This window comes from Epinephelus fuscoguttatus, linkage group LG6, assembly GCF_011397635.1.
Source record: "Epinephelus fuscoguttatus linkage group LG6, E.fuscoguttatus.final_Chr_v1".
Taxonomy (NCBI): domain Eukaryota; kingdom Metazoa; phylum Chordata; class Actinopteri; order Perciformes; family Serranidae; genus Epinephelus; species Epinephelus fuscoguttatus.
The window spans coordinates 15,531,787-15,653,682 of record NC_064757.1 but is presented as its reverse complement, the minus strand read 5'-3'; the positions used below and the strand labels follow the sequence as shown (position 1 = coordinate 15,653,682).

The window sequence follows — 121,896 nt, the reverse complement described above, 5'->3', positions numbered from 1 at the left end:
AGCTGAGAGTTGCTTTGTATCAGCCTGCCACACTGGCTATTTTGGGCTGGACTTTGTAAGCAATGGGGCCTGGCTGTGTGAGCATCCTCGCATCTCTTATGTAATTCCCACCAATGGGAACACAGAAATCAGAATGAAAGTTTGTCGAGAGTCACTTAATCTTACATAGAGTTAATTGGAGACAGCTGGGGAACTGGAGGTTGTTTACTGTGCCAGCATGAGCGCGGAGCATTGTAAGAACAAAGCAGAACGTCCAGATTCTTCCTTATGGCTCATTATGGCTGATATGTCAGAGCAGCATGAAAGCTTGTTCGAGCAGTGGAGGCGGAGTGAAGCCGTGTTCCGCTTTAATGTTGTTACTTTGTGGTGGAATAATCCTGATTGATCCCTGTCAGAGGGGACTCTAATCAACAGAGAGCCATTGATTTCCTCTCCACGGAGCCTACAAGGTGCCTAAGACACCTGCTAGCAGCCAGCTGACAGACACTTATGCCTGCTAACCAACAGCTGACACAAACTGATGCCAATGCACTGTGATGGAGAGGGTGAGTCACACATGCTCAGATAGATCCCACTCTCAGGGATGCTGGATGCTGCACAATGTGAGATCCACTGTACTGTCATTCTGAATCATATCTCATACACGTGGTATGTCACAGATGGAGTCTCGGTTGGCTATGGTGTTCTGTAAGCAGGATGCAGGAAGAGTATATAACAGAAGAAGAAAAAAATGGTGATCATCAACTGTGAGCACGCACGTGTAAAGCTGTCTTTCCTGTAACAAAATGAGCTCTGTCACAGCTAAATATCATTGCGATCTTCAGCCCGATCAGCACAGTTCGTCCGTAGTGATTTCTATCTGCCGTGAGAGTGCTTCAGTAAGCAGTTTTCCAGTGGCAGTCACATGCTCCCGGCTGGGGCTCACAGCCAGCTGTCCCCATCATCAATTCAGACAATGCAGGAGGCTGTGGCGAGGTGAGACTATGGGGCAAATGTGTGTGGCACAGGGCAGGCTACAAGGAAAGCATTTTAATCTTGCAAGACTGCAAAACAACAAAGACAATGTGTTGTCTTGAATTCATGCTGCATCATGGGAGATTTCCATAGGAGTGCAACAGGATTTCTTGAGGCACCAAGGGAGCTGGTCTCCAGACTCCAGGCCATCAACAGAGGAGGCCACACAAGTCAAGTGTTGATAAACAGGCCCTTAAACAGCAACAACTGAATGCTTTTCTTTGTTTTACATGATCTATGTATGACTGTCTTTGGCTTTTGGCCTGCTGGTTGAATAAAACAAGGCATTTGAAGATGTCACATTGGACTATGGAAAATTATAACAACTTTTTCTCACAATTTTCTGACATTTTTTAGATTATTTGATTAAGCAAGAAAATGTGTGATTGTGGGTTAATGCATGATGCAAACAATCCTGTTGCAGCCTTCCACTTCCATAATAATGAAGTACTAAATCTCAGTATATTGGCACACACAATTTTCTCATCGGCATGTATAATGCATGCGCAACAGTGTAGGAGGAAGACCAGAAGTGACCAGTGAAGTGTGGGAGAGGCCCAATTCTGCAGGCAGCTTTTATTTAGTCTGTCTGCAAACTTTCTAAAAATGTAAATGTCAGACTCGCTTTGCCTCCTGATGAAGACAGCTGATTACAAAGCTTACACTGCAGGAACACCAAACGACCGACAGTTCCCCCGGAAATGCCCATGCAGCTGTCCTCAGGGCTCCATGTACCGAGATGAACGGAGAGACCGCATTGCTGCTCCGAGACTCAACACCCACTTCAGCCTCCTTCCAACACCCCCAGCCCCTCCTCCCCTCCCCTCCTCATAAAAACACGCACAACCACGCCTCCAGAGGCACGCGCACAAGCGCAGCCTCAGACACACCTCCTCCTTCCCCTCCATCACACACAAACACACACACACGCACAAAGCCATAAGCGAGTGTGAGAGCATCGAAGTGAAGTGGACAACATGTAAAGGCAGCATGAAGGACGAGTGCTCGGCTCCGGGAGGCTCACAGCAGGTGCGGTAGGGGTGAAGCTGCACCTCGCGGAGAACAGGCTGCCGCTTCACCATGTCCACCGCATCCGATCCACTCACTGGCGAGACGGTAAGGCCCCTCATTCACTCACGAAATCTTTCATATCCAAACTTAGCCCAACTCATCCAACCCCCTTTCCCCCCGGCGGGCTCTGTCCTGGTTTGAACCCGCTTTGCTTCTGTCTTTCTCCGCAAATGATGTCATTCCGGGCTCAAAGGCATCAGGTCAGCCACAAAGGATGGAGGGCCGTCCGTGCCGCAGCACCAAAATAAAAGGGGTGTCGAAGTGCGTTAGTGCAAGTATTTGGTAACGCTTCAAGGCTGGATGTGCCTCGGTATGGCCCCGTGGGGAGCTTTCAGGCGAATCCGCATCACATTTGTTATTGTCTGCAAAATCTTGCATAATGGCAGAATACAGCCTGCGAAGTTGTTTTTAGTTACAAACCGGCGAGCAAATAAATAAGAGCCCATTAATATTAGACCGCATATAGAGCCATAACCTCATCATCAGGAAAATACAGCCTTTGGCACTGTGAATAATAGCAGCATCATCGCTGCATCCTTTCATTAGGTCAATATAAAGTCGCACTTGTGTGTCACAGATGGATTTTGCCCACACACACAATATTAAAGCGATTCATATTGATTGTGAGTCCATTTTTTTCCAGAGTGAAATTGTGCCCTCCGTGTGCAACTCCAGGAGTGTTTCATGGTTTCTTTGCTGTGTGCTGTAGCCATGGAGACAGTATGTGGCATGTGGTTTTATACTTGTGCAGGAAAGTGTGGTCCCTCTATTCAAGAACAGCCTAAGGCCTTTAGACCATGAGGATGAGTAGAGGAAAGAATGCATTCATTTAGAACAAGCTTCTTGCCCTGTCCTCTAATTTTAAAAACAAATGTGCTATTTTGTCTCGTCTTCTTGTCCTAGATTGTTAACAGATTAACCCCTTACTTCAGAAAAAGCCTAATATTTCCACAGGGACTTATAAGTGTGTCTGTTGTGATCAGTTGTGATGTCAACAGTGGCCTATTGTAGACTTACATAATTAATTCTGGTATTTTATTAATCTCTTTCAGCATTTATATACTGTAGCATTCCTGTTTGAACTCAAGGTTATTTTTACAATACCCTAAAACATAATTTGCTACAAGGTGATGTGGAGCTATTGTTCGTATCCACTGATGTATTAAAGCTGGGTAGCTGTTTGAGACAGATAGATTGTGGTAGTAGCTCCTCGCTGAATGTTCACTCTTCACATCCTGCACGTTATTAGGTCATTTTTTATGCTGTGTAATAAAATGAAGTCTCATCAAGGCCCCTGCCATCTTGCTGACACCTCACCTCATCCATTTAAAAGGAAGATTGAAAGTAAAATGAGATTAAGAAAGTTCTTTCCTATTTAGTGGCATAGTATAAACCTCAGTACTAATCCCATCATCATTTGCATATTCTCCACTGATGGGATATTAGTAATGAATTTATGACTGCTATATTGGCACAAATGATAAAGAATGAGTCCCAGATAGTATTCATATTATAATGACAGTCAGCTATCAATTAGACATTAGTGACCATTGGTCCCAACAGTGATACAGCAGTTGGTAATAATGCAGTATGTAACCTCGATTCTTAAGGACAGCCAACTTTTGGGAAAATATTATTTTTCTGCATCTGAAAAAAGGGGGAAATTTGCCCTTAAACTACAAAACAGTTCCTTACTACAGTTGTTTGATTGATACCTTGAATTACTTGTGCAGCTGAAACACTAGCTAGCCATAACATGAATGCAAAAGGACACAGAAGTTCCTGTAACTGGATAAATAAGAAGATAAATATGAGGACAAAAATGGATATTGTATAAAATTTAGTGTCCTAAATTTAGGTGATCAATCTTGCTGGAAACTATGTGATCTGGTATTCATTCGTATTAGTTTTACCCACTCAAACCCACAAATGCAAATCTGTCTTTCAAATCAAAGTCTTTTTAAATGACATAAATAATCCTTGTATGCAACTATAGCTGCTTTCTTGTCATTAAGGACAGCAAAACACATACAGGTAGCCCATAATTTGTCTTTGAAACAAAAGATTCTAAGGTACCATGCAAAGCAGTGAAAAACAGTGCTGGTTTGTCTGTCGCGGTTGGTCATGTGTAAAAGGACGTGATATTTAGGTGTGTTGTGGAGACATGACAGGGAGATAGCTGGTCAGTCCTCTCCCATCACGATGAACAGATGGTAACTCAGGGTTAGCTCGTGGGTGGGTGCCAACAAGGAAGCCCATGTGTGTGTGACACATAAATCCATTGTTGAAACGGATTCGTTTTGTCCATGAAAATATTCAAAGACCTTAAAAAAATACTCTGAATGTTCAAGCAGAGATTGACAGCAGTTGTGTGTATATTATTTATTCATAAGAAGTGAATAATTCAGACAGGAGAAAACAGAAATGGTTTGTTGCAACACATTTCTTTTTGAAATTAAAAACAAGGAAGGCCTCTTACTGAAACTTAAACTAACTTTTTATACTGTAAATTTGTTAACATTGTGAGGTCTTTATTGTGTAATACAGTTGGTTATAGGTTTCATGATTTAGTGGTAAAACTAAGACATGCTGCAGTAATGCAACAATCAATTAGTCTCAGATTATATTTTTTATCAAAAGCACCTTAAAATAGTGTTACTATTATTGTCTACAATTGTGTTTAACGTTTAATGATTCCAAACAGGTTTTTACATGAAATTAAATAAATACTTTTACTTGCAATTTGGTATTATGCAAGTTTTGTTTTGCATTTTCTTTGAGTTAAATACAAACTCAGTTAGAAGTGCAAGATCATGTAAACAGCTAATTTTAGTACAGTGTCTCCAGGCTAATTAAAATTCATGTCGACAGTTTTTGTGGTCTGATTGTAGACAAAGTGCCCCCTCAAATATCTCAATATTTCAAAAATAATGAATGGTTGTCATGTTGCTCAGATACAAAGTTGTATTGTGGCTGTTGGCATGGAATTAACTTGGTTAGTAAATGAACAACTACAGCTGTTAATTTTAAACACAGCCATCATTACAGGTTTATCATGTGGTCAGACTGTTTTTGTACAGATTCACTTACATCTGATTCAGCATTTTTGATGCTTTAAAATACAGCTGCCTGTCATTTACCTCACATCTGTACATTTGAATTGCATTGAAGTGTATTTGTTTTCTTTTCTCTCTTTCTTTCCACAGGCTGTGTTGATCTTGAATCACACTGAATGGAGAGTATTAAAGTTCCTTTAAGATGACACGAACGCACCCCCCTGATTTACTGGCATCGACTCTATATCGGGACTTCACTCTAAATCCCATCACAGACAACTCTATTTCCCTCCACTCCTCGCGGCAGTGTGACTTGAAAATGATTGACAAACCAGAAATCATCAACAAAAGACACTGCCGTAGCTTTGACTTTATTGAGTCACTGGATGACCCCCAGTCCTTCTCTTCCTCAATGGAGTACCCTTATAAGAGGGCTGAGCAACAGACATTAAACAAAGATCTAATGTGGAATGGACTAGATCAATCGGGGCACCTTCGCTTTTCATCTCCTGATCTGTTCAACACCAGGCAGTTCCAGCAGCAAACCACCCAGGACAAAACCAGCCATCTTACTTGGTCAGACTCTAAAAAGAGAACAAGATCTAGAAGCGCTCCAAGAGTTAAGTCCACCCTTACTCCTGTGCCCATCTCAGTGTCTCCTCCAGGAGCCAGGAAGGCAAGGGATACACCTCAGGCTGCGTCGGATACCTTGAGGAATTCAGAAACACAGCGGGAATCCTATCCCTCAAACAGGGCTTTTTTGAATGAGGTGCATCCAATCAAACTGCAGCCTCAGTCTCCTCTCTATGTCTCAGACTGTTTTGAAGAGGATAAACCAGATAAACCAGCCATAACCCCTCATGTCAGATGCCGTGTGGACATTAAACCAGATGCTGCTGTTCTGCAGCACACATCTAGGCAGGTTCCCAATGTACGGACTGATCATCTTTGGCAAAGATACTCGCAGGCCAGTAGCAGTAGAGGTTTGTATGTACCTCGACAGATTGTCTCCTCACCAACGCCCACTCCGAGCGAATGCTACAGTGGAGATTTTAGACAAGGATACCACTATACCACCAGCATGTCTCCCATCTCATACCAGCATCTAGACATACACAGAATGCCATCACCAACAGCACCGTATCTGAGTCAAGAACAAAGAGCTTACTCAAATCCTAACATACCAACCAAGTTCTTCTATACAGAGGACCCTGTTAGGTATCCAGTCCACCCCTATTCTAGAGCATACTATCAGGATGACCGGTCCAGTCTAACCAGCCATGGTAGTACAATGACTAGTCAGTATGATCCAAGGACCCGATGGGTTCACACCCTCCCTGTCAGGTCATATTACACAGAAAACTATACCAACAGAGAGCCAGCACACTCTGTGTATAGTAGGCCTTACTCCACCAGTGAGGCAGGATCATACTTTTCGCAAACTCCACTGTCTAGGTCCTACTATGGAGAGGACACCCGGTTCAATCCATACCATATGAGTAACTCACGGTTGTTTTATTCCAAACCATGCTCTCCTGAGGAGCAGTACTATCCACCAAGGCCATACCATACTGAGGGTCGTCGACGCCCTCGTATGTCTCAGGCCTTTTCAGATGACTGGTATCGCTCAAGTATATCTGGTTACTCTAACCAGTCCTCTCAGCACACACCACCAAGAGTAAGACAAGACCCTAGTATACCTCCGTGGTTTACTAACAGCTTTGTGGAGACAAGTAGACTAGGAGCAGAGGTCAGAAACCACTCCAAGTCTTGGGACAATATTCTATATCCACGGCATGACAGACAGCAGTCTGTTCCTCGTGGACGTAGCTATGAGAACCTGTTTTACCAAGCAAAGCAAGCAGCAGCTGCTGACATTACATCTCAACCTGTTATACTTAACCTCTCAAGTTCACCTAGGCGCTACGCTGCCCTTTCGCTCTCTGAAACCTCATTAGAGAGGAGCTCAAGCAATCCATGGAGGAATACTAAGAGTGGACACTGGTTTGTAACTCCTGAGATCACCATAACAGACAATGACATATGTGCAGCCAACAACAAGCGGCGTGAGGTGCACTCTGTCAGCTGGGATACGTTGGATGACGAAAAGACACCATCTCCGACAGTAATGCATCACAAGCAGCCACAAAATACACCGGACATAACCAAAGAGAGGAAACACAACAATTTCTCCCTCCAGCAGAGTCTAGAGCAACTGGACGAACTCTTAGCTGATTTGGTTGTTGATTACAAACCGCCAACCAGCAGAAAGTCAAGTGAAGACCTTTTAGACCAGCTGAAACAACTAATTACTGAAGATGACGACAAAGACAGGGGATCCTCTGGACTTGAAAACTTAGGATGTCTGAACACACAGCTCCCGTCGTCTAAATCCAGCCCTGACACAATCAAAGACCCTGATAGTGGGTGTGATGCTTTACAAAGGAGTGCAGAGGAATGTTCTCCAGACCACAGCACAGACGAAGACGACACCATGGTGTGCGCTAACAAGAAGTGCAACCGGATTGAGAGTATGTTCAAAGCCTGCTTGTACTTCAAATCATGTCACAGTTGCTACACCTTTTACTGCTCACGAAACTGTCGCAGGGATGACTGGGAGATCCACAAAGAGACCTGTCTGTACGGCCGTGTGAACAGTGTGTGTCGACACACTCTTAAGTTCTGCAGAGAGAATTCAGAGATCCACAAAGCCTTCTCTCGTGTTGCTAAAGCTGGCTACCTCTCCAGGGGGAGAGGCGTTCTCTTTCTGGGTTTTGCTAATCCGGAGACAGCTGACAACTTCCTCCAAGTTGGGCTCGAGAGCCTCCTCATGTCTCCCACATACTTATCTCTCAGAGAGCTGGATGGCTTCAAGGACAACCTAGGCGAATACTGCAAGGAACTGCAGCAGGCAGGTAATGAGTATGACCCCAGTGAATGTTTCCTTCTGAATGTATCCGTAGCTGTTGGTGAACTAGTGCCTAACAGACCTTCACCAAGGGTCCAAGCACCAACAGTACGAAAATATGCAAAGGTGTCCTTGGCCTCCTCAAGCCCTGACAAAAAGGTACTCAGGAAGGATAGCGAAATGGAAACTCTCATCCTCACTCCGCCTCCAGGCACACCGGACATTGACAAGGAGGGGGAGGAGGGAAGGAAAGCCAGAGAGGTGTGCTTTGTCAATATCCAGCGTGAGCTCAGGACCAGGGGAGTCTTCCTTCGTCACGAGTATCCCAAAATCTATAATCAGCTGTGTGAGTTTGTGGAGAGCAACAAAAGGTTCACTCCGACAACAATTTACCCGATAGATAAGAGAACAGGGAAACAGTTTATGTGCATGATCATGGCTGCGTCCGAGCCAAGAACACTGGACTGGGTAGGTACCCCTCATCTCCTGGATGATATTATATAGTACAGCACTAATAGTAATGATAATGATGTCAGCTACACTAAATGTAAATACTGTTAATACATGGTGTGGTTTAGCAAATTGAACATTGTATGTGTATATATGTGACAAATCTCTCTTTCTGTCTTTCTCTCTCAAATTTCTCTCTTCTGTCGCCACACACACAAACACTCACACATAAAGATGCACAGTATATATATATACACACACACACACACTCACACACACACACACTTTTAAAGATTGCCCTATGTTGTTTTTGGCTTGTTTTGATCCTGTTGCACTTAGAAGAGTTGATAGCCTGCATGTAGACTAGGCACAAACCCAGTTATCCAGGTGTTTAAGATGTGAACATGTATGATCTGTGCAGTTTCTGAAGACAATGTATGAAGCACACAATATTTATGAAGTACACATTACATTGCCACCACATAATAATAGGCACAGCCAGGTCTCATATTGTAACATTCATCCACTATTGATTTCTCCAACAAATGTTATATCAGAAGTTTATATTATACCTTGTCACAGTGGTTGTAATATTACAACTGTTTATTAGTACTTAAGTATTATTTCCTAAGTATAATGTAGTTATGTGGGTATTTTTTTTTAATTATTGCTATATTAATTAGTGTTTGATAGACAAAGAAGTACAATCAAACCACCTATTTGTTTCCCACCTCATTAAGAATTTTAGTTGGAACTTAAATCATCTTGTGATAAGACTTGATGTCATTCTCGTATAAATTGCTTTGTTTGAAAGTGGCCTTCAGTCGAAAAAAAAATAAATAAATGCATTTGACACAAAGCAATGTATAGGTTTAGCTATTTCTAAAGGCTTGACAGCTCTTAACTTAGGTTGTTTGAACTACCACTGTAAATGAACAATTATTTTGCTCAAAGCATGTTATTTATATTCAGGTATTTTAATATTGATATTGCTTATAATTAAATTTATTATGTTAATGAGATACCATTTGATGCTTAGAAATGTAAGAGGTATATTATATATTGAATATTAGATCATTTGAACATCATGACCTTGAGACCTTATTGTAACTAATATCACAGTATGTTCTTAAACAATATGCAATAAAAGAGCAACCTTAACATCTATATTGTAAAATGCTATTTTATTATTAATATTGAATAAATCCCTGGAGCCAAGAGCTGCAAAGACTTTGTTTGCACTAAAATATAAATTATAAATAAAATAAGAATGTTCCTAACACAGCTGCAGCACTGATCCCAGATGTAATGATATGCCTGCTTCCATTGCCATTGTTGACTAATCTAAGGTTGCTCTTTTACTTGATTATATATATCTTTGTGCAAGACCTTCCTCAACTTTCTATTTTGTGATGTTTATAACCCATATATAAATATATAATAAATGGAATTTAACGAGTGACCTTGTGGCTTTGCATTTCTCTTCCAGAGTACTCATTATTTGGCATTAGCAGGGTAAAAATATTTCAGGTCCCGTAGCATGATATTTATCAACATAAGAATAAGAAAAATAAGAGGAATTAACCTTCTCCCTAGAAACAGATTATTTCTATTACATAAGAAATAAAAATAACTATTTTTTAGCTTTGTATTAAGTGCAAAATCTAGAATAAAACCCAAAGTACAAGTAGGGTGAAACTGTAAGCTATTGATCAAGTGTCATTATTTTTGATGCTCCTCCCTTGATCTACCTGAATATATTGATATTGTCACTCTCTCAACATCAATACATTTTGTTAAGGTTACTACATATGATGTCTGTTTACAGTTGTCATCTTTTGTAGTAAATACAGCTTTGTGGGGAGGGGATGTGGAGCACACTGTTAAAGTTTCACCTTTTAAATAGATGTGGCAAATAAGGTATCACGTTTCATTATCCTCTCTGTTGAGGGACTGGTATGGATTTCTAATTGGCTGATGCTCTGGGATTTTTTATTTATTTATCTAGCTATGAATGTGCAATAACATGTCTGACGGTGTTATTGTAAAAGGCTGCTTACTCAAGGATTTTCCTGAAGTATCTTTCTTCTTCTGTTATTAGACCACCACCTAGTGGAAGAATGCATGTATTACTTTCTTTAAACTATATTCAAGCAGCCCTGAGCCCATCATCATGTCCATAAATGCTTGGATTGGAACACACACACACACACACACATATACATATACATATAGTTATACATATAGTTTATGCTTTTATGCCTTGTTATTCATTACATTAGTGCATGTACAGTGTGACCACACTATTGACTGACTCAGTATCTTTATTCAGTTATAACATATCAATATCCCCTATAACTGCATTCTGCTGTCCTTACTTGAAAACATTCCCTCCAAAATATAAAAAATGGAAAATGACTTTTTGTTTTGCCTGTGTTGTTGCACTGCACTGTAATATAACATACTGCCAGGGGGTGAGGTTCAGGTGTCCTGCTTTAGTGGCCCTTCAAAGAACTTGTTCCAGTTCATTCGATTACAAACAAGCGTTGACGGTATTAGTGTTTGTATTTTTTCATTACATGTAATTGTATGAATTAATTAAATTGATTAATTCATGTGGGTTTTGTCACAGTTGCATTCAAATGCAGTAATAATATTTATGCATATACTGGAGTATTAATGGATAGATTTGCATGTTCAAGTGTGAAACAAGCTTCCTAAATGGATATATACATCAATGTTAATCTGAAGCTAATGTGAGGTTTCAACAGACTATACTTTATAATTCAAGTTGATATAATCCAGTGCTACAGTCCATTCAGTGTAAAATTCCTTTTCTGTGTTTCCTCAAACAGTGTTTCCTTGTTGAGGTTCTCTGGCTTCCTCCCACAATCCAAAGACATGCAGGTTAGGTAAACTGGTGACTTTAAATTTCCTGTAGGTGTGAGCGTGAGTCTCTATGCATCAGCCGTGTGATAGTCTGGTGACGTGACCGGGGCGTACCCCACCTCTCATCTGATTTCAGCTGGGACAGGCATCAGCCCCTTGTGACCCTGAACAGGATAAGCAGTTATGGATAATAAATAAATGGATGAATGTTTGCATGGAACAAAGACTGTGGAACTTGTCCCTCATTGAATACACTGGTGAGCATTAAGGGATCTCTGTGCAGCCAGTATGAACAGGAGGAATGATTACAGCTAGAAAAGCCAATTCAATATTCATATAGGCACCTGATGATTGATTTTAAGACAGACTTAAATATGTGAACCTTTAGCATAAATCTTTCCTATAATGATTTCATCTTGGATTTCTGTAACAGTTAAATCCAGCAGAGTACAGTAAGAGAGCTGCAGATTGTGGCCGTAATAAGCCAGCTTTATTTATACAGAAAATGTGAAAATAACCCATTATGTGCACAAAACTAAAACCCTAAAATACAGTAAAAGAGTAAAAATTGTATAACTGGTCTACACAGACCCAAACAAACAAAACAGGAAGATCAATCATAAGGAATAATAACTAATTTGATTTCAGTCAGATGTAAAAACCAGAGAGAGGATGACCTATTGTTTTTTCAGTGTTTGGGTTTCAACATGGGGTGCAGCCACTGCAGAAGCATTAATTTCAATGTTTGTCAGCTCAATTTTCAATATTGTGCCATACAGACTAAAGTTATAGTTTGCCAATGTAGGCTATTTAGGCAGGCACAGAGATACAAGTGGACCAAATTTAGTTTTTACAAATAAAATAAAACAAAACATTAATCCATGCCACGAAAGTAGTCGTGTGACAGAAAAATCACAAAATATTGGGCAATAATGTTCAGTTTCCATTTAAAACGGCTGTATGATTCGTCAGAAATGACACCAGGAATACAGGAATAACATGATGTGGTAGGCCAGGTTTTTTTTTTAATATTAGGAAAGCTTCCTTTAACAAGCCTTTGCGCATGCGGGCTGCGCAGGTCTCCTCGTGATGACAGCAAATGACAGCACTGTTCGCTCCTGCAGAAGCCAGTGTGAGACGGCTAACCGCCAACAAACAATTCCTCTGACTCGAGAAATCTGATGATCGGCTGTGTTTAGAGAAATAGTGAACAACCAGAACGCGCTAACTCCGTTTGGTAAGTTGCTGAGTTCATGTTAGCACGTTTTGTCGATCACATTTTGTCACCCAGGAGCTTGCAACCTAAAGCTAAAGCTAACGCAGCTAACTAGCTTATCGTTAGCTTACCCTGCTTTACTAGCAAACGTTAGCCGAGTTTAACTTGGTTAACGTTAGCAGGCTACTGCTAGGTTAGCCAGCTCACCAGTTTGCTGTCTGTGCTCCTTCTCAAATCACTGCAAACACAAGACCGTCTTGACTGATAGAGTGTAACCCTAGCTAACACCTGGGTGTTTTGGCTTGTGTCAATTTCCTTCATAACATTTAGCTGACCCAACATTAATTACGTGGTTTGTTTGATATGTTTCTCAGCTCGTCTGATGGTAGTCTAAGCCAAGGTAACCTAGAAAGCGGTAATATACATTTATTTAACCCAACCTATCTCGATTTGTTCGCTAAATCTCGGTTGGCTAGTACCCCATCACATCAAGGACACTATAAACTTGCAACCTAACGTTAGCAGGACGTTAAAATGTCTCAGCTTTTTGTGTCAGAAGTGCCCACACCCACCCATTGAGCCTGTGAAGGGAATGTCGGGCTAAAGTTGTAACAACATAACCACTGACTCAGTGTTTGTAACGTTAAGGCGTGTAAGGCCATGGGTTATAATAGCGTCCTGCCATTAAAACATCATTAATGTTTAAACACTTGATATTACCATTAACTCTTTATAGCACAGAGATAATTACTGTAGCATTTAGTCATAGAAAAAACCAAGTGAAGGCTTTTATTAGGTTAAAATGGCACACTTTTATTAGTTACCATTTGTAAAATGTGAGGTTTTGCTGCTTTTCTCTGTTTTATATCATAAAACAAAATATGTTTGTGTTTTTGCTGTTTGTCAGACAAAATATGTTCAAGATCTAAAGTATAAATGAGAAATGGTTGAAAATAATAATAAATTTCAACCCAGATTAGTCATTACGTTCCTCATTCCTCAGCTCTGTATCTGCTTACCACAAAAAAACTAATAATTTTTGCCTCCTGCCAAATGCCACATTACACAGGAAACCATGCCTTTACGTTATAGTTTCAGAAGTCAGTTTCAGAACGCACTCTTGTGTGATTAAATCCTAATCAGCTCTAGTTGAGGCTCAGTCAACAGGACTTTCTTCTTCTGTAGTGATAAGTACAGATTGCTTGGAAATGGGGTCAGTTTACTTTATGGTTTGAGAGTGGAATGACTTAAGTTTTTGTTTCTACTGTTTATTTCGAATATGCAAATAGTACAAGGCTTCCCGATTGCTACTAAACAAATTCTTGGCACAACATAATATCGAAATGAAAATTGAGGAAGCAAAAATAATAATAAAACACAGAAAAACAGAAAGTAAATGACATATTCAAAAGTTGAAGTGTGACTGAGGGATTGCACGCTTGTTGTTTTGTATCTGGATTCATAAATCCTAGGCTCGTTCATTAGTTTGAAGTAGATCCTTTTTTGTCAGGATGCACGGTACTGAAGGTTTTGCAGGTGATCAACAACACCAGTGGTCATTTTAGTTGACACAGATGTAGGGCTGAGTATTGTTTAAAAAATTATGATACAAGTACCAATACCAGTACCCTCAAAGTGATACGGATACCAACTGAGCACCTAATTTGCTACCTTTTTCCCTACTTGATTTAATACCCATAATGTGAATGGAATCATTCAGTTGCAAAGACTGCCACCAGACGCCACAGGCGTGTGGTACAGCCATACTTTGGAACATTTTGATGTAATCTCAGCACGCTAAATCGCCAACTCCGTCAAATACTCCACGCTTGACTTCACCACACCACAGACTGTATGAGTTGTAGCTGCTGCGGTAGTGGGCCAATCACACATGATGTTAAATTGAAGAATGCTCCCGATGATTCACCATTAGTAAAACCATCCAAAAAGTCATTTTTTCCTAGATCTGGGTACAAAAAGGATCAAATGCAGGTATTGTTTAACCAGAGAAGTTTCGGTACTACTTGATAAAGTGTTATATCAGTCTATACCAATACCCAACTCTAAATAGCCTAGATGACAGCATTAATATTCTTTATACAGTGCCATACTGTCTCCTTCCGTCTCTTGGTGTTTACCTGATGCTTGGTTTATATGTGTTGCAGTCACTGCTTCATTAGTTCATGTCCTTATGTATTACCTTACTCCATACCGTTTCTGAGAATCTGCAGTCACCGAAGTATATGACTGCAAGTTGGTGTAATTTAAGAGGATAACGAAGTGCAAAGCTGGTGTTATGTGCAAATCTGTGTATGTTCTGTTTGCCTCGTTTTGTTATGACAGCTGCTGTACATTTGAAAGGATTTACTCTTAGGTGAAATGTCTGTAATTTCCTTGGAGCTATTTCACTCAGTAATGTAGACTTAATGTCTTGGGCAACAAAACATGGCTCAGCCACATTCATGGGTCCGTCAGAGGGCCTGAAAGCTAGCCTGAACTTGTACCTCTGACCTAGTTGAAATTGTCTGTCCCAGCTGAGACCAAAACTAATGGTGCACTGTGGTGCTCCTCATCAGCTGGTGAGCCTAAAAACTTGTAACAGTAGGAAGTTGTCCTCAGGACAACAGGTAAAGTGACAGCCCCTGTTGGTAAACTGGGTTAAGTTCATAGTACAAGTCATCACATTTAAGTTCAGCACATGATGGACAACTGGTAAATAGTGATTTGTGTTAATGATAAATACTGTTTATTCATAAAGCCTCCAAATAACGCCCTGTGATTAACTACATGTCCACGCTGATGCAGCAGAGTTTATTTAGGATTTCCAGCTTAAACACTGTTTTCTCAACTGAAGGAGGAGGAGGAGGAGCCACATGAAGCAGGCCTCTATACTGTATTTGGTATATCAACATGGATTTAGGAAGACTCTGCCACTGAAGTGGGACACAGCTCATGTGTGTATTATTTTGTCTTTTTTGGGCCACCATGACAGCTTCTTTTGTCAGAGCGGGTAGACATTGTTAGAAATTCCTTTGGGGCAGTGGCGGTTAGAGAAGTGGGTGTTGTGGTCAGAAAGTCACTTCTTTGACCCCCAGACTGGCAAGATGCATCTGGGAGGAGTAATGCTCGCCTCTACCTAACTTTCCCCAACTAACCAACTTTGACAATTGGACCAAATACCCAATGCCAGCTTTTATTCATTGATTGTTTTCCATGGAGTGGAATAGGGCTGTGAGGTTTTTTTTTTGTTTGGTTTTTTTTTACTGGTGAAAGGTACAGGAGTACATAAAATATGGTAAACACAATAATCATTGTGTAGTTATCATCAGTGACTGTTTCCATATGTTCAAGAGCCTCTGGAGGAAAAAAAAAACTTTCCAGCGCACCTACCTACGTTTCAGGTAGTACTCAAAAAGTACTGAGGTTCAGCACCCAGCCCGTATGGTGGGAAAGGTCACTCTCAAACCTCATGTGAGCTTCTTGGTCGACAGTACCTGCTTACTGAACAGTGTAAGGAATTATCTGAAAGGGAAGTGTGAAGAGGATGTTGGCTCAGAAACATGAATACCTTTTTGTAGAAAGTGAAATCCTTTGAATATCTATAAAAAGAACTTTGTTCCATTGGTCGGTCTATGTATGTGTGTGGGAGGAGTGGGCTGCGTTCCAAACACCTTTACTCTCTTGCTGTGATATTAACTTCATAAAGTAGTGCTGTTTTGTGCCTAGCATATTAAAAATAATTTTGAACTTTTAAACTTTGTCATTAGATAACTTAAGTGATTGGACTTGCCCTGGTATTTTAAAATACTCAATTTTGTCTTGCCCCCTCCTCCTGTCTCTTATGCTACCTTGTTGTTATATTTAAAGTGCTTACACTGATGTTATGGTTGAACGAATGGTCTTCTTGTCACTCATGTTAACAGTACTCAGTATCTGTCCAGCCACAACTACGGTCACTCTCACACGACTCCGGGGGCTGCAGATTATGCCTTCCCTTACACTGTCTGTTGTTTGGTTTCTCTTCTGCTTTAGAGTTCCTCAGTGCTCTCCATGACTGACTCACCAGGTGGCTTTACGCAGTGAATGTGTTGGAGCTGACGGGCACAGGAGGCCATGACAAATGGCAGTTAACCTCTCTGCCAGCCACTTAATATCCTAGTTGTTTTTTTTCACTTCCTTCCAAGTATGTGTGGAATGTGCTTATTCAAGACGATGAGTGTATACGTGGAAGCGCACCCTGAGTGTACTCGTGAGTCAGTTACCTGTCAGCTCATTCAGATGTAAAATGGAAAAAGATATCTAAGAAGGATATACGTAATCTTTTTGGGTTTTGGACTGGTGGTCAGACCAAAAAGCAGCTTTAAGACCTTGGGCTGTGGGAAGCTGTGATTGGCATTTTTCACTAATATCTGACATTTTACCAACTAAACAATTAGTCAATAAATAGAGAAAATAATCTGCAGATTACTTATTAGCCCCAGTTAAAACCCAGTGCATGTTGCCACCACTCACTACATACCCTCATGTCCTTTAAACCAGGTCAACAAATTCCCAGAATGAGCCACAACTAATAGTTATTTTGGTAGCATTTTACTTCAAACCCTCATTATTTAACAGTTGTAAGCACTATACATTTAATGGTTTATAACACACTGTAATGTATCTGTAAGCAGCTATAAAGACATCTGTCAGAGTTTATAATGTACAGTATTTGTGTCAGCAATGATGCAATGATAACCAATCCTGTGAAGACATATTTTATATTATTGCATCTGTTATTGATTATATTGTCATATCTGTTTATATACCCGCCTTCATGGGGCCCACAAGAGGAGTTTAAGCTGTTGACAAGTGCATTCATGAACACTTATAACTGGAGATGCACAGTGTTGGAGTTTTTGCCAATATCCTATATGCCAATACACCAAACCTTATTTGGCAATTAATTGATACTTATATCAATATCCACTTTTACCCCCACCAGATTTTAGTGATCTTCAAATCTCTTCTGTAGTGGAATTATCATATTATGCATGCATACTCTTATCGTGATGTCCCACCAGCAGATGGAGACATGAAATACAGTGCTTTTCAGTGTATTAGATATTCATTCAATGTGCAAAATGAGAAAAAGAATGCTGGCCGATTCTCATAGTTAATTTTAAAGCCGATACCGATGACATAACAGTATTATTGTGCAATCCTACTTAAAGCTGCTTAAAAAATACATTATTGTTGTTTCAACATTCATTAAATGTTTATATACTGCTCTATAAATACTAAAAAGGGGGACTTAGAGTAGAGCGTTGTTATTTTCATGATCAGGTTAGCTATTTGAGCTCTTTAGTCTTAAAAATGTCAAAAATAAATAATAGAAATAAAAAACAAGTTACAAGTGCCATCAAAGGCAAACCAAAATAATGCAATTAATAATAATGTGAAATAATAGAGACAGCACATTTCAAAAACTGTTTGTGGCAAATGTTTGATATCTTTCCTGATAAATAACTGAATGACTAATTGCTTGTGAGATTGTCTGTTATTTTTTTGGGATTGATTGCAGCACTCAGGCAGCCATCATTTTCTCACGTGATAAGGAGCAGCTGTAGCTTGTGAAGAAATAAATATCAATTTTTCTCTCAAACCATTATAATAACAGACTGAATGTTTCTTTTTATTGGAGTGATATTTAACTAAAATGCATCTTTAAACTTGACCTGATTTTTTTTCTGTTTTGTTTTACAAATATGATGACAATCTATCACAGTTATTGGAGATCAGTTGTCACTGTTTAGTCTTGCTTTGCCAAGGAGTTCAGTGTGGAGGCTATCATTATGAGTTTAAATCTGCATAACCAATTTGATTTGTCAGACACATCAGCTCTAACGTTGTGCTTGTCTGTTAGTTTGTGAACAATGACAGCGCCTTGCAGTCATTCCCACTCCGAGGCAGTTTTCTTCAGTCTAGTCTCATTCTCCTCCCGGAGCCATAACTCCACAGTTAAATCTGTGTTTGCTATGTTTGCAAGCAGCCACAAAGAGGCTTTTGTGCAAAGGATTCACCAAGAAATCATTCAAATTTCATGCACTCAGCTTGGTTTGTATGTCTTGGCCGTGTATATCTGGAAAAGGGAGAGCGATTTGCATATTCTGCTATGTAGCGTCTCCTGAAGCTTGTGAAAAGCGTGCTTTTGTTGTTGTCGTTGGGCCAGTGTGTGTGAAGCACATGGAATACAAATGATCACTTCCCTTGCATGACGCGAGCATCATGTGTGAGCTTATAGCCCTTTACAGAAAAGGGAACCATTTCCTGCTTCTTCTAGATCCATTTCCTGTTAAATGCAAAATAGCTCAAATAATAAGTACTGATAGTATTTGTTAAAGACAAAAGTATGGTAAGTTGACCTGCTTTATTGTTAGGGATAGGATAAGTTCAGAGTGAGAGCTAGCTTGATTTATTAGAATGTTTCATTGGTAACAGACAAGTACACATTCCATATAGTCCCACTGCATCGTTACAATCCAGTGCCAGATAGTTACACACTGACGTCCTGAAAAACTGACAGGAAAATTCCTTCCAGTTCACTTAGAATTAATCTTAAAGGGATACTTAGGCAGTTTAATAAGTCACTTTAATAAAATAGGAGACAGATTAAAAAATGGATGATTAATGGTGAAGCAATAGAGGTTGTCATATTTTGACTCTACCCTAGTTATAATAGTGTAATAGTACAACAAAAAATCATCAGTTTCTGGAGATGTCTTCATATGTCTTGTTTTATTTGACCAACAATCCCAAACCCAAACATATTCACTCTACAGTGATATAGAACTAGAAAACCATGAATCCACTCATTGAAGAAGCTAAACCCAGAGATTGTTTTTTTGTTTGTTCGACAAATGACTGGGTCCACACTATTACCACACACACAATTTGACGGATATCATAGCCAGCAGATGCACTGGATTTGGTCCTAGATTTTAGTGAGTTTTGTGAACATTACTGTTAATGCAGGCAATCACTTTTCAACTAGTAAAGCTGCCACTGCTTTTGTCCTGTAGGCAGACGGTTTTGTTTGTTTTGTCAGCTGACAGTTTCGTAGTTGCTGCCGCTGGCTGACACATTACACTCCATTTCAACAGCTTTCTCTGCCCTCACCATGTTGTGTTAAGTGGTGCACCAGCACACTGAAATGGAGTGGACCCACTTAAATAATAATCGACTATCAACTTTGATGTGAAAATTTCTGGCAAATGACTAACCACTTAATATACTGATGGTTTGAAGTCATCACAGTTTTTTTCTCAGGCTTGACAAAACATCTGCAGAGCCACGGGACATAATACAACTGTGGTTACGTTATGAATATTTCTACTATCCATGAAAATCAGAGTTCCCCTTTAAGACAGCTGACTGAAGGAATTTTAAATTATTTTTTGCTAATGTGACTTTATTCTAACATTTTCTAAAATGTTATTTGAGCTTTTGTGTAGTTTCACATTTTTACCTCACTGAGTCGTTTCTATTCCACCTTGTCCCTTTTGTGCTCCAGTCATTTACCTCTCTGCCTGTGTGAGCTGGTGAAGATGGTGAAGCCAGATATCCACACTCTGGCCCACCACCTGAAGCAGGAGCGGCTGTATGTAGCGTCGGAGAAGCAGCTCATCCAGAGGCTCAACAGTGATGTGCTGAAGACAGCCGAGAGGCTGTACCGGGCTGCATGGATCGCCAAGCAGCAGAGGATCAACCTCGATCGTCTCATTCTCACCAGGTCAGACATGCAGTTATAATACACTTTGGCTTTCAGAGTGGTAGCTCAGGGGTCAGCAACCTTGGGCATGCGTGCCAAAACTGGCACGCTGTAGCTTAACTTATAGCACACTAGCAATTAGTATGCAGAGTCTTTTGAAATGTTGAAGTGCAGGATTTCCCGCACATTCGTTTATCTATGGCGGCCCGTAAGGATGGATGACAACATTTCATTTCTAGGTCATGGAAACTCTTCCATTCTTTGTTGGTGATTATAATCTAATGAAAACATATTTATGAATATTGTATACCATTTGTGCGAGTAGAAATCATACACACTGGACCTTAAAACCCACTGTGTCTGTAGGTGGGGTGAGATCTGGTTTTCATAGTAAGAGAAAATTACAGTATATAATGATAGTAGTTATTGATAGGAGAGATTTTATGTGTTGGACCTTAGTAATGAAAAACTCTGTTCCACAGTGCGGAGGCTTCTCCGGCTGAATGCTGCCAACATGCCAAAATGCTGGAAGACACCCAGTTTGTTGATGGCTACAAGACTCTGGGCTTCCAGGAGACGATCTATGGCGAGTTCTTGGCCAGGTTAAGGGAGAACCCTAGACTGGTGGCTTCCTGTTTGGTGGCAGGCGAGAGGCTGAACCAAGAGCACACCCAGTCAGTCACCCATACAGTCTTCACCTCTCTTTATGGCAACTGTATTATGCAGGAGGATGAGAGCTACCTGTTACAGGTCAGTGTAACCCATCTCTAGTGTTACACATTTGCAAAACAGTTTACTAGCTTATCAGTTAGATGTTCTTATCTGGTGCAACTTTTTTACTTGCCAACCCACAGGTGTTGCGATACCTGGTGGAGTTTGAGCTGAAAGAGAGTGACAACCCTCGCCGCCTACTGCGACGGGGAACCTGTGCCTTCAGCATCCTTTTCAAGCTCTTCTCTGAGGGCCTGTACTCAGCCAAGCTCTTCCTCACTGCCACCCTCCATGAACCCATTATGCAGCTGCTGGTGGAGGATGAAGACCACCTGGAGACTGACCCAGCCAAGGTGACAGAGCGCCTCACTCCGGCCCAGCAGGAACGCTTCGGAGAGAAGGGCTCTGAGGGCTACAAACAAAGGGTGCAGGCAGCTGTGGAGGCCAATGAGGCCAAGCTGGTGGCTCTGGTCAACAAATTTATTGGTTACCTGAAGCAGAACACCTACTGCTTTCCCCACAGCCTGCGTTGGATTGTGTCGCAGATGTACAAGACTTTGTCATGTGTGGAGCGTCTTGAGGTGGGCGAGGTGCGCACCATGTGTACAGACCTGCTGCTGACCTGCTTCATTTGCCCAGCTATAGTTAACCCAGAGCAGTATGGTATCATCTCAGATGCCCCCATCAATGAAGTAGCCCGCTTCAATCTAATGCAGGTCAGTGCTACAGCGTGTATTCTGTTTACACATCATACACATTGGAATCATTTTACAGTGAAGACTGATGTTGTTTATTTTTTCTTGCACAGGTGGGGCAGCTTTTGCAGCAGTTGGCCATGGCTGATGATGATGCAGACCCAAGGCGGAAAAGCAGTTTGTCTAAATTTGATAAGGTGTGTAAACCGTTGTGATGTTTAGATTCCAGCCTGAGCGCAACATATTTCTCTCCTTTTACTTATTTACCGTTCTTCATTTCTGTCTGCAGAGTTGTGTTGCTGCCTTTCTGGATGTGGTGATTGGAGGAAGAGCAGTTGAGACCCCACCCATGTCCTCAATGAACCTTTTGGAAGGCCTCAGTAGGACTGCGGTCTATATCACACATAATCAGCTGCTGGTGCTGGTAGGCTCTTTTTCAATTGATATACAACTGTAACATCAGCGTACAATTTGAAAGTTTGAGTCATTATGTGCTGCCAACCCGTTACAGGGTAGAACTTAGGAACCATACATCCTTAGGTTCTGAGGTAGTCTCTGCAGACAAGGTGATGTGAAATACATTATCATATTTCCTTAAGACAAGTATTTAAAATGTTCCAATGCAGAGTTCATGGACAGGCAATGGACAAAATAACAAGAATGCCTTACAATACAAATCTGTGCAGTAAACATCCTTTGGGAAATGCTCAGTATGTTTAGTGTTTTTGACACTTGGATGTTTATTCAATGTTATAGTTAATTTTTCAGGCATAGTTTGTAGTATTGTTGAGCAACTGTGCAATATCTTTACTGCACATGTCCTCATGTCAGTGTTGTTGATGGTTTTCATGTGACTAATTGCCATTTCTGTGCTTGCCCATATGTCAGTATTATTATTATTATTATGATTATGATTATTGCACTGTTAACATGTAAATTATTAGCAGTTCAATAATGACAATGTAGGTCACATTTTCAATAGCAAGCTACACAAGTGAGTGAAAGCTTTCATAGACGTGTGACAAACCTGTTTTTCTAAAGCATAGATCACACCATACGACTTCAGCCTTGATTTTGCGCTGACTGACAGTTTTTTGGAGCTTCTTGACAAAAGCCCCAGAATCCAAGGCAATTCAGTGTTGGCTCACCACTTGCAAATCGGTGCTCAAGCGCTGTTTGTGAACTGTTCAAAGACCTGAGCCAAGAGGCTCAACGATGCATCACAGACGCCCCCCAGATATGTGGCTAAATATCAGAATCTGTCTGGAACTTTGTTAGCGAGCTACAGCCAGTGAGAGCACGAGACATGGGTTAAGGACAGAGACGAGCAACACTGTGGCACTTTGCAAAGTGTGTGTTTAAGGGAGACAAAGAGAGTGACAGAGAGAGGGAAAGAGAAGGTGGAAGGTGGACTATTGCACGCAATGGTTCCATATGGTATTAGCCTAGTAACTTTGAACTCTGCTTTGTCACTTTTTGACTTTGATGTTTTCTAGAAAGTACCCCCACACCCCAGGTTTTTTTGTTCGACCTGTGCATCAAATGACATACTCATTGGGGATTCCTGCAGGTGAAAGATTTTATGTGACCCCCTTTCCCTGCTCAGTCATGAAGTGTGAAATCCACACCGACCATAATACTAACAATGACAAAACAACAGGCTGTGTAGTATAAGCAATACAGCATTTTGACGACTTTGAAAGTCGTGTAGTAGCGAGAATTTATCTTAAGTAATGTGTCAAGGCAATCTACATACAGGTACAACTAGGCTAGATAGTCGGTGCCCATTTAATATGAATCAGTTGCAAATGAAGCAGGAAACTGGCAGGACGGACAGCTTATGCATTAACTTACCTCATAATCATAGTATGACTTTAAAGTATGGTATATGTATAATACAATATGACGTTCAGGTCAGGACATAAGTCAGCTCAAGTGACTTTTATTTTTGTCTCTGGCTTTTGTGTTGATTCTTTCCCTCCTTTCATTGCAAAATACCTTATGTCACTGAACTCTGTCAGCTTAGATTCATGTAAACTTTGGCAAGTGCAAACTTGTCATCTCAAATCTTCCTGAGAATAACTTCTGATTGCGTTATTGTGCTGTTCTCAAGAATAATACTTCCTACTTCCTGCATAGGTGGACTTTGTGCGGAACGTGATGGCAGGGGACCACCTTCGGGAGGAGGAGCACATGGCTCTGGAGACCCTGGTTGCCAACGTGCCCCAGTCTCGAACTGTGAAGAGCAACAGTCTGGAGCTCACTCCCTCCAACACCCCCCAGCTCTCCCCGGCTACCACTCCTGCCAACAAGAAGAACAGGCTCCCCATAGGTACCTACCTAACTCCATGGCCTGTAGGCCTCCGTCTTCCTGCCTCTTTTTAAAAAAGATGTATTGATGTTCTCAAAGTGATGCAACCTCATGTAATTTCCTGACGTGAGGATCTGAAAGATACTTTGCTTTGTAGGAATTCTACAATTTGAAACAAGACCTAGAGAACAGAAGTGTAATATTTTGCCTAATGAGAAGCAAAATAAACAAGTAGAGTTGAGTGGTGATGACTAGTGAAAGGCCTGTGTTTTATAGGAAGCTAATGAGCTTCTTCTCAGCTTGTTATAAAGATAATTAGCATGGCCTGGATTGAGGCTCAATTACAGAAATGACAACCAATTAAATTACCAAATATAAATGAACTCCTTTTAATTGGAATGGATGGAAAAGATGCATAGACTACCTTCATTAGCATTCTCAAGACAAATGATGCTGTAGCAACACCCATTTAATTAGAAATGAACCACTTGTGCTTGCTACTCTGAAATATGACGTTTATACACACAATCTTGACTTAATACTTGAAATACTTTAAACATTTTAAGATGTACTTTGTAATCTTTCTCCAACTCCCAATCTTGTCCTTCTCCTTTCCTCCTGTGCTGCCATTGAATGACCAGGACAACACTTAGCTGCTATAACATCCTGGGACCCCACAACCACCACTCTGTCTGCTCACATTCCATTAGTAACCCCTTTTGGTGGGTAGCCCGTCAGTCGTGGTACAGCTGGAGTGGAAGTTAACCCATGTAACTGTTGTTTCACCCACTTGCGTGTTAGATAACACTCATTTAGTCCATGCTCTTAACTGCATAGTAACCTCCCTGCCTCGCCACTGTTACCTAGCACTGCTGTTGTCTATGTGCTCTCTCACAATGCTTGCTTTGCCTTGCACAGTGCTTTGGCTCATTATTAGAGCTGAAATGTTGTTTTTCCACTCATTTCGTTTTCTAAGTTTTCCCCTTTTTGCTTCCTCATTCAGCGGAATATGGCTTTTCATTACCAGGTAGAGTGGGGAAAAATCTTACCTTTCCTTCTTCTGGTCTGTGCCTGAGTTATGGTCAAAATAAGGGAGACACTGGTGCAGTTACTTCCCACAATGATGGTGGCTCTCTGATGGTGTGGTTTTGTTCTTGATAGCACATATGGCATCCACTCATCTCTGAGAAAGTCAGGGCAACATGAATTATAGTGATAATATCAAGGAAGTGGTTATTAAGTGGTTATATTGGCTCTTTGTGTTTCTAAACAAATTGGAGGATGTAAAGTGTTTCAGTGGGTACGGTTACATGCACACTAATATTGTACTATTATTCTGAATGTGACAATATTACAAATTTGATATGGGTCATTCAAAGCATATCCCACTTTGATATTCTGAAATACGCCTTATGTAGCATTTTCCTATTAAGACATGTGGAATGTGCCGCTATTATTTGGGTTTTAATAGTATTCCTTAAACATGAATACAGCGCATTCTGAATATGTGTCTCAGCTGGTGTTTTTACCGCAGTCTGTGACACACGACCTCTTGCCTGTTCAGTCAGTGGTTGAACAAATGAAAGAGGGAGGCTCTGTTTGACCTGTCGAACAAGTAAAAAAACAGAGGAAATGGTGGGAAACAAAATCCTGACACAAGCAGCTCTAGCCGTTCTAGTTTTCCATGTTTTGACGTGACAAACGACATGTGAGGACACGTCAATTGCAATCACGTCAGCTGCATGTAAACAAGAATATTAGTGGAATATTCCTTTTCATTAGCCATGTGAACCGCTTAAGAGCAAAAAACAGAATATTATGTGCATGTAAACGTAATCATTGTCAGATCTTAAAAAAACGTGTGTTTTATTGTAAAGTGTATGATATAACCAGCTTCTTTAAACCATTAATTCCCTCTTTATACTTTGTTGGAAGCATTGCTCATAATAACACTTGTATAGAAAAGGAAACACTCTCTAGGATGAGTGTAATGTGGTCAAATGTGTTCATTGCCTTCATGTAATTCTTATGAGATGATTGGAGAAGTGGGTACTAGACAGCCCATGCATATTCACAACCTTGGTGAACTCGTGTAGTATCTGTACTTGCTCTTTTTAATCAGATTTTTTGAAGTGTATCCAGTGGATGGAGCTAAAGAACCACTGCTGTGTGCTGCAGCCACAGACACACAGGAATGGAAAATGTCCGAGTGGTTTTTAGAGTGGCATGAATGTCATGTGCTGCTTAAGTATTTCACTATGTCAGGCCTGTTATTTTAATCCCAGACACATTTTGAAAGCAGGTCACTTGGTATCTGGACATGCACATAGTACCACGTTTCAGCACAGGACATACTAAATTATATCAAGAGTGAACATGTTAACATGTGTATGTAAAGTAAGTGTTACGATGTTCTACACACTTGTATTGCTAAAATTGTTTGTTCAAATAATCCAGCGTATATAGTGTCTTTGGTTTTCTAGAGACAAAAGCAAAGCTGTGTATGCGCTTGTGTGTGTGTTTTCAGCTTAACCAGTGAACTGTGATGATACCATTTTCAGATTTGAAAAAGCTGAGCCTTTATTATTAACCTACTACTGTCTAACATCTAAATATGAGAGATACACTTGTCTTCAATGTCACACCAGTGTGTAGCTACATAAGAAAAGAATTGGAAATCATTCAAAAGGAAAATTTGACATTTTTATTTGTGAAACTGACTTGACTTATAGCTTATTTAGAAGTCATTCTCAAACTTATGAATAGCACTTAGAGGCAACACACTGGTGTGACATACCAGATGAGTTGGTTCTGTAGTTTTAATCTGTAGGCCAGAGCTGTTCATTTTCACAAATACTGTTTGGTTAAGCATCAGTTCCTCATTCCTGAACACTTTTGGGTTTGAAACATAGCATTATATCTTCTTTTTAGTGTCCTCTGAATGTAACAATCAAATAATAACAGTTTCCTATTAATTCCCTCCAACCGACCAACCAGCAGCTGCTCGCAGCCGCAGCCGTACCAACATAGCCCAGGAGGGGGAGGCAGAGGCCAGCTCCCAAGAGTCCCTACAGGAGCTGATGCCAGAGGAGGTGCTGGTGATTTCACTAGGAACTGGCCCACAGTCTGTCCCTGGGATGATGTCAGAGAATGAGGTAATGTGACTTGAATTAATGTAGTCATTTGCAGGAGAGATGATGATGTGATAAATTTAATGTCGTATTTTTTCCTGTCACTGAAGGGGAGTAAGACTTCCCAGAGTCTGTGTCATACATTTTGCAGTGCTTAGTGTGTGCTTACATTATTATACAACTGATAAGAAACCTTTTATCTCATATATAACCAACCCCTGATCTAAATTTAACTGTCTCATGCTGTCTTTGAGTGAGAAAATGCCCCTAACAAGAATGACTCATGGTTGCTAACTTGCAAAGCAAATTAGCAACCAAACATAAGTGATATATTTTAATGTATGCTCTTCCTCTCTGTTCTGCTCTGTAGGTATTGAACCTGCAGATGGCTGATGGAGCCCAGGGGGATGGCCATGCTGATGATACCAAGCTGCATGGTAAACCAGACAAAACTCTGCGCTTCTCCCTCTGCAGTGACAACTTGGAAGGCATCTCAGAGGGTCAGTCTGCAGTCTGATGACACATGAAGCAGAGACATAACTAATCCATGTGCTGCAATGTTTTTATTTTATATATTCAAAGTATTATCATATAAAAGTCACAAGGTCTTAATTGATCTATGACCTGACAGCTGACTGAATTACTGACTGACCCTGTGGATTTTTACTGATTACATTTTTTTCCTCAGGCCCATCCAATCGTTCTAACTCTGTGTCATCTCTGGACCTGGAGGGAGAGTCTGTTTCTGAGCTTGGAGCCGGACCATCAGGGAGCAACGGGGTGGAGGCTCTACAGCTTTTGGAGCATGAACAGGGTATGTGTGTGGGTGTATGTCTGAATGCTTTTCCAGATAAGGCAGTTTTGTAAATAGATGAAAGATATTCATTGCGGGCCCTGTCCAACACACTGCATGTCTCCTTTAGCTACTACTCAGGACAACCTGGATGACAAACTGCGCAAGTTTGAGATTAGAGACATGATGGGTCTAACAGATGATCGCGACATCTCTGAGACGGTCAGCGAAACCTGGAGCACCGACGTGCTCGGCAGTGACTTTGACCCCAACATGGATGAAGATCGGCTGCAGGAAATAGCAGGTGGGCCTTTCTTACCTGTGATTGCACACATTCAAGCCCTGCATTAGCAATCAAATTGATTAATCTGCACAGCTTGTGTGATTATAGCACCTTTTATGAGATGAATTTTCTGCACACAGGGAGCTTCCTTGACTGTTGATTAAGTAGATTTAGGGAAATGTCACCACCTTGTGGTGTGTGGGTGAAATAGCATCAAAAGGCAGGTCTTAAGATCAGCTCAGGCACTATGAAGAAATGCACTGCATTTAGTGGCAATGCTTATATCTTTTCATGTGAGTTTTCTGTGATTGAAAAAAATAATTTGAATTGTATTTCAGCATTTAAGTTCACATCGTCAGTTAATTTGTTACCTATTTCAACACGATAGTAAAATATAGGCCAGTGTTTCTAGTTGTTTTTGTGCACATGGTTTAATATACTGTTATGTATTTAGGTAGATGTTTGATATTTGTCATTTATGTTCCAAATTCAGTGCCACTTCTGTAATGCAATTTTCTGCCTTACTACCAAATATTAACTTAAAACAGTGTTTAGTTTGAGAAACACAATATATCCTAGTATTTATGCTTTTGTATTTAAAGGTCTAGTGTGTAAAAATTAGGGGGATATCTTAGCAGAAATTAGATATATTCACATCTATGCTTTCATTAGATTAGGATCACCTGAAACTAAGAATCATTGTGCATTCTTTGCTTTAAACGGAATTTGTACTTCACAGACAAAGCATTTGTCTTTTGCTGGACACTTTTCCCCCCCACCAATATGACATGCTAATGTTTTTAGCACAAGTCTATGGCATTTTACATTGTATAAATTAGCCTAGCCTCGAGCGGACTTTTCCTCTACTCATATAAAACCAGGGACAACAGCAACATTTAACAAAGGTAACGTTACAAAATTTGGCTCCATTACAGCTCACAAGGTTCACTGACAAAACAATGTTCTTATACTAAGCACGTATTCCAAGCAAATACAACATGCTAACATTATTAGCACAAGCCTATGGCATTTTACATTTGTATAAATTAACCTAGCGATGAGCTAAGATTTCCTCTGCTCATTTGAAGCCAGGATAAATCCCGAAGTATAAGTCTCCTAAGGATAAATCTCACACCAGACTTAATTTCATTTTAATTTTAATTTTTAATTTAATTTTTTAAATTTTATATACTTTATTAATCCCCGAGGGGAAATTCAATTTTTCACTCTGTTTGTCAATTACACACAGGTCTGAACACACACATGCACAAACTGGACCTATACATGCACTAAGGGGAGAGATGTCAGAGTGGGCTGCCCATGACAGCCGCTCCGAGCGGTTGGGGGGTTCGGTGCCTTGCTCAGGGGCACCTTGGCATTGCCCAGGAGGTGAACTGGCACCTCTTCAGCTACCAGTCCACCCTCCATATTCTAAAATAGACAGGAGGTCTGCATTACTGCGACTTATAGTTACATTTCTGGGAAGGCTACGGTGTAGGGTACGGCACTGATTCGAAGCAGATGTATAAATCCCGCTTTAGAATTTGCTGTTAATGTCTACATACGGAGCGGGTCCTCTTCCATGGAGTTCTCTATTTTGTTTCTACGGTAGCCCAGAACAGACAAACCAAAGACTGGCTCTAGATAGGGTCATTTGCGTTTTTGTGTTGTGTTGTTTTCCTACATGCTTGGCACACAGGAAAAGTTTAAGTTGGTTGCAGTGTGCAACCTCACTATTAGAAGCTGCTAAATCCTACACGCCAAACCTTTAAGAAAAAACACTAAATAATCGTTGGTAATATTCATCTTTTGATTCTGAATTTGAGGATGAAACAAAAATGACCAATTTCTTAATGTTTGTCTGTTTTCCTTCTGCTGCCACTGACTCTAAGACTTCACTGCATATGCAGTTATCTTCCAGTTGGTAAAATACACTTGGGAAATGGACGCATAAAAATAGAAAATGAACTCTAGAGGCAAAACAAGTTATTTTCTTCATGTCCCTGGAAGTACATCCTGAAATTAGCTTGTATTATCGCGGTGGCAGTATCTAATAAGTACTTGCATAATCATAACGTGCTGATAAAAAAAGATAAACATCTTCAGCAGATAGTGGAGAGCAAGTTCAGCCTCTGCACTCTGAGCCAAAGCTATAACGCTAAGACACAGGTTGTAAAAATGACAGGTTCATCTAATGTGAAACCAGCTGTAGACAGCATATTTGAGTCTTGGTTTTATTCAGACCCACATCCTCCTGTCTCCTCTGCCTCAGTCTCTTTCTTCACAGCCTTCCCCCTGCCCATCTCTCTCTCCTTCTGTCTCTCTGACATTCACTCAGTCCCTGCAGTCTTATTGACCTTGGTTCCTTCTCATTTGCATCCACCATTTTTCATTCTTCGGAATATGGCGTTGGGGGACTTTTCCATCATTAAGTGAATTTACAGCGATTTCCTTATGTGTTTTCTCCAAGGGATTGGGTTATGAGATGCACATTAAATATCCATTAATACCTCATTATCCCACTGATAAGATTACCATGATAATGAGGCAGAAATTCTAATTGTTTCACTTCTTGTTGTGCCACTCATTTAATCATCCACCTGAAAGACAAGTACTCTGCGCCCCTACCTTGAAGACTGTAAACACGGACAGCGGGATAGAGCTCTCCCACCGCCAATGAGAGCCCTGCCCCCGCCAACATCAGTACACACTGTTGCCTGGGTGCTGGCACGCATGTGTGCTCGTGGTGTGTGTGTGCCATGAAGTGGAAGCATGACATACCAGGGGGTGCGGCTACCACAGGTCGACTTTTTGGTCTTGAGCCTTGGCCACTGACTCCAACTCACACCTGCTAGCTCCTCCACATTCTTCCACCTTGTTAAGCCACGGCCTCCCAAATGGAGATGGAGGGACAGCGTGCTGAGGACTTTGTGGGAGGGTAGGCAAAGCGGTAATTTGGTTGTGAGTAATGCTAGGCTTAATCAACAGCTCAAAGTCATGGCCCTGGAGGCCGGGGCAGGGTGAGATATTACCATTAACCTCTGACCTTTGGCACAGTGGTATATGTGCCTGTGGGTCCCAGCATGACATGCTCGCAACCTCCAACTCTCTCTGTGTCTGTATGCAAAGCTCACTGTGTCTGAAGCGCTATCCACACACCATCCAGAGAAGGGGTTTCTAGTGTTTTTGCTTATCTCTGGCCATTACACAATGTTGTGTGAAAGTCAGACCAGGAGGCATACTGTATAAAGTAATGAGATAGGTTTTAATTAAGATATAATGTGAAAGCAATACATTCAGTACAGTATAGTGCGGAAACAATTACTCACTTAATTGGTAAGTGGATTGAAAGAAAACTTTATAGATTAGTCATTTCAGTCACTCATCAGGAAAAAATGCCAAACATTTGCTGGTCCCAGCTCTCATATTAGAGGATCTTCCACTTTGGACATTTGGATGTCTTCAGGTTTTGAACTGTTGGTCGATTAAAACTAGCGATCTAAAAATGTCCCTTTTAACTCAGAAGTTGAGATTGGCATTTATATTATATTAAAATGTATTAAATCAATCCTCCAAAAGTCTAAAAAAAAAAAAATGCAAAGTCATTGGGAAAATAATTTTATGAATCTTTTTTTTTCTCGGCTTCATTCATTCATTCATTCATCTTCTAACCGCTTCATCCTCTTGAGGGTCGCGGGGGGGCTGGAGCCTATCCCAGCTACATCGGGCGAGAGGCAGGGTACACCCTGGACAGGTCGCCAGACTATCGCAGGGCTGACACATAGAGACAAACAACCATTCACGCTCACATTCACACCTACGGACAATTTAGAGTTATCAGTTAACCTAGTCCCCAGTCTGCATGTTTTTGGACTGTGGGAGGAAGCCGGAGTGCCCGGAGAGAACCCACGCTGACACGGGGAGAACATGCAAACTCCGCACAGAAGGGCTCCCACGCCCGGGATCGAACCGGCAACCCTCTTGCTGTGAGGCGAGAGTGCTAACCACCACACCACCGTGCCGCCCTTTTTTCTCGGCTTGAATTGTAAAATGAGTAGAGTAAAAATTCAACCAGATTGGCTATTTAATCATTAAGCTTCATGGCAGTAACTGGTATAAGATGATGCATACAAGGCTTGATGTATATTATGCTAAAAGTTTTTCAAACTGGGCACCATAGAAATCAAAGAAGAACAAGAAACACAAAATCGCCAAGAATACTCGCCAGCAAACAGCAGATATTTCCCAGTTTGTTCAACAGAGACAAAAAGGACTTGTTTTGTACTACAGCATTTTGGCAAAATCGACCCTAACCCAAAGTTACTGATGCTGGTTCATGTTATTTTTTAACCCTTGAATTTTGGTTATCTTAGAGAAAGCATGGATTCATTTGTTATTAACCTTGATCCATTTGAATTTTACTGAAAGAGAAAGAAATCGTCTGTCACTCTGAGTTACTGTTGTTTACAAACTAAAGAAATAAGAGATGATTTTTGTTGAGTTTTTACTGAATATTTGAAGGCAAACTGTCAGATTGATATGTAAAACTATATCACTTATTTTGTTGCAATTCTGTGTTCTTAAATTAATGATTGTCTATACCCTGAAATATTGTGATATTATTTTAGGGCCACATCGCCCACCCCTAAGCCAGCTACCATATAAAATTTGCTATCTTGTGGGCATAATTTCTGTTGTGGCATTCTCAACTTCATATGTTGCTCATATTGAAAATCTGAATTATTCATTAGAACTAATTACAGCATCAACAGTAGTGCCACAACACTACATAGAGGCTTGGTAAAGCACAAAAAGGTGCCTTCAAGATGACTTTGCGACTCTAGAGGTGATTTACTTTTCCAGACAAAAAAACTGAAAGCTGGCTCATGCTGTGGAAGGGGGTTAACTCTTTGCTTCTCTCTCTCTCTCTTTCTCTCTCTGTTTCTGTGCTCTCAGGGGCAGCTGCGGAGAACATGCTCGGCAGCCTGCTGTGTCTTCCTGGCTCGGGTTCAGTACTGCTGGACCCCTACGGCTCCACCATCTCAGAGACCACAAGCGAGGCCTGGAGCGTGGAGGTCCTTCCCAGTGACTCAGGTAGGAAGCTAGGTTTGTTCTGTCGACTCTTCGCTTCACTTATTGTCTCGATTCTTACACCTCATCTCAATGACAGTCTCAGATTCATCCACGTGTGTGTATGCATGCATATTTATGTTTGTTAGTGATAGTGGGGGTTGGGACACCAGGTGTGGTTGTACGGTATTCCATACCAAAAATGTGTGCGTGCATCTGTCATCATATTTGTGTGCACTAGCCTGTCTTTCAGGGCAGATCTGTGCGTGCCAGTAAAAGGCAGCTCAGGGTTTCCTTAGAGGGACCACCAGGTGTGTTTGCACCTGTGGTGGAGCAGTAGGGAAGGAAGCACAAGGACAGCAGCTGTCCTCAGTCAGCTTACACGGTGTCAGTGTTTTTATCTGGCGAGACTTAACATCGCATTGCTTTGAGACTGGTCTCTACATATTGTATTGTTACGACATTATTCACGCAGGGCATGAGCTTAAATAAGTTGTCAGTGCCAATCCAAATGCAAAAACAGTCTTATAAATCATAGATAATACTTTCTTTGTCTGTTCTTACAAACTGAACATACAGTCCGAACCTTTTATTAATGAGAAATTATGTGCTTAACTCCCCCTTTTGAAAACCAGTGTTTTGTGAAAATCAGTAGAGTGCTTTATTAACAGCGTTAAGTGTTTCTTTGAAAAGCCTGGGCCTCATGTTAATTGAAGTAGTACACCATTTCAATATGTGCAGTGCAGAAATGACATGCATGAGTGTCTTGATTGCTTTTTGTTCCGTTTGCTGCTCCTGTTCTGCTCGGTAATAGCGCGATCGGAGGCTTGCTTCGAGTACACCGCTTGTTTCATGGCTAGGCAGCAGAAAACTACACTCTGAAGAGCACTTCACCAACACATTATTACTAACGAGCATGCAAATGAGTACTGCTGTTAGTATGGAGCCTCTGGGTTCGACCCAACAGCTCCGTTGGGCAGCCAAAGAATTGGCCGTACTAGCTTTATGGTTTGGTTTGGCAGTTATAAGACATGATAATGTATGTTTTGTTTGATTTCATGCATATGTGCGCACTTGGTTCCCAATGATCGTAACGGGGGGGGGGGGGGAATGAAAGAATGACCATCATCTGTTGCAAACTGCCATGAGTACAGTGAATCATAAGTTTCTTTTAAATTTATCCAAATTTCAAGCGAGAAATGCACACATTCTTGTCTCATGTCTTTTTTTTTTTTTTTTCTAAAGAGAGATTTTTAATATGTATATTTCCCCCTTTGGGTCCTTTTGCAGAAGCACCAGACCTGAAGCAGGAGGAGCGCCTGCAGGAGCTGGAGAGCTGCTCAGGGGTTGGCAGTACCTCTGATGACACAGAGGTCAGAGAGGTCAGCTCGAGACCCAGCACACCAGGTCTCAGTGTCGTCTCAGGTATAAATCTGAACTACTCTCTCTCATTTCCTCTCTAACATCTGCTTTGTCTACCTAGGTTTACTTTCACTCTTTCACTAAAACAGTGTTCTGATTTGAGTCACTTTCGTCCTCTACAAGTTAAAAAGGTCCTGGTTAAATAAACTGCTGTTTCCCACCCTCCTTGATTCTGTGTAGAGTGGTTATGTTGCTGGCAGGGTTGTTAACCAGCGTAATGAGGTCAGTGTTCATTTTCCATGTAACGCAGGTTATACTGGTTGTCTTTTCCGTGGGCTCAGGCGGACATGCTATGTTGACACGCATGAAGTAGTATCCTAGATTAAGAAGCCAGCGGTGATGTTCGTGGCTCAGCTCACAGGAAAACGTCCTGTGGGATCCGGCCGATGGATAGTCTGCATCTGATGATCGCTCTTATCTGTGTCTCTTCTCTAACCCATGGGAGCTTACGCTACCAATTTAGAGTTCCCAGTGGGTTCCCATCTGAGAGAGAGCATACTGTAAAGAGAAAAAAAATATACTCTTTTGTTTGAAACATTGAACACGCACAACAAGCCAAAGTATTTTACTGTAGAGGTGATATGGAGTTGTTTTTGTCCTGAATGTCAACTGTTTTTGTGTTGTTTTATTTGCTGCTGCAGGCATCAGCGCAACCTCAGAAGACATCCCCAACAAGATCGAGGACCTGCGGTCAGAGTGCAGCTCAGACTTTGGAGGGAAGGACTCTGTGACCAGTCCAGATGGGGAGGAGTCAGGCCACGGTAGGAGAGTGTCACATTCCCGCTAGGCTAGCTAAGCCATCAGTCCAGTGTCTATCTGGTCTAAACAGCATCAAGCCAAAGCTATCAATCCCTGTCGCTTCAGCAGCTGCCACCAAGTTCAATCACTTTTAGTTCTCAGCAACTGTAATTGTTGCGCAAAGTTACAGTGTAGAGTTAAATATTCTTTGTTAGCATGGCTGGGGAATCACCAGGCTATTATCTTTTTAACTAAAGTTATAAACAATTTCTTAAAATAACAGCAATGTGAATTTGTGCATCAGCGGTTAATTTAGTAAATGCTCTTAATTGTCTGGTATCCTCTTGTGTTTTTACAGGAGCACACCATCTGACATCTCCACCATCACAGGCCGATTCCTTACTGGCCATGTTCGATCCCCTCTCCTCCGGTGAAGGTAATTTGCACTCCCAGAATGCTCTGCAGCCAATCAGAGCTAGAAATAAGTATCATTAAATCCCTACCCTAATGTCACGGGCTCACAGAACAGCTTGAGCTCTGTGGAATGAACCAAAAGAGCGCCCGCGCCCCTCACACACACCTTAGCCCAATTACTGGTCATATTAGAAGCGCAAATTAAATGTCATTTCATTTGGCCCATTTAGTGTCCCGCATTATTCTTCGCCGTCTTTGTTCCTGTGCATTGTGTGTTGTAGCGCAGGTGGGAATAGTGTGAGAGAGGAATGGTCGTGGCTTTGTGTCTGTGGCAAGGTGAAGGGATGACAGGTTGAGAGACCTCACCCCAGGCTCTTTGGCACTGTCCCCTCATCCCACTGTGCTCATGGCACGAGGCTGCCATTGGAAGCTTTTCAGGAGAGAGAGTCTACCCTTGAAACAGGTGGCCTACCTATACCTAGGGCTCATCTCCCACTAACATCTCTCTTAAGCACGTTCCCCCACTTTTGAGGTGTTTTTTTTTTTTTTTTTTTTTACACAGGTATAATAATGTTTAGCTGCTCTTTAGAAACAAGTGCCACAGAACTGCCTCTTAGTAAACCTGTGTGCAGGATTTCATTAGTTTATTTAAAGCTTTAAAAAAGGTTCAGTACAAATATCTGCTTAGAGAAGTCTTTGTGGAGCCTGCAGTGAGCTGGTTAGTAAGCTACTCAAACATTAAAGCGATACAAATATAAAGTGCACAGGGATGTTTAAATATTATCATTTATTTTCAGATTTCCTCACCCTCTTATCTTCTCCTTTATCACCTCAGGCTCCTCCACTGGCACAATAGTGAGGCCCAAAGTGCACTACGCCAGGCCCCCTCACCCTCCCCCCGATCCTCCCATCCCTGAAGCCAGTGCCCTGGGGCAGGAGACGCGCCACTCTCTCTTCACGCCCCACTGCCTGGCCCAGGCTGAGCTGGAGCACACCAAGCAGCGCCACTCCTTCCCTGACAGGCTGGTCCGTAGCCGCAGCTCTGACATCGTGTGCCCAGGCCGCCGGCCCACAAGTGACCCCGGCCTTAACCGGCGGGTCGCGGCCGAAGAGCGTGACCCTGCTGGGGCCTTCGCCTTAGGACCGTCCTCATCCCCCAGCAAGGACTCCCTGAAAGGGGAGGTAAGCAGCTACAGTTGTGTTTTTATTAATGTCGCTGAGGTTCATCTTAGAATTAGCTGTTGTGTGTGATAATCCAACTGCTAGTGTCTAAGTGTTTCTTGGTAATCTCATCCAAAGGTTGAGGACAGGAAAGACAGTGATGATGAGAAGTCTGATCGCAACAGGCCATGGTGGAAGAAACGTTTTGTGTCAGCCATTCCCAAAGGTAAGGAACCAAAACACCAGGCCATTTTAAGCATGTTGTCGTTTCTAAACCAAAAAAAAAAAACAACTTCTATACATTTAAAAGTGATCTGTTTGATTGCAGCGCTCCTTTTATTTTTGTTGCTAGAAAAAAGTTCTCCTAATCACAACCGACAGGAAATATCACACTTTAAAGAGCAGAGCGAAAACCAATTTATAATGTGAGAAAGAGAATGATGATCCATGTTGTCCACTCCATTGCTGATGCTCCAGTTGGAAAATCATGTTTCTTGTTGTTTGAAGTTACCTCAGAGACGTGTCCAGTCCTTTTTCTCTCACGTCTCACTGGCTGCAGATTTATATAGACTTTTCAAAGCTAATCAGTCATCAGAGGAGCTTTAGCTGCGTAGATTGTATGGCTGTAGCCCTCCCAGCAGTGCTGTCAGCCAGCGGCTAATGGTCATTAGATAGACCTTTCTGTCATCAGCACTGATAGATGACACATCTCTTGTTGCAGTCCTACTCTACAACCATCTCTCATACATCTGTCTGGGAAATAATGAGCTGTGCCCACACAGAATGACTGCTTATTACTCTTTGAGATAATGATGTTTCTTAAGTAAACATTAAATTGATATTCATAAAATGGAGGACGGCATGCACATGGAAGTAAGGAGCCGTGAAGCTTAAACCAGCAATCTCCAGCCAAACCTCTGTAGAGTCCATTGTGTCTGTCCTGTTGCTCTGCATGGTGACGCACAGTCAGTTGTCCATCAGAGCGGCAGCCTGTGTGTGAAAGGCCAACCCTGTCTGTTGTGTTCCTCACAGTGCTGTATTGGACGGCTGAGAGTGATGTCCCAGGTAACGCTTCCACGCTGTTGTCATTCAGCTAGCTTTTACTGCCGGGGCCAGCGGCTTCGTCCCCACGCTGCTTTGTAGAGTTCGCCTTAGAGCTGTAGAGCTGTGATGTGACATGGTTGTAGCCTGAGTTCACACGCCCACACTCCTCATCCATGCATCCGTTTTGTCACACCCTTTCTTTTTTTTTTTGCTACAGTATGTTACCATTTTACTATATGGAGAATACAGAATATCAGTGTGGACACTCCACCCAGTGTTTTCTCTGTGTGTCATTCAATTGTAGACCCTGTGTCTCTCTTGTTTGTCCTGTTTGCACCTTTGGGTTAAAGGGAAATTTTGATATTTTTGAACTTGGACTCTATTTTTTTATATTTTTGTGTCTGAGTGGCTACTGGGAACAACAGTTTTTGAAATTGGTCCAGTACTGAGAGAGCTGCAGCAGCGAAACAGGCTGCAGTGTAATCCCTACTGGCGATTATGCACCATCAATTTACGCCCATTTAAAGTTCTTGTTTTTGCCACTGACAGGTTCAGGTTATTAGTGTCTCACAACGTTATGGAAAAACCCGACAGAGAAATGAATTTTTTTTTTTCCTTCTGCTGGTCTGTTTGTTATTGTGACAAAGTCTCGCTCAAGGAGAATTCTCGTTCTGAAATCTCACAAGTGGTGACTTAATACAGGAAAAGCAATGGTGGAAACGTTGGAGCACAGAAACCGTCGCTTAGTGTTATTTTAAAGATTTTTAATGTCTGAATATTAAGCTGCTTGTGTGGAAAAGTCCGCAAGATTTCACAGCAAGACTTCTTCTTGAGCGAGACTTGGTTATACACACTAGCAAACTGACCAGATCAGCGAAAGGTAAATGTCCTTTTTCTCTGTAGGGATCCATGTAGCACCCAGTAATGTAATCATTTCCTGAAAATGTAATAACACACAAAAAGTAATAAAATTTGGACTTAACTTGATCAAAATGTCATAAAACCCAATAATATAATAACTTGACCAATAATGTAATAACATGTCTTGGCTGATACTGTAATAACATTTTTACCGGTGGGTCTTTTTTTCTCTCATAACAAATTGTGAAATAATTTTCATGGATATTGTCATAAATTGAAAAAATATGATTTTTTTTTTGTGCAAGTAAACAAAGTGTTGTACCGCACTGTACTGCACTATACTTTCCTGTACTAGATGAACTGAACTAACTGAAAACACGTACTTCTGACAGTGATGTCATGCTTTCAATGTAAACTCTAGGCTTCATGACGTATTTGAAACTTAGAACAGATGACAAATGGGACATTGTTACCAGGCAAAGATGCATCAAACAAAAATCCCTATCAATATGAATCCGCCCATAACAATGCTGACTGGTCCTTGTGCAGGGAGCGTACATTAGACTAGAGTGGATCTCAGGTTAGCAACCATCAGAAAATGGCAAAAGCTGCAGAAGATGGCGAACGTTACACAAGCGAGCAATGAAGGAAAAACAGTCGATTCAGTCACTGTGAAATGTTCTTTTTCATGTGAGTCAACAGTGATTCTTATTGAAGTGTCTCCTTTGCCTGGCATGAGTATTGGTAGAGGGGGGTTTACAGACCAAATAACCTAATAAATACCAATGATTATCCTGCAAACAAAAATACATTGCATGAGTTTGGTTGTACTGTTTGAATGCATTTATTTACTATTTGCTATTAACTATAAATCTAGTAACAAAAAAGCAAACCAGTATTTTTTGGGGTTATGGTTAGATGTGTAGTTATTACAAGTTATTACATTATTGGGTTTCAATCAAGTTAAGAGCAAATTTTATAATATCTTTAGGCTTTATTACATTGTCTGAGCATTACATTTTTCTAGTGGACTTAAATTGACAGTTGCCTATAGAGATCACATTCCAGCCGGTTTTGCCTCTGCGGCTGTTGTGGTCTCTGGACCAATTTAAAAAACTCTTGTCTCTTAGGCACAAAAACACGGGAAAATAGGGTCCAGGTTGAAAAATACCTTTAAAAGGATAAACATCAGTGGGCCTATGTACATCTTTATCCACTGGATTTTTTATAACTTACAGTGGAACTTTGTGATATTCTGCTATGAACCAGTGGTTTGAAAAAAAAATCACCATTTCAATATTATTTTGCTTTTTTTTTCAGTGAAGTTTGACACTAGACTTTTTGGGGAATGTATGATGCCATACATCCTACATTGAGATTTTTAGTCTCAATACCAACCATGAAAATACACCAAAAACTGTACCAAAGTGGCTGTCAGCAGGCGACTCATAATCAGCTTGTCATCCAGCGATTGTGAAAATGATGTCAGTGCACTGATTGCAAGCCTCTCCTCTACAGCGCCCATAGCTGCATTTCGGAAAAGGGACAAGCACGAGAAAGACGACATTGTCCCGGAGCGTGTTCCACAAGGTCTGTCCTGGTTCTGTTTAATTACGCTCCTGATTGGGGACAAAATACAGAAATCTTATATGGTGGCTTTAATTTTAATGAATCTTGTGTGTTAATGGGTTTATCAGATGACCCGTTGCCCAGACAGAGCTCTCAAGCACAGGCAGCTGAAGACATCCTGGACAAGTACAGGAACATCAAAAGGACCAGCCCGAGTGATGGAGCCACAGGCGGAGCTTCTTACGATGGTACAGGAGGTCAGGAGATACTTGTTTTTCTATATACTGCTATTACATACAGATGCAGCAGATAAATGGAATAATTTGCCATGTTTTGTTCATGTTGACAGATCTGTGTGTTGAGGACAGCGTTCACGACTCTCCTAGAGAAGACACTCTGCAGAACATCTCCACAGATGACCTCCCAGACTCAGCCAGCCAGACAGCACAGCAGCATGACTCCAAGTTCTCTTTCAGGTGAGAAATTCTCAAACCGCAATTTACAAACGATGAGGCTCGCTGCAGTAGTCGATGTTAAGGGTCTTACAGTGTTCAGGTTATATACAGATTATACTCATGACTGCAGCAGCACCAGAGGAGCAGGAGTCAGATTTGAGAACAGTTGACCGACACGACGATGGCAGAGGATTTGGTGTCAAAGCCAAAGTGGCTATTTGGCAATATTTCGGATTTAAGCCTAATCCTAATAGAAATCTGTGAAAGCAAAAAGGAGTTAGTTACATCACTAAGAAAGTGGAGGTGTGCAGCTTGTCTCCTGCAGCTCTTCGTGTAATGGCTCAGTGTGCCTGCTGCTCCTGTTCCACTGCTCCCTGCAATATTTCAATTGGCTCTGGTCTCGTTCTGTAGACACATTTTTGATGGACGGTAGCGGTAAGTGCTAAGCTCAATGAAAAACACATTGCATTTCCTGTGACTACCTCATAATAAAGTCAACTCTTGTTTCACCAGTACAGTGCTTTTGAATGTGAAGCTGCAGCAGTAGGAAATGTTTGGTTTGCATTAGCAGTAACTTAACACAGTGCACTACAGATATTGAACGTTGACGATGTGTCCAGTTTAATCACAAACACAGGTGTTGTCATCAGTTTATTAACCAGTGAGAACATTTCCTCACTGTGGCATCCCTGCATTCAGTCTAAGCAGATATTTTTGGCCATTGCTTTTAATTACATTTTTATTTGTGTGTATCTTCCAGTGATGCAAAGAAGAAGTTGCGGTTGGCGTTGTGTTCTGCAGACTCAGTTGCTCTGCCCATCATGGCTCCTGCGACCACACGAAATGGGTTGCCTGACCACATGGACTCTGAAGGTAGGCAGTCTTTGTGCATCTGTGCTCAACCTGTCCTGTAGTAGTGCTCCTGTACTAACATGTAATAATGTATAAACTGATCGTAACAGTCCATTGAAAATAGAATAAGAGTTAGAGTGTATTAATTCAGAGCTACTGTGAACTTGGTACTATCTACCAGACTTTAGGTATCTTTGTCGCATGTCTCCACAGGGAGCAGGGCACAAGCCCTTAATGTTGGCAGGCATCCAACCTGCTGAAAGTGTCCTTAAGCAAGACACCAAATCTGTACCACCTTCACCTTGTGACTCACCTTCCAAGGTTTGGGGCAAGGTTGAAAAAGTGGGGGATGTTAAAAGAGAATTCCCATATGGTGTCAGGAAAATATCCCATTATTAAACCACCGTGTGTATTAATAATACTTGTGTAACCACACACATTAATATTGGGCCAACATTTTACCAGAAAGATACAAGTATTCCGATGCTGCATAAAATAAAGATGGACCTGTGAAACGTTCTTAGAGCAATCCCGCAGGGTACCACCTTCACATCAGCACAGTAGCAGTGACATCCTGTGAAATAATACCATAAGTAAAACCATAAGACTAGATCTTTTTGGCCATCAGTCACATTGTCATGCAGAGGCAGCAGGTTGATCAGATTACAGCAGCCAGCCATTCCTTTCTGAGCGGCCAGTGGCGTTGTCTAATGCTGTCTCCCCGTCGTCCTCTCTCTCTCAGACAATGAGATCGTCTGCTTCCTGAAGGTCCAACTGGCAGAGGCCATCAACCTTCAGGATAAGAACCAGATGGCCCAGATCCAGGAGACCACGCGCTGTGTCAGCCGCTTTGACGCACGCACCTGCAGGAAGCTGCTGGCTGCCATTGCGGAGGATTACAGGTAACTGTGGAGATCTGGAGAGTCGATGCAAGCTCACTTAGAGCACCCATGGGTCTCTCATGTTGTTATCTTTACTTTGTTTACCACAGAGATGTAGACAACAGTACAGTGGCAATAATAGAACACAAATTTCTGTGTGTGTGTTTCCTGTAGAAAGCGGGCGCCATACATCGCTTATCTAACCAGGTGTCGTCAGGGCCTGCAGACCTCTCAGGCCCACCTGGAGAGGCTCCTCCAGAGGGTGCTGAGAGACAAGGAGGTAGCTAACCGCTACTTCACCACCGTCTGTGTCAGGCTCCTTCTTGAGCACATGGAGTCCAGGATGCTTGACTTCATCAAAGGTAATGGACGTGTTTGTCCTTCAGCTGGCAGGGAGGAGAGAGAATCCTGACCTCCCTGACATCTTATTTTCTGCTGCCTTTTCCATTTTATACAGTATTTACAATGCTTTTATCAATATCAAATCAAACAAGATATACATTAAAATATAGAGGCAGTCCATCCCCAAACATGGGGAGGTTTGTTGTGTACCTTTTAAATTGACAATATGAAATCACTGCACATCTTGGTAGCCCCATTACTAGAGATGTGTTCCCTCTGTTGTATTATATTATAATCATGCCTGAACAACTGTAACTCTGTTTTTACCTGTTTAAACTATTGCTCAGTCTCACAATTGTATTTGTAGTTGGATTGTTAACTAAATCTGGAAGAATTTGTCATCACAATTTTAGAATAACTGCTCTAGTTGCCCATTACATTTAGAATACATTTTGAATGTTTTATTAATCACCTACAAAGCCATCCATAGCCTAGCTCCAGCTTATATTTAAAAATGTTTAACCTCTTAAAGTCCAGCCAGGCCCCAAAGATCAGCTGATCAAAACTGTGCAATTTTGGTTATGGTCTGTCAGCTCTGAAACAGACTTCCCCTTAGTGTGAGATCGGCAAACTCCGCTTTGAAATGCCACCTTAAAACTCTCTTTTGCAAGAAGGCCTAGATTTAACACTAGTTTTATTTTTCCATTTAACTGTTATTACATATTTAAAGTGTGCTTGTTTTGTTTTGTCATAATGTTAGTATTTTTATATGGACTTCCATATATTTTCGCACTTCATTTGATTTAAATCCAAAAAATTTGTTTATTGACATTCTATCTGGTTTATATGCATTCGTCTCTTATATCTGCATCTTATTTATCTATATACATCATTATTTCTGTTACTTAAATTTTACCTGCTTTATATGAGCTTCTTTTTCTAATTATGTATGTATGACTTTACTTAAACCTTCATCAGCTGTTTGATATATGTGCTCTCATGTTCTTAATTTTTGTATGCAGGGCGTCTGCAGGTCCTTAAAAAGTCTTAAACTGTCTTAAATTCAATGTTACAACAGTAAGGCCGTAAAGTCATTAAATAGTCTTAAATTTGAATTTGTGAGGTCGTAACTACCACAAACATTTTATCTAATTTCATGTATCCCTTTTTGTATTTCTTTCAGTCATTTTACTTCATACTTGCACTTACCTGTTGGCAAAATGTAGACTTAACTCTAATAACCAAATTCCTACATAACACTTACCTCTGCCCCAAACCACATATAGTACTTACCTGCAATAATTAAGTGTCTCAAAAAAGCATTAAATTTAATTGTCTGATACCTGTAGACACCCTGGTTTGTCATACAAGGTGGTTTCTTCATTTTTAATTTTATTTTGCCATTCTGTAATCTGGAAAGCCCTTTGTGTTTAAGCATAAAAAATGTGATATAAATGAAGTTAGTACTATTATTATTGTTATAATGGTTAACATCCAAATATATTTACAAGTATTCGATATGCCTATAAGTCTGTACAAAGCATCACCTCCCAGCTCCACTTAAATCACCTAAAACAATCCTGTAGATGCACAGTCGAGGTTGCAGCTCCGTCCTGTGCTGGTGTTACATCTGTTGTTTCTCTGCTCCCCTCCAGCGTTCCAGGGGTGCACAGCAGCGGATGACAAGACAGCAGCAGTGGAGGATTTTCTGCGCTACTTGTACGGCGCCATGGCCCGTGATGCCATTTGGCAGTACGCTAGCGAAGACCAGCTGCAGGACGCCCAGATGGCTATCGAGCGCAGCGTTATGAACCGCATCTTCAAACTGGCCTTCTACCCCAACCAGGATGGAGATATTCTCAGAGACCAGTGAGTAGCTGGAATCACACCAGTAGCACACAGTTTCACCAGGCAGTATTCCAGTTTACCTCAGTTATGTTGTAAAGATTTTAACACTTAGAAAGAATGTTTTCTCATGCCTTGGCGTATGGACAAAGTTATCAAAGTGGTTTTGTCCTGGTGTGAAAATTCCTTACTTTTAATTAACTTAGAATGGGGCATTCCCTGTCTTCATACTGCCATCATGTTGTAGCAAAAATAATGTTGGTGAGGTCCATGTTATTGAGCAACTACATGTATGCAAATCATTTTAAGTGATGTCACATATTCAGAAAATGCTGTAAAGCTTTAATGTGTGCCAAAGCTTCTGTGTGAAGCATATACAGGAAGTATGATTCTATAAACCATGAAGGTTCATTTTAACAGCTAACAATTTCTATCAAGCCAGGGAGATTGATTTGTGAGTTTTCTTTTGAAGAGTTGAAACCACTTAATCAATCACAGAAACCCAGATTGAGAGATGGATTCAAATATATTAGTATTTAGCTGAGCAGCTGCACAGATTGGACAGACTGTTGTCATACACTGAGTTGTTGTGTCTCTCACAGGCTTTTCCACGAACATATCCAGCGGCTCACAAAAGTTGTGACGGCCAATCATAAAGCTCTGCAAATCCCAGAGGTATCGTCTTTCTGACATTTTTTTCATCACTTGCACGCATTTGTGGAGAAGGAAGTCAGACTTGTTGGAACACGAAGCTTCAAAAGTGTTGATCATTGTTTGAGTTTTGTGTTTAACTTTCCTGGTTGCAGGTTTACCTGAAGGAGGCTCCCTGGCCCTCTGCACAGTCTGAGATCAGGACCATCAATGCATACAAGACACCACGAGACAAAGTCCAGTGTATACTGCGCATGTGTTCCACCATCATGAACCTCCTCAGTCTGGCCAATGAAGACTCTGTCCCTGGAGCAGATGACTTTGTCCCTGTGCTTGTCTTTGTCCTCATAAGGGTAAGCTGCTTCATATTTCCTCACTTTCTTGAACACACAGTAAGCTGTATTTTTAAACAAATTTTTCAGTATTGATCACTCGACTTGACTTGAAAATGAAGACTAAGAATGATAATTAGAAAATGATTCCCCAAATGACTGTAATGTAACTACAGGGCATCATAAAGACTGTTATCTGCTAACCTGTGTGGATATATTTTACATATTTACATATTTATGATTGTAATCCGCACGGTGTTGCGTGAGGTTCTTTCAGCGGCTAATGTGGGCCCATCCCTACATCTCCTCCCCTCCAGGCAAACCCGCCCTGCCTGCTGTCCACCGTTCAGTACATCAATAATTTCTATGCCAGCCGGCTGAGTGGGGAGGAGTGCTATTGGTGGATGCAGTTCACCGCGGCGGTGGAATTCATTAAGACCATCGACGATCGCAAGTGAAGCAGAACAGCCACCTGTATGGGCAGACTGCGGGGGAAGGAGCCGGGAGACTGGGAGACTTCCCAACCAACTGCTCCCTCTGCAGAGCTTATAAAACCTGGCCATCAGCCTGCTCTTTATTTGTATAGCTTGTACATAGCCAGAGACGTTGAAAGATTACAAAATATATATTACTGTATGTATGTGGACAAATCCAGGTTTAAGCCGTGTTGGGGGGGGGGGGGGGGAACGGCCTTGGGGGAAAAATTGGCAAGATGTTAACTCTGAACCTGATTTGGATTTTTTCCTTTTTGTCTCTTCAATCATGTTTCACGTTTGGGGTCTGTATTAGAAATTTTATATATACACACACAATTACCAATATGACATTAAATCAACCTAAAAGATAATCCTATATAAAGGGACCAGACTTCTTGATGTGATCACTGATCTTTTTATTCCCCCCCCCTGAGTGAGAGGGAAGGGCTTCCAGTTAAATTACAATATAATGTTCATTAAATGCACTGTAACGTTGGGGATTTACAGTGCGTGATACTTATTGACGGGATTTAGCGACTCATAAACACTTGGATCAGTTCACAATAACCATACGACTCATAAGGTAAGTGTATCAAACAAGTAGGGCAGCTTATTTCATGAATTGTTTACTTCATCTTATTCCCAAAAACACGTGTGTCAGTGACAATTTGGACGTAAGGGCCCACATATTTATATGAAATAAAAAGTGTATTTATTTCTGTAATTCTATTTAATGCTTTTGTTTATCTAATTTTAAAAGAATGCATATCATGCCCATTCAAGGCAAGTAGTGTAACTATAATGAACTTGCTAGAAAAGTTAGGAAGGCACCTTAGTGACGAGTAGGTGGGGATGCTGGTGGGTAACGATACAGGGTCAACTCATACGCAGAGTAGCGGTGGCATTTATGGAAATATTGAAAATTGTGCCTTTGACGAGGGGCGCTCTGTACAGGTAGTTATTTTTGACTATTATTTTTTAACCCAGCATAGACATTATCCCTACCCTACACCCCTCCACATACACACACACTCCAGTGGGACGGCCGCGTCTCACTAGGAAACCTTTGTTCAGCCGTCGCTGCAGGAACGTGAGCATCTCCACATCACTGATTGTCACGGCTCAGTCCCTTTAATGCACTTGAGTTTGAACAAATATCCCCTTTGGTATTCTAGATCCTACCTCAGAGTTGAAAACCAATGAGCCTGATTACGACTGTCCTGCATTGGTTGACAACAGAGTACTGGATCATTATTTTGCACTGCTAAGAAATCATAAAACAGTGAGGGGAATGGAGGGAAGAGTCGGATATTGACCTGCTGTGATGCTCGTTTCGTTCACGTCACCCTTAATTAACACAAGCCTTTGTTAGCGAACAAAGACATTTTAGTTTCTAATCTTATACCTGAGATGCCACGTGTCCGCATGGGCCGATTAGTGAACTATTGGATATTAGCTCTCTACCTCCTCATAAGTTCAAGAAAGGGACTCGTGTTTATGTGCACTTATTATTTTTTTTGTTCTCTCCCCAATTTGGCGTGCTGTGATATCCCAGTGTCATTGTATCTTTCCAAATATAGTCCAAGCATGTCTTTAATTATCCAGAAATTACTAAAACCCCTCTCCTCTCTTGAAATCCTCTGCTTCATTTTTGTGCACAGACGTGCCACGTGTATTATAGTTTTCGATAATCCATTACTTTTCACGGCGACTGTCCTGACAGCACAATACACAGTAGGATAGAAGAGCAAATAATCAACTCTATTGACTTGTTACTGACTTGCAGTTTATGCTAAAGTGGTTGGTGTAGTACGTGAGTGTGGTTTTTATCTAGTGAGTGCGTGTGAGACGATCGTGTGATTGGTTGACCCTCTGCCTCCTCTTGCATGAAGTCATTGAATGGTCTGTACATTCTCAATCATGATAAAACCGTAGAATAGGATTAGCATCTGCCTACAGGCCAGTAATTGAACCTGCAAGAGGATGCAAAGCTTCTCTTTGTGTCTGTGATACTTGCATATCAGAACTCGATGATTTATTTTGCACAAAACAGATGTGTTTTCCTGAGAAAATTGACAGGGAGCAGGGCATTTTTGAAATGTCATTATGCCTGGCCTTTGCAGTCATTTAACATTAACATATTGTGATTAGAATAACGTCGCAGTAGCCGGAGTCAAATGCCCGACTGTTGCTCTTTTTAGGTGCAACATCACAAATGCATTTTTATATCCGCCTACAGTAGCACCAGATTCGTATGTGCAGTACACTTCCTCGCAGAGTCTCTGTAATCAATTTGATGAGAAAACCATGCACTGGAAAATCAAGTTGCAGGTTGCATCTATACTAATTAGGTTTATGTGATGTCACTTTAATTGGAAATACATACTGCACAAATCTGATGAAATTATTTGGACCTGGCTTATGTTTCAGCCGCTCGCAGCAGTTACAGATGACCTCGGCGGAGCAGTGATCAAAATGGCAGATTATTTCCACAAGTGTACATATGACTGTGATAGCAACTGTAACTTTAGCTCTGATTGTATGCAAACCACTGGGCAGTGGTGCCAAGCTAACGGACTGAAGAGTGTGTCTGTTCTTCAAAGCTTTACTGCTCTGCTCCCTGTGCAATTGAGTTGAAAAGCTGAGCAGAGAAAAAATAAAAAGAGAGTTTTACATCTTACATCTAATTTTACATTTAATTGTAAGCTTGCACAATTATGACATGCGGGGAAAGCCGGTTTGTCTTTACTGTGATTAATGCATTATGTAATTCTTTAAAAACAATAAAAGAAGCAGAAGTTTTTCCTTTTTTCCTTCTTTTTCTCTCTTGAGATACATTTCCGCTGCAGTGGGAGAATGTCATACCTGCTGTACACAATAGTGTTTCATTATTCCGTGACTTCTTGGACAGTTGTAGGTATATCTGGCCGACAGTTCACACAATAGGAGAGATGGCGGGGAAATTTATGCGTGGAATATAATTGTTAGTGGGGGCAGTGGAGCAGCATCATCCAATCTAGCAGCCACAAATAGCAACCTCTCAGCAAACATTTCATTACTGCTGACAAGTGTACGGTGGATTGTAATTGGAGATATCCCCTCATCTAAAAGCCCTCCTTACTTCACCGATTGCCTCCTCTAATACTCATCTTTTTTTCATCATAAACTTCTTCGTGGGGTGCTTTGTGTCCCCTGATGATATCTCGCAATTGTTAATTTAAATTCAAATTTTGGTGTGTGAAGTTAATTAGTTGCATAAGCCATTGGCTAGATAGGCCAGATTTGGAGATTGGATCTTTTGACTATGTGGCACTTAGCTGATTTGAGATACAAGGAGGCTTGGTTTTGTTTTTGTCTTACGCTGCTCCACATGCTGCGTTATTATTGGCTCATACTTTCCTCACGAGTGAACTAGAGGCAACACGAAGCTGTGCGCAGACATCACACACACGTGAGGTGTAACATGATTCCCAAATTAGACGAGGTATCGGTGCAGAGTTTGTTTTACAGGTGATGGCAGATGGATCAAGTGAAGAAGACTCATCTGAGTCTTATATCGATGTTGTTCGGTTGCTTGAAGACATAAACAGGCCTGAGGTCTCACCCAGATGGCTGTGGAGTGACAGATGATCAGTCCAGCGGGACTCGTGCATGACTTCACACGTTGGTCTGGTATTTCCTGGCTGAGGGGGAACAGTGACTGTATCATACAGCAGCTCAACATCGGACAAGATGGTATCATGAAATCACACATACTGACTTCCTGTAGGCCTCGTTATACAGCTCCCACTAACTTTATACAGCAATGTGACTTTGGTGAACAGTAGATTTTACAGTAGAATAACAATTGCTGTTAACAAGTGAAAAATAATCCACAGGCAAATTTAAAATTTGGCAACAGATCTGTAAAAGTGAAGTGGTCCAAGCATGACCTGAAGTACACCATTATATATCACGTGTAACAATATCTGGAATATTAATATTTTTGTTTTTCCAAAGTGTGTAGGTTTCATTTTTACTATGCGGGGGCGCCACACACATATGAATCAGGGTTTGGGGGTCTGCCACCAGAACATTTCTGAGCATTTAACATTTATTTGGTGAATTTTTCTGTATCAATTTATGGTATAAATGTCTTAAATCTTGTCAGAATAAAAGTCCACTGCTACTTTCTTTTTTTAATCTATTGTGGGGGACAAATGCACATGTTCTACATACAGAGAGGGACATGTCCCCCACGTACCCCCCTGATATCTACACCCATGCAAGGAGGCATTAGGCTTTATGTATTTAAAGCAGGGATCCCGGATTTCCATATAAACCATAACACCATGCAGCTGCAGGAACAACATCAGCCCTGGTATCCTCGGTGACAGTACATGTACATGCTGCCCACTGTACGTGTGTGTGTTTCGCCCTCCGTGTCCTGCAGATGGCAGACGCACCATTCCCGACGACGGTGTGTAGATCTGATCTGAGAGCGGCTCAGACAAAGAACACCACGGGGCACGACGGCTTGACATTTAAAACCAATGGGACTCGCTGTCTGGAACTGGATCTGTTTTGTTCATTGTGGACATTCGTCAAATAAAAAAAATATTATTATTACCATTATTATCTAAATAGCAGCAGGACAGACATATAAAACACTTTAAGACAAATGCGCAGGCAAATAAGTCTAATACTTTCTATTACTTGCCTCTTTAAAATGGTATTTTAATGACGGCTCCGCGTGCTATTTTCTTATGATGTGAAAAGTATCATCACACAAGCGCGCGCCCTGTTTCCGCCCCTCACGCGCACACGCTGCACGGCGCAGGTCCATATGTACATATCTCGTTGGGACTAGTCTGCGGGCTGTGGCGGGAAATCTCCACAAAGGACAGAATAAACAACACAAGGCAGCAGCACGTCAATTAAATTAAGTGTGTGTGTGTGTGTGGGGGGGGGGCAAATGAACAAAAATGTCAAATACACATATTAAAACTTAAATGAAATAGCCGCAAGGATGCAGGCGGAGGAGGAGATTAAAACTCAAAGGGATACCAAGTCTCTGTGCCCTGGGGTGGTGCTACTGTAAGAGATGCAAATAGTAAAAGTGGGCACCATTCTCTAATAATTTCAGCTTAAACTGCAAAGACAAAGGAGATTTGTGTCTTGTAACAAATAACAGCAAAGATCTGCTTCATTAGGAGTCTGCTATAGTGAGTCAGTGAGTCCAGTGACCCAAACATGTTATAGCATCATTCCAAAGGACAGATATGTGTGTTAGGCTTATTGCATCCCTTTGCACTTTTATTGTGGCGTTAAACCCAGTGGGTTCAGTCTAAAATAGGAGACGTAGTAATAAATGACATTCCCCGTGTTTTTCTTTACTGCTCACCACAAAGGATATCAATTAAGCAAAGGTGTCAGTTACAATGGTGCTTCTGAGGCTACCACTCCTTTCCTTATATTGTGCTTATATCATTAGAAAAAGAACAATTTCCACATGCACAGCTAATCACCTGTGAGAGAAAGAGTGGGTGGTGACATCAAATTGAACCATGGAAATAGAACAGGAATTAGATGCACTTAGCCATCACATGTTAATGGCAGCAATCAACAGCCAATTACCCGCCGTACTTGAGTACCTTGACAAGTGCAGGTGTACCCTACAACTAACACAGGCCTCTTTCATGCATTTCCATAAATTCGACAGTAAACTCCCTCCCTGATTGAGCGCGCGTGTTTCATTGAGGTTGCAATTAAGCAATATTGTTAGGGATGTGTCAAGCGTGGATCGTAAGGGAAAAAAAAATCCCTCAAGGGCAACAATAACATGTATTTTACCTGCATGCATGTAAATCAATAAAGTTATTTGTTTATATTAAAATGACCTTTGTTATTGCCTTGAGAAATTCTCATATTGCATAATACTCATTTGCTGATTTGGAACTCTTTAAATCCATTTTCATAAATGTGTTGGCAGGCAGCATTTTTTTGTACAACTGGACAGTACTGTGGTGTCACTGCCTGGCACAGCTCTCATTGTGAACATGATCTAGGCTGAAGATCTGCTGCTGATGCTGATGATCTCTGTCACTGGGGTGGATTTCAGGGCTCAGCTCTCACTGCTGCCCTGACAAGTCTAGGAAACACACACACACACACACACACACACACACACACACACACACACACACACACACACGAATCAGATGAACACATCAGCCCTTGCACACACTGTGAGGCCAGCGTCCCGGTATGACCCACTTTGATTATTCTGTCCTTAAGCAACAGGTGACGGGCTTCCCCGGATGTCATCTGTGTCGTTGGCCTCTGTTCAGAGGCAGCGTTCAGGACCCAGGGAGAGCTGGCTGGCAACATGCCCGATCTACAAGTGAGCTGTCCTATCATTGACATCAAGTAAGCCGAAGATGTCATGTCTTCATCTTGTGAGAGTTCAATCCCCCTTTCAGGATGGATCAAGCTCTCTGTCGCTGGAGAGAGGCTGTGCAGATAAGTGTAGCGGGTCATACTTCCTCCAGGGAATGTCTGGAAAATAACCCCTGGGATACAGGCTCGCTTAATAAAGGCTGCTTTATTGGGGATCATGAAGCAATAAATTGCACCAATGTGTGTGTGTGTGTGCACTGTGTATCCACTGGGTTTTAAATGCACAAATACCTAATCGAGAGTTGAGTGTATATCGCTGCACAAGTGGCTGCTTTTTCAGTACGTCCAGGCACAGGAGTGTGTTTTCTATGAGCCCTGCATGGCCTGGTGTTCAGGCTACAGTCCATCTGGTGGACAGCACTGTACGCTGCAGCGGTGGCGAGCTCTGATGTCAGCAGCTGGTAGACGGACTCCACGCTGGAAAGGTTACCGAGATGTAGGGAAAAGATGTAAAACAGAATGTGTGGAGGGGCGTGTGATTTTAGAAATTGAAAATCTGAAACCAGTTTTTGAAAGAAAAACAATATTGTCACTGGAAACTCGCTGTTGCAGTGATGAACATATGCAAATTAAATTAAAATTTGTTTCTTTTTACTGGAAGTCAATAATCTTGGTTAAATAATAGAAAGCCGATGATTAACAGCGCAGTCGTCACGTGAAGCAAACACATTTTATAATATTCGATATAATGCAATATGACCATTGACAGTCCATTAGCTTTTAAGAATGACCTGTTCTTTCCCTCCTCTTTCTCTCTCTTTTGTTTGCCCCGCAGCTACTTGACTTGTTCTACTTGACTCCTGAACCATTTTAATATCAGGCTGCCATGGGTTTCCTTCCTGTAAGCCAGTGTCTTCATATTTCTATTTCTGCCCTCCCAGAATGAGAGATAAAAACCGGAGTGCTAAGCATGCTGTTGGTATACTCCACCAGTGTATATTAATAGAGTTAGTGACCTTGTTAGTGGCCCTTTTAAACACCGTGGAGAGTGTGCAAGGAGCGCAAATGGTGAGAAAATATTTTGGATACATTTGACTATGATATTTGTGTAAATATTAAAAATAAAATTAAAAAAACACCAGTGTCCTGCTGATTAGGACAAAATGCAAAAATGTTTGATTTCCTAAAAAGAGAGCATTGATACACTGATACTTGGGTCCAGAACATTTTACTTAAGATGCACTGACTTCAAGTTGCAAAGACAGATAGTATAATGTCACTGTAGGTTGACACTGAAGCCCAAAAATCATAGGCATAGATTTCAGGGGCCCCCATGGGACACGCCCCTAAATATTTAGAACATGTGCATTGTAAGAATGAAAGTAGCAGAGGGCTTTTATTTTGACAAAATCAAAGATGTTTACACCATAAATTGATGCAGCAGAGGCACACGTAAGTAAATAAAAAAATCATTTGTTTGCAGGAAATTAAGTTCCCCCCAAACCCCTGTTTCATATGTGTCCCCTCCAGTCTTGAAACAAAACCTGCGCCCTTGATAACAGCACATTTTGGACTGAATTTTATCTCCCCACATTGTTAGAAATATAAAATAATACAGAAATCAATACAATTCAACATGCCAGCTCAGTTTTGTTTAGTGCTAAATGCAACAGCTAGTTAACAGTTCATATTAATCACTTTTGAAATGACATCAATAAAGCAGCCCAACGGAAAAATGGCAATTAAGCATTTATTGGCCCAACGTGATCAGTGTTGTCAGAGGTCATGTGCAGACGTCAATGGCAGCGTGTGTGTGTGTGTGTGTGTGTGTGTGTGTGTTTGAATCTATGTGCAGTCTGTGTGCTTGTGCATGTTAAATCCAGCCCCAACTTTTTTCTTTATGACAAACGGCCTCTATAAAAGATGCAGCCTGTCTCGCTGCAGCAAACCTCTTATGCTCCGTCTCTCTGTCACCGGCACTTCATTGCTTACTCACAGAGGAGTCCACAATGCTATATATTAATTAAGGGTTTCAGAAACAATAATGGTGACAATAAAGACAGTCCTCTCTCTTTGTCCTCGGCGTTCTGCCGTCAGACGACATTAGGAGGCATTTGAGAGGAGATAGGGGAGGAGGAGGGGATGGAGGAGAGATAGAGCTCCTTCTCTCTGGAATGTAATCTCCCTGATGTTACATGGTGCAGCCTAAACTGATAAATTGCAGATTAAATGGCGGCCACACTCCACTTCACCCTACAGCCTACACCACACCCCCTTAGTTCCACACATTTTTGCTATTCACTGCCTTCTTGGCCTGTCAATTCTGCCTAATCGTGAGAGGCACTAAAACACCAGGTCTTGACAGAGCCAGATCAAGAATGATGAACATCTCTCAATGGCAAAAGACTCGTGCTCCTAACTCTACTAGAAGGCTCGCATCACTTATGCAGAAATCAGCGGCGTGCCAGCATCCAGGAATTATGCCTGCTGACAGGAGATGCATGAGGTACGCATTGTGCGGCTGGAGCAGCCTTGACAAGTTATAGTTAACTGCAGCAATGGCGACCCCGAACACAAAGGATACGGCGGCTTATTAATGGTGGAGCATCCATGTCAATAATCCCTGCTTTTGGGTTGTGTCCAGAGTCATGCATCTTGCCACTACAAGTGGCACACACACACACACACACACACACTTGGTTTTCACAGCACATATATACACACTCACACATACAGAGCACACATTTCCTCAGTGTGTATTCTCTCTCTCTCTTAAGCTTTCCTTTCCCATACAATGAATGGCACAGCAGCTGGAAGAAAATGAAAGGTGAATATAAATATCAATATATACACCTGTGTTTAATTATTTATCTGTTTTCTTTCAGAAAAAAAAAAACTGCCTGGGGAGGGTGCCCTCTCCCGACCTAATCCATAAGCATGAATACAAAGAAATAAGTCATTAAATTCCCAACCGCATGTTGCCGATGTCGTCTATGGAAATATTTGTAATGTATATTCTAATTTTTCTGAATAAATTAGGCAGAGATGCATTTCCATGTAAATTTATTCAAGGCGAAAGGAAGAGGAGTGTGGGGGGTGCGGTAAGATCTGCCAGATTATGCATAATTGTAGTATTGTAGCCCTCATTTCTACATCTAGCTCCGTATTGCGTGGTCATTAAATTCTAAAATAATGGCAACCTCACAGCTTCTCTGTCCTAATTGCCCCTTCCATACAATTGCCTTCTCAAGACAATGTGATGAAGTGTGCTGTAGGATGTGTTAATAAGATGGCATTTCTAACTGAGGAGGACAAAGCTTTGGAGTTGCACTCTCAGTGTATACCAAGTGGAGTGACTTCACTCATTCACTGTCTTTATTTGCTCACCTTTCTTTTTTTTTTTTTTTTTTTTTGACTGTGTGATGCCTTTGAGATGGCAAACAACTGAGCTCACAGTAGCCCTGACACATCAGGAGGAAACTAGGATTCCAGCTTGTCTCCACTCATTTCAATACGTGGAGAAATCAAAGAGGGGAAAAAGGCTCATTAATAAAAAAACGCGTCTCTAATCCACTCAGTGGTCGGGAGGAAATTTTTTTAATGAAATGCAACATGTTACCTAATTGCGCGGCTGCATCAGGAGCACAGTATACATTTCAAAGGAAAATATGCATGAATTTCAAATGTAGTATCTCTCAATTGAGACCGGATGCGAGTGAGGGGAAGGGAAGGAGAGATCAATCTCTGTGATGATATGTGAAAAGGGCAAGCTCCTCACCCAGCATGTACTTTTCCTCATTACCTTTCATTTGGCAACCGAGCATCTTCCACTTGATGCAAAATAAACAACTTGAATGCGGTGTGATGATATCTGGCCGTCTGTGGCCGCAGTGGAACCTGCGTGTCCTCATCTGTGCATATTTGTAAACACACATTTCAGACTGAAAGCTTAAGCTGCACTCGCATGATAGAAGGTTATTATAACGTGTTTAAAGTGTCCCCCTGTGGACATTTTGTCCACGCTGAGACTTGGTGGACTCATCACCAGCAGTTCTGTCTCTGCCGCAGCCCCTCACACACACACACACACACACGCGCACACACGAAACACCCCAGAGTGCTCTCCTCCTCGTAGCCTAACCCACCTAAACATCCTCTCAGCTCCCTCTGACGTTTAGCCATGCTTCATCTCCACATCCTTAAAAGCAGAAATTAATGACAAGCACAAAGCTGCTCATTTATAATTGCTTCATTATACTGTTGTGTTCTCTTGACAATAATGGTGTTGCTGGTGTTTTTCTAATTATATGGCATTTTTTTTTGCTCGTTATCAAGGACTTCAGGTAATTGTGGAGAAAATAATGACTGCCTGCCTGCCTGCTTCCTCCGTCTCTCATGGATTGCACATCACAAACAGTCTCAGTGCAACCAAGAGCCTTATCAAGGAGGCTGTTGGAGTTGCCTTTTAAAACCGACTCCATTTACACTGCTAGTCATCAGCGGCCCAGTGGCTCAAGCGTCTCTAATGAGCAACTTGTATTCAAGTGTTTAACTCAAGGTTTATGACAGATTACAATTAGCTATTTTTGGTCGTTGAATCACGGACTTTCTTACAAATTCATATTTGTTCTCCTTGCTCGCCCTGCCAACACCTCTCTTAGCTTTAAAAATGAACGGGACAACTCGTAAAAAATGATGAGGCTTATTAGGCTATTTAAACCACAAATGAATAATGTGGAGCTAAAAACACATGCATCAAACCCCATTTCTATAAGTCTCATATAGGAAGTCTCCAGTGTGATTTGCAACAGTGACGATAACATCACTAATAATGCTGTCTGTGTGGTGTGATTTCATTCAACTGTGTGGAGATTAGTGATTTGCATTTAATACCCGGTGTGCTCTGCTGTTTCTTTTTCATGCAACATTGCCGGATATGGATGATGACATTATAATAATTAAAGAACATTATGGACAGAGGGCGCTTCGCTATTTGCTACCGTGCGTAATGGCGGCCAACACTGTTATTTCTATTTGAAGAATGCATCCATGTGTGAAATAATAATACTCCCTCCAGGAATACCATTGTCATATTTTATTTGTCAGTATAAAAAGATGAAACAGAAAAACATAATAAAAAATGAACTCTCACTCTTCATTTCCATCCTTCTTCCTTTTTTTTATATTCTTTTTTTTTTTTTTTCTGCTGTTGCAGCATCCAGCACCATTGCTGTCTGAAAACCTCAGAGGCGGACTTAATTAGTTGCTAAGAGAAAGCTGCCAGTGGTGGGGAGCTAAGAGAGTGGGGCAGATTTTAGTTTGCTCTGAACTTTGCTAATTATCAGGTAGGATGTAATTTCCTCCGCTCCCAAGAGGCGCCCAGCAGAGAGCTGCACCAACTAAAAGGAGAGAAACAAGGCTCAGCCCAGAAAAAGTATGAAATATTGACTGTTCTGAACAAATCCTTTTGTTACTATTTCTTCTTCCAGATCAGTGAGAGTTATTTTTTTCCCTGCCGTTTCTGGAGGTGTGATTATAGTCTAATGCCGTGACACATCACGAACAGTACCTGAGAGGGTGTGGGAGAGAACGTTTGCACAAAGTAGTGATCATGGACAGGTGGAGACAGGATGTAGTGTGGCTCCGAATGGGGAAGGCAGGCACAGGGCGTATATCATTTATATCCAGCAATGTCTGAGCAGTGACAGGGACTGTGTTTAGCAGGTTCCTATCCCACATGCATCACATTATGATTCTGAAGTGCCTCAGACGAAAGAGGAGGTTGAATTGCCGTTGACCTGAGTGAGCTAAAATGACATAGATTCAGACAAATAGAGCACTGAGCTAAGCAGCAAAACAAGATGGATGTCTAGTGGCAGCACATCTGCACAGGCTCCCTCTCTCTCGCTGTGTGTGCATGTGTGTGTGTGTGTGTTTGGTGAGCCCAAACTTTTGACATTTTCCCCAGACACACCACATCTAAAGCCGCCTGGATGCTCGCTTAATAAGGCTCGCAAACATGCAACTTAAAACTCCACGAATTACGCAATTTCTTGATTCGCAAACACACATTTCTTTTTAATGTTGCCATGACTCAGAGGAGATCCTTTAACTGCGCGGCTCTGACATTAAATCTGAGGACTATTCAGAGAGATCTCTCTGTGTTCTAAAATGTCAACGTGAAGTTTTCAGAGCAGCTTTTACAAGCTTCCCAGTTTAAATCTTGGCAGACTCTTCTGTGTGTGAGTGTATCACCATGGTTGCGGCGTCTAATATGCACGCCCCAGTGCATTGAGAAAAGAGAGTACTTCTTCCTCACTTGGTTTAATTGTCCCTCAGAGACCTGTGGAATTGGAATCTAAGTGGAATACCAGTCTCTTTCTCCAGCCTCACCCCCTCAACACCGCCACCCCCACCCCCACACCCTCTTTCTCTTCCTCTCTCTGGGGTTGGAGCCGGCATTCGGAGACTCTTGATTTGGGCCTGTCTTTATTTCATCACAGGCATCTTCTCAGCTTGCTCCTCGCCGTGGTGCTTGAGCGCCACAGCGTTAAGCTTTATTAACCCCCCTAAGCAAGAAGTACCTAAGGGAGGTCAGACACTGGTCGTTAAAAATCTATTGTGACTTGTCTGAAAAATGAATAAATGAGCACATTATTTCCCCCCGTTCCGCAGCCCCGGTGCACTGTTTGTCTAATCAAGTGCGGGAGCAGGCAAAGTCAACCAGGGTTGACATGCACATTTTATTTAAGTTTTTGTCTGTCAGAGGAGTTTAAATGTGTAATGAACAAAGGAGTGGTGATTTGAAATATAATCCCATTACACTGATGAAATTACAAAGACGGCGAGAGTTCACAAATCATGCTCATTGTTTTCTATCATGAGCGATGCCCCTGTTGAGGTTGTGGCGCGAGGAGGAAGGGCAGACTGTGAATGAATAGTGACAGCACTGTAAGGGGATTGGGAGTGCAGCATGGCCCGGCCTCGGTGCACCTCCTCCCCGTGCTGGGAGATGCTGAAGGGCTTTTGCCTCTGCCGTGGCTCAGGATGAACCCATTAGAATGGGCCCAGCACAGAATTAGAGCACCAAAAGAGCTGTGTCTTGGTCAGAGTAGAGCCGGCCAAAAGTCGTGCTGACAAATTTAAATAGCTCTGAAGTAGTACAGATTTTAAAAAACATTTTCAAAGCTTCAGCAACTGAGCAACATTAACGTGACATGTAATGGAGTCACATTTTGTTTTTGTGAGTCAAAGTTAAGATGTGCACTCTATTGCCAAGATTTACATCTCCACTTATGTTACCTTCAAGCAACTTTGAAGATGGACAACATCAACAAACGGCGATCGAACTGTTCCTTTCACTAGTCCAGCATGTGAGATTTTGTCTTAAGGATTAATATAGCTGTGTGTGCAGAAGCTGCAGAAGTCCTTTGATGTCTGCCTTTGATAAGGAGGGTGCTAACAGTTAGGCCCATGGCTTAGAAAAAGTTGCATCTAACTCTAGGAAGGAAAAAAAAAATATTAGAGAAACTTCTGTTTTAGTTTTCCACAGCTTTAATTGGAAGCCTCACATGCCCCTTAAACAACATCATCTGAAGCTAATAAGACTTAAAAAAGTACATCTGGCTCTAAAATGCTTACCATTTTTAACACTAATGAACTGAGGCGTGCAGTAGAGATCGCCAAACTGCGGGGAGATGTACAGTATATTCTGGAGAATTCCCCTGCTGCACAGGAGCTCATAAAACACATCTGAAGACAGGAACTTGTATCTGGTTATTCGTGTTTAATTGGAGGCGCTGAGTGATGCAAACTAGGTTTTAATGCCCTCCCCTGCTGCCCGACTACAAGTAGCATCAGTGTAGCCACCCCTCCTTTTCCATCTATCCTTGCAGAGATGACCAAACACACTGCTAACAACGTCTGAAACACACTCTTACAAACTCCCTCCTAAATGCAGTGACACTGCGTGCAGATATTAGACACTAAATGCATCTAAATGCCACAGTTTTGTTTTATTTCCTGGTGTGTGAAGAAGTGCAAAAGTATTTGTGACAATCCTGCCAAAGATACGGCGCTATGACTCATGTGGGAACTTTATTAAATCATGTTTGTTTCAGATTAATTTTGGTTTCTAATTACTGGCCCATATTAAAGTGCTGGTTTATAATGTGATACTTACGCCATCAGTCCCCAGGAAGTAGAGTCTTGGCTGCCCTCTAAAGCTTGTGACGGGTGAAAAAGCAACATGTAAAGTGAGAAAGCTGGGTGTCATGTGTGTGATGTATTAAATCGAGACCCAATCGCGTTGACAATTACATCATTCAAAGCAGAACGACAGGGAGGCTCCGCTAAACCTTCCGACTGTAGGGGCCATTTGATATTAATTTTCTTTAACTGTCACATGTGTTCTCCGGCGAGCTTTTGTCGAATGTCCGGTTTTTGTTAAACGCCTGACACAACGTTCTGTCTCGCGCTATTACGTTCTCTTCCAGGCTTTGATCTTCTCCATGTACAATATAATAGCTCATCCTGTAAACATGAGAACAGATTGAATAAAGAATACTTTGCTTTCCCTTGGCCCTGGAAAACAGTTCTGTCATGTGCTGTCCACGCTCATCTCAGCTCTGGGCTGGCTGTGGCGCCTTTATTCAATGTGACAGAGGAGAGCTGGGGACTCTTTCTCCTGGCACCCCGGTACGCGCCACACTGACACTCTCCTCTGAAGTGCCACATTAATTCTAATAAAGCGCTGCCTTACCAGGGCCCGTGAAGACCAGGGCTGTTGGGGGGGGCAGACGCTCGTATAAATACCAGGCTTAATGAAGGGAGGCAGTGGTGGCGCAGGTGGTGTGGCAGTGCAGGTGGCACCTCTCGCCCCCAGGCTCCTGGGTGAGTCCGCTGCCACTGCCACTCCAGGGGGCACAGCAGCAGAGATTGCATTTTAATTACCAGGTACACCTTGTCCTCCTGATGGGTCACCGCCTTGGTGGGAGTGAGTGTGCAGACGTGCCTGTTTTTAGACCTGCTTTATCTCTACCTGCATGTTTACAATGAGATACTCCCCTAAACGTTGTAACGTAATGCTCCAGCGCGAATAGGGATCTTATTGTTCATGCTTGGCCTGTCACCGCTCAACATAACTAATTCTGTATATGGGAGAGACCGGCATCCTCCCTGAATTATGTGCACCTCTCTCCCTGTGGGGAGGTATCCATCCAGCCCCAGTCATGGCTAACCCTCCCCTTGAGGAGCTCTATCCACAGGGAGGTCCACACCTGTTTCCTCCTCCCCTCCCTCCTCACTCTGGAAAAATCATCTCTCTCTTTCTTCCAGTGGTAACTCAAAACTGTTGACATTTCAAATGCTCCTTTAGTTGGTGTTTGGCGTTTTGTGCAAGTGGTGCACCTGGGTGAGAAATGGATCATCGTTTCACTGCGCCCATCCCCTCCTTGCATTGAGACCATGTACAGATGGGTGATGAGAGGGCTTGGATTGTAAGGGGGGGTTGTATGTCCAGGACATGTGAAGACGACACCACCACCACCACCACCACCATCACCACCACCACCACCCCCCGCTCTCTCTGGGGATGCTTCTGTCAGCACACACCAGCACTCAGCAGCACAGATGTTGTTGCATTGTCTGGAGCACCAAAGCCCGGATCAGCCCAACTGGGAGCTTCTACTCATTAGCTATTGTCTCTGTGTGTCTGACTAGGCCTTTGATGAATGCAGCAGTTAGCCGAAGATCAGACACCAGACAGAGAGAACAGAAAACAAACCATCTATCCCTCTGAAAGATGTAGTTCAAAAGATAATACCCCACTATGTTCAACATCTTCAAATGACCATTTCGCGTTTATTTCACATTCAAATTCATACACTAGTTTTTCCGTAAATGCAAACCATAGTTGAGGTAGATCTTCTCCTTGATCGTACAGTTTGTCTTTGCGCTTTTTCTGCACTCAGCAAACATACTGTATCATCTTAAGCTTTGTGTTTACCATAAAGAGCATGGGCTCTAAGCTCCGGAAAATAAAAGGGCACCATGTCTGCCACTTGGAAACTCTGCTTCCCTCTTTGCTTACTCACCCAGAGAAAGGCCATGCTATTATTTATTTAATTCCCCCTCCTTCTCTTCTTCTCTCTTCCCCTGCATGCACCCACCCAGCCAGCCGGGCTATGAACACATTGCGGGGCCTGAGGGCAGTACTGTGGACAACCTGCGCTGTGTTCACATGGCTGAGCAGAGAGCGAGTGAGGAAGACTGGCACGCTGAAACCAAACAGGTGTATGATTCAGAGGCGTGAGCTGTGAAGGGTGAATTTTTTATACAAGTCAATGTTGCTTTTTGAGCAAACAGCGGCTTGGAGCTGTCCCAGGAAACATTTACACGCATTGTGACTTTTTCCTCTCGTAAGCCAGACTGCGCTTCTATTGTTTCATGGCAAGCTTATCAAAGGCTGTGAGGAGTTTAGCATCCCCTGTGTTATTTTGTTATCATGCTAGGATTTAAAGTAAATACTGGCTTAAATCACATTCATCAACATGACAAGTAAAATACAAATCATAAGTGGTCAGTGGTGAGCTGTTTTGAAACAGTGATGTCTGTGGATTTTCTTCCGATGAGTTCTCACTTTGTGTAGGTGGGCCTCTTTATTTAGCCACAGACAATATCGCTGCTCTTGTCACAGTTCTATTTATCTATTTTGTGCTGACAATAAGTCATCACTTCCTGTGCATCAGTGTTTTATTTTTTGGAAAGATTCAGTCAGCACTGAATACTGGAGGATTTCAATTTCAAAATGTCACAGATTACAAGCATGTATCAAATGATTTTCAACCTGGATATTAGTGTCTGTGTTTCTGCAGTTTTGTCAAATGCTGCCGATCACCCCTAAAAAACACAATTTCCCAGTTACTCTGCTGTGGAGCTCTATATGTGCAACACAGCACAGTAGTTTTGCAAGGGCCCAGCTCAACAATACTGTCAATACTGCTGGATCCAAACATCACAGCGTGAGAGTCATGATACTAGATCATGAATGTATAAAGAGAACTGTATACAGTGTAAGAGGCGGGGCCCTGTCCATTTCTATGATAGTTCAACTTCGAGGTATAAAGTTACATGCAATAGCATTTCCCTTAATCCCGCCTCCGAACCGCTTGGTCTCAGGCTCACTCACAGGAATCACAGTAGGAAAATAACTCTGGATTCGGCTCTTAGTGAAATTTATACCTGTTAGGGCATCATTATTTAAATAAAGGCTATTTAAGTGTTCATACTGAGAAGTTGATGTACCTAAAAAAATATTACAATGTGCATCTTTTATAATGTAAGTCTATGGGAAAAAGGATTTTTGGGCCAGCTAGCAAAGTGTTATGGACCCAAAAGTTATAATTACACGATCTAGCCACTATGTCAAATTACCTTCAAAGCTCTGTTCCTGGGGGCTTGTGGTGGATGCTCTGGAATCTTTGCCATACTGTAAAGATGACAATGGAGAGTGCATATGTCATCACTTATTGAACAATTATCAAACAACATTCCAGTCTACACGTTAGCATTGCTCATGCAATTCCTTTTTTAACATAATGACTGCAAGTTTTAAATACAGGGTTATAGGCCTCACATCTTGTGCTCCCTGAAACAGGTGTGGCGTCCTGTTTTACACAGGAAAAGCAGAGACAGGAGACGTTAGCTGCGTTCGTCTGGCAGGCCGCTCTCTGTCTTTATTAACAAAATGTATCTCTTTTCTCTTCTCTTTGTTTCAGTCTTTGTTCGGTTCACAAAACTTTGTATTCCACTTCCCAATATTCCTTCATATTCACAATATCACACTTTAACATTTACATTAACACACATAGATCGATAAAGTAAATCACTCAACAAACATAACTGCTTATGAATGTTCAAATCTGCCTTTACACATAAATATCTGTTACCAAATACAGCTCTAAAGTGCACTATAATTCACATTCAGTTACAGCGTCATACCAGTACCATTCAAATTGTATCTTACCATGACCTGAATGAATGATTAGAAACATTCATTGATAACTTTCAACAAACCATTAACTTTGCTTGTTTAACCATACTATTCACCATATTACTTCACTTAAACAACTGTAGTAACATACACATATCAAGGAGCTTCAGTGGCAAAAGAGAACAATACCTTGTTACACTGTTCACAGGGGAGCTAGCATAACTTGTCACTGCAGTGGGCTGGAAACTTTTACGTTTTTAACTCGACCAAAACTATTATTTTTCACACCAAACTTCATCAAAACGAAACAAGAAAGAATTTAAGAGTCCTTAGGTGTGTTTTGTGACGGTAAAACACACATTACTAACCTGTTTTACACAAAAAGCAGAGACAGGAGACGTCAGCTGTGTTCAGTCAGCAGGCCTTTCTCTGTCTGAGGTACGGAAGCCTCCCGCAGCCTTACTACAACTAGCGTTCAGCTGGGTCGATACTCCCCCTGGTGTCGCCAGTAAGCAACTACACCTTCAATAGAGCTACTTCACAACAATTGTAAAAACATGTTCACATGTGGTCTCTTCTCAAATAAATACATCAAACAACTTTACAGTTGTGATCATACATTTGTAGGTGTCACAACAGCACAAAGTTTATGAGCAGATTATGTGTTAATGTATTAACATATGTACAACAGATGATTTATACGATGCAGGAACTGTTGGTTACTGTTTGTAAACAGAACATTCAAACTTGGTTCACCCTGCACTGCTTGTTCACTGTAAGCAACTGCTGTTGTTGGAACATTATGTTTGTCGCAATGGAAAAGCTAAAATACTTAAGCAAGCTAACTAAGCTAACCGGCAACGGGAACTGCCCATTGGTTCGACTGCCCATTAGTTCGACATCCCATTGTTCCGACCATATTAAACTCATTGTTCCGAAGTCCGTTCCGAAATCATCATGATGCCCTGTGGTTAAGGTCTGGTTAGGTTTAGGCACAAAAACCACTTGGTTAGGGTCAGGAAAAGATCATGGTGTGGGTTAAAATGAAAAAGAAAGTGACAAACACATAAGCCGTGAGCCTGCTCTGCCTCAAGCCGGTCGCGGCGCACCATACGCCCGCTGCAAGCTGCTCAGCACCGCGGACAGTCGGACTAATGGGATGTCGAACCAATGGGCTGTTGAACCAATGACATGGACCCCTGGCAACGCCTACCATTCCCAAAGCCCAATGCTCTTCATCCATCCATCTCCTTCAATGCTTGTGAGTGAAAGTGAAAGCCTATCCCAGATTCACTCTCATTTTGGAATGTGCTGCTATTATCTTTTAATGAAGTCCTGTCCTCACCTGCACGCTGATATTGGCTGTGAACTACACGCCAATAAATGTCCCGAAAACAGAAAATAAGATAATACAGTCAGAGGACAGAGTCTCTGCAGATAAATACACCGCCACACATGTCTATTGGTTCATACATGATACAGAGGGATTACTTCTGTATGAGTCCATAGAACCTGGTCTTGCTCTTAAGTTGTCAAAATCTGGTGCTTGGTCAGTGATTTCCGGCGTCAGGCACCAACGTGGCCAGTCACCGTTTTAATTTAACTGGGCGGGTGAACAACATAAGTTAAACAGGCGAAAGTCCGACTTGAGCAGGCAAGTGGATCAGTGGATTGGTCCAACAACCACCAACTTTCACCCGGGAGGCCAGTGTTTGCTTTCCTCTTGTTTCCTAAACCCAAACGCGTGTAAGTGTGAGCTAAACGTAACCATGTGCATTTGTTGTTGAAGGAAAAAAAACGTCAGGTGTTCTACTGACGTAGTGCATTTATTTTGAAAGAAACTAATGCTCAAAAAATGTATCCATTGATTTACAGACATTGCTTTCACCAGAATGTCAATGGAAAAATTCTTTTGGGGCTGGCAGGCATCATGTGACGATGTTATTACGCTGTATAAATGCTCACAATGGCGTAGGCCACATGCTTAGGCCACATGCGTAGGCTACAGCGTAGGCTCTGCATAGAGCTGACGCACAAGTATAAATCTCGCTTTAATAGGTGTCTATTAACATATTTTAACCGACACCCTTCAGCCAATCAGAATCATGTTTTCACCCAGACCTTTGTATAAAAGTGGGTAATACTTAACTCATTTTAATTCTTGCTCTTCCAAATAAGCTACATTTTAGCTAACCTGGGGGGTTATTTATAACCGTAAAAACTAAGAACATAAGAACCAGGTTGCATGAAAGCGCAATTTTCCTTTTACAGTAACGTAAGCATACAGAAGTACCCTATGTTTAGGTTTCACGTAGAGAGCCATTGAACTGAGTGTTACTGAGTGAAACATGTATTTGAGTCTTAAGGAGTGGTTTTCAGAGCAGCAGCAGTGAACTGGAGCTACATAAGTGAAATCATTTAACAGCAGTTAATGCAGTTTTTTTTTTTTTTTTTTCACTATACCTAACTTATAATCCATGACAATCAAATAAAGTTATAGAGTTACATCCCCTCATCCCTTTATTCACTGCACTTCTGCAAAAAGATCTGACCTGCAAACTGGGAAAGCGCAGTGTTTAATAATGTGGTTTAACAAGAAATCAACAGACCTCTCCACACTTTGGAATACAGAAATGACACAATGCCCCGGAGGAGTCACTAAGGAAGCAAACATAAATCTCTGCGCAGTCAGTCCTTGAAGGCTAGACCTTGGGGTTAAGATAAGAGACCATGTTAGTGGTTATTAAGTGAAAGTTTCCAATCGATAGCCAGAGAGACGTAATCAGGGAGGGTTTAATTGCAGAGGGGAAGACATCTATTCACGTTATTGCAGCAGCTGTCCAGAAAAGCTTAATTTTTTGCCCCAGAGTCTCCCCTCCACCATCTGACTCCAACTGACCTCCTGAAAGGCTACTGCTCACACTGCGTAGAGGTGTCAGACATTCAGTGATATCACTCCAGGTTTGTCACATTTGGATGACTCATCTCTCTACAGTACCATGGCTTATTACTGTCATCAGTGCATTGTAAAAATGAAAAATTAAAAGCCGTCAGTCTAAATCATTACCATTAACCACATGCATAAATATTTATTTTGTATTTGATATATGACATTATACAGTCTGCATTTTCTTTCATCCAAATAACACAAGAAAATAATTATTTTTCTTTTCATTGCCACTAAAGAGTCGAGTGAGCATGGAGCAAAGTTTATCAGCCTCCCACAAGGAAAAGGAAAACTTATAAATGCAACTCCTTTTTTTACGACTCTGAATTCTCTAAAGCATTAACCTTTAAAAATTAGATTTACATCTGCATTTGTCAACCTCCACCGGTTAAACCTGGCAATAAACACCTTAGAGACGCCAAACATCTCCCATGACCTCAGAAAATATTTGACTGTTGTTATATATCAACCATCAATTACCACTCATGCAAAATGAGTCACTGAATACAACAGCTATGCCTTTGCTACACACTGTCCAGTATATCAGCAAAAGGAAATAAAGTATTAGCACAAACAGAAATGATTTTTTAAAACAATTTTACAACATTAATCACTTGAAATTTCCTTGTGTTTTTTGCTAATAGGGCTCCACTCAATAAGGTGCTTAAATGTAAGGATTCAGCATTACAGACAAATTGGATTCTCACAAAGAAAATTGGACACATTATTCAGTGCAGTGGTTGTCTCCTTTCTTATTTAAAGAGACTCTGCTACATTATGTTGCATGATCATAATAAGCATGGAAAACCCATTCATTTCTACACCAGTCCCCTTCATTTCTGGCTCCATGTGCTGCTTGATCACCAAAATCCAAAGGCGACTTATCGCAGGGAATTTCATGCCATGAAATGATGATGATGATGTGAATGGATGGCTGATGCCGCGTCAAATCCAGTAGATGTCAGTAAATTGGAACATATGTTACTTAAACTATAACATCATGATAATTCTCCTCCAAGATGGCTCATAAAACTGGAATTTATTAGGCTAAATCTGGGGTGATGATAACATAGATAATTTTTAATGGAAGGTTAATGCGAGAATCAAAAGATAAAAATGGACCCTTTGGCCTTGTATCAGCTGGATCCTACAGTGCTGTGCTAAAATCTGAACAATTTTTATGCACCGTGGGGTGTTCCCCTTTCATTACATTTTATAGCTTAAAGCATAAAAATATACGGAACATTTTCATGGCTAATAAAATCCCAGATCTTTACATGATAAGCACAATGGAGACACAGTGTAAAGGAAATCTAGCTTCTGCAAAATATTCCCTCTGCTATTTGTCCCAGTGCTGTCCCACCAAAATGAGGAGTGTGTTCAGCTGCTCGCGAGCCATACCTCCTCCCAGCAGGGACCTGGAGTGCCTGCTCTGACACAAGCACAGAGCGCTTCCTCTATTCCCACAGACGCACTTTTAAAATAGGCCACATTGGAGAAAACATGACTTTTCACTATTCTAATAAATGGGAGCCTGCCTGTTTATTATTAATGACATCCCAGCACACTTTTCAGATTTGGTTGGTGTTACGCTGTGTGAGTAATTTATATTCATGCCAGTGTGAGAGCCTGCGTGTGTATGCTTACTGTCTTTTTACTGTCAGCTATGTGTAGTAGTTCCATGAAATTTTAATGTTTACCAGGTCAGTCCTGACCTTCTTAATCCTCCTGGTTATTAATATGGTAAAGCCAACACAGAGGAACAATTAATCAAAAACACCTCTTTTCTTCCCTTTTTCACCTTTCATACATATTAATTATATTCAGCTGCCTTGGGCTGAGGAGTGCATTAACATGTATGTACCAGCGTGGAGAAATAAGTCAAAAAGCAGAGCGACTCTGCCCCTACAGCGCGAGGTAGTTCCCCAGGATTAGCCTTATGAGGCTGAGTGGCAGGAACTTGAACATGACAGAGCACTGATACACTTTCTTGTCCAGACAATTATCTGTGCCCTACTTTTAAAGCTAATTCTACACGGGCCCCCCAGGTCGTGTGTGAAGCATCCTGGTGGGGGGGCGGCAGTGGAGGGTGTCAGTCACAGGAGGACCAGACTGCCCCGGAGCAAAGCTGCAGGTCCCTTCTCAGAGGGAGGGGGGGTTGGGGGTGGGGGGGGATGATTGAAATAGAAGTTGAGATGTAGGACACATAAATAAAGCGATTTTTTTTTTCCTGGAATACACTTCCCTCTCCTCCCATTTACATAATACTCTACCATGCACACCATCACTTCTATCAGCCCCAAGGTTTATGGAGTCATGTGATGATGCATGTAGCTGCAGGATTGGCCAGTAATTCACATTTGCTTCCTAAATATTAGCAGTAGGCTACAACTCATAACATCATGTTTATTGTGTTGTTTTTTCATATATATTTAACACATGTTACCTACTGCAGAGCCCGCTCCTAATTTGTGCTGGATCTTATCACATTGAGAGGATGAAGGCCTGGTTTCACTCTTGCTGCTCAGGCTATTGTACTTGCACACTGCATGACCTCGAAGGAGAGATGGAAGACAATGCGGGCGTGCTGGATGAAAGGGCATCGGAGAGCGGCCGCGTCCATGGGTGGGGGAACGGGGAGGATGGGAAGCAGATGGCAGTGGCTCCGTCCCATCAGCACAACAGAAGGGGGACTCAAGATGGCCACAGGCCCCCCTCACATTAACAGCATTCAGGGAGACGCCTTATCATCCCACCAGCGTGATACGTTTTTAACAACATCCAAACCCCCCCTCAACCCCTCATCACACTACACTGGAGATGCTGAATCAATCATCTGGGTACTTACAGTATTACATTAAAGTCAAGGGTAGAGCCTATCGCATATAGCCTAAAAATGGGATCTAGGTGAGGAAATATATTCTTTAAAATGAGACAGAATAAAATCAGGTTTAAGATGACGGGGCACGACCTGGCTGATGTGCCTCGTGGTCGACTATGAATGAGGCTGCAGCGTCTCTGAGCAGCTTGTCTGGGAGATAACCTTCAGCAGCCTCCCATCCCTCGCCTTTCCTCGCAGTGTGAAAAGCATGTACTGAATAGGTGCTAATTAAGCTTTGTGAATATAAAGAAGATGCCATACTTTTGCAGCCAAAAAAAAAAAAAAAAACAACCACCACACACTTAGAGCGTTGCACTATCTGCATTCAAGACATCAAAGTTATCTCAGAGCATCCAGTGGCGCTGCCCCCATTTATTTCAGTGCATTTCCCTAAGTTGAAAGAGAAAATTTGTTCTTGAGAAATATATATATGTATATAGCCACAGTAAATCAGAGGTTGAATCTAAATTGTTCATCTGATGACTTTTCCCCACGCAGCATAGTTCATCATACAGGCCAGCGACAGAGCTGCAAAAAAACCCCAAAGAATCATGCATCTTTGCGAGTAGAAATTAATAAAAACACTATGTCAAGGAGCCAGAAAAAATGGTTTCCCCTAATGGATTCTCCACAGAAAACAGCTTTTAGACAATCAATCTTTTCTTTGAAAGCCCAATTATTTAAGTAATTGTTCCTTACAATTGCCACAGGAATTTGTCCTCTGGATGCTGTAAAAGTAAGCATCTTTTGTCACTCGTAAAATGGCTCATACCATTTTTATTGTACTCATTTAATTTCTTTGGCACAGTTCTACTTAACACCCTTTGTCTACATTTATAAAACTGTTCATTCTCTATTTGTCAAAGAACACACACACACACACACACACACACACACACACACACACACACACACACACACACACACACACAGGCACACACACACCCGTACACTCAGGGTCTGTGGTATTATGGGATAATCAAAGTCATACAGAGTGCAGTGTCAATCAAAAGTGGGGCTTTGTTTACAGTCTGCTATAAACACCTGTTGACTGACATGTTGTCATTTCTAAAATGTATGGTAATGACTGTATAGCATGCTATCTTATGGGCAAACTGGCAATGTTTGATTTAACTGGGCCATCATTCAGTCAGGCTTGATAACAACACAAAGCATGGTTACAAAGTCAAATTAAATGACTATTCATTAAACAATTAAACAAATATCAGATATTATTTTGCCCTGTTTAGTCTGTTAATTTTAGTCTTTATGTTTTTCAAAACATTGTTTAGTTTTAGTATCTATTAAATAGTTTTTTTTTCAATCAACGTGCAGTTTTATATCATTAAAACAAAATTATTAACATTTTTAATAGACTATAATACTTGATCTAAATAACCTAAACAACAAGTAGCATTACAATATGCATAATTTTATCTTTAAATTAGCATTGATGGTAAAATAAATATGCATGCACTACAGTAGAAACCATAGGGACTAATGGCAAATGCAGTGCTTTGTTTTACTTAATGTATGCATTAAAGTAATCCCCAAACTCTACCACTAAAATGCAGCATCAACTTCAGCATATATATAACCACATTTTCTGTCCCTATATATATATATGGAAATGCTGCTGTCCAGGCTGCCGGCATCCATTACATCCACAGGAGACATCTGACCATGTGGTTGCTGGTCATAAACTGTCCACCTCTGCGAGGGTGGACAGGGTTAAGGAGTGGAGGGTAAAGTGAGAAGACAAGTGTCAGTCACATGTCTGTCTTTGGCAGTGTCCAGATGTACAGCTGAAACAGGAAACAGCAATGGCTGATCTATTTTTGTACAATCTGGAATATGCTCACAGTATTGCGTCAGAAATGTTTCAAATAGACGTCTCTATGTTTGTGTTATGGTAACCTTTGAAGCTATAGCAGTAATATAGTATGAAGAGGAGGTGAACTTGCTAAACTGGCTGTTTATAGCATAGAATTTTGCAGATAGCTCAGTTTCAGAGTAGAAAATTCAGTCTTTTCTATCAAAATGAGAACATTTAAGTCACCAAACTACTGCAAAATATACTGCTGCTGTTGTGCCAACTATTTAAAAAAGTGACCTTAACACAAAGAGAAATGTATGCGAAAAACAGCAATAAGCAGATGTATAAAATAAACAATTCAAATTGGTCAGGCAAGTCAAACACAAAATAAATAATCACAAGCCAAATACATTTAACATCTCCCAGAAATGTGTAGCATAGGTCTTCTTAAAGGCTTTACTTGCATCATTATTATAATTTTGTTTTGCTTGTTAGTGTCCAGGTTACTGACAGCCTGCAAAATACTGTTACAATTAGGCCTGGCAGCAGTGCCAGATGTTTCTCTGAGAGGAGAGAGGGAGATGTCAAAACACCTGTCTGATCACCATGGTGCACATGCTGGTGCAACCAGCAACAGTGCAACCAGTCCTTGTTAGTTTAGTCTCTTCTTCAAGGCCCAGTCTGCGACTACACAATGGACACCTCTGCTGACAAACACACTGCAGATTTTTTTCTCGGCATTACTGAACATGTGCAAGAGTAAGCCCAACAGGCAGAATATCATCTTATAGAGTAGTATTTATATAGCTGTAATTTAATCTCTATTTTCTCTTGGAAATGTACTGTCAAGTTGTTATACAATAATTATCAATAAATATACAATAATTTGGTATCAGCTTATATAGGATAATTTATTGTGTGACTTTGTCCTTGTCAGTCATCCATAATAAATAGATTACAGCCTGATGTGCCATAGCAGCTGCATGTTAACACTGAATTTATTAATTGATAATGAACAACTTAACTAAATAAAGGTACGTAAATAAAGCTAGTGACAAGTTCTCGACCTGTCACCAACATGTCGTCCCTCTCAGTGTGGATGTCAGATTTGTTCTGGGTGCAGCGTATTCTCACTGTTTGCTCATTGGCAACTTCTGTATTCCTGCACTTTTACAAGAATTACCTGAAATATGTGTAAGATTTTTTTTTCTAGCTCTTTACATAATGTCATATTTCTTCGAAAAAATTAATCAGGTTGTGGAAATCTTAAGAAATCGCTGCAACCTTGAGTGAGTTTTTTTAAAATCACATGATGTGGAAGATAATGGAGTCTGTGTGGATGTGAATTTTCATGTCACATCTCAAAACAAGTTCTTAATGTATGATTTAAAAAGTATAACACCAGGATACAGTTACTGACCATGGGGATATTGTAGCACAATGTTTTCATACAAAGTGCATTATTTTTTTTGCTCTATTTTACAGCTGTTTTAGCGGAGAAAAATGCACATGTGTAATTGTACAAACAGTAATACTAAGCAGTGAGCATTATAACTGCATTAACCCAACATTACGTCAGGCTTTTATTGGTATATGTGTTCAATAAATTCTTCTAGTAGCTTGTGGGCCAATATATACTGTAGTGTTACTCATCCTTTCAAGTGTTCAGGTCAGTTACTATGGCAACCTGCACAAACTGGGGATGAGATAAGGGCCGGAGCCGTGGCCTTGAGGGAGTCGTTAAGCATCTGTCTCCTGACTCCCCCCTTCAGTCTGTGTATGGAGGAGGCTGCCAGGGAGGCAGCACATAAACAACAAAGGTGGCTCACCCTTGCTCCCTCTCTAAGGGCTGACCATCATCACGCTGAGTTAACAGTGCCACCCATCACCGCCGAGCCTGATCGGGATGAAGGAGATAATGTTGAGAAATCATAGAGTTTCTGCTTTAGATGTTTTCTGTGCTGGTGGTGCTTGTGGTTTGGACATTTAATGACGTTAAAACGATCATGCTCACTCGCCGGTTTACCTTTGATATTAAATATAGTCACATTCATTCTTTTTGTTTTCCAGCTCTCAAAAACGAGAAAAGCAGATGACAGAATAAAGATTCTCTTGTTTTCTCAGTCACATGATGCCATTTTGTATCGAGTAAAAAGTGTGACCCTTTGTAATTACTTTTCAAAGTGAGAGCAATTGAGAGACATCACTATGGATACCTCAGGCGGCCAGGATTGGTGGTTAACTGTTCGTGAACCCGTAACTGAGGTATACGTGCTGAAAAATGAAATACTGCTTTAAATTATTCTGACTCCATCGCTGTACAAGTGTGAAGACAAGAGAGATGTCAGAGGCTAAGTTCATCAGTGGATTCTGATGAGGTTGGTACTGCTGCTGCAGCGAGTGAGCACGCCTCACTGAGTTTCAATGCAGCTGCGCTTTTCAAGATGTTCCAATCAAGATGTTACCGTCTCCTTTAGAAAAGTGAGTTTTGTTACAGCATACAAGGCTCTGAATTTGGGCTAAAAAGTCTTGATAGTGTGGTTTTGGATAAAATATTTCAGGATGGTTTTGTTTCTTAAAAAGCCACTTGAAATGTGATATTGAAGTCTTTAAAAATGGACTCTAACAAGATGTCTCACTGGAGTCTTACTGACAGCTGTGGTATAATTCTGTAGAAATCCAATGACCCACACAAAACATTTCAACATCACAGTGGAAATATGTTTTATTTTTTTAATATTATATCAAGGACTTCTGACATAAAGGCAATGTATACTCATGCTCACAGCCTTTCTTTTTCACTCGTCAGCATCTGTCTGTGGACTGAATCCAGCTTTTCTCCCTACTGAATGAATTAATCATTCTCTAAACACACAAAACAGCAAGAGTCAGCTAACAAGAGGCCCCTGCTGGTTGACCACAGCATGTCAATGTCAATAACAGCAACATTTACTGGACTCAACACCACCGCACAATGAGGACAACAATTTGGAGGCCTGATACTCTTTAAGATACTGCCACTCAGGGTCTTACAGGGGTACCTCTTATGTTAAAGTGTCATGTTGTAGCCCCACTGCTGTTTAAACCTGGAGCACGGAGCATCAAGGCTACAGTCCTCCTGGAGCCTCACCTAGCAGCGCGTAGACCTGGAGCAGCCAGCCTTGCTTTAGAAACAGATGATAAATAAATCAAAGTGCACTAAGCACTGCTTCCACATGGCAATCGCCTCCTTCATAGCGTCTGCACCTCATCAATCACGCCATTGTCTGCTTGAAAGGCGAGCCTTGTAAATGTCATATCCACTCAAACCCAAGGAGAGGCGGATCAGAATGCGGCTCAGTTTTTTTTTTTTTTTTTTTTTTAATTGGATAGTGTAATTAAACTAAAAAACCCTGCTAGGCTGCCTTTTGACAGGACAGATGAAGACCCCTTTTAATAGGGCTATGAAACATATTTGTTAAAAGGATGAGGCAATATGTACCATATGATTGGGTGCCCTTATGTGTCATACTTTTCATTTATGATTAAAACGGCAAAAAGGTGTCTTTATGAAAAAAGAGAGATTCTTAAAAGGTCTCAATATATAAGAATAATTAATGAAATTTGCCATCCAAATTATAAGATTTCTTGGAACCAATTGAAAAAGAAAGCCCTCGTATATTATATACACCAATCAGATGCATATATCAAAGCATATGTTCAGCAGCATTTGTGAAACATTCATCTTGGGACCAAGCGATTAAGAGAGGTAGAGCTTGTTCTTGATTAAAGTAACAACCGAGAGAGGCCAAGCTATAATATTGATTACATGCACAAACGGGATACGGGTCACTTTGCTACCCACACATGCTTTCTATTTAATTTCATTAGCGGCGTTCTTTCCTGATGTACTAATGTTACACAAACACCAGAGGAATACATACACGCATACACCACAAAAAAAAAAAAAATGAATGAAAAAAAAAAGCAACCCATTGTCACATGTCCGGGGTCATAAAAGCAAAGCAGTAACACACACTTATGCACACACACACACACACACACACACACACACACACACAAATGCACATTCAATATCCTGGTGCGTTAGACTTGATTTTGATGGTTGCTGGTGAGAACCCGCTTGAAAGGTCTCTCTTGAGAGGCAGAGTAAGGCCTCCGTAGGAAAGATCGATAGGACAGGGGTGCACAAATAAATCAGCGTGCTCTAGTGACGTCTGTCATAAAGCTCCCGCCACAGTTGCAGCTCTTAGGTTTATGGCAGCGTTGAGTGTTATTGCAATCTTTTGATAGCTTTGGTTAATTTATCTGATTACAAGAGCACCCAAAGAACAAGCTGCAGGCAACCTTTCACAAGTGTTGCATCTAAGCAGTTCTGGGGTGTTGGTGTATACGAAGCCATCAACGTGGCACGGTCATGGTTAGCAATGAGGTGTGCCGTTCTCTATTTTTCTCTCAGGGATAAGGACATCATATGCTCGCTTGGTAAATACAACAATGTCGTAAAAGTATCAGGCAGCCATAATCAATATTCCTGCCTCACCAATAGATCCAGTGACTAAGTGTAATGTGAAAGGGGTCACTAGTATGACAAACCCGAAGGGAAAATTATTAACCGACTGTAGTGTCTCTCTTCTCAGCGGAGTCTTTTTGTAGCCTCTCTATCTGTTTTAGTTTTTACGGACTGCAACTTTGATGTTTGAGTTCAGTCTTAGTCTCTCATCAGGGAGTTGTTTGTAGCAAAAAAGCTCTAAAACTCCACTGTACATTACCTGCCCAACACTAAACACTGCACAGACAAAGTTACTCAGTCCTATGTTCCCTTAGCATCAGAGCCAGCACTTCCATTACTGGGTTAGGGGTTAGGGTTACCCATTGGCAGTGATTTTGATCTGAAGGAACATAAAGCTAAGTGGCTAGCTAGTCTGTTGGAGCCTTTTCTGCTAATCAGGATGTTACTGTGTTGGGATCGCAACAATTAATGCAAATTCAGCCAACCCCATGCCTTTTGCACATTCTTGTAATTTTGTCCAATCACCGCAACTTTACCACAAATTTGGTTTTATAAAGTGGATAAGATTTCATTTGATTTTAGAGCTGTGAGCAGTATATTAATTCACTGAGCCCCTCCTTGATCTTCTTGTGACAGAGTCACAAACACACAGTGACAGGGCTAACTATTAGCATCACCTGGCTAATGTTTCCAGATGATTAGCAACAGGTTCAGTGACATCGCTGAGCCATTTCGGTGTTGGTGTGAGACCGCTGGGACCGCTAAATGGCTCAGTGTAAGAAGTTAGTCGCTGCTACTGTGTTAGCTCATACTAACCTGGCAGAGAGAGAAAGAGAGCGGGTCACAGTGACGGCCCTTCAATACTGTGTCAAACGGCAGCTACCTCTCCACCCCACACCCCCAACATAATGATGAGCTCTATTTTTACAATTTCACTTGCCCCCAACAACTTCATTCCAAAAAAATGACCATAAACATTGCAACGTGCATCTCAGTTTTTTAGAATATTTTAGGCCGCAACAATCCCAAAAAACAGCCTGTAAAATCCTGCCTACAGACTATCAATTTGGAGTAGTAAATGACCAAAACAGAGCTAAAAGGTGATTGATTATTTGACACGTTCATCAGATGGCCAGAAACACAACTTCAAATGAATGGTAATGTTTCTCTGCAGCTGCTGGATGCGTAAATAAGCAACTGTTTGCTAATGTGTTAGCTTAAAAGGTGACAATATCTCAGAGTTGTATTTACTGCTTTACTCCGTTGTCCCCAAGTGACAAAAAAAGAAAAGAAAAAGAAAAGGAAATGCATGTTAAGAGCTTTTCAAATTATGCAAATCCAATTGATCCAGTAATAAGTGCTCATTCCAATAAAAAATATAATATTTTGCCACTTATGGTGACTGCCATTTTACAGGAAAATACACTGAGTTAAATCAATCACACTGAAATGAAAAGAGAGAAAAATAAAGAATAAGGTTTGAGGTCAGGACATTTTATCACAGGTCCACAGGTCATTCTATAGCTAGTGTTTCTTAAAGGTACTCTACAGTTCTGTTGTGTTTTTGTCTGTTGGTTTTTACTCCTACTTTAACACTGAGGGCACATTTTATGCGTTACTATTTCACAGCTCCAGATCAGCAATGAAACCCTCTCAGACAATATGAAAGTGAAGACTGTAGACCTTATCCAAAGGGGGCATTTGCCAAAAGTGAATGAACACGTCAGCTACCTCATGGTTTTAAATGAAACTGCATAAAGCCTTGCCCTGCCATTCTATCTACTGGCAGCCAGTGTGAATTGTGCTGGAAAATCTATTTTGGAGCTGGGCCTTTCAATTCAAAGGGAAAAGACGGACTGCTGTAGCGACATCAATCAAATAGGACGTTGTGGTGGCTTTGCTTCACAAGTGGAAGGTCCAGAGTTCACGGGTTAAAACAGGCAATATAAAAAAAAAGGTGTAGAGAGACGGCTGAGCTGGGGGCAGACTGTTGTTGGTCTCTGCTATCTCCTCAGTGAAAGTGTTGGAGAGGTACCCCCCTCCTGTATTAGCTGGACTTCATTAATCTTCATGCCATCTTCTTTAACTAGTCATGTAGAACGGCTCAATAGAAAGCCGTATAATGGGGAAGGCCCAGTGCCAATTACTAGGTTAACATAGTGTTCAGCCCCAGTGCAACAAAGGAATGAGATGGAGGAGGAGATCTGGCTCAGAGGGAGAGATGCACAGCATTTGAATTGACAAGAGATGCAAAATGGAAGTTCTTGCGGTGTTATTTGACCTGTAAAGAAAGAAAAAAAAAACCCTCAAAGGTGCCAATAAAAATATCATGCGAGGCTATATTTATGTCACGTCTTTCCAAGAAATCATATTACTGACAGAATGTCAAACTAACAGGGTAGTCTGACATACATGTTTGACATCACAATGATAACACAGTGGTGATTATTACAGCTGCAACATAACGAAAGAATCACTGACATATTTCAGTAAAAATACAATGTAGTCTCTCCTGCTCTCGCACTGGTGAGAAGTTGGACTGTTTGTATTGGATTTGCCAAATAAACTAGCTGCTAATAAAGCTCCTCAAAGAGGTAAAAGACAGCAGCCTCTAGACTTTACAGTAAAGGTGTGCTCCAACCAAATGCAAAGAGAATTTTTCCTGTGGCATGATTACAGTCAAAGTCAATGCAAAGATAGACACGAACTTGCACTGGGCGACGCAAACAGACGCAAATTCATTGGCACAAAAAAAATTCGCTCAAGTTGATTAACTCAAGTAAAAAATGTGCGTGGTGCTGTGTTGTGAAAGCCTATCAGTGCTAACATTCTCCTGAAGTCACAGAGAATCAGAAATTGAGGATGAACGGAGCTGTATGACTCAACAACCCAGTCTTACACTGAAGTTGTCGAAGTGTGGTGCTTGGGTTGTGACTTGCGGTGTCAGACACTGACAAAAAAAGCCGTCCTTTAATATCGTCATGATACGCAGCCAGTTGCGGTTATAGTTTAACGGCGCTTTGGCGGCATCAGGGGAAACACGGTCCTTGTAGAGCAGGCAGGAGGGGTGTTGGATCCAACTTTCACCCGGGAGAGCGGTATTCATGTCCCCTACGATTATAAAGCCTAACCCTGTTCTTTTTTTCTAAACCCCACCACGTGTGGTAGTTATTGGAGGAAAAGAAACGTCAATTTGCATTGTTGTAGTGACGTGGTGTGTTTATTTTGAAAGAGACTGTAAAATGTAAATTTCCTGTGAAAAAGGAAATGTATTTTGAAAGGAGACAATGCATGTAACAGTCTGAACTTGACACAGTGTCCCAGAACGTCAACAACCAATGCATCCAGGGAACCTTTCACATCGTATCAGGACGTCAATATGTGACGAGGTTGGAGTGAGAATGTATTGGTCTCAATGTCAGCTCTGTACAGAGACAGAACAAAAAAGTAGGGATTTGAGAAAAGTGACTGAAGTCATAGGACTACATCATAAGTTCTGAACATGTGGAGACTATTACTTACTTGATTCCAGCTATCGGTTGTACTTTACCACAAACAATTAGTTAGTACTTAGCACTAATGTTAGCATGAGCAGCCCTTCTTAATTACACAGTAGGGGCTGTAGGCTATCTGTGTGAATAAAGCAAGAATCAAAAACTTGTTATAAGTTCAACATAAATATATAGGTTTTCCTTAATTTAGCTAATTCAACTTAAGTGTTGAATAAAAGTGTTAAGAGGCTATAATTGATCATTCTTTTTAATGACAATGCATCAAATTATATTGTGAAAACAATGTGACAGTGTAAAAGGGATCACTCATAGTGATCCTACAGAGTATTATCACTGACTCTGAAGCTCTGCAGCTTTGTATTTAGTTTCATTTCATTGTTTTCAGCCTCAACAGGCAGCTGTGTTCAGAGTTGGGTATAACGCGTTACAAAGTAACAAAGTAACGCGTTAGAGAACTTTGATTACTTTTTGCAGTAACGAGTAACCTAACGCGTTAGTTTGCTGTTTGAGTAATCAAATACTTAAGTACATTTTCAAACAATACATCAGTTACTTCCGTTACTTTTAGAAAGCTGGTCCCTCAGCTGTTTGGTTCTAATAACAGAGATATCAGTCCGAAAGAAGCCACGGAGCTTGTGGCTTGCTATGTGGAGAAGAAATGCTGCCATTGTCTACGGTGGAGTCTAAATAGGTGGAGTAGGACTCGCTGACAGACATATTTCAGACTCAGGACTTGCATTATGCCTGGTACACGCTACACGCTGGTACTCACCAATTATCCCCGGTTGTCTTTCACGGCATGTGTGATGTCATCGGGTTATTCTTGTCCTATTTTTATTACTTTCACTATTAAGTCATTGTGTCTGTTCATGTGCCAGCCGACATGTTGTTGTAGTTACCTAAAAGCGTCAGCAGATGGCAGGAGCTACATTTGAAGCGCCATAAGTAAATTATCAAGCTACTGTATCTTGCACAGGAAGTTCTGACAAATGTTTCAGAATAAAAGCCTATTTATAAAATGGAGGGATTCTCTCAGCCGAGGTTATAAAGGGCTTTTAATTTGAAACAAGTGTTGAGTTTGAAATGACGGTGCGATATGTTAACTTTACAAAGACAACGGAGCGGATAAAAAGTAAATATATAAACACACAGAGGGATTAATAAATAACGGACCGTCTATAATGTAGTTTGTTTCAAATGAAGCTGGGAGCCTCTGCAGTTGTGGTGAGTAAAAGACCCGCCGCTATTTGTTAATGTTATTACTTTATGTCCGACCGTGAGGATGTACCATTGTTTGCTAGCTTGATGCTAATGACAGTAACGTTAACTCAGCGGGTTGACAAAGTGCCTCTGCTGTTTCACACCATCATTTCCCCCTTTTACTCTGTGTGGTAACACCCCTAGAGGAAATATTAAAAATGCTGGCAAATGTTGTTGTCATACAGTTGCCTACGGCAGCAGATCGTTCTGTGTTTCTACTGGTCAAAGTGACGGCTGTGATGGGAGAATTGGATCTCAGTGAAGGGCAAGTGGTCCATAACTTTAATTTTGGAGACAAAAAAATGTAGGCTTAGCGCCCTGTGGTCCATTGCCCAAGAGGAAATGTAGAATACTCAAAAGTACTTTAAAAGTGCTTGAGTTACTTTTCTCAGGGAGTAACGCTGGAAGTACTTTTAAAGTAACTGAGTTACTTTGCTCAGGGAGTAACGCAGTAAAGTAACTGGTTACTTTTTTAAAAAAGTAACGCAGTAAAGTACTTTGATTACTTTTAAAGTAACCCTTACCCAACACTGGCTGTGTTTGACTAAAGCGCTCTAAATATTCACTGTATGCTAGCTACTCTGCACCAGACAGCTGACACGGTTAGCAACTAGTGAACATAGCAGATAATTTAGCAGCTAAAGAACCAGATTTTTTTCTTAGAAGGTGGTAAAGACCAAAACAGAGTTAAAAGTGAGTGAATATTGGACTTGCATTTGCCAGAGAATGATAATGTTGCTCTGTAACTGCTGGATGTGTAAATAAGAGTAAATAAGAGAAATAAGAGACTGTTTGCCAAATATGTCAAAATGTGCTCACTGCTTTTTTGCGCTGCTCTGAAGTGCCGGTTGAATTTACGTTGCTAAAGAAACAATCTAAACAAAATCACATGTTTAAAGCAGCAGGGAAACTTACTTTTTTAGGTTGAACCAGCTTAAAAACAGTACAGTGCATGTTGTCAAAATTATTGTGATCATGACATACTTTGGTAGCTGCATTACAAAATAAAACATATTGCAACTGAATTTATTGGGAAAAAAATAATAATGCAGTCACATCCTTATATTTTTTTTTCTTTGACTATAGTTCTCAGTAATAGTAAGTATCACTCCTGTCATCCTTAGCTTCCATTTACTTTGTTTTTATTCTTTATTTGACTAGAGGGGAAGTTTGCTGTGCAAACTACTTGTCATGACTGCTGTCAGAACAAGTACAGTGTTAAACTGTAGTTATTTAATTCCATGTGATTAAAATGGGACTGGGTCAGTTTGGGAAGGGCCTGTAGGCTACGGTTTTATTTAGAGGACCAAGATTAAACTCGAGTAAAATGGAAATGTCACACCGTCATGGAAGATGCTGCGGGAGTTGTGAGAAGGATAATATTATTGTGATGTGAAGTGATAATTCCGCCCTGTCCACCCTCATTATCCAGCAGCCTAGTGTATTTCTGGCTCGCAGCTGTATGTGTAAGTGTGTGTGTGTGTGTGTGGATGCCCTTTCCTTTCTCCACACACTCACTGCAAATTCACAAAACAGGAAACATGGGGAAAAACATTTGGCATCTTTGTGTCTTATTGTTGTCAAGGCGCCCAGATTGGGGCACAGGGAGGACGTGTGTGTTTATGTGTGTGGCAAAATGAAGGGTGTGGCTTTGCATGAGTGTGTCTTATGTGTGTTTAGATTGGTGACTACGTTGTGTTTGCATAAACTCAAGCACTCACTATCAAAAGTAGTTCCCCATGCTCCTCTCACCTCCACCGACAGCTGCAATGACACAAAACAAAGCAGAAGATCCCATCCTGAATTACGTGCAGAGGAGCAACACAACAGCAAACAGCCCCGACAAACAGCAACAACCTATCCAGATGCAACACAAAGAAATTGAACAAGAGGATGATCTGGAGAGGCTCCACATTCATGCAGACCCCAGCAGTCCGAGATAAGGTATATTTTTGTCGGGCAAGATAAGGGAGAGAAAGCAAACATATTACAGGGCTCAAAATTCTATATCTATAGCTCCTTTTCGTGAGCCCAATAATTCATTCATTCATGGCCTCTGTTTCCTCTGCCTCTTGGAACATCTGCCTCATACATACATCACTGCACTGATAAAGATCGCAGACAGAATTGGTAATACACTGTGAATGGGAGACTGCAGCGCTGATTAAATAACTTCGGTGGCACACTAAAATTGAAGCGGCCATGGGATGAAAGGGGACTTATCGGGGGCTTTATTAAAGGCGGTTGGAGGATGATTTTAGGTTTAGGGTGATGTACACAATTTAAGACACAATGTCCTGCAACACTGCCAAGGGATTTAAACGAGAAAACAAAAATGGCCTTTTTGACCTCTGTCAATGTATTTTCCCCCCTACACACACACACACACACACACACACACACACACACAAAGGAGGAGAAAGTATTATCCTATATGTGCCGGGAATGAACAGAAATGTAAGGTTATGGCATGTGGGGGGGAATTTAAAAGTTTTTGTTGAGAACTTTATAACAGTGTTGAATTCTGCTCTTGAGAGTCTTGTCGATGTTTTATTCTTTTTTAATAACTGAGTTTTCTCAAAATAAATCTTGATTATTATTTTTCTTTTTGGTAAAAGTGTAAAAATCTTCCATGGTTTGCTCTCTGCGTCTTATGGTGTCACTTGACTCAAAAGTAAGGGGTCCTTAGATGGGTCCTTTGTGGCAGATTCCTTTTCAGTCTTCCTTGCATATTATAGTTGCAGATGAGGACAGGGTTGACCAGTATCTAATCTAGTCTGGTAATGACTCCTTTAATCAGTCACATTGTTCCTTCAGTGCACCTCTCTCTGCATATAAAACACTACCTGGCTGTCATACTCGCTGAAGTCTAACTTGAATGTAAAACAACAAATACACAGCATACAGTTTTAAAGACGGCCCTGATAAATACTGTAGATGTACTTTTTCTTTTCCTCGATGTATTTTATTTTTATCTTGTGACCTTAATAAAACCCAGTATGTAGAAAAGTATGGAAGTGTTAACACTTACCTTTAGTGCTTTAGCAGTAGGCTTGCACATTTGATGAAAATGTCAAAATACGGAAATGGCGGAATATTATTACACCAAATAAGGACATTTTTCACGTTTCATTTATATGCTCTACGCAGGGACAAATATATACTTGTTTTGTTTGCCAAAAAGTCAGACACAAACAAAGAATTGTACATAATGTTATCCTGTTTGCAGCTGGTGTCTCTGATGGCTGAATTCACTAAGAATGGCTTGCAGCCTATATGCGTCACTTGCAACTGCTATCTGCCCTGTCTCAAGGTCTGATTCATGAAAGATATTGCTCTAATGATATTAAAGCACAAGTGTGTCATAAAGTTTTATAGCTGAGAGCAGTTTGCCCTTTTCTGATTGCAATTATCCATATGGTAAAGTAGAAAGAGCACAGTAGGTAGAACAATGGCAGAGAGAAAAAGAAGACCAAAATTTTCATGCTACAATGCTACAGGTCCTGTCCGGCGAAGTGCAGCAGCATGCTTCAAAAGTTAGCACTGATGTTTGTGACTTGGACTGTTTTTGCTGTGAGGCTAATTTGCATAGAAAGGGGCTCATTTTGTGCCAAATATGTGTATTTTGCAAATAACGCAGGAGCTCCGAGATACTATTTGCTTGGTAGCACAGTTAGGGGTGCATTTCACCCCTTGTGGATCTTTTTGGAATTACACTACTTCTTTTTTCATGTAATTTGTGTTCAGGTTTAGCGGCCACAGAAGCTACACAATCCTTTTGTGAATTTACCCGAGACTCCAAACAGAAATAATGTAACATTTCTGTGGCAGACTTCTTTAACACGTTAAAATCATGATTATTAGAAATTTTCACAAACATAGGAGAAGGCTTGAAGTATAAAGGTGAAAAAACAATGTTAGGTATGTTTATTTCAGGTGATAACGAAGACTTCAAGAACCCAAACACAATATCAGGGTTAAAGTACATTGATTTCCTTTTTGGTTCCTACAGTGTATGTGCTGTAAAAGCTCTAGCATAACATGTCAAGTCAAGTCACTTTTTTTCATATAGTACAAATCACAAATTTGCCTCTAAGGGCTTTACAGTCTGTGCGGCATATGACACACTCTGTCCTTAGACCCTTGGTGTGGACAAGGAAAAACTAGCCTCAGAATAACTTGTAATGGGAGACTTGATATTAAGTAGATGTACATATGTACATCAAGAAATAGTTTTCAATTATAGGTAATTTTACCAAAAAGTTTAATTTAGTCACAGCTTTCAGTAAAACTTGCAGTTCGACTGCGAATAAAACAGAATTTATGTGAATCCACAGCACCCTGGACTTGAATATAAAGCACTTTAACTGGAGGTTTAACAGGAGATTTTCTTACTGTTCATCTTTTTTGTGGCTTTTATATTGGCCCACTTCCCTGCAGAGTTCCTGACAAACCATAAAAGTTTTCATTTTATATTTCAGTTTTTTCAACGTGTAAAGATTTCACTCAATTCAGATTCTATTTACATACGACTCAGAGAAAGCCTCAGTGGAATTTACCCGGTGCAGTTAATCTACGCTGATGGTCTAACAGGGATTGTCTATGCGCTATCTCCACAGCCAAATCATACAGTATGAAACTGCATCAAATGAACAGATGGCAGTGACACGAATTAAAAGCACAGAACAATAGTAGAATATAAACCAGAAATGACACCCAAAGTGGCTGTTGATTTATAGCCGTAGCGAGTTTGGTACTGGGCTTCCATGTATATTAGTGCTACAAATCTGGGTCCATTTAGCAGGGAGATGCTCATACATACATCACCGACTCCTGCTCCAAGCCAAGGTCAGTCCTTATTGCATCAATCTTTTCAACAGAGGCTACTCCACAGAGCAGCAGTTTTGTAACTGTCGCAGCTGTAATGGAATCTTTTTTCTCGCGCTTCATCTTTCTCTTATCACATGAAATATATATTCAACTTCTCTTCTTTCCCTCATTCTCCTGATTCTTTTTATTTTATCTGTAAAACATTCCCCGGGACCTCATCCCTTTTCTGGGAAGGGGGGGGACACACACACTCCAAGTAGCACAGATTTTAACCCCTTCGGCTCTTGATCTCATTGGGTCACTTCGCAATACATAGATATAACAAAATGAAAATTTAAAATACATTACGTAAAAATAGATTTGTCTCATTTATGGGATGCTTTGAGAAAGTGACAAGGCATTTATTAAAATCCTTCCACTTCCCTCTGCTGTATATATTATTCACAAAGTCATTTCCCAAAGGTTTGACAGACATAAAAGCACTTAACATCTGTGTTGCACTCAAAGTAGAACCAGAATGTTTCTTTAAATAGGTTCTTTTTCAAACATGAAATGTCACTCTTCCTGAATTTTTATCTTAAATGTCATGAAAAACCTCCTCAGTGTGCTGTGCCTAATGGATGTGGTCAAATCACTCATAAAGACGAGTCTGAGTTGCTGAATTGTGAGGTGCCAGTTTTAGACATTCATGCTGAGTCAGTTTCTGTTGTCCTGATTACTCATGCTACAGCCTCACGTAGTACTTTAATAAATGAAGAAATAATAAAATCAATCATTTTAAATAGCACTGGACCATTTACGGCGAAGGGAGAAAAAAAGAGTAGACTTTTAATTGATGAACTTGACCTGCTTTTCCCTGATAACAAATTTCATTTGTTCTATAAAAATTATGCTCAAGTGACATTATTTGACGGGATCTTTATCACCTGCAGAGTAAATAAGAGTAATTTATGCTGTTTAATTTTGAGCATGGATTATAAATCATAGCTCTATCATACATTACGGAGCTTGCATTGATGAGGGAAGTGAGAGCGGGGGCCAGCTGATTGGGTTGTTAAGGTAGCAGTACAAAGCAACAGTAACAGCCGAGACTCATTCTCCCAGCATGGTTCTTTACAGCCGGGCAGATTGATGCAGATGATAAATGATGATAAACACCCAGCACAGCCAAGTGGTGAAAGATAGACTTTTAAATAAATTATAAAGTATGCATCATTAAAAATCAGACAACAACCTTGATGCAGGAACAGATTACAGGTATGTGTATTGTCTTCCTTGCAAATAATGTAGTTCAAGTTAATAATCATCACTGTAAATCCAGTTGTGTGTTCACGCTACATTGCTTCTGCAGCAATAACAACATGATCAAATGATACAATAAAGTGCAATGCGTAATGCTAATAATAAAAAAAAGATATATTGTACTTTGATATGACAAAATGTAATGTAAATTAATACGGACATAATTTCATCTGCAAAGGCTGATTACAGGCATCGCTCTCCTGTAGGTGAAGCCTCGCAGCACGCTGAGGCAGTCATACAGTAAGCCGTCTCTTGGCTGAGAAGACCCTCAGATCCTCTGTCAAAGAGATGGCTTCTGACAAATATCAGTCTGCAGTGATGAAGACATGACAGCTGTCAATCATTGCCTAATAACGGGGAAGCGGAGCAGCTCGCTCGCCGTGAGTTTGACCTGGGAGGCCACATAGACACACACACACACGCACACACACACACACTTGATTTATCCATTTATCAGATTTTATTAGCAAATATAAAATAGCAGGGGGTGAAACATGAGTAATATTTAAAACAGCAGAGGAGCAGTTAACACTGTTAGATAATGTAATCGCTGAGCATTAAAACAATCTTCAGGATATGCTTTAAAAATAGCTTGACACTTTGGAGGATATGCAGTAAGAGTTCAATGAGAAATTGTTTGCATGCAAGGTGGATATGAAGCTGCAAGTTAGCTTAGCATAAAGACTGGAAATGGGTTGGAAATAGCTAGCTTGACTGAGTTTGAAGGTTAACAAAATCAGTCTGCGAGCACCTGTAGATGTCACTTAATATAAATATAACGTTATATCTCATTTGTTTTAGTGTTAAAATGACATACGACTATTTTTACGAAGGAATATGTGTCTGAGCTAGGCTAAGCTAATGTGCTGCAGCTAAGCAGCCTCGCAGTAGCTTCATACTTACCATGCAGATATAAGATTATTAATCTTTTCTTGGCAAGAAAGGGGATAAACCTGTTTCCTAAAATGCTGATGGTAAAGACTATTCCTTCAGCAGCAGGTATAAGACATAAGGGAAGTAGAAAACCTCACACTGTGGCTTTGCGAGTGTTTATGCGTGAATTATTTCTTGGGCGGCAGCTGAAATGATCGTCTTTGGATCAGACTTCTGACTGAACAGCGGATCGTAAAGTGAAATCTTTCATTTTTTATGATTCATTTATTTTCTATTTTTCAAAAACAAGTGTAACATTCATGAGACTCAGTGCTAAAAGGAAAGATGGTTTGTCTAAATTACAAACATATCGAGTGGGCAGTTGTTCAGTAACGCTCAGGCACATTAACATTAGCTGCGAAACGGACAGGTTTAATTGTTTCCCTGAAGAGAAAGGTTTTGTTTGCTCAGTGATTTAGTTCAGATTAAAGGCAAAGTCCATTTCATGTTTTATTGCTCATTATATGATCATTAAGAAAAAGAAAGTGTTTTACAAATGGGAACTCTTTTTGTAACAGATTGTTTTTGTAGTACTTGCAACAAGAGACACAGTTATTGGTTGCAATGTTCTTGTCTTCAGTTGTTTTACCACTGTGACTACATTTTTGGGGTTTTATACTGGGCACTTGTGCTGTATGTGCTTGAAATAATAAATAACGTAACATGAGATGCATTTCTGAATGTGCTTGGGTTAAACAAAATACATTATATTTTGTCATTTTTACTAGTTTTGGAGTTTTGAAATTCAATGTGATTGAACCACTTAGTATAAACAATACTACAATGCTGTTTAGTTTTTAGACTAAGACATAAATTCAGCCCACATCCCTGAAATCTTTAAAAGTTTACTGTTAAAGTCCTTCTCCAGCTGACTTCTTAAGTGTCCGCCGTAAAGAACGCCATCTGCAATCAGTTAATGAGATACGGCACAATACAGGTCTTGAGCCTGGATGCCGTGCAGCACGGAGCATCGTGTATTCAGATGAAAAAGGATTAATAATGTTCTTCCTCCTCTCGTCTCATCCTGCAGAGCTTTATGAGTTCCTTCGATCCCTGCTTTCAGAAGCCATTAGCGCTCTTCCTCTTGAGAGATAGAAGGCGAAGCCTGGAGCCGTAGTGAGAGTCCTCTTCCTGCTCTAACTAGAAATGACACAATGTCAATAAGTATACTGATTATTCTGCCCATTTGTTTTGCGCAATGCAGTTAACGAGCTTTATTATACAAAAGACATTGTGAAAACCCAATAACCATTCTTTATCATTTGTTTTGATGAGAGTAATAGAGTGGCTCATGCGAATGGCCTGCTCAGTGGAAACTTCTGTTAGTGGAGCACACAATGGATGAATACTGGTTGCAGCAGGTACGAGGGTAAGCCGGGGAGGAACTCACTGCAGTGTGTAGTGGGATAGGGAGGCCTCAGTTCACTCCATCGTCTTGAAGTGTTTGTGTTCCTACATCAGCTGTCCTCCCAATTCACCATTTATCTTCCCTGAACTGTCCTAACCTTTTCAAGCTTTCACTTATGACAGATTTCAGATACACTGGGCCAAGCCTCACCGAGAGCCAGCCACAGTATCATACACACAACTGTCAGTATAAGAAGAAGCCTACACATGGCCTGGCACACTGGATTGGCCTCCTCCTATACAGCCACATAAATCTCAGCAGCATCAGACAGGTGGGAGGAGGCTCTGGCAGATGTAGCCATGAGGAATGGAGGTAGTGATGCCTCAGACAGGTCCTCTTCCCAACCTCTGGCCCTGTTACTCTGCAGAAAGCGAAAGGGTTGTGGGAATCTGAGACAAAGGTGAAATTTCTGGTGCTCACAAAACTTTGGCAGCAAGAATCCAAGTCTACAGTACCACCTGTCAAGAGTTTGGTCGCACAAAAGAAAAAAAAAGATAAAATAAAAATGTATTTGGTTACAGGAAAAAAGAGTTGCAAAAGGCTGCAGTGGTAGAGCATACAGGAACAAACGTTTTATTAAACAGCAGTGAGCAAACAAACCTTTTTAAAGGTCCAGTGTGTAGGATTTAGGGGGAGATATTGGCAGAAATGCAATATAATATAAAAAATATGTTTTCTTTGGTGTATTATCACCTAAAAATAAGAATTGTTGTGTCTTTGTAACGTTACAGCCGTTTATATCTACATAGAGAGTAGGTCCTCATCTGTGGTGTATACGCCATGTTGCACTGCCTTGTTTCTACAGTGACCAAGAATGGACGATCCAAACACTGACTCTAGATAGGGCCATTTGAGATTTTTTTTTGTTTGCCACTGTAGTTAGCAGCCCCTCTGTGATGAGCAGCATCGGAAAAATACTTCTGTGGATAATTGGGCTCCAGGTAAAAAAAACGCCTGAACGTCTTGATAATAATAAGGTGAGCACATATTAAGTTATCAGAGGAAAAAAGGTGAGCATGACCTGGCAGGTGCTGGGCTAGCCTGTCTGCAATGAGTTGAACAGCATCAAAGAAATGCTGTTTTGTAATGTGAAACTGCTTTATTCAGTGTTTTTACCAGTTTTAATCACCTGGTCAGTTTTCTCTGGAGAGGAACAGACCTCTGCGGATAACTCGACTCCTGGTAAAAAACCTCCTGAGTAATGAACACTGATGGAATTCTAACTGGGAGAAGTTTCAGCTGAATGCAATCATAGACTGTAAAAGTAATGAACGTAGCTACAATGACGTCATCCATTGGTTTGTGGACTCCCATTTTGGCATTTCGGCCGTCGCCATCTTGGATTTTTGGATCTTGGGGGTTTTTCTTTTTGGTTTTTGGAGTCAAAAGTGACTATATTTGGGGGAGAGGCTGGAGCTGTGGAGGAGTAAGGCCTCATTCACACCGCAAGCGATGTGTTCGCGTAGCGCTCACCAACAGTAGCTGTTTACTCGCATTTTCATTTCAACGAGCATGTTAACAGTTTAGAGCATTCGCACTGCATTCATTCTACGCGCTGCTCGAGTTGCGCTGCTTTCGCGAGCAAGCTCGAAAATAGAAGAGACGCTGATTTTTTGTGTGAGTCGCGAGCGAATGGTCGCGGTATTCAACAAAAAACAAGAGTTTGTGTGTGTTGCGACCAAGCAAGACCTGACAGGCACATGTTTCGTGAATTTTCCCATTTGTAGTGCTAAATATTAATTCTCCAAGCATTGGAATAATCACACGCGCACAAACCTGTCCACCCTGGGCTTCCAAACTCACTTCTTCTTCTTTGGGGTTTATTGGAGATTTGCAAACATGGTGCACTACCGCCACCAACTGTTCGGGCACGACGTGTCTGTTCAGTTTTTGTGTGAATACATGTGTGCTGCCGCGACGCTTGTGGCCCGCTTCGTGAGCACTAGGCTATGCGAACGCATCACTTGTAGTGTAAATGAGGCCTAAGGGGTGGTTCTGACTGAGAGGCCGAAGACACTGACAGACAGCCTGTTACTCAAAGCTGCCCCGACCTTAATTTTGCGCAAATGGGTGAGATATAACCCAGATCCCTGCACAGTTGAATGAATGGGGATACTAGCAATAAAGACCAAAGCCATTTTTGTAGGATGTAAACATGTTTATGTCTGCTGTTAAGCTGAACATTTTGCATGGGGATTGCCAGGTTTTTGGAGCCAACCTCAAGAACAGCAGTTTTGGGCACTTCTGTGTTGGCTTCATTTTTCAGCCCCGGAGGTTGCTGCTTGGTTGCAATCCGCTAGTTGCTATGGAATTCCCCTAATTCTTTACACACTGCTCCCTTAACTGTTTGGTTTTTGAAAAGGTTTTTTTTTTTTTAAAACCCTAATTTATCAACAGTACATGAACATGGGCAACATTTAAAAAATCATAAATTAAACATTATTAAGGCATCATACTTCAACTGATGATATTAACATTAATAATATCAACTCAACAATACAATAAACAAAACAAGCCCTGAATTGTCATGTAATAGTGTGTGATTCACTTAATGTCGACTCATTAAAACAAGAGAATAAATCTAGAATATAGGGTCTGTTTCATCTCATCAAATACAAAGTCCTTCTTTTGCTATTTATTGTTTTAGTTCCAACACTGAACAAATAACATAATATTTCTTGTCTTTGCATTAGATAAACACGGGTTTGTGCTTGTTGTCTGCAGCTGAATTTGACAAGTTGGAAGAAATTCCCTGGTCTCATCTTCCTGTTACAACAAGCTCAAGGAAGAGATAGAAACATGAGATCTCTTCTTGGATTTGTGCTTTCCAGTGGGGATAGCTGAAAACGTCATTTCTAACCGAGAGCCTTAAATGAGCAGTTCTGAAGCGTGCTTGATTGACCGAACCTTACAGGCTGTCATCTAATCAGCGAGCTAACCAAGTCTGTGCTGTACTTACCTTGCCATTCACTCTCTGTTGTTGTTGGAAAGCTGATAGACCAATTCACTTCTCTTCTCTCACAGCTATAGTAACAATGCCAAGACGCATATGCACTCTGAGAGGTCTGGATGATTCAGTGTGCTGAATGCGTGCTGACATTTTTTCGTTTGTGAATACTTTATAATACCAAGTAAAAAAAATAACAAGATTAAAATGAAAAGGGGAAAAGATAACCGAGATCTTAATGTGTGTGGTCATGAAATGTAGTGCAGCTTCGTGTCACTTACATTTGGGTTTCACAACATGGCAACTTGTCACACAGCTCCAGTCACATGCGTGGTCTCCTCCTGTGGGCAAAACAGTGAGTGTAATGTGGGTTAGTTACAAGAGACTGTGGCTTGTTTACTTATCTGAGCGATATGACAGGCTGACTGACGATGAGCTTCTGAATTTTGTTGGCCCTCTTTTCCCGCCCGGCAAGTATCTGACAACCTTGATTAACGTTAATACGCCCAGCTATAGGCTTTATGTAAAGCACTCGTGTGGCAGAGACACAGTGATGTTTGGCATGTTTACGTTACGGCATAACATTTATGCACTATACCAAGATGTAAATAGACACAGTAAGTGAGACCAAAATATTTAGCATATTTGCATGCATCATATTATTAAACCTCTGCAAAAGTTTTTGGAAATCCAGACAAACATGTTTTAAAAACTTGCCTCTTTAATAAAATGTGACACAGATTGCCCACTGCATCAAATTTTCATTATGTACTGTTTGATCTTGATTGAGCTAAGGGACTGTACAAAAAGTACTGGGTTGGGCAGACCCTGACTTACAAAAAACATACAACACACTCCCCCTACACTTTAAAATAATGTGTATATGGTAAACATAACAATATAGTGAAAAAACAGCCACTCTCTATTTTTGAATAAGGAGCTGCTAAACGATTAGGATAGAAGAACCATAAAATGAGTGAATTGGATTCAGGCTCCAACTCTGTTGCTGCTGATGGACTTAAGTATCATAATATTCGAGATGAGATCAAGTTAAAAGGCACTCCTTTGCTCTTGTGAGAGATATAGACTACCCACCCTTGAGCAGATATGCATAACCCTCCTTTTTTTCCTGACACAATGCTAAAAAACCCTTCAATTAAGATTTTTTTTTTAACGTGACATTCTGTCGATTCAGTTAGTTATTTAAGTTTATGCATTATAATTATACTAACATTCATTATAGGTTACACTGCAGGGGAGAATAATGTGAACATTTCTGACATTATAAATTCTACTAATAATGATAATATATTTTACAAAAATTGCAGTTTTTCCTTATCCAAAGGTAAATGAAAGAAATTAGGTCTAACCACAGTTCTCATTGCTCACAAATACCCCTTTTCCATCAAAATAAGCACGTACATATGGATTTTTTTAATGTGAGAAGACCCACTAAAACTAGGGCACAGTCTGCTTTCCTATTGCCAATAGATTAGTATGCATTTGTGGGGTTTTTTTTGTTTGTTTTTTTTTTCGTTTTTTTCTGGTGTGTCACATTTGACCAATAACAGGTTAGTAAACAGTAAGAAGCAGCATGGAGGCAGGTGAAACTGTTAAAGTGGTTACTCCTCTTAAAAAATCTGTTATTTATTTAAAATAAATTCAGAGTAACTTTGTACAGTATTTTTTGGATGAAGACAGATGAAATTTGTGGTTGTGATGACAGAGAATTGCAGAAATTTCTCATGGTCAAGCCATAAAAGGGGGAAACTTAGAATGCTCAACCAGGTGCCATATTTCCATCACTGCCGATTAGAGCTGGACCCAATAAACAGCCATTATTACTGCAGAGTCATTTGTCCTGGGAATGGGTAACTTTTTGCAGTAGAGACAAAAGTGAGATGTTAGTGGGTTTTAGTTAGCTTTTGTCCAGTGGGAAAGGGGCTAAACAAACTAAAAATCTGTTTTTTATTTCAGGTTGTGATTTTAGCTTACACCCTTTTGTGTACTCATCAGGGACTTTAGTAAGCTTTGGAAGGTAAATAGCATCATGTGTACAGATGAAGCACACAAGGCTCTGTTCTTGGTCCCATTTTATTCTTTTACTGTTATGCAGATGATATGCAGCTATTTTTATGGTTATACTCCTACTTGTTACAGAGCAACGTGTCCAAGTTCATTCATCATTTTCAGTGAATATGTTCTAAATGTCTAAATGTTCTGATGGTGTAAAAAAAAAAAAAAAAACAAACAAAAAAAAACATTTGTCAGTGTAAGAATATGCATGCAGCTGAAGGGTCTTCACATCAAGTTCGTAGTCAATTACACCATAAAAAGACACCATAAACATATCACAGGTCCATCAAAAGAAGCTAATTAGCAAATAATGTGATGGGGCTGCCTTTTCAAGAGATGCTAAGCTACATCTGTTAATGAGTCTTTTGATGTATGAAATAATATTAATGCAGAAAGCTGCATTAGCTTCAGAAATCAGCAAAGGTAGCAGGTTAGCAGTAAGGATATTTGCTCTGAGGCATGGTGGGGGTGGTTGGGGGGGTGGGGGCTGTTTTCACCAATCTCCTTGATGGGTTTGCATTTCAAAAGACCTTGGTCCAATCCATTAGGGGTGTACGAAAACAAGATGCTCCTCTCCAGTTGGACTAATTAGGTTTTTTTGAGGGAACCTTCCATATCCTTAAATTGCTGTGGGGATCCAGATGTGTAACTAGGCTAATGACTGACTGGCTAACAAAGAAAAATGGGCTGTAATCCTTGAGCAGCATAATAAGTCACCTTCTGTGAGGCAGTAGTGAATAGTCATTGTCCATGTAGCTCTGCTCACAGTGCCAACCTACAGCATACAGCCAACCTTGATCTACTCCGGGGTCAAAGCATATGCAAGCTCCCCATTAGATACACTCTAAATAGAGTGATTACAAGTCCATTTACATGTGGCAGCATCCTCTGCTCAGAGACAGAGGAGATGAAAAGTGACCATGAGAGGATGGGAGTGGCCCAGGGGGTGAAGGGTGAGAAGGCGCGGCAGTGTTGTGCTGAAGCCGCGTGTCTGCTTTGAGGAGGAGTAGAGCTGACAGAGGCCACCTCAAGAGACTCTTCACTCTCCATCAAAGAGCTGAGAAGAAGAGGCAGGGTCTGTCAGGGGTTCCCAATTCCTACAGAGCACCCACATGCTGCACCTCCCACCCTAAACACCTTTAGTCAGTCTCGCAAAGCTCCTCACGCTGCCACAAGCCTCCAGACTCATTGGCAATGCATGACCAATCCCCAGCTCAACCAGCCAAACATCACCAGAGTTTAGCACTTAGAACATGACAGACACGTCCAGGGGCTTCATTTCCACACAGTTTGCAAACAGTGGGATCATATGTAACTCAGCGTGCAGTGTGTGATACAATCTTATTGTAGGGGTTATCAGATTAAACATACAGTACTGTTTCACATCACAATTATCAAACAATATTACATTATATCTGATAGAAATCCTAAACTATTGAGACAACCAAGATAAGAATTCTCCCAGTGGAAGCAGCCCGACCATATCTGGACAACCAATTTGACTTGTTCCCCCTGCAAATTGAGAAACCTTCACCTGCACCCCCCCCCCCCCCTTTTGAACAAGGGCTATCAGTTTTAATTTTCCAAACTTTCTCTTTTCCGTCAAAATTGGGTAGGAGGAAAAAGGGGGAGACACAGAGGCAGAGACCACCATTCTAAGTTTTATCTGCTCTACAAAATGCCGTTATCTTAGTGCGGTGTCAAGAACTCTATCTCTTTTTTTCCAGGTGACAGGCACAGACGAGAGATAAGATTGGAAAAGAATCCCACTCCACTGAGTAAATAAATAATCAATACTCATCTAAATGTAAATGAGAAAGTAGCCCCCTTTGATAGGAGGGTTTTTATCAACCAACCAATTTTCTACAGGCACTCACTGGGCCTCAACCAAATCACCATCATTCAGCTCCCATGTAATGGATAAGAAAGGGGAGGGTGGGGGGCCAATGGGGGAAGAGGAAGGGTCATCTGAGATCAGCCATGTTCAGAGGGCTGCATCAATAGCACAGTCCCACTGACTACTGTATGCACAAGCTCTGTTTTGTGAAGAGGCACATTTTTGTGAAGAGAATGTTAAACACACATCAGGATTTTCCCGATAATTGCGTGACAAATAATGTGGGAGATGATTATAATGAAATTGAATGCAGATTAAAGATAGAAACATGCACCAGACTTATTTTGTCAAAGGCAGAAGAAGCAAAATGGATTAAAGAGATAACTTAATTATTTGGTCATTTATCACATCAACTTCCTCTACCTAAATAATCTATGAAAAAATATTTTCCTACATCGAGCCCATCGCTCTACGCTTGGTGAACCTTACCCATCACACTCACTACTGTCAGGTTAAATTCCAGCAGAATTTCCCTCCAAAAATCAAGAAAGACAAGCCAGTAGACGCCACGATTATTTCTCACGCTTGCTCGTGTTAACATTTTTGATACCGCTGCACTTTTCTAACCTTTTCTGATGTTGTATATACGGGACAAGATTAGCATTTTATTGTCATCAGAATGCACTGGTCTGCCTTTAAATTGATCCAATAAAAACCCTCAAATACTATTTTCCTCATCCTCATTGCATTAGGTTTTATTTCATAACTCATAGATGTCAATAATGGAAACCATTATATAGCAGTATACTCAATAACAGAATTTTCCTGCTTGAAATGCATGCAGTATTGATTTCATGTTTTTCTGGGTCCATAAGGGCAAGTAGCGTGGCGGAGGTTGTTTTACTGTACTCAGTCAGCAATGCAGAAAACAACACGGGGAGCTGACCGAGAGCTTCGCGGCTAAAAAGTACAGCTTTGAGAAAATAATAATAAAAAGATGTAATAAAACAACTCTTTTATGAGCCTTTAATAAATGAAACAAAGGGAAATTCAGATGTATTATCTAAAATTTTTGATTTTTGGTTTCATTTTAGCATCAGAATTACCCTGCACACACAGAAATTTTAAGCTCAGTAACATCAAATGTGTTATTTCAAACGCTATTTAAACCATAAACACTATCTGCTTTAGATTGCTGTGAATGCAGTGTGTGAGTTATGGGTCATCGCTTTGCAGGAAAATGCTTATTTTTCAATTATAGTCAGTTGTTTTATAAAGTATAAAATGAGTGTGGACAGCAGTATTTTTACAGCATCTGTACAGCGTCTGAGGCTGGTGCTGCACTGTGGAAGGCTCCAGGTGAAGCTGTGGTCTGTGGCCAAGCTGCATTTGATTTTTATTGTGCTGAATTGGAATGACAGAGCAAAGCATTTCACAGAGTGTGTCTTCCATTTCTTCCCTGGGATCCCTCCAAGCTAGCCTCTCGTGTCCCATGGGAAACAGACCCATCCAGCTAATATGCCATAAGCTGACAGCCCTCCTCTGAAATGTGTGTTAAAGAGCCGGGTTTGGAAACATAAAGGCATTCTTCAGAAGCTGATGCAATTCCTTTAGAAAATCACACACTCTTAGTACATGCAGAACGCTCACAGCTCTGTTAATACAGGACCACACACACATAATACAACATTATATGAAATGCATGCACATTTTCTATTAATAACAATTGATATAAACAGACAAAATGTTTTAGATGGACTTCTGAATTCAGCAAATGGAGGCAACAAAGTCACAGTGATGCTTTTAGTGGAGGAAAAAAAAAAGTCAAGAAAATGGACTTTACAGTATTATATGCCTCTGACTCACTGATATCTATGCAATTTAGCAAGTACATGAAATTGCCCCAAGTTTTCCAACCTCAGCTGTAATCCGCTCAAGGAGGATTTGCAGACTGTTCCTCCAAACCATTTTAAATCAGACAGAACTGCGAGGGTGAAAAATAACACTTTAAACGGAAAATCTTGACAGGATAGCGCAATGCTAATGTTACACCACAGCTGCTTTTGTTTAAATCCAGCGCGTTCACACCTCTTGAAAATATTGCATCACTGCTGCTTTATAATCTCTATGCAATTTCACTCTTTGATGGTCTTAAAGAATAAAAATGCTGCTTCCTGACTTATTTTCTTAAGAATTACTGAATACCTAATATGAGCATTTATCACGCCGCACAGGCCAAGCTGAATTGCAACATTTAGACTTTATCCACACCTACTCAGACTCCCCGTCGTGCCGTGATTCAATTTACACCAAAATATTAAAGCCAGAACTTTTAAGTACAAGAGGCAATATTGCTGTTCTATAGAGCAATCTTTCACAAGCACATTGTTCAACAACAGAATCACCAGCCGTTTAAAGACCAATACCAGAGACCATAACGCCTTTATAGTTGGTGTTGTCAACTCAATTTTCAAATTCCACCCCACACTCCGGCTCTTCTATTGAAGTGTCATCTGATCTTCTGAATTACTGACAAGGCCACAGTCATCACCGTATCGCTCTGCCTCTCTCTCCAACAACACCCATCAGCAGCTGCATTACGTTCACCTTAAACCAGGGAAATAACAGCTCTGTGGGAAAAAAAAAAGGCTCCTTGGATCCAGTGTGCCATCAAACTCACAGTACCAGTGTCTTTTATCTGAAGGACTGCATTTCTGCTTATGGCTGTACAACTGTGCTGTAGCTCACAGTATCACAGAGACAAGATTTCTTATTTTTATTCAGATATCAAAAGCATATATGACAAACAACCAAACTGTATCAGTCAGCAAGCTTTATTCAGAGTCAGCACGCAGTGCTTTTAAATATTTCAACAACAACAAAAAAGATTTATTTATTTTTTTAGTTTTCAATCATTTCTTTTAATGTTTTATTTTAAAGGTCCATTGTGTGAAATTAAGGGACATATATTTGAAGGAATGCAATATAAGATTCATAATTGTGTTTTCAGTCAGTTTATAGTCACCTAAAAATAAGTATTGTTGTGTTTTCTTTACCATAGTAGCTGTTTATATCTACATACAGAGTGGGTCCTTCATGTCCACCATGTTGTTTCTACATTAGCCCAGAATGGACAAACAAAACACTGGCTCTAGATAGGGTCTTTCACATTTTTGCTTTAGCCAGTGTAGTTTTCCCACAGACTTTGCACATGGGGGAAGTTTCAGCTCTTCAGCCTTATCCATAGATGCCACTAAATCCTACACACTAGACCAGGGATAAGCAGCCTGCTGCGCCGGAGCTACATGTGGCCCCTCTCCAGTGGTTCCTTGTGGCTTTGACAAAAATAATATGGAAATGAATAATTATTTTTTAACATTGTAGTTTTCATTCATCATTGTTGTCAGCCTAACTGTTAAAGGCTAAAAAGCCCCAAAAATATATATCTAAAAAAAAAATATGTAGCCTATAAATTAATTTAAAAAAAAGTTTAACATATCATCAACTATGTAAAATGTGCATTATACATCTGTAGTCAGGCTCCTTTTCCTCTAAATTTTGCTGAACCTTGATAGTAGGGGCTAGTCCTGACTCTCCCTATCTCAGCTATCTATGGATTTCAAATCTACAGATAATAATTTAATAGTGTGTATACACATTTGTTTGCTTTCACTGCCCATACTGCAAGGTAGCAAATAATCATCGATAGCCCTGAGTAGCCACCCTGTGCTAAAACATATTAATTAATAACTGCTCATCTAGGCCTATTAGCAATGTTGATAGGCAAATTGAGACTTAAAGGGCTGTGTTACCTTCATCAAAGGCTCAAATAGCATTTTGGGGGGCTCCAGATCCTTTTCTTCTGAGTCAAAAATTGCTCTTTTGATAGTAAAAGTGTCGACAGTGCACTAGACCTCTATTGTTCTTAAAACACCTTCTTTTTAAACTTTCTTCTTCCAAGCTAATGTCACTTTTTGAGGCCATAGTTTGTGCTACAGCAATTATGGAATGCATCATATTGAAAGATGCCGTGGTATTATATTGCACAATATTTTACAGGTAGCCTATAAAGTCAAAGTAATGGTTCAAAGCAGAATGTTGACTTCTTTGGTGCACATTAAGCAGTAGAGACGACATTGCATTGTGGTATATAAGCAGAAGTGGTAAAAAATTACTAGCTACCACTGTTAAATAAGTGATTTGTTACCTGGGTCAACAGGAATGAGCTCACTTTTGCAGCAGTAAGACCAGAATGACCCACAGCTCATCACCTCACATTGAAAAATTTGGCAACTTCACCTGAGACTGTGGTCCCAGGGGCAGCAGAATGAGCTGAGGGAGGTCCCCCGGGAAAATATCCAGCTTGCTACCAAACAAAAGTCAAGGACACCGAGTGCAGCAGGGAAAGGTTGCCGATATGACCACTGGGGTAGAGGAGTGACAGACTGTCAAAGAGAAGAGGTGCCATGAGCTGGCAGCACTCACACAGTCAGCCTCTTATCATGCTGCCATATTCACATATTCAAGCTGCACTACTGGATACTACTTGGTATCTTTGCACTTCCTCAAGACTGTATGGGAAGTCATATGTATTACCTGTCTGCTGTTGTGTGATTGCTTTGTGCTAAATGACTAAGAAGACTAGAAGGTTTCACCTCCTCGTTACTGTCTAGGAGACAATTTGTATTTTATTCCTAAGATTTCCACTTCCATTGGGTGAAGATGCATCCTGAGCTACAACCACAGTTTCCACTTTGGAAAAGAGGTTGAATTAATAAAGACAATATGGGTCAATGGAACTTTGTAACAAATCCTATAGACTAACATTTTTCCTCAGCTCAGAGCCACTAAAAAAAAACAAAACAAAGAAAAAAAACCATGTCACATAGGAATCCGTTCAAATTTAGCCCTGTTTCTCTACTTGAGATGATCTGAATAAAACTTCTAAATATGTTTTCCCAAAGATTAGGGAGCCCCTCTGTGCTAGACTTTTTTTTTCTTCTCTTTTTTGAAGTAATTGCACTTTCTGCCTCAGGCACCATCACATAGCAGGTCATGAGAGACCTATGTAACTGCTTTATAAACTTAAACCCCTTGAAGACTATTAGCACTTCTATTATTCATTTTCAAATGGCCACGCTGAATTTGGATGCAGTCATGCTGAGACGAGGTAAAGAAGACTTTTTGACCTGTAAAGTGGAGGATCAAAATAAATGTTCCAAATACCGCATATGCAGCAGAGCCTCTTAAAGTTTCACAGTAGTTTTCTTTTGGCTCATTTTTTAGTCGAGGACTGGATACATGTTCTGCAATAAAACCTGTTTTTTATAGCTAATGTCAGAGATACTGTATGTATGTATGATTTTTATAAGTAATAAATTTAAGTTTAATTTTAATGAATGAATGGAAAGTTTATTTTAAAATTACAGAAAACATACTTAATCATTTCTGACAATACTCACAGGTACAGCCCTCATTGTTAGTATATCATTAAAGGCAGCCTGCAGAATTTTGACCATAAGTAGTGCTACAAAGCAGTGTTTTTATGAGTGGGCTCCTGCTCTCTGTTTGTATCACATTTACACAGTTCTATACACACTCCTGTACACAGTTTCCCACACCAACAATTGGTGACCATAACGCAACAAGAAACATAACAATAAGCCCATGTAACAGAGTAAATAAGTTGGTGATCCCACTTCCAATTACAAGATGTCTTTCTGTCATAATGGAAGGTGCACTGATTTTAATTTACTGTTAACCCGTGTCTTTATTGTGTTATTTACTGTCTTAGTTTTTCGTTTGTTGAGATGTATTAGTTAGCACAGATATTTCTTGTTTTTTTGTGTGTACTTGAACGCTACACTGTTGAGCCCCTTCAGATTTCACGGGTGCACCCCGTGCGCTGTAACAGTCTGCTGTGTTGGTAGGTTGACTTCAGCTAAGCCCCGCCCAAAGTACTTTACTTTTTTATTGTTAAACATGTGTTTTATTTGCCATAAATGTGCCATAAAAGCTCCCAAAAACACTGTGCAGGTTACTGTGTAGGTAACTTTATTAGCTTGTTAGCCGTTAGTAGCGGTGAATCCAGGTGGTGTTGCTGTTTGATTTGCAGCAAGCATTATGCGTTTTGTTTCGTTTTGTTTACGTGTATGTTGAGCTGCACTGTTAATAGAAGCTGGCTGTGGAGGCTGAATTTCTTTATATCCACCAGGTACATGTAATATTATTTTTTTATATATGCATTGTCAGTTTATGATGTTATTCTTATGTTAACTGTTACAGTCTGCTGTCTCTGGACTCAATATGTTGAGCTACACTGTGAATGAGAGCTAGCTATGGAGGCTGATTTTCTTGTTTTATATCCACCACCAGTGCCGAAATAAATGTGGGTTCAAGCCATACAGTGACTTAGAATGGGTCATCATTTAATATACTCAACGCAAGAGTACTAACCAGTTACACCCGCAAAAGGCGGAGGAAAAGTGGACTGCAAAGTAGCAAACATGGATGTAAACAATACACGATTTATAACAGAGATATTGGATAAAGGAGGTACCCCACCGTAGGCTTATCCAATGTTAAGAAAATGGTTACTCTTCCTGTCTCCTAAGTGAGCGTGGTTAGCGTTGAACAGAGACTCTGTGGATGTCTGTGTATGCGGATCGAGAAGCAGGTGGAATGAAAATGCATTCTTCCTATTACTGCAGCCTATTGCTGCACAAAGCTTGGGCATTTTTTTATTTATTACTAGTGGTAAATAACTCTTTGTAAGCTAACTGTGATTTTACCGCCTGTTTATCAAGATCACAAGCTCTCGCGAGAACTTGTTTTCTGAGACGGACAGGGCTCAAACAAAGTTTTTCAAATTTTCTCTTGATCTGTGCGGATTAAAAATGCAGCTTTAGTGTCAGAATGTTGGTAAGATGTGTGGCTTGTGGAAAACGAACCCAATATTTACTTTAGTGACTATAAGGCAAAAGAATTGACCATAAATTGTGATCACGTTCATTTTCCTCATTGACGACAATACATTCAGAGCTGCCGCAAGTCTCCTATGGGGGCGTGGCACTGATGTCACTGAATCAGGAAGTGAGCTGAGTGGGGTATCTCGCTTTATCCAATATCTCTGTTTATAATATGGGTTTTTTTTTGTTTTTTTCTAGTTTTTATGTTTGTAAATGTTTTGTGATTAAGGAAACATATTATGCGTATGCAAGGCCTCAGTGCAAACCAAATGTGAAAGTAACTCTTTAATAAGAAGAGTCTACATACACCAACATATCCTCATACAATGGTTCATATCATATTCTACGAAAATGCACAGACAAACATTTGTATGATATCCTGCAAATTAGTGCCCCACAAATGATATCACATCCTTGAACAGAAATTTCTGCAATTAACGTATAAGGTTACAAAGGTCAGGTTTAGGCAAGTGAAGTGACTGTGTTTAGATTTAGGGAAAGAACCGAAGACATACCTTAAAATGACTCAGAGTTCAGAGTTCACACGGTTTTGAACACCAGTCTCCACCAGTCCTGTGTTTTGTGACCCATCCACCACTCTGACCTGCCTTCTAACTGGACCACTCAGGACCGCTTCCTTCTGTAGTCCCATCAGCACATTGGTCACGTGATCGCAACTTTCCAAAATGCACAATTATTCTCTCATCATTATGCGGGATATGTATGAATTTTGGTGCATTACTTTTCGTAGGAAAATGAACAAACAGTGCACGAGACCAGCCTGACGTATCATTATACAACTGTTCATATGATATCTCACAAAAATGCACATATATTGGTTTGTATCATATCAAACAAATTAGCGCCCCTACTGGTTAGGTTAGGATTAGTGGTTTGGTGGTAGGGAGTCTTCACATTACATACTTAACTTAAAGTTACGTAGGTTGGGTTCAGGAAAAGAAATATGTTTGGGTGTTGTCACAGTGCGTTCTCAACGTAAAGTAATGTTCTTAACATAACATGACAGTGTACCTCGAAGTTAATTTGGTTTCATATGGGATATTAACAGGATATGTGTTTGTGTGACACATCTACCACCACAGCCCGCCTCATTACATGGACTTTCGCTCCTTATACTTCCTTCTTTACTCCTGTTAGCGCATTTGTCACGTAACTGCAGCCTTCACAATAACGTGATTCTAGTGCATTAATTTTTGTAGGTATACATATGAGCAGTGAGTGAAAGCAGTCTGCATACACGCACACCAATATTACAGTTGTTTATCAATTTAAAGAGCCACTTTACCCATCTAAACATGCCGATAGTTTTGGTCGAACTTGCTGAGGTTTATCCTACACTGAGACTTCAGATGTTCATAACACATCCACTGTTTAAACAAACAACTCACATTCAGTTTTGACTGTGATTTTAATTCTAACCCATATAATTTTATACAGAACATTAAAAAAACAGTGCTCAGTGAGATGTTTGAAAACCAGGGAAAGAGACATTGCTGTTGAGTTTATCAGTTTCAGCCCCACAAATGATATTACATTCACTTCCACTATATTACTGTGGTGGGACAAGACTCGGTGGCAGTTATCTCGAAACCTCAGCTAATGCAACTGACATTATCTACATCACTAGATACCATGAGGGGTAATTGAGAAAATACGTGGGGTTTTTTTTGTGTGTGTGTGTGATTTGAGTGAACTGACCCTTTAACTCCTGTGCTTCCATACAGAGCTGGTTTTACAGACCGGTCTTCCTCCACACATCTGCTCGTGGTAATGCCGTCTCCGAGCAGCATTCCTGATGCTCAGGTGAGTGTTCTCCTGGTGTGAATTGCAGACCTTGTGTTGAACATTGATGCACTGCCTCCATTACCGCCCTGCCTCCTTCCGAGGAGTCGACGCTATTGTTTATGACACTGACACATGCAGTAATGGGTATTTCACTTCTGCACCTATACTGAGCGCGTGGTGAAACTGGAAACACAGATAAATATGGTGCGTATCCACAACATCAGTAAATTTCTATTTCATCAACTGAAGCATTAGACTGATCACTAGGAAACCACAGTGTAGTGGGAGCATTGCTCACTGGGCGCGCTGCTATTAGAAACTGAAATTATAATGTCTTAAAAAAGGGCAGAGAGAATCCCATGGGCAAAATAGTTGCTTCTACAAATTCTCTTTCACTCTGTGTTTGGTCCCTCTGTTATTTCTAGGACTTAAACGTTTGGGGAATTCAAGGCGCAAAACTTCTGAAAAGATTTAACTGGAACCTCTTCAGGAAAATCATCAAACATGTAAAGATGTGTCTCGGGGGATTTGAGAACTTCAGACATACTGTACAAGTCAGATGAATGCTCCAGTACAGTACGTCCCTGCAGACTGGGGAACATGGCAGCTGTCACTAACAAGGAAAGTCACATGCCAGTCTTCTCCTTTATGTTCAAATACAAACACAGACTCTGGTGTATTAGTGCCAGATATTTTCAATTATCTGGTGTCAACCTTTATCTCTTCACATTTACTGCCGTGCAGCTGGATTGATGCGTTCCTTCTTTTCATATTTCAAGCACTGTTGTACTTCAGAGGAGAAGGAGGAGGAGAAGATCACAACAGTTTCATCCAACTTTTATGTAGGTGTTTTAGATTCGGGTAGCCTCGGGGTATATGGTGCACACTGTTAAATTCTTTAACAATGCTCTTAGCGGCACAGTGATTGTAAATAAAAACGAAGGCTCCCAGGAAATGTTTGTCTTGAAGAAATCTTGTTCACACAAGCAGCTCATTCATTTCAAACACAGGAATTATCAGTTCAGATAAAAGACTGATCAAGTTTGTAGATGCAGAGGAAATCCTGTGTAATCACAGTGTCGATGGTATACATTTGTATAACAGAGTAGCTGTGGAGCACAGCATGGTTTTTACATCTCCTCAGTAGTTTTCTATTACAGTACAACAAAAAGCCCTTTTCTGTTTGCATAGCAAGCTTGCATCAAGTGGAAGATTGTGCACATATAATTACCATAATAGGCGGCCACCGAGTTTGCTAATGTGCTTCTCCGGATGATATTGCATGCAGAGACTTGCTGAGGAACAGACAATGTGGCAAAAACAGACAAACTCTCAGTATATCCTCATTTTTCCAGGCCCTGTTTAGTACATGGGTGTGCAGCCACCCCAGGAGCAGAGAGGTTACCCCACATCTGGAGAAATGAGTTTGACCCTCTCAAAGGGCACAGGAAGTTGCCCCTGAAAGCTGCAAACAAAAGCAGCAGTGGCGAGCAGGAGCCCAGAGCGCCATTCATCGCGGCTAATGACTTGTTCATTAAGAGTGATGATGGATAAAGACTTCTCACGCTGAGATGAAATCAAGATTTATATGCGTTGTTTCCTCACCCAACTTGTGGGAAGATCATCATCATTTAATTCTATCTCTGCGGCCGGTGATGGGCATCCAGAGAGCGGGCTATCAAACGGTGCAGTCAGCTGGCAAAATCCAAAACGTGCCGTTGGCACATCTGGAGCTTGCCGTCGCAGCTGAGGGTGAGCAATGGCTGCTGGCGGGTGGCCAAATTACAGGCAGAGACGCTTCAGGACTCCACAGCCTCCACCCTGGCTTCTCCTCGTTTAGATCATCATCATTATTTATTTGCTTATTTATTATTTTTTCCATTATGTGTGCTGTGTTGCATTTCAACAGCACTTTTTATTTTTTCCTCAGCATCAGCGTATTATCACACTGCGCTAGACCCTCGACCCACCTCTCTCTGTAGGTTCTTATCTCTAGCTGGAAATAGGCCCCAAGACACTTCATCAGTGTCCTTCACCCTGCTATCTGCTGCTCCCAACTTTTATTAAAACTTCAGCCTTTATCAGCTCCTGGGTAATTCAGGCATGACAAATTGGGCACCAGATGCCACCTCCATTTGAGGCCGCTGTACATCTCTTGCTCCCCTATCAAGACAATGGGAGGTGGCGGGCTGCAGCATTGTGGGATATCCACCTTCAGCCCACCGCATCAGGTTACTTCAGCAAACTTCCTGCATCCATCTGAATGCTGAAAACAGTGTGTGCCATTGTTAAAGTTCTGCACTATGCATCTCTTCTCTTCTACATCAGTGCAGCGCCACTCACTGCAGCCTTTTTTTAAAATCTATAATCTCATACAGGAGAATCACTGTCCTTTCAACAACCAAGTGCCAGACTGAGCTGTTTTCAGATTTGGTTCTGAATTTAAAAAAACAGAAAAGACAAACAAAAAAAGTCTTCTTAAGTGTCTTCTCACTATAATGTAAATGTGTTTTTTTTGGTCACATAAGCAAAGGTTTTGTAACATATACAGTATTCAGAGACTGTATATTCTGAAAAAACATATAACTTGTTATCCTACACACTTCATGGTATAAACAAATATAAATTCAAACTATTATAATGTATGGTTTTTATCTTATGTATTATAGCTACATCACACATCCATGGTAAACAATCCAAATTCTATCACAATTTTATCAACATTTTATCTGCCATTTGTATTTTTAGTCAGTATTTTTATTTATGATTTGAGAAAAAAGTAAATGGTGGAGTGGGGTGTAAGTGGAGAGCATTAGAGGAGAAGAAAATGGAAAAGAAAAGCTATTCATGGCGCAGTACAAAAAAAGGAAGGAGATAAAATTAGCACGGTTGCACATATTATACTTATTATTGTTTGTTAGCTAAGTTGTTTATTTATGCTTATTTCTCATTAGGGTTAGGAACACGTTTAGCTTGCCTAGGGCACCGAAGTCCAACACTTTTTGTAGGATAATAGATCTACCTTTATGGTTTCTGCTACAGTGTAGAAGAGAAATTCCACAGCAGTTTTTATGGTGAAGGGTGACAAGTGACTTATTTAGCCACGTCAAAATCATTATTTTGTGTTTGAGCGCCGCTGCACGACCTTCTAAGCATTAATCTATCTTCGTCTTGAGAACATGAGCTGTACAATCCTTAAAAACAATAAATAAATTTTAGAAAATATTTATGAAGGCCTGTGTTTCTGGGCTAGAAATCCGCAATTAGCTTTCCCATGGTGCTTTTGAATGCACTCATCTTGATGACATGGACAAGAGGAGCACCGGACAGCTCATATTTACTGTCTCCTCCTCCTGCACATTTCATTTTGGGCAGGTTTAAAGATAGGACATAATTTATGATGCATTTAAAAAGAGGGAATGTGGAGCAGAGTTGTACGCTCTGTTAAATAAAACCACAGCAGCTCCAGGATATAGAAAAAGAATCGGTCAATGCCATTAGTTCATTTATATCACAGAGATTAATAATCTGCAGGGTTCGAGCTGACTGTGGTTCCTGAAACTGACAATAGACATCTACTCACATGTGAGATAACCTCATTCTGAAGTAAAAAGGTTTTCAGGTTGACAGCATTCATTGCCCTGCACATAGTAAAGCTAGTTGGATCAGTTACTGGAACTCTTGAATAGTATTCATAGTGATAGGGACAGTATTCATGGGATATGGTCTCTACCTAGACCTGCACATCATCTGCTCCTCGGGGGATTCAGCGAGGGTCCTGCCTGTAAATAAGAATCCATGATAGAGGGGCAGCAGGCGTGAAGCATGAGATTGGAAACCAAAGGCATCACACTGGGCTGTTGGATCTTAGTGATGTTTAGCAACACATAACTCTACACATAGACCCTGAATTTGGCATGAGCTAGCACACACTCGTGCACACAGAGGCAGCCATGCATGTGAGCACTCTCTCACGCACTGCATTACAGTGAACTCCCTCTTTCCCGCAAATGTATAATGTCTTTCAAATTAGTTTGAAATAATCAAAGCCTGCTCTTGCAAAGAGTTGTTAGTTCAGCACAGGGGATGTGTTGGGAATGAGAAGCGTACAAACACCGCAGCATAGATCCACTCTCATTATTCCAACTGGGTTCCATTTTAATTTCGCTCTAACATCCACGTTTGGTCTTTCCATGCCCAACACAGCAGTGCTGGCCAAGATGCCAGCTGTGTTTCAGGGCTAAAATGTGTTTTAAGAGCTGCTGCAGGATGGTAATGTGTTGTGCAACCTGCCAGCCCATGAGCATCCTGAGGCAAATGGGAGAAGCAGTGGTTAAAAAGCAGGCTTTTTTTGGGCAACAGCCAGGGAGTAATCTACCACATAAAGGCATGGCATAACCGGGGGCTATCATATGGGATATGCTTCCCAAAAGACGCAATTTTTTTAGGAGACCTCCCATTATCTGGTGCCAATGGAATTTGGCACTGAAAGCCTCTTTTAGTCAATTAACATTTAAAATTAAAAAGCACTTTACACAGCCATGTTAAGTAAATTAGAAAACAATAGATTCATTTGTCAGTGATGTTGCAACCATCATATAACCATAGCAGAGAAAACACTCACACTGAGCAGGAAATGGAGACTGACCTCAAAGACAGGACTGGGACGTGCTCTTTTTTTCCACACATTTACCTATTGGTTTGAAAAATATACCAATTCCCCAGCTGAGGAGCCTTTCATTTTGGCAATTTGTTATGTCAAATAAGTTTGCTGGGTAAACTGGACTTGGGTACAGAAGCCTGTGATGAATAGTATCCATTAAGCTGGAATCTTACAAACCTTAAAGTGAAAACATACCTAAAACAAGAGCATCATTAGGAAAATGAGCAAAGACCTGAACCTGGAGTGTTTCTGAGCAGAGATGAATGATGGCATCACACCTCGGTCCATTATAGACTCTATTTATACACAGACACAGAGGAGCAACACTAGTTAGAGGCTTCTCTCCAATTAGGTTATTACTGGTCTGGGAGGCTTTCTACTCATGGAAATTTCAGAATAGAAATTGTGTCTTTAATCAAGCATAAGGAAATCTGTCATGGAATTGTTCACTTTTAGTACCGTTTTGTTTTATTTGGAAGCACTTCCTTATGCAAAGTAATAATTTAAGACTTGCATCCATTATAGTCTATCAAATATTAAATTAAAGTAAACATTCTGCTGATTAATAAGACTTCCACACATTGATTGCGTGTTTAAAATTAGTAACAAAATGAGGAATGATTCATGGTTTGCCTGTGTCCAGACTTTTTAATCCGCCCACTCCACCAAGTTGACTGATTCGTCAAAACTGATCCAGTGAGTGCCACGAGGTGAAAATAATGATTAACCAATCAGCACCACAGGCGAGACTAACGCCACTGTCATCCTATGCGCCAGAACTAATGAGGAGTAGTGGCAAAAATGGCTATAGGTACGGACAAGAAAGACGCTGCTATCGAAGCTGTTCTACATCGCCCAGCATCATAGTTCCTTTTTATTTCAGTCTCAAAATTCTGGCAAGGCCGGTATGTTGGCATGGTTACACGTCAGTGTCGACTTAAAATAACGTTAGATTCAGGTGGATATGTTGGCCTCCAGGGAATGGTTAGGGAAAATCGGATGCCCCTCAGAAATCAGTTAGAGTAGACGTAATGTCAGATCGAAGATGGAAATGTAGTGTTGACAGCTCTGTCTGATATCAGGCAAATCATGGGAGGATATTGTACTAAATAAAGAGAAAGAGAGAGATTATTTTAGTGCTGTCAATGCTAGGGTGTTTTTTCCCTGCAGTTTCAAGAGATCACTTTACAATGAAACAATGCTTCCAGTGCTATGGTGCTTTTACCAGCCCAGTATCCCTAAGAATGGCATTCATATTGGATAATTATGAACCTCATGTTTTATGTCACACACAGTGCCAATGCAGGAAGAAATGCCCTTTATGTAACAAGGCAGAAACAACAGCAAAAGTCCAACCAAAACCCAGGTATCACTGTGTTTGGTGACCAGGACGATCAAAATGGGATATGCTTGCCAAAAGGCGCAATTCAAATATATATTATTCATATGAAAATGTTATGATTCAACTGATTTCTTGAAGATTAAGCCGGCATTATTCTACATTTTTCTTATTGTCAACAAATACCATGAAAAGTCCCAAACCAACAATGTGTCATTCTGTCTTTTACCATTTTCTGTTTCTGAGTCCCAAGCTCATTGTTTCCCACAGTGAAGACACAAATTAAGTCAAGTAAAGTTACTGTGGTTATGGTGAGAACGTACCATAAAATGTCTCAAAGTTCACACAGAGTTCACATGGAGCCAAACACCTGCCTCCTGGGTGAAAGTCCTGTGTTTTTGACCCAAACCTGCCTGATTGCTCAGGACCACTCCCTTCTTCACTTCTGTAAGCCCACTGGTCATGTGATCACAGCCCTCCAAAATATGTGGTTATTCAGATATTACAGGCTCATTTTATGTGCAGTAAGTACAAATTTTGGTGTACTATCTTTAGGAGGAAAACATACGAACAATGCATGAGAACAGCCTGTACTCAAACATGATAAATAGTGCATTTGTCTGGGACAATTTGGGTCGTGGAGTAATATTTATGGCATTTATATCATACTGAGTCAAAATAAACTACAGTGTGTGTGTCCATGGTAATAAAGGAACATCAGTGCAATGGTGTGGTTCGTTGATGTGTTTTTAATAGTGTTTGGACAACAGTGGAGCTCTGTGGCACAGAGGAATAAGCTATTGGATACACAGACAACCAATTCATTATTGGTTTGGGTCTTTTTGTTGCATTTGTTGACAATAAGAAATAAAAAGAATATAACCACCACACCTTTGTCCATCCAGGTCCTTGTTCTGAAGGGTTAGGATAAGGGTTAAGAGCACCAATGTGCTGCAGATAAAGCATGGGGCCAGCGTGAAGTATAGTGTGGCCCCTTGCACACAGCCTGAGTGACAGGTCAGTGTACAGCCCTGGAATTCCCCCGCGCGTCTCCTCATCGCAGGACATGGTGGCCTCACTTGAAGTCGAGCGAGGAATAAAGGATTGCCTTCTGTATTTTTTCATTAGACTTTTCTTTTGTTACTGAATACATAAATCCATTGTGGCAAGATGCAATATGTATCATGGCGCTCCACCTGCGGACGTCTCATAATGGCTGCCATGTCCCTCCAGTCAGGGATGATAAGTGAACCCCCCGTGAATGTTAATGATAGTGATCATTCTGAACCAGCCCGCCTCTTCGTCTTCGCTCACTGCCCGGGTGTCACACACAGGGTGGCAAGGTTCAAGGGACTAAAATGAAAACAAACACTCAGGGAGATATATAAATAAATAAAGATGGAAATGAATGAATGAGGGGCTGAATGAATGAATGTACATAGCTGCGCCTGAGGAAAAAAAAATAGCTTTGAAGAAGTGGCCATATAGTATGTATGCAAAGACTTCTACTTTAATATTTTGTTTCATAATGCTGATTAATTATTGTGTCATTTAATGTAAAGTCCATGCTGCTATAATGTTTTTTATCCAGTAATACGCTGGACTTATTTCATTATTTACAGGGCCAGTAAGCACCGGGGAGCAGGTGGGTTCAAACAGATGTGGCTGTTTACATGACCGCAATAGTCTGGGCTTCATATCTGGTCATTGCTCGTAAACAGCTTTGACAACATGCACACTTGCAGGGCCAGACAAAGGCTTGACTCAGCTAATCAAAACTGACAATACTGAAATCACAATGAGCCTTTTTTTATCAAGCACTATGAGTCAAATGAGAGGTGAGCTTAAGTATCCCAATAATCTTAAACAGCACCCGCACGACAGAGATAACCTGGGTAGTGCAAAGGCTGCTAGTTACCAAAATTACAGATGCTGCTCTGCAGTCTAACGTGCAAAGGGAGCTTCATCTAATCGCATTTTCACCCCTCTCCCTGCAACTTTCTCCGTGTCTCCTTCGGCGGATTGTTTTGACCAACACAGCAGCCTCTCCAAGCAACACACCCAGCTCAAGTAACAGGCAGGGGAGAAAGCAAACACAGAGTCCATGCCAGCTCATCCCCCTCTCTACATCTCACCGCTTCCTCCTTGTCTAACTTTGCCAAAGTCCTTGGAACTTGCCAAATCCGGTCATGCCTGCTTAGCTTGCTGGACTGATTGTGCCAGAAAAGAAAATAAGACACAGATGTATACAAACTCTTGGTGGTGCCAGTGGAGAGACAGCTAATGGCTTCATCTCGACCCTCCCATTGTAGCTGGGCACAGGTGGGGATAATTAGAGATCTCTCTCTCCGCTCAAAGTCGATTCTTTTCCACTTGTGACAACTGAAAGGAGGCTAAGATGCTAGGCTATGCCCCTCCCCTCATCAGCCTCCTTACCCCCATCGCAGCCTTGGTAAGAACAACAAAACATCCCCCATACCGCTTCTCTTTTATAGTCAGTGACACCACTGGACCCTGCCTACCAATGGTTTGTGTTGGCAACAATGGAGGAAACTCAGAGTTTTCCAAGTAGACATCAAGAAACATCCCGTTGGGATAAAAAAAAAAAGCTCCTTAGCAGACCTTCTCCTGTCAGGCCGGGCTGTGTCATAGCAGTGGAAGAAGCACAGCAAAACCACAAGCATGGGGTCTCATAGCCAAGACTAATCTACTGCTCACAACAACTCAAGCTGGGTAGACATAAAATAGGGTAAAAAATGTGATGTTTTTCAGCCTTTGGAAATAAAAAACCTTCAAGTGCACCATGAAAAACAGTTAGGTGTCTCAATCCAGATTGCTGCCTCATTTAATAATTTATGTTCCTGAACTCCAGATGTTTGAATGAGCTCCAGAGTGTGACCTCTGTCCTCTCTCTGGGAGACTTCGTAATGAAATAATCCCGCTTGAGCAGTTCCTGATGCAAAGCGGAGTGCTATCATATAGCCCGTGTGCTTCAAAAGGCTCGAAAAAGCCCTTTTTCCTGCCTTAGCCTGAGTGACAGCAGAGAGACATGTGTCTTCAGATGAGAGGAGGCGAGTCTCATTACGTCGTATTTGGTTGACACTGAGTGATTCAAGTGTTCCTGGACAATTCAGACACACTGATATAAAACACATTAAATGTCTTTCACAGCACTTTACCTGACACTGTTCATCTGCGCTCATCTGTTATCCCTGACTAGCCGGATTTTGTCGCTGCTTCAAGTCTGGGATCAGGACTGTGGTGAGTAAAAAGGGGCTGTAATGAAATACGCACAAAAAAAAAGAAGAAGAAGAGCATGAGATCTTAAGATGTGAAATATCAAATCTCCCTTTGAATTTGGTTTTCAAAGACAATTTGCAACTTTTATGCTGCTCATAAGTAAAACATAATTTTGCCAAATTGGAAATATACTGCAGGTAGAAACGGATGTACACTTTTGTCAAATTTGATAGACCGCATGCAGATAAGATCAAACACATACTGTAATCTCAGCTGATACATATGGGTGTCTGACAAGGTAAACCTTCCTAAAAAAAATGATATTTCATGTTGCACAGTAATCAAACATGACACACCATAATATTATTTTGACATCCTGCAGTGAAAAAAAAGAACAGTAACACAGGCAGGCATGTATATGATGAACAGCTCCTGTAGGAGTGACAAGATGACACAGGGAACCTGAAAGACAACCACTGTGACAGTGAGAGTTTGCAGCTCAGTGAGAATGAAGAGGAAGCTCCAACTACAAAACTCAATAAATGAGAGTTGGCTGGCTAGTTCCCAAGTATTACAGTATTTTATACTTATGGCAATGCAGTGCATGCAAAACAAAACAGGAATGTTTTCCTCTAAAAACTATTACTTTTAGAAAAAATAAAACAGCATTCTCTGTGAACTGAAGGAAGTACATCTGATTACTCACTTACTTTTAAAGTGAAGGTTTGTCACTTTGTCAGACTGGGAGTATTATCAGAAACCAACAAACAGGAGTCAGCACCCGGAACCGATACTTGTAAGTCCGCAGTCAGAAATTGTTAGCCTACATCCCTCCTCTTTGACACCGAGGCGTTGATCCTCATTCTTGCTGCAAAGACTTTGAGGTGAGAGTGAGGCGAGGAATAGAGATATGGCGGAGGCGGTGATACGGCAGGTGAGTGGAGAGGATGCCAAGCCCAGTGGTCAGCGGGTAACAGAGAGAGGGCGGCTGTCACATCCTGCTGACTTAGCCAAGACAGATGAGACAATCAGCAACCCGAGGCCCGGACAGTTCTTCAACCCTGTGTTTGAGGGCAGCTTTCCACAACATCTCAAAGCTGAACTCACCTTTCCCTCTGCTGCAGTGTGGAGGTGAGGCTGCTGCTCGGAAATGTTCTCAAAGTCTTGTTAAAAGATATGGCATGTTGGTAGTGCTAATGCTAATTCTTAAAGCTGCGTAAAACAAAGCAAAACAAAACAAGGGATCAAGTATAATGTGAAAGGGCTCACTTGAAGTGATGCACCTACAGAAAATTATTTCATCTCAGTTTTTGTGTTTAAACATATTTTAGCTCTTTGTTTTGGTTTTCTGGCCCAAAACTTTGACTCTCAAGCTCTCATTGACCTTGTTTCCAGACACAGCAGGAAGCAGTTTTCACTAAACAAATCTCCAATAAACCCATTATATGCTACCTGCTCAGCACTAGCTACAGCTGACACGCAAAGTTAGTTACTAGAATATTGAAAGTAGTGAAACATTAAGCAGGCTAAAGGCCTTTACACACTGGTGCCACCTCTTCTTGTGAGATTATTTGCACGTCTATTTTATAGAGTGCACCCGGACAAGAATAGTCACACTGCATGTATTTGGCCTGCGATCCATCATTATGGATCCTGCTGCATACTGTGATTGGCTAGTACTTGTCACATCGACGGAAGCAAGCCTGTTGGGGTCGGAAGCGGTTAGTAGTATGGCAAAGAGGTCATAGTTAGGTCTAGTATTATCCAATCTCAAATATTCTCTGAGATTGAAGTGATAAATTTGAGAGGAAAAACTTACAAAAGTACTGTCAGAAAGTCAGATGATGGAGTATAAAGAGTCCATGAAGGGAGAAAGATGTGGTGGGTAAATGGGTTAAGCATAGGACTTTCACACAGGAGACTGGGATTTCAGTCCTGTGTGAGTAAGTGGCCTTTTGTCCACAAAGATCGTGCTAAAGGGCTGCCAGAAAGTCCCTTTATTATGCTGCATTTGCATTTTTACACAGCACCAAGCAACGTGGGCATCATGCCGCTCCAGTGTGTGATTTGAGACAGCATGCTAGTATCGTGGAAACAAAAGAGGTGTGATGCATGTGACACCATGTGATACCATCCCTGTTAGATAGGGGTTGATCTTGCCCTCTTCTTCTCCTTTGAGTTAGCTGCTAACGGCTATCAGCTGCTCTTTAAATCTCCTTACAGTGAGTCACACATGTAACACGTTGTCAAAACGTTATACATGTCCCTCCTATGATCCCATCCTGCCAGCCGTCCCTTTAACATAGATGCTGTTCAGTGCTGTTACCTCCACTGCTGACTAATAGGCAAGACAACTCTGTCACCCCATTCGGTGATTGTATGTTTTACACAGAATGGTGAGATGGCTTAACGGTGTTAAATTCCTGCTATGAGAGGCAGTGTAAAAGTGGCTAATGCTATGTATTTTTAGACTTAATTCACTCATTGTTTTCCATTATTATGATGTATAAAGCTGCTAAATGCACACTGTGTTCAGAACAGATGAATAGACGTCATATTTTGATATTGCTAGGATGCCTAGGAATATACACCTGGGTGTAAGTAGCCACATTGGCCTTTTACACCACAGGTGCAAACAGCATTGTTTGGTACTTGGTGCAAATAGCATCTGCCTTATCAAGAGTCAGTATTGGCCAGACAAATGCTAAAGATATTCCTTGCCTACTGGATGTTTTAATAAGCCAATGCTGACTTTTCAGCTTCCTCCAGTGCTCCCAAATGTGGGTTATTGCTGCTTTAATGGTGTATGTAAATATAAAATCTAAACAGTTTTAAGTTCTTTTTTCTTGTGTCCTGCTCATATATATAACCCCATTTGTTACTTTAGAATTACAAGTTTCTGAACACCGCACAGTATGAAATATATTAAACATCTTTAGCAGAAAATCCTTTATAGCAATAAAAACAATTGAGGTCTTGTGTCCTTCCGACACAGATAGAGGTAAAGCTTCCTCTTGATAACAGACTTTACAGAGTGAAATGCTGATGGCAACATGTACACCTTGTGCCACAGCAGAGGCATCTCTAGCAAAGGGGTTTATGGGAAATGTGGTCTTGATTTTGATAAGCGTGAACATCAATAAATGTGGTGTGAGACAGGGGCAACCAATCATCTGGACTGTTGTCTCATTTGTTTGTGGTAATTATACCAAGGTGTCACAATTAATTTGACAATGACAAATTGATGTTTAAAAATGCAGAACACTGCACCTTTAAGCAGTGCTTCAGATATTTTATGTAGTACTTAGTGGCTATTCAATATTACTGCTGCTAATGATGACCTTAGTGTGTCCCGAAAAATAAAAAAAGTTTTCAAGTGCATGTGTGTCTGTGTGTGTGTCAAAAATGTCCTAAAGACCACATTGGACCCCAGGCCAGCTTCCAGCCTCTCTCCTAATTGCATTGATTTTTAGCACAGTAAATCTCGCTGTGTCACAATCTGCACTCCCCAGGCATGATGTACTGCTCCAACGCCAGCCTGCACGTCTGCTCCCAAATTTGCTGGCTTAAGATTTGAATTGTAATGGTGTGATTAATGGTTAAATTAATTAATTGCTAAATGTATGCTAATTGTTTAATTGGTTGCCTGATCTATATAAGATCATTTATAAATTAAATGAGTTGATTTACAAAGTTTATTGATTAAATGTGACAATGAGTTATACGGCTGACTACCTGATTTGCAATTTTCCCAATTAAATTCACAAAGTGTGGTTTTGCAAAGTGTGCCCTATCCAAAGTGATCTATACCAGACCTGACACTGCTGTACTTATTTATGAAATCAGACAGCTGATAATGATGCATTAATATTAATGCCAACTGTAAATTTTCATATTGCTCTGCAGAAACCAATCCAAGAACATTTGTCACTGTAAATCCATCTATATTTCACATTTTTAATGCAAATTAAAGTGGAAGTCCTCTGTAAGGTCAAGTATCTGGGAGGAATCCGATTTTTTGGTTCAATGAGCTACAGGTGAATTATCTCGGGAAGACGTGTGAAGGGCAATTTTAAGGAAGCGTTCATGAATAAGCTGTGATTTCTCCTTCACGGTAAAAATTTTAACACTTAGTAAATACATTTTGTCTCATATTGCATACATTTCTGTAACACTCTCCTTAAGACATTAAGGAATGCTTTGGCATTTCCAGCACACATAGCATAATGCTATGCATGCTTTCAAACTGTTGAACAAAAATACTGATGAAAGACTTTAGAATATTTTCAACAGGTCCAAACTCGATATGCTCATTTTGATTAATATCTGGTTACAGTTCTCTCCAATGATGAATGTAATTTATAAGACCTGTATGAAGAGGACTGGAGGACTGTGTATGTGTGATTCTTAGCGTTGTATTTTGATAACACTGTTTGAATTTACATATGTGCATTTTTAAATGTTCAGTGATGTATAGTTTAACATCTTTAACTCTTCCTATAAAGCGAGCATCGTTTTTAAATTTATGAATCAATTAATTGTAGATATTTATTGTAATAAATTATTACATGCATTTTGTAATTATATTTATTAATCAAGTATTTATGAATACATGACAACTGAGCAAACTGATACAGTTGTGGCTGAAAGAAATCTAGTAAGAAGACATTTATTTCTTCTTTTTTTCCCCCCTTTGGTTAACGTACTATTTCAAATGTGTCAAGAATTGAACCTTTGTTAGTGTACTTGTGTAATCATTCACATATAAATTAAGATGATTACAGCTGTATCATACTACTATCAATAATTCAGCCTTGTCTCACACCCAGGGCGTCCAAATACGCCACTTAGGCAGTTTCCTGGTGGCACCTATGTAAAAAGCACTGGGCTTTCCACCAATTCTAATGTAAACCCATTTGTGTCATAATTAGAAGCTCAGAGCAATGGACTTACTAATACTAAAAACGTGAAAGTCCACTCAGGGTGGGTAGATCTTACAAACACCAGACTTCGACCCAGGAGACCAGTGTTGGAGACACACACAACACACACAACAACACTGGTTGTGGTGTTCATGCCATGAAAGCTGATTGTTTTTTAGTAACATTCACAGTCGTTTTCTGACCAAGTAACCAAGTAGTTTTGTTGCCTAAACCTAACTACTAACCCCTTCTTACCACTGAATCCTCTGCATAAAGATACAAAGCAAAAGGCTGCCCCTAGCATTACTGCGCCAATGCTTCTGCCCAAGCAGCATAATATGATTAGATAAATAAGTTATGGATCTTTTAAACAAATACATCAACAGACTCTAAAAGCCCTTTCAGACAACATGATTTGAGCTGTGCTTGCTGCTGGGTTCAGCGCACATGTGACTCAGTGTTCAGGTAAGTCCAGGAGGACAGAGCAAAATAGGCGCATTTTCAAAACTTCTACGTCATTTTGTTGTTGCCAACAATAAAGATGCATCTGTCCCATGTTGTAAACCATAGAACAAACTATATTTATCATGTAGGCTACACATATTGCCCACCTGCAAGCTACTTGTTAAAACACACCTGATAAGCCTACTCGGTTGGAGGCATGTTTCATAAACAGGGCTTTTCTCCTGAGGTTTAAATACAAGTGCAAGCTTGTGTTGTACAGTTCAGGGAATTCACACACACACACACACACCAACACACACACTCAATGTTTTGAAAGTTTTTCCTCAATATTGCCTTCTGTACCCGGCTGGCTGCCTCGTTTCTTTTGGCCACAGCATGCAGTGTCAGAACTTGCTGAGCGACGTGCTGCACACATGCTTTGCCCGATGCAGTAAGCAGTCGGCCTGGTTTCACTCCCAGAGCGTCAAAATATGCTGCTTGTGTTGTTTAGCATCTATGTGAGATGCATTAGGCTTTCCACCAACTTTACTGTAAACCCATTTGCATCATCATTAGAGGCTCAGAGCATTGGACGTAGTTTAAAAAGAGTTAAAGTCCGCTCAGGTTTGGTGGGAGGGGAAGTGGATGGGTCAAACAAACAGACTTTGACCCAGGAGAGCTTGGTGATTTTTAGCATCAGCTGCGATATTTTCTTTGCAATAACCAAGTAGTTTGGTTGCCTAATCCTAACCATTGATCTCTACTGCCAACCCATTTTGCATGAAGACACGCAAAAGGCTGCCCCAGGCTTCATTTTAGTAATGCTGGGGCTTCTTCTCAAGTGGCAAAATATGAAAAGTAGGGATAAGATCATGTTAGGGAAATGGTCATGGAGTTGTTGGAAATTATGGCTTTCAAAATGACGTGGTGTTGTCGTATAAGGACCTTTACAGATGTCCTTTTTGTGCTTACAGTTGTATGATTGTTTATTAGCTGTTTATATACTGCTTATAAACGCTAAATAATGCTGGAAGGCTGATGGGGAGCCGTCATTAAGTTTGATGAAGAATCAGGAGTCTGAATGAATTTATCAAAAACCTCAAAATGAGGGCTGATCATTTTTTAAACTTGCTCTTAAGTAATATATTAAAAAGGTGTGAAAAGATGAAGAGTAGCTGTCACTCTATTGTTAATGGCCTTCCGTGCCAGAAGTTGGGATTAGCCATCTATACATGACAGATCATACTTTTTGCTAATGTGCACTGATGTAAATATTTTAAATAAATACCGTAGGTAATAAATAAAGCTGTGGTCCAATCTAGCTTGCTAAGCTCAGCACTAGATTGATAGGGAGGGTAATTTACAGTATTGAGCTACAGGGAAACACTTTTAGATAAATACATGGCGCATGGGGCAGCCACTGTCTGCTGCAGAGTATCTGGATGTGGTGGCAGTGTGCAGAGAAGCAGAGATGGAAGCCGAACATGAAAG

The 121,896-nt window shown here is 40.9% G+C and overlaps 2 protein-coding genes and 1 long non-coding RNA gene across 6 annotated transcripts; 2 read left to right on the top strand and 1 right to left on the bottom strand.

Annotated features, from left to right (window-relative positions):
- The first annotated feature begins 1,887 nt into the window (after window positions 1–1,887).
- On the top strand, window positions 1,888–9,935 carry unm_hu7912 (un-named hu7912). The gene is made up of 2 exons (XM_049579556.1): window positions 1,888–2,130; window positions 5,292–9,935. Exon 2 carries the CDS (start codon window positions 5,344–5,346, stop codon window positions 8,551–8,553), a length of 3,210 nt encoding a protein of 1,069 aa, XP_049435513.1. The 5' UTR covers window positions 1,888–2,130; window positions 5,292–5,343; the 3' UTR covers window positions 8,554–9,935.
- A 2,542-nt stretch (window positions 9,936–12,477) lies between these two features.
- gapvd1 (GTPase activating protein and VPS9 domains 1) lies at window positions 12,478–49,193 on the top strand. 4 transcript variants are annotated; one of them, XM_049578167.1, is made up of 28 exons: window positions 12,478–12,625; window positions 20,157–20,375; window positions 20,837–21,104; window positions 21,209–21,781; window positions 21,874–21,957; window positions 22,050–22,184; window positions 23,900–24,092; window positions 24,713–24,793; window positions 27,072–27,226; window positions 27,573–27,702; window positions 27,891–28,016; window positions 28,126–28,299; window positions 33,235–33,372; window positions 34,639–34,773; window positions 35,412–35,531; window positions 35,867–35,944; window positions 36,758–37,104; window positions 37,222–37,309; window positions 40,507–40,578; window positions 40,686–40,814; window positions 40,907–41,033; window positions 41,773–41,885; window positions 42,607–42,766; window positions 42,920–43,107; window positions 44,743–44,956; window positions 45,535–45,607; window positions 45,739–45,936; window positions 46,233–49,193. In XM_049578167.1, exons 2-28 carry the CDS (start codon window positions 20,191–20,193, stop codon window positions 46,371–46,373), a joined length of 4,425 nt encoding a protein of 1,474 aa, XP_049434124.1. In that variant the 5' UTR covers window positions 12,478–12,625; window positions 20,157–20,190; the 3' UTR covers window positions 46,374–49,193. The 4 variants fall into 4 exon arrangements, with proteins under 4 accessions (XP_049434124.1, XP_049434123.1, XP_049434126.1 ...); XM_049578166.1 differs by having other exon boundaries at window positions 27,069–27,226; XM_049578169.1 differs by lacking the exon at window positions 24,713–24,793.
- Window positions 48,054–65,185, bottom strand: LOC125889901 (uncharacterized). Its single transcript, XR_007449488.1, has 3 exons — window positions 65,130–65,185; window positions 64,203–64,257; window positions 48,054–50,074 (listed from the first exon to the last, which is right to left on the bottom strand). It is a non-coding gene; the product is annotated as an uncharacterized LOC125889901 (long non-coding RNA).
- Between the last annotated feature and the right edge of the window lie 56,711 nt (window positions 65,186–121,896).

Bases quoted from the DNA above. Each gene is read 5' to 3' on its own strand.
- unm_hu7912 (XM_049579556.1), top strand. From the start codon at position 5,344: ATGACACGAACGCACCCCCCTGATTTACTGGCATCGACTCTATATCGG.
- gapvd1 (XM_049578166.1), top strand. From the start codon at position 20,191: ATGGTGAAGCCAGATATCCACACTCTGGCCCACCACCTGAAGCAGGAG. The intron at 35,532-35,866 runs GTAGGAGAGTGT...GTGTTTTTACAG, and splicing joins TGGGGAGGAGTCAGGCCACG to GAGCACACCATCTGACATCT. The intron at 43,108-44,742 runs GTAATGGACGTG...GCTCCCCTCCAG, and splicing joins GATGCTTGACTTCATCAAAG to CGTTCCAGGGGTGCACAGCA.